This window comes from Alosa sapidissima, chromosome 14 (genome assembly GCF_018492685.1).
Source record: "Alosa sapidissima isolate fAloSap1 chromosome 14, fAloSap1.pri, whole genome shotgun sequence".
In the NCBI taxonomy this organism is placed as follows: Eukaryota; Metazoa; Chordata; class Actinopteri; order Clupeiformes; family Clupeidae; genus Alosa; species Alosa sapidissima.
The window spans coordinates 29,492,200-29,636,378 of record NC_055970.1 but is presented as its reverse complement, the minus strand read 5'-3'; the positions used below and the strand labels follow the sequence as shown (position 1 = coordinate 29,636,378).

At 44.5% G+C, this 144,179-nt stretch overlaps 2 protein-coding genes across 9 annotated transcripts in view; both read right to left on the bottom strand.

Annotated features, from left to right (window-relative positions):
* Positions 1 to 42,978: 42,978 nt before the first annotated feature.
* LOC121681751 (proline-rich transmembrane protein 1-like) lies at positions 42,979 to 94,697 on the bottom strand. The gene is made up of 2 exons (XM_042061674.1): positions 94,370 to 94,697; positions 42,979 to 43,629 (listed from the first exon to the last, which is right to left on the bottom strand). Exons 1-2 carry the CDS (start codon positions 94,383 to 94,385, stop codon positions 43,184 to 43,186), a joined length of 462 nt encoding a protein of 153 aa, XP_041917608.1. The 5' UTR covers positions 94,386 to 94,697; the 3' UTR covers positions 42,979 to 43,183.
* A 26,713-nt stretch (positions 94,698 to 121,410) lies between these two features.
* The window catches only part of znf536 (zinc finger protein 536), a 160,025-nt gene continuing 137,256 nt past the window's right edge, over positions 121,411 to 144,179 (bottom strand). For all 8 annotated transcript variants that reach the window (XM_042061667.1, XM_042061669.1, XM_042061671.1 and 5 more), the window contains one exon: positions 121,411 to 124,038. In XM_042061667.1, coding sequence (XP_041917601.1) covers positions 123,926 to 124,038 — 113 coding nt within the window. In that variant the 3' untranslated portion in view covers positions 121,411 to 123,925. The remainder of the gene's footprint in view (positions 124,039 to 144,179) is intronic.

The following is a 144,179-nucleotide window of genomic DNA, read 5'->3' as shown; positions in this document are numbered from 1 at the left end:
AGAGTTCCCTCTCAGTGAGAGAGCCAGAGTGTGTTTTGCATGCGTGTAACATGCAGTGGCTTTAATGTTGAGTGGCTGTGTGTATGCACAGAGGCCTTATTTATCCATTAATCTATTTTAATTTGCCTTCGTAACGGCAGCATTTCGGCATCACTTTGAAGCATGGTGGAAGAGAGACCCCTGAGACAGTCTGAAATTATGCATTTCACATGCTTTTATGCTTATGATGCCGTTCCACCGCCACCACTCGAGGTGCGCACGATCATAACATGGTGTGGTGGATGTGGATTTAAAAAAATAACCTTAAGCGTTTGGCAAAAGTGCCACATTACATTCAAATGGTTAGCAATTATTCAAATGGTGTAGCAGTTGTAAAATTGTATACCATGTAAACTCTTACTTCTATCATTCTATTGATGTCTATAAGTGTATAAGTGTTGTAGGTGTTGCACTGACGTGTGGAATGCGCTTATGTCATTCTATGTTTACATGTAAGTGCACCTATGGGATTTTGTAAGGTACAGTGTTTTGGATTTGCAAGTGTGTTAAATGGACTCGGAACACAGTGTATGTGTGTGTGTCTGTGTGTTTGTATGCACAGGGTGACAAGGCCTGGTCTATCAACCATCTCACAGCTCCCTGACCTCTTCAGTTGTCAGTGCAGGGTGAGGGCAGGGTGGGGGGAGCACGGTGGCTTTCCGTGTCCCCCTCGCTTGGCCTGCGGAGTTAAGTAAACATGGCCCCAACACGGACCCTCTGCCCTGCCACTCACCCCTGACCTCCAACCCTTCACTCCGGGGTCGGCCGTGGCTGCAGGCCACAACGGCACGCTCTCGCTCTCTCTCTCTCTCACACACACACACACACACACACACACACACACACACACACACACACACACACACACATACTCTCTCAAACTCACAGCAGCCCTCTCTGAGCCTCTTCCCCTGCAGCTGCAGTCAATACCCACTCCATTATGACAAGGGCTTGTCCTTCTTACCCCCCCCCCCCCCTCACACACACACACACACACACACACACACACACACACACACACACACCCCAAGGGAAAAAACGAAGTTGAGGAGCACTGGACTTGGCTCACTGAGAATCAATTAGTGGCCGAAATTGAACTGTGTCTGCATACAGATGGAATATCATGCCTGCTGTTTAGGTTTTGATCCTATCTGGCTCTGATCTATAGAAACAATATTGAAATGTGTACGTGGCCTGTTTTTCTTGGCTCGGGTTGCTCTCGGCTCTCATCAGATAAAGGTGTGATGTTGTCTGGGACCTCACGTAGGCCCGTGTGGAGTTTACATAAACGGCACATTGAGAAGGGACCCATGCTGAGTCATATTCGGCACAGTGTATGTTAAGCACCATGTTTGTTTTTCACTGTATTTGCTGTTGTACAGCTGTCTGCTACATTATGTACACACAAACACACACATACACACACACACATACACACACACACACACACCAAAGGAGTACTTTCATGTCACAGACTGTTGGCTCACACTGTGACGAGCCATTTCCTGTAGTTTATCACTCTCAAGCATTCAATAGTTTTCAATAGTTTTTGTCATTGTTTGTTTTCTCAACACATTGAATGTATGACAGCCTCCCCCTCCCCCTCTATCAAACATAAACACACCCTTCAACCTTCCATCAAAAGGATATGAACACCTTCCTCTGTAATAGAAACACAAAGACTTTGTTACTAAATTTGAAGAGGGTCTGTTTTTACGAGCTCGCCTTAAAAGCACTGGAAGCCCCGATTTATCACGGGATCTGCAAGAGGGCAATTGCTTCCAGTGGACAGAGATCCACAGCTTTAGTCTCACACTCTCTTTCATTTAAGGCTGAGGGAGGGAGAGAGAGAAAGAGAGAGAGGGAGAGAGAAAGAACAAAAGAGAGAGAGGGTGAGAAAGAACTCTGGGCCTGCGGCATGGTCACCTTTGACGGGACCTCTCAGCAGGGTCAGGGGTCGCCCTGCGAAAGCGAGGCGATAAGGGAAAGTGCTTAGCACCATTTAAACTAATACCCCTCCCAAAAAACACCAATCAACTGATGTCCATCTCCACCCCTGAGCTCGGGAGGGGCTTCCCCAGGCTGCCTCCACACATATCATGCTAACACCATCTCCAGGCACACACACATACATCCCCCACCTGCCACCATCCTCATTCACTAATAGAAAAACAGTATTATGGGGTCACCGCCGTGACCTCAGCAGTTGTGAGGTCTCATGTTCTCCTTTAATGGCTCCGATTGAGATGTGCCCTCTGGGTGTGTACATCCGCCGCCTCGTCATCGATACGCACACGCACTTGATGAACAAAAGGCCCAAACACAACGGCAAATTCATCATAATAATGGACTACATGTGTTGAGCTCCATTACTGGATGTATATTTGGAGATCAGCCCAGCTGATTGGTTATACACATATGGTTTATATAGCTGTAGGGGACAAGAATTGTGTCAACAGACAGAATTGTACAATAGTGAAATACAATATAATTGAAATTAAGGGGGAGAAAACTCTATTTTAATGGCGTTGTTGTTGTTGATGATGATGATGATAATGATCATAAGGATGATGAGCATATGATAATAATCATGATGTTTTTTTGGATTCAGAAATAAAATCAATTGGATTAAAGGTGAAACAGTCAAAGGTCAAATAGATCTTAACAAGCCTTGTGGCACACTATGAAGTGCTGAAATGTCTGTGTATATTATCATTACTATTAATACTAACATATTAGTATTAGTATTAGTATTAGTAGTATTTTTTTTAAATATTATGTTGCACTGTGCTTTCCCAACCATGTCTATGACTAATGAAGATGAGTCATTTTACAGTAAAAATAGAGGTTAGAAGTTAGAAGTGTTCAGCAGCTGTCCTAAATATGTGAATCAAAGTGACAGACATTTTTCTACAGTGCACTGTTCTCTGTCACATTTTCTGCACATTAACTCGTGGACGTATCCAGCGGCAAATGCTATATGTGTGGAGGCTGCCTTCATAACACCCCTGCACCCCGAGACAGGCTGGGTGGAGAGGCGAGCCTGCTCTCCTGTCAATCACTCTGACTGACACATGGTTCTGAGGACAAACGGGGAGGGTGGCGCTCCCACGTCTCGGACAAGTCGTTCATCCGACGCCGCAGCGCCGTGGATGACACCCCACTCACCGATCCCCTCTTCCAAGCTCATTATCGTGCTTAAATTATTTCCACCCGCGAGCCCGTTCATTAACAAACGCGTCCAGAATTACGTCTGGACGCAAAAATTGATTACAACATCGGACTCCACGTCTAGCGAGCTGGAGACGAACAAAAGGAGGAAACCTGGGGAGGCTCGGTGTGTAAAGTGGAACGAGCGTGAGGCATACGGGATGCATTCATGATATTATAGGCCGCTCCGTCTTTCCCTCCCTCTAATGAATTATGGGAAAGCAAGCTAATGAATGCCTGTACCCTAAACAATGGGACAGCAGTAATCTCCCATCTCTCTTGCGCAGCAGTCGGGCGATGCAGGGTAATTTCAGGCTTGGCCTCAATCACCGACATTAGACATAATTTTAGTCCTGAAGGGGTTAATTAAGGGCTGAGAGGAAAGCCCAAATTAATTGGCTCATGTCCGGATGAGGGGGGAAAAAAGGAGAAAAGATCTTGGCGTTTTCATATATTAAGAAAAACTGACAGCAGTTAATTGCCATGGACATAAATAGAAAAATAATACCAAAAAAATGCCTTGGTTGAAAGACACAAAAAAATAGCCCAATCAGGGGGATAGTAATAGCAAGGAAATTCACCTTTGGAATGGGGTCAGGTTTGTAATCCATGACAAAGAAGGTCAGGCAGTCAGTCATCCGGACAGAGGAGAGAGAGAAAGAGAGAGAGAGAGAGAGAGAAAGAGAGGAAGAAAAAAAGAAAGACAAAAGGAAGGACTGAAAGAAGGAAAGAAAGACAGAAAGAGAAGGGGAAAGGAAGGTAGAAGGTGGCGTCAGAGGCTCGGGGAGGTGTGTACAGGGCTAAGGGAAGAGCCTCTCCTCTTTGCATTGTGGGTATTTTTCTCTCCTCCTCCTCCCCTCCCTCTATATTTTAAGCGAAGGTACAGCGACGGCCGTCACGCCTCAGCGGGCATGAAACAGAGTCTGCGAAAATGCTGAAGGAGTGCTCTCCTCCTGAAAGGCTCATCAGGACTTGTCATCGCTCTAATGAATATCATTTAAATTGCTTTGTATATGGGAGTGAGTTTGGATGTCGATTTAATTTGCGCATGTGTTTGAGTTCTTCTGCTTGGCTAGGCGAATGGAGAGAGGGAGAGGGTAAGGGAAAGAGAGAGAGAGAGAGGAGGACAGAGGGAGGCAGAGAGAGAGAGAGAGGGAGAGAGAGAAAGACAGACTAATGAAAAGCTAGTCGGGGTGACAGCGTGATGAGACTCGACCCGATCAGACGGGTTTGAAAGGAAATTCTGACAAGGCTGGAGAATAAAATACACACACACTCAACTGAGTGAGCACACACACACACACACACACACACACACACATACACACACATTCACTCAGACACACACTCACTTTTATGCTTACACAAACACACACAAAGACACACACACACACACTCACACACATACGCATACACACGCACAAACACGCTGCACTTGAGGAAATAGCTTGCAAAGAGGTTTGTGTTGTGTTATCAAGGCTCGTGATGCATTATGGGAGCAGGAGGGTTTCTGCACCTGGTCTAATTTGCAGATGTCCCCCTGTCGTAGGCGAGCACTAATGATCGTTCGGGAGCGTCCCAGAAGCTGGGGATATGTAAAATAAATAAAAGCAGTGCTACTCTCCGTGAATGAGGCTTCCTCGGGTTAAGCATGGCCTTATCAAAATGAAATTACAATATATGCTGATACTGTATTTCAACTCCCCCTCTCCAACCCCGCCAACACCCAGCAACCCCCCCTTGAGCAACACTCATTCCTGCACGCGTACTGTACAGCAGTGGCACTCCATGCCATAAGCCATGAAATATTACAGCCTTTCCCAAAGCAAAAGATATAAATCCACATTGAGGAATTGCAAAAACAGCACAAAGCATTTCCAGCCAGGCGCTATCTAGCGAGGCGCTAGTGATTTAGCACTGCAGGTGTATCAGAGATCCTGGTATGGAATAGACAAAGCCCAATCCACTATTGAACACTCCCTCTCTGTGTGTGTGTATATGTGTGTGAGTGTGTGTGTGTGTGTGTGTGTGTGTGTGTGTGTATTTGTATGTGTGTGTGTATTTGTGTCTATGTGAGAGCGAAAGTGTATGTTTATTTATTTATTTTACGAAGAGGTAATAAATGCGTCATTTGTAATTCATTTCAATTACTCAAGCTTTTTAATTGAGTCGGATCCAATTATGCCTTGGCAATTAGTTTAATCAATTACACTTTGATTACGCAGGTTTGCATGCTTGTCATTTCGGGATTTGGCACAGATGGGCGACGAGTACAGAGATTTTTAGTGCGTCGTCGTCATCACCGTTTTAGACCCATGAAATGAGAGTGAGGAGAGTCGGAGACAGAGTGCACAGCGCTGCTGCTGTTGAGGACACTCTTCTGGCTAAGGCTCTGTTCTTCAAACTGCCCGACGGCTGTTGCTCAGGTATCAGTATCATCACTTGACCCCAGTCAATTATTTTCCATGACTGCATGGCCAAACCTGTCAAATATGTCTTGTCACATTTTGGTACTGGCAGGTTTCACTATTCATTATTTATTGGAAAAGTAACTGATACTAGTTTACCACATCTTGCTAGCAATGCTAATACAGTGTGTACACTGGATAGAACTGAAGAATCTTGTAGTTGTGCACTATTTTGGTAAGATACAAAATACAGATGTAATATTTACATGCTAATCCTTAGCTAAAGTCATTGTTGTGTTATGCTAATCGGTCATGAAGTGACATACTGTAAATGCTAACTATCTGTGTTTAAGAAGGGCACAATGGACACGTAATGCTTACTACTCCTTTGGCTCTTGTGTGCAGTGGTATCAAAAGCACAGAAGTGTAGAAGGGAACACTTGTCAGGTAATGAGGCTCTTTTTGATGACTCATCGTAACCTTTTCTCAGTGTGACATTGGCTTGCGAAACTGAGTAGGCAGCCCTTTCCAGTCAAAACCGCAACAAATTGAACACTAGAGACAAGGCAACCGGAGAAATACAACCACAACAACAATCACACACACACACACACACATACACACACACACACACACACACACACACACACACACACACACATACACACACACACGCACACTATCCGGTTGGCCTGAAAGTTAGGCTACTGCCAGCTGGGTGTGGAGCCAGGGGCTCCCTGATGGGCAACAGGAGTAAGACAGACACACATAATAGGATATTAAACTTTAACTACCCCATATTCATTCCAGTCATCTGGGAAAGAAATGCCCCAAACTTTAGGCACCCCAATTTCAATTGTATCACGTCTGAGAGGAGGAAATTTATGGAGCCTTCCCTTAAAAGGGTATCTGTAGAGTTCTCCAGGCCTCTGTGTCCACAAGGTGCTCTTTCCCTCGCTCAACCTCACTCACTTGCTCAGCCCATGACATATGTCTTCATTTGAAAGACTTCGGCTCATGCCAGTGGAACTTTTATTGGTCGAGCTCGGTTTCCCCCGGAGGGCTATAAACTGTAGCACAAGGAAGGGAAAAAAATGCCACAAGAAATGCCAAAATCCTTCTTAATACTGAGAAAGATTTTATTACCTGAGCGTTGGATGTGGAGAGCTGGCAGAAACGACAGTCAAGAGGGTTTTATCAAATTTAATTTAAATATCGAGATGTTGTCACACATTCAGAGCTATGGCTTTTATGAGCTATTGCCACTCTTGATACAGATTTTAACTTTAGCAAGTAAGTGCCATACTATTGTTCTCTTGTACAAAAAAAGAATCATTTGCCTCTCTATACTGTAGTTTCACATGCAGTTGAATATATCAGCCACCTTTTACCTATTCTCTCATGCATAAAACTATGACATAAGACAAAAGAAATTCTTCCTTTCCTACATGCCTTCAAACCCTGATTTCTGCCCCCCTGAGCAGGGGGGCAGAAATCAGAGAGCTGGAATTCAATCTCATTTGGTAGAATCGCGAGGGCAGCTGATCTCTTGATGAGATGAGCAGTTGTCATGGTGAAGCCCGAGGTCCGGGGACGAGGCCGGGGAGAGGAGATCTCTCCTCTTAACTAACCTGCATCTTGACAAGGCAATCAAGTCCCCCGGAGCGTAATTAAATGATAAGTTCATATTTGAGGGACAATTGCGTGGTGCCGGCTCTCTTGTCATTGCTGCGGCTGCCGTGATGAATACCCTTATTAGCAGCTGCAGCACACCCTGTCACACGGGGGGACCGGGCAGCAGAGCATGGCCTGCTTGCTCGCTCGGCCCCTTCTCCCTCTACTGTGATACTGGCCGATAACCCGCAGCAGACATAAGACTCATAAGTAAACAGCGTGCAAGCAAGCCCACATCCCCGCGTGTGAAATCCCATTGCACGCTGGGCTAGGTACTTAGGTGTGTGACAGGCAAGGGCAGGGAGGCTGAAGGCAGGTTAGTGCTGAGCCACCAGAAATTGAGGAGCTTTACAGGTTCCTATGTGTTGCGGAAGTGTCACGACCGAAGGGAAAGAGCCACTGAGCCTGAGCTGACACTATGTGAGCGGGTGTAAAATGTTAGTCACGCTTGATCGTCTTTTTTTGTTTTGTACAAATGCTTTATTTTCCACCCGTTCTCATAGTGTGTTTGTTTGTTTGCTTTTGGATCATGTCCTTAAATATGAGCAACTATCACCCACTAATGTGCATGGTTTTATTTTTTTTCCCATTATTTTATATATATATATATATTATTTTTTTATGGAGGGAGACGACACTTGTTCTAATTTCTGAAAATCCCCCTCTCCCCGTCCTTTGATGGCGGAGTCTTTAAGTCTCATTTGCTGTAATCCTGCGTGGTGTGGCAATGTCTCGGCGTGACGCCATTGTGATCCTCTCCTCATTGTGTGCGCACTATAAAGCCCTCTGTTGTCTCGCCAGCTTCCTCCCCCAAACACAGCTTGTGTTTTCAATGGATACTTCCCTCTCCAAAAGGAAAACAAACCTGGGGCCTTTGACTGGATCTATAACGGTGTTGTGTGAACAGCGCAGGCGGAGTGTGGGTGTATCAAGAAGCAGGAGATGGAATGAGTTACAAGGAGGGGAAGAGAGGGGTTTGGTAGGGGTGGGGTAGGGGTGGGGGGTGGGGATGTAAGTGACAGCAGCAGCCAAAGAAAACGAAGCACTGCGGGTGAGAAACCATAGATGTGAGTCATTCATGATGACTTTTCAATATACCGCAAATACAGTATATATGTATATTTTCCTGTGACGAATGTCGTTTGGGGCACGTATGGTTAAGTTTGAGTTTGGGGATCAGTATTAAAAAAGTGAAATAAAATAATAATAATATGGCAATATTAAAACCCTCAAGTGGGCCTGGCTCTCTGAAGTCCTCAGGCGGAATGACTGGCAGTAAAGTATGCTCCACTTCAGCTTCCTTGTTAATAAATCAGCAAACTGGAGAGCCTGTTTAAATTGAACCTTTATATAACTTCTGTGTAAAGGTCATTCCTCTTTTTGGAGGTAATTTAAAGATCAGGATCAGGGTAGTCAGTGTTTCCATATTACACACACCACTCCTCGCACCCAAAAGCAGCATGAGGTGATATTTTTTAATAATTTGCGCCTTTGCATGCACAATTCTTACTGTGTAATCACTCGCAGGGTTGGGCTCCATCCACATGTATGCAGCGAGTGTTCACCGAGCGCACTACTTTTTCCACCTCGAACCAACGGCCCCAGTGTAACATCTGGTCTTTCGAGTAAGGAATGATAATTATGATAGCTTTCTTTGTGAAAAAAAAAGTCTTGCTGCGATAACTGTTTCCTCTTTTGCCACATTGAAATTGCAATAACATGAAATTTTAATGACATCCTTTAAAGTCAGTCACATTACCAAAAAATACGTGCTTGAATGCTGAAAGAAGAGACAGTCTGGATGGATGGAAGAATAAATGGCACAGAGAATGGAAGAAAAAGAAGGGAACAACAGGAGATGTGTGGGAGATATGGAAAGAGATACAGTAACGGAGACTCCAAACAGCCATCAGCTGGAGTAATACTTTAAAAAGCCGCTTAGCTGGAAGAGGCCCCCACTCTTCCCTCTCCCTCCCTCCCTCCCATCCTCTCCTCTCCTCTTAGGCCCTCAGAGAGAGCCGTCACATGCAGTTTGTCCTGACGTCTGACGGATCCGCTGAAGACACTGGTCTCTGGGCACTTCTCTATATATTGTTAATTTAATGCATGATGACGTGGCCAATTACGCCGGGGCTGCACGCTCAAATAGCATGTCAAAACCTGTGTATCAATCTATTAGATCCTGTCTCCTCCTAGCATTAGCAGGCACCTTAAAGCACATCCCCAGTGTGGAGAGTGGGGTGGTGGTGGGGGGGAGAAAGTGCTGACCTCATGGGGAATGGGCCTCAGATCTCACCCAGGCCTTTTAAAGCATAAAATACACCTTAACAAGGCACACGCAGCACTCTCAGGTGAGCTATGGCTCCCCATTCCAATTGGACAGGACTCACTGCCATGCATATATGGTAATGATACCTGGAAAATGGCCACAGTGCTGACAGGCCTTGTCAGATAATGCTGTCCCCATCTAAACAAGCAGGTTTTCAGGCGTTCGGAGTAGCAGGGCGAGTCTCTCCCCGACACTCCTCAACCGTTACTTAACTTGCCGCCAAAAACGATTGGCATTGGCAGATGGCCATCGGCACTTCTCCGCCATTTTTTTTTCTTCTTCTTCGTCGCACTGCCTCACATTTATGTCAGCTAATTTTGATGGAGTCATCTGCCTAAAGTTAGCTAATCAATGAGCAATCTGACAGAAGCCGATACATGATTTAGTGAGGAAAATAAGCAAATCCATGATGAGGAGCCGCCGCAGTGCGAGGGCCCAGCCTCTCTGATATTATGGACTGCTCAATAGTGTGTGATTGCCTGCAGCTGCAGCAGACACTGGGTGCTAATGGATGAGTGTAATACTGTGTGGCAGCCGTGGATTCACCTGTGCAGACGCCGCCAGTCTCTCTGATTGAGCGCCCCTGTGTTCATAATGACTCACCTGTCCTTGGTGTAAGGGCATAGCCTTCAGGACGCTGGCACAGTGGTGCCCCCCCGAGAGCCTGGCAGCACGCCTGCGGTCATGCCAGGCGGACGCACACCCGCACCCGCACACATTGATTCTGAGCGATGCCCCTGTGTCACTTTGACGAAACTTTTTAATAAGTCCAGGTTAGTCTGATGAGAGGCTGTTGACTGAGACGGATCCCGGCAGCGAAAGCCTCAGACAGTGCTGCTCAGAAATCAGGACAGCTAATCCAACACATGGTGTGTGTGTGTGTATGTGTGTGTCTGTGTTGGTGTCTATGTGTGTGTGTGTGTCTCTGTGTTGGTGTGTCACAGGAGTATGTGTGTATGTGTGAGTGTGTTATGTGTGTGTTTGTACGGATGCACTGCTGTCTGTGTTTTGAAGTAGCCTTTTATGTTTAATAAGTGTTGCGTGTGTTGTGACGGTTTTACCCAATAAAAGACAATACAATACAATGACACACACTTGGCTTGCATGTCCCTGTGGGCTTTATGGTAGATTGAAGAGGCATATATCAGCATAGGGATTTTGATTGTGATTTGATATAAGCCAATATCCTAGACAGCAAGCAAAGCTATGTTTCTCATTTTGTAGAGAAAGAATGCATGTCCCTGTGTTGTGAGTGCACACCCACTGATGCATTTGTGGAGCAGGGCATGCGTGTGCAGCATTCTTTTCCCTCCTTTTGCTGTGCTCAGTAACTGTACATATTCATGCCAATGTGTGTATGTATGTGTGTGTGTGTGTGTGTGTGTGTGTGTGTGTGTGTGTGTGTGTGTGTGTGTGTGTGTGTGTGTGTGTGTGGTGTGCGCGTGCATGCATGTGTGCAATGGGAAAGGAGTAATCGACAGTAACCCTCCACCCCCTTACTCCCAGCCTTCATTTCCCACCTTCTATCACTCTCTCTCTCTCTCTTTCTCTCTCTTTCTCTCTCTCCGTCTCGTGGGACTTTTCTTCTGACAGAGCGGCTGTAAAGTTTGTCTGCCTTAGCTCACTCTTTGATGCTGTCACATTCGATTGGCTCAAAAAGTTCAGGCCCATCAACCGCTTGCAAATGAGAAACCCTTGTACATGGCGCTACATTTGTGCTGCCAGCGGCATCTTGTTCCTACCCACCACAAAGCAGCCATCCTGCACTGTCTTCCTAAACTGCAATCAGTCCCTCGGTTTGAAGTTTCACTCGCAAATGCAAGTTAAAAAAAAAAAAGAAAGAAAAGAGAGAGAGAGAGAGAGAGAGAGAGCCATCTTTAAGCGGTGACAGTGAACAGCGATTCTTCATTGTGAACATACAAGGCTAGGCTGATTGTGTGTCAGCCCGCGTTGTGTAAGCATGGGACAGGAGCCATATCGGTTTTGGTTAAGTAATCACATTTGTGTATGACTCTGTGTCGTGGTGTCCTATTTCGAAGGCATTTTATGAACGTCAGTCACTCCCACCATTATCCTGTTACATGCCCAACGTCAGCCCCCACTGCACCCTGCGCTTTAGCCACATCCCTGACCAACTCCGCTGCTTCCTTCGCTTTTTTTTTTTTTTTGCACATTCTTTTAAGGCCCCTAAGCCAAGAGCAGGAAGCGTGGTGGTATCCAATCTCATAGCATTAGCATATGCTTGTGACAGCCCTGGACTCTGGTGGACGGATCTCTCAACCCCGGCACTGGTGCTCCGGTGGGGCCCGTTCCGGTGTTTTCTGCCGCAACTGAGACGCCATCTCTCTCTCTCTCCGTCTCTCTCTCTCTCCGTCTCTCTCTCTCTCCGTCTCTCTCTCTCTCTGTCTGTTTCTGCGCGCTCCCCGACGCAGGCCCCTTTTGAAATGGAGCCACCTCGACAGGGCATGATCGCCGGAGTGACAGAACTAATCTCTCCCTCCCCGGCTCTCCTGCGCCCCGGTGCCGTGCACTGGATGGCCCTCTGATCAGCTCCTATTAGAGTTAAACACTTTGAATGATTTGGAATAAAATCAAAATCAATTTGCGCAGCCCTCCGTTCACTCTTGTCCCCGCAGGCACAGGCCCTGTCACATCCTGTCGCGCCGAAATTGACGTTTTGACACACGCTCAGAAAAAAAAAAAAAAGAAGAACGAACGAGAGAGAGAGAGAGAGAAGAGAAAGAACGAAGACGAACGAAGATGAGAAAAGGCAAAGCCTGTTGAAGGAAGAAAGGTAGTTGGTCCTGTCCCGATGTGTCACCGCCAAAGAGGGACCAATCATGAGCTATCAATCAACGTGTTTGCTAGGTTTAAATCCGCTCCTCTTTGTCAAAGTCGCTTCTGTCTGTTTTTTCTCCCTTTTCTCCTTCCTGCGTTTTTATTATGCTAACACATGCTCGCACTCATTCCATTAGGCCAGGCTGATAGCGGGAGAGAGAGGCATGGCAGCGGCAGGAAGGTGTGTGACACCGAGATCTGACTGACAGAGGGTTGTCACAGGGGTTGAGCACACTGACAGATGATTGGCAGGGAGAAGAGCAAAAAAACTTTCTCTCTCCCACTCCCCTCCCATGGCACATAATCTCTTTTTGAGGCATGCACATGTCTGAGCAAGAGGACGTGGGAGAGAGAGAGGGGGGGGGGAGAGATAGTGAAGGGGAAAGAGTGAGAGAGAGCTAAAGGCAGAGAGAGGAGGAGTGAGAAAGAGAGAGGTAGAGAGAGAGAATCAGGTCACACTGAGGTGAGTGCCCTTATCACGCACGCACAGAAGATGTCGTCCATTTGCTATGACACCCGCACTGATACCCCAGCTCTGCTTACAGGAGAGATGTGCTGTTTGTCGTTTTGACAGTTTGGGTGGGCACAGTGCATCTCGCTGTACAGACAGTGTGAACTTTGCAGAAGAACCGTCAGTCTTGCGCGGCCTTATGGGGATTTCCAACTTAAACAAAACAGGATGAGCAAGAGAGAGAGTAGGAGAGAGAGAGAGAGAGAGAGAGAGAGAGAAGGGGAGGGGGGGAGAGAAACAGAGAGAGAGAGAGCAAGAGGCGAGAGAGTGGGAGACAGTCAAGCCCCAAAGATATCATACACAGCTGTGGCATACTGCCTGATCACTTTCAGTGATACCACCAGAATAGAGTGGACCGAGTATTTATTTTTTTTGCTCTGGCTTGTCCTATATGCATATTCAGCAAGGGGTGGAGACTAATAGAATCTGACATTTCCAGGCTTGTTTTAAATAAAATGTCATCCCTGTTGTTGGTAGGTAATGTTACACAAACACACATACAATAGCAGTCACACTCTTGTTTACACACATAGACACACTGCTTTTTTAGATAAATGGCATGTCTTGAGTCACCTCTCGGTAATTCAATTATTTTTGGTGGGTTTTACACGATGACACATAATTAGTGGCTGTTGTAATGATAATTAATTATGCCTTAATTAAAGGTCTATCAATGGACATTAATACAAAGTGTTGCCTAATTAATCTTTTTATAGCCATCTTGATATGCACCTGGATTTCAGTCGGACTTAAACCCACAGACGCACCAGGAGTCAAGTCGAGCACCTGCGGGAGTGCAGACGATTGTGAGAGTGCAAGGTGTGATCTCTCTCCCCTCTCAGGTAACGGCAGCACCAGGCGGCCACAGCCCCTGGCGGCGAAGAGGAAACGTGCTCCGCTTCACGCAGCCGCCTTTTGGTTTTCATTCCAATTCGCTCCTTGCGGGCCCGACATGTCTTTTTTAAACAAGCAAATCGGAGCGACGTCACCCCAGCGTCTCGGCGCTGGCATGACACTGAAGGCTTTAGCCGAGGAGGAGGAGGAGGCCTGGGAGGAAGAGCATGTCGCCTGTGACCCCGTGGTGACAGTGCTCCTTCACAGTAATTAGTCACAGGAGTGCAGCTGACTTCAATCCGCGGCGAAGAGCATACATGCTCGACAGTCTGCTGGGAGTCGTTGCCGCCTGATAAACATGAGTGGCTGCTGTAATGGCTGTGCATGGACAAGGGCTGTGTGTGTGTGTGTGTGTGTGTGTGTGTGTGTGTGTGTGTGTGTGTGTGTGTGGCACTGGAGCTGCAATGCTGCAGGCGGATGGGTGGGGGTGGCAGGGAAAAGAAAAAACACTCCGTCACATCATCTATCACCGTGTGCTTTGGCGTGTTCTCTGCATTTTGTTTTTAATTGTTTGAGTAATGTACTGGGTCCGTCTAGGTGAGCCGTATTCACTTGGACAGCTGGGTGGGTGGGCAACTGTCACGATGGGTGCCACAAACACTTGATTCTTAAAAAGATGGTAAATTATGCATGCGAGGGATTCAAACCTGGACACGTCGACTCGCACGGCTCCTCACCTCCTCAAAACAAAACTCCCAGCAGATTTCAAACAGACAGACGGGCTAATCTCTCCCAACGTGGCCTTCACTCCAAAAGAAACCCGTTTTAACATCCCTGAGAACCTGAAAGATGGTCGTCATTGCACATTCATGAAGTGATCGGTGCATGCTAAATGATAATGAAGGAAGTGGAGGAAAGGGGGGGGTGGGGTGGGAGGGATGGAGGAGGGAGGCAGGGAGGATCTATGAATTTCACTTCTCAGTGTTGATGAGAGAGAAAGGGTTCTTTTTCTGTGTTTCAGGATTGCCAGGTAATTAGATTAGAGTGGATTAAAATAGAGGCTGGAGCGTACCACCAGCTCCAACCCCCTCTACTGCTCAACCCACCTCCCCCCTTCCCTCTGCCTTTCCAGTACCCCAAAAATCCCCCATCTCAGATGATGGCGCATCCCAGTCGAATTGCTGCATCTGACAGACACTGTGTCAATCATCACCACGGAAACCAGACCCATGATGTCACCCAGCTGGCCCTAGCAGACAGCTGATGGGCATCGTAGACAGCAAGCATTTTTCTCCTCTCCCCTCATTTGGCTGGGCAGCCAGCTCGCTGCGCCGCTAATGGCCACCAAACAAAATGGCCGTAATTTGATAGTGCGGGAAGCAAAATTGATGCCATTCATACACACGTTTTTATTTCCTTAATAACAATCCTGCATAGGGGGGGAAAAATCAGCTGCATCGCCTATGTCGCATTTTTCACCATTGTCCACAGTCCACTTTTACCGTCATGCTGTTTTTAGAGTGTCACACATCGTCATGTATTTTGCATGCAAAGGATCATGCAAATACATACATGCACACCACACACACAAACAAACAAGCACACGGTGTGCTTTTCGGAGCCGTGCAGGTCCTCTGCTCCCCAGTCAAGAGCCCACTATCTCCCCTCGGAGGCGAGCCGAAGCGCAGTGAAGGGCGCACAATGGCAGCTCCAGACAGACTCCCATCTCCCATGGGTGTAATCTCTTTTTGTTTATGCTGCCAGGGTGTTATTATAGCTGTCTGCTTGTGTGTGAGGCTGAGTGAGACAGATCCACTGACTCCGGGGGAAGAAGACGAAGAATAGGGGGAAAAAAACACAGTCAAGGTAGACTGCCTGAAGCCAAGAGCCCCTTCTTAACCTGCGCCACTGTGGGCAGAGAAGTGCTCTCGAGAGCACAGAGGGATATCTCACATTCAAACTCAGCAAAAAGAACTCCTTAAGAATGGACACTGATGTCTTACTGGTGGAAAACATACTAAAAACTACTATTGATATATCCTAGAATTATGAATATGGATGACATGTGAATACTTGATTAGTAGGAGGCATGTTTTAATTATGTTTTCAGTGTTTATGGTGCCGCCATATTAACCCTATGAAAGGTGACAAAATAAGTAATTAAAGCTCATTATTAGCCATTAAGCTCTGCCGCCACTTCATTTCCCAATTATTGCTCAGCTTCACATGACACAATCTATACGCCTCCCTTGCTCAATACACACACACACACACACACACACACACACACACACACAGAGGGAGGCCGACTTGTTTATATCCAGGAGTTGGAAACGACCAGAAACTCTTTGCATTGAGTGACAAACAGGAGGGTGAAGCAGCCGGTTCTTTTCTGTGGTCATATTGCCGCCTTCAGCTCGGGCGAGATGCATGGAGCTACGCCGTGAAGCGTGGGCAAATCGGAAGCCTCTTTTTCTCCCAGCCCTCCTTATGGACACCTACCCTAATAGAATATAATAAGATTATATTTAACAAAGTGTCCACGTCAAACAAGGCCCATTCCTGCGCCAACAGCCATTCCCGGGAGCACTGATAGGTGGAGGGGAGAAGGATGGCATGAGCAGCAGCCTGATATTGGTCTGGCATTCATTAAGTCGCAGTACATGCTGCATATTTTCATTATTCACACAAAGGTACGTGTCAGCTAATCACAGCGAAATCGTCCGCGTTTAAAAAGCCAACAGACAGACTCCATCCATTACGTCAATTATGAATTAGCACCTCTCCGCCATCTCTCAGCTCGGGAGCGTCTAGTGCTGTCTTAATTAGGCAAACATGGGGCATCAATTCCTCCCAGAGAACGCTGTCTCCTCCTGCACACACACACACACACACACACACACACACACATGGTGAAACACTCTCTAAAATATGCTGCTGTTCAAACTCACCCACATGCACATATACACACACACACGCACACACACACACACACACGCACACACACACACACACACACACACACACACACACACACACACACACACACACACACACACACACACACTTGCACACCCTTTTTACGTAGTACACACTTGCTGGGCTCCGATTTGAAATGCCGCATGGGGACATTTAATGAGACAGGCTCTCATGTTTGTCACGGTGTGAAGATACATAACCAATCTTATATTCCTGCCTATTTCAAGTGTAATATACATCACTGCCGGCCTCCTTCTCTCGATGTGAGTGTATCCTGCAGGAACTGCCAGCCTTCTCCGACAGCACTGCGTACACCTGGTTCGCTGATCTGTCCTTATCTGCAACATGCTGCTCTCCACTGCAGCGCTTCCTAATGGAGAGTGACAACAGTGGCTAGAGTTGCCAATGTGCCACTTACAGCCCTTTCTTCCTTGACTGCTTTGTGTTACGCCAGGCCTGCGAAATCCAGCCTTTGAAGTCTAGCGTTGAATTCCTTTCTACAGGCATTTAGTTCCGTTGAGTGATATGACAAGGGGTGCGATTCTTTTAACTGCCTCAGTCTGCCGCACATCTCAGTGCTAAAAAGAATGGAGAAAAATCCTGCATGCTCTGCAGTGGGCAGACTGCTTGGACACATAAGGTGGACTGAGGGAGACTGGCACATGCCTGTTCATAAGGAAAAGAGTGCTTGTGTGACCTCTCCTCTCCAGGACGATTGTGGTAGCTCTTTTCCATTAAGGAGCTACAGCAGTCTGAGCGAGATGGACAAAAAAAAAACCGCAATGAACCGCTAACGAACTAGACCTCTGTGTGAACTGACATGAGAGCGCTTGATGCACTCCATCTCACGACAAAACCCTCTGACAGCCTCATAAATGTCCAATGAGATTCTTGCCTCTAGCTGCTTGCTGTTAACACAACGCACGCAGGGCGTCGAGCTCGCAGGGTTTGTTGCGGCTGAGGAGCTGCTTTGTGAGTCAGCCTTTACCCTGGACTGAGCAGCACTGGCACAGCTCTGTTATTCTCATACTCCAGCTGCTTAATACAGTGGTTTAGGAACTCTGTTGCCATATTGGAGCACATCCTCATACAAACGTTTCGTCAGGGATGAGGAATATCGAGCAGCAACTTAATCCTAGCCTTGCCTCAGAACCGAAAACGTTAAGCGCAGCTAAGACTAGACAGCTTTTTTTTTCCCCTGGTGTCCAGTATCAGAAGCTTCACACATCCGAGTGGCGCTGTCTCTTTAAGAGGGGCCGAGGCTGGCGCCTCCCTCTCCCTCCCGCTGCCATGGTTCCAGCCAACGAGCACTCTGAAGTGTGACATGATCATGCTCACTTTCCATAGTTAATCCCTCGACTGGGTCGGCCACTCAGGCTGCTCAATGAGTCATTTGATTGTCATCTACCTAGTGCACTGAAAGGAAGAAAAGAGAGGCAGACAGAAGGAGGGATGGGTGAGGAGGGGGGGAGGGAGGGTTGGCAGAGAGAGAGAGAGAGAGAGAGAGAGAGAGAGAGAAAGAGAAAAGGAAGGATGGGTGCGAAAGGAAAAGGAGACAGAACGAAAGACAAGGGTAGTGGGAGGGTGAGATGGGGGCATGGTGGATGAAAAAGAAAAAGGAGATGGAGGGAAGAAGAGAAGGAGAGGGAGAGCGAGAGGGATAGAGAGAGGCAGGAAAGGGTGGGGGAGAGTGAGAAAGTGAGTGTGTGTATGTGTATGAGCGAGAGAGAGAAAGAGAGAACGAGAGAGGGAGAAATGGAGCCTGGAGCGTTGTCTGCTGAGGATGACAGGCAGTCACAGAGCCTGAGCCCCCGTGCAGAAATAAGTGAGTTAGAACAGAGCTGCTGGCTCTGTAATAAAGCGTTTAATGGACAGACAGCCTCTTCTTGCCTTCCTCGGGGTAACACTAAATCCCTCTTTATTGTAGTTTGCACAGATGTTAGTGAGTTATCCATTTCTCTAATCACACTGGATGCTGGCACATCCGTCTTCGGCCTGAAAAACAACCCCTTTCCCCCCATCTCACTTCCACAAACAGAGGGCCTCCCTTGCTTTTTCACTCTCCTTTCTCTTCTCCCAACCTTAAGAGTGAGTCATCCACAGGTCACTCTGCCCAATACAAATAGAATTCAAGCAATATTGTGTCCTGATTGAGCTTTCATGCAATTACCTCTGCCCCGCGGTCAAGTTTGCTTTATGGCTTATGGTAGTTTTTGTCAGACTGTGTCTGGATGCGATATTGCCGAGCGGCTCATCATAAAGACACAGACTCTGTCCTCGGGCCTTCATCAAAATAACACGATTCGCCCCTGTCGAGCACAGACAACAATGTCAGATTGTTTTTGGAGCCGGAGAATTTCATAAGGCCTGTCACAGCCCAACACAATTAGCTCACCGATACACAGCAAACAGGGCTACTGAGGAGGATCCCAATTACAAGGGCCCATGTTGGGCCAACACTGTACACGAGTATCACAAGTCAGGGCTTTGTTTAATGAAATTAGACTCTCTGAAATTGTTTTATAAGGACAAAAACATTGGAACTGATTGGGAGGGTACCTTTTATGTAACACTATTTGTCTTTTAAAAAAAAAGTAACATTTTCTTATTCATTACTGCAGTGTCTTCACTGTGAAAATCTGTTGTTTTTTTTAATTCTCTCGAGTATCTCACGAGCCTTCGGTGTGGAATGTTTTGTCTTTTTTGGGAGTTCGAGCGACACAATGTCCTCTCTTCATCAGGCTGTTGTTCGAGACAGAGCGTCTCTGACGTCGAGCATGTGAGAAAGATGGAAAGAAAGCAGGGCTGAGTGGGAGGAGGGGAGAAAGAGTGAAGCGAGACCGATTCGGTATTCGGCGAAACGCAGACGGGTTAAATCTGGAAGCGTGACAAAAATGTGTCCGGCTTAATGATGTCAACTAGTGTTCTCACTGGCCCTGTGCAGAGGGTGCCTTTCTGCCCTCTGCCTGCAAGATTCAGCCACCCAACTCATCTCTCCCTCTTTCTCTCTCTCTCTCTCTCTCTCTCTCTCTCTCACACACACACACACACACACACACACACACAACCACACACACTCTCTCTTTCTCTCTCTCCCTCTGTTCTTTATTTCACTCTTCCTTTATATCTTTAGCTATTTGTCTCTCTTTGTTCCACTTGCTGTTTCTTCTCACTTTCTTTTTTCCCTTCTGCTTCTCATATTATTTTTCTCTATTGTCTGTATATATATTTTCCCCTCTCGCCTCATATCCAGCTACTTGCTGTGAAATCTTGCACTACAACTGTGTGGCTTCAAACTTCTGGTCCAAAACACAAAGCTCTCGTATTCTATCGTATCGTACTGTATGTCTGCTTGTTTGCTTTTCTTCACTTTAAGGCGGAAAAGCCGTCTCTACTGTCCACAACAACTGTTTCCTTCTCTTGTGTTCTTATTTATCCCAACAGAATTTGAGGCAAACAAGGAAGCAAAAGATGAAAGCAAGCGATTGAATGAATAAATAAAGAGGAGGACGGGAGGTGGCTCCTGTCGCTTTAAGCCCTAACTAGGTGCTAAGGACTGAAAGTTCTGGAAGAGGAGCGAGCGTCGGAGAAAGGTCAGCGAGAGTTCAGCGTGAGGGGATGAGTGATGGCCATAGCGCGGGGGGCTCTGTTGCCGGGCCTTGTTCTTTTCTGTGCTGGCTGACGGGCCTCACAGCGGTAGCCTGAGTCTTGATGGATTGGCAGCCAGTGAAAGGAAACGTTCACCCCCCCCAACCCCTTTACCCCACACCTCCTCTCCCTCCACACCATCCCCCCTCTCCCACCGCACACTTCTCCCTCCCTCCATCCCTCCATCCCTCCTTCGCTCGCCCCCTCCGCCACTGGGGCTCTCTCTCTCTTCCTCTCTCTCCTCCCTCCCTCTCTGTCTCGCCCAGCATTCCATACAACATTCTCTTTTGCTCTTCATGTGGGTGAGTCTCTCTCTCTCTCTCTCTCTCTCACTCTTTCTCTCCTCATCCACTCCTCCCCTGAAGCCCTAACCCTCACCACCGCCTCCCCTTAAGACAGCAGCAGATAGCTTTGAGTGTATAGACTTAGGGAGGGAAGGGGTGGGGGGGGGGGGGGGCTAAAGGGTTGAGGCCAGGGCTTCCCATGACCAGGTCAGCTGAGGGGGGGCAGCCGGGGGCCAGGGCTGGCTGGCCCCGGGGCCGAGGGGGCTTGTTGTACCTGGCTGAACACAAAAGGACCCCGAGCAGCAGGGGTGGGCTGCTAAAATAAACATCAAAGGCGAGCGAGGGGATGCGCCGCGGACCCTTTTGTTGCCTGGAAATGTAGGGCTCCCCCGGGGGGTCGTCGGCGGTAAATGAGATGGTCTGTCTCAGGCGCGCTTCCTGGTGAAATATTTTTGATAAATAAATCACGGGAGCTCTCGGACGCATTAACCGCTTAGCGACCGACCAACTGGCCGACCAACCAGCCGGCCGACAGAGATAATCGAAGTGGTGCGTGGGGTTGGCTCCTCTCTGCCCATCCATCTCTTTCCCACCTACTTCCTTTGAGCACTGACGGGGGTGCAGGGGGTGCGCTCTGTCATGTGATCCACCATTTTGCTCTGAGGGCTCTTCATGCTCACAGCACTCCTTCATCCTCCACCCCCATCGTCCACTTACCAAAATAATGTCGAATATCAGTGTGTTCATTGATATTCATTCATTTCAAGTCCTTTTTTAAAAAGCACCCCTCTCATGTCCTATCAGTTGGAACACAAATGTATTTTGATATGGAGATTAGCAATGAAAAGAAGCCCATCCCTGCTGAAGAGGACATGAGAGAGAACATGTGCAAAGGCTTGATCTGGAGCCACAGATAGCGCTGGAGGTGCATCCTGGGTCCTGGGGTGTTTCTCCTATGAGTTCAGGTTTTGTTTTTCATTTGTGGGTCTTTTTTTGTGGGTGTGTGGCGGTCCCCTTGGACATATCTAATTGCTCAGTGTGGTTGTGTAATACACATGCAGGAGTGCAGTCAGAGAGAACGAGAGTACACCAGGAGATCTGTATGCACGTGTGCTCAGAGTCGGTGTGAGCGTTGAGTGTGTGTGTGTGAGAGAGAGAGAGAGTGGATGTGTGTGTCTCATTTGTTTCCTGTGCTCTAATAAATGTTAACCTGTCAGATATTGCGTCTTGGTAGTGCACACTCGCTGGGGGCCTGCTTTGTGTGTGCAAGGACTGACGTACTACAAACAGCAACAACAAGAGAAGCGTCTGTCTGCACTAAGCCCATCCCCACCCCCTAATCTTCATCATCAGGGCAATCTGCATTACACCACAAACAGCACACTAGGCACAGGGAGAACAGGCGCATTGTTTCTGGCTGTCTTTACACTTGTGTTTATGACGTGCTTGTTGATGATATGTGTGTGTGTGTGTGTGTGTGTGTGTGTGTGTGTGTGTGTGTGTGTGTGTGCATGCACGCAGGGGTGGTTTGTGCAAAAAACGTTTCTTCAGGGTCTGATCTTGAGTGTAAATGCCATGACGTGTGCATTATGAGTGTTGTGTGTGTGTGTGTGTGTGTGTGTGTGTGTGTGTGTGTGTGTGTGTGTGTGTGTATTGTGTGTTTGCCTGCATTCATGATAGTGTGCATGGATGACTAGATCGTGAGGGAGGGGGGGGTGCATCGAGGAGATGATTATGCCCATCTGTGGCGGATGCCAGGTGTGCAGGCTCCCCCTCCTCCCACCCCCCTCGCACACAGGCACACACACACACACACACACACACACACACACACATGCTTGTGATGCTCTGCTCACCGTCCATCTCATCACACTCCATCAGCGGGCTCCAGCTGGCAGGAAACGCTGCAGCCACTGCTCTAACTGCTATCGGGGGGCACGAACACACACACACACACACACACACACACACTTACTCCGAGACAGACAGAGAGGTCTTCCTACAGTTAAAGAGCACCTCTGGGGTACAAGAGTGCAGAGACTCTGATGGCACTCTAATACTGAGGGTGTCTCACCTCATCTCTCCAGTCAGTGCTGCATGCTGCTGCTATGCCATTAGCAACACCACACCTCTCACTACTCTCCACACACTTCCGGATTTGGAGGCGTATTGCTATCCCAGAATCCCCTGTGCTCCTGTGGCTAAACCTCCACAGAGTGGTGAAACGGTAGCTATGCTGAGCGGAGAGCAGAGCAGGTGCTGAGGGGCAATGGCATGGCTGAATGTCACCGAGTCATAATGGCTACCGACCACATGTGGAAATGACACGGGGCCGCCAACACACACACACACCCCCCTCCGCAAACACACGCACACACACACATACACAAACACACACACGCATGCACGCACACACGCACACAAACACACTCACACAAACAAACACACACACATGCACGCATGCACGCACACACACAAACACACACCCACACACACACACAAACACACACCCACACACACACACATGGATGAACCAACATGGAGGTGTTGCCCCACACATGGAGGACGGGGCTCGTAAAAACAGCCGGCGATGGGCCTGATTGATCCCGCGCTTGAAGATGGGCAATATTCCTCTCACATCGATATCAATAAAGCCTCTCAGGCTTGAGGCTTCACAGGCCTGCTTTTTGTTTCTCTTCCAGGAGAGAGGAGGCAAGAAAAAATCTATAGACAATTGATGGTGTCTGGAAGAAAGGCTCTATTGGAGTATATCAAATCAGTGCCATCGGTAGGGGGAAAGTTTGCCCTGTAAATTAGACTGTTTGCTCCAAGTTCAGTGATAAAGAGAGCAGGCATAAAATGCTCTGATTTTTTTTTTAAAGCAGGTTTTAAAGGGAGAGGATGGCTTAGAGGGTCCTCAAAACACCTGTTATTTCGCCCAGTAAATCCAATGAAAGGGTCTCACTCACCGAAGGACGCTGCACTCGTCCCTTGACAATCTCCTCTTCCTTTTTCTCTCTCTCTCTCTCTCTCTCTCTCCTCGTCCTCTGTCTGTCGTGGACTCGGACAGGCAGAAAACGAGGGAACTGGAGGACGGGAGAGGAAAAATTAAATGCTGGCATCTTTGAACTATGACTGCAGTTAATTTCCTCTCTCTATTCATTAACAGAGCTCTACCCCCCCACCCGCTCTCTCTCTCTCTCTCTCTCTCTCTCTGTGCAGGTTGATGGTGAAGGAAGGGTGGTGGTGGCTGGGAGAGGGCTGCTCTGGCCTCCTCAGATGAAATAAGGCCAATCAGTGATATAATGAGAAGGGTAATATCTCCCCTGAGGAGGGGATGGGGGGTCTCTCATCAAATCAGCCCGGCTTCTCCACTGATTTCCTTTATCTCTGAAAGCCACCACACGCATGCACTCACACACATACACACACACACACGCTCACACACACACATACACAATTACACATTTACTATATGCACATGTGCAGACATCTAAATGACTGTGTGTGTGTGTGTGTGCTGAAATATACAGAATTTCCATCCAAACTCCTGGTCTTGGTTTGCATCCCATAGAGATCTCTTTTTCCCCTGCAACTTCAGATCCCCTCCACCGGAGGCTAACCTCTTTCTGCCCACTCAACAATTAGGCTAATAGTCTGAGTGGAGGAATGGAGGAACACATTATTATTCTTTTATGAAATGGATACAAGTCTCTTCCTTGTGTTTTATCTCATGCACTCATTTGCTGTGCTTAGCACACTCCCCTCCCTTTTTCCTGCCTCCTCTGCTCCTCACAGTTCATATCTTTGCCCTCTTTTGTGGATTTTTGTTTTCCTTCATCCCTCTCTCCCAATCCATATCTTAAATAAGTCTAAAAACAGGCCATCCCCAGGATAATTATTCTATACCAATCAAAACACACTGTCTAATTGTAGTCCCGGGCACTAATTATGCATTTCTTTTGTTTTCTAGGAATACATTTCAAAGACACATCAAACGCTTTGTGATATGTGTAGGGAAACATAGCGAGAAGCAGATGTAGACCTACTTAAGACCATGAAAATAAATTCATTATTGTTGTATGATAATCAGATATGGGGAAAAATAGATATGGGACTGAATAAAAACATAATGATGCAGAGTGCTGTATATGGATATTAGTCGGGCACATATCACTATTTTTCATCTTGTATAATTTACCATGTTTCACTGTTTCTATTCTTAACTTTAAGGGGTCTGAGGAATAAGGTCGACAGTCTGGCCTAAAATGAAATTCACTGTTTGCATAATAATTCGGCGGACATGGACACATCTGCTGGCATCTGTCTTGGCATGATTTAAAAAGTGGTGTTTGGTTAAATCGGATCTTGGATTACAAACAAACTTAATGACACACTCACTTTGACTCGAGAAGACACGTGACGGCCCAGAATGCGCATTATTCAAGAACAGGTAAAATAGAAGGCTACAAACACAGCAAATTAATACAGTAATTGGACCTGACAAGCTCCTTATGAATGAAATGTTTCTAGAATACCTGCTGAGCTAATTGGACAGTACAGTTATTTGAACCAACAGTGAACCTTCCGGGAACGGGTGAGTGGGGAAATGTTGACGTGCAATGGCATGGTTTGTTTAGAGTGAATGGCGTTGGGCATCATCTGCTTTAGTGGCACTTGCCATTTAGAGTAGTGTCTCCAGTGATAACGACAGAGAGTTTAGGGCATGCCTGCCTGACAGCTTCACATTTCTGCATGCCTAAAATGGAGCAGTTGTGTATTTATTAGCCTTCCCCATTGTCTTCTGCCTCCATTTAATATCAAACTAGTTTGCATGAGGAATAAAATTCAACATACAGCCCATATAATTGGAGAGAAAGAGGTTTGTGCCTGTCTTATTCATTTCTTGTTCCCTTTTTTTAGATACTGGTGTTATTGAAGCAGCATTCATGTTTGCCTGGCGTCTGTCAAGAATATAAACACAAATGAAAATGGGAAGGCCGCGCTTCCATTACCAAGGGGGATGTCCCTCATTCTTATCAGGTATTTGCATCTAAATTGAAGGCTCGCTCTGCCTCTGAAAACAAAAGTTTAGTGAACACATATTTCCAGTGTTTTTCTACACAGACTGATATCCTCCTCAGTGTCTGTCAGCAGAGGAGTAAGTCTTCTACACACTTTCAATTATGTCGGCACACAAAGGCTGTTTTTTAATGACATGGTCACTTCTGAACCACAACTAATGCAGTACCACTACAACCAAAAATATAACAAAGGAGCACATTTTCCATCAAATAATATTGATCAGCAAAGATTTGGACAACGCCAACCTCATGTTCATTAAATTGCTACAGGGGTTTAACAGGCAACTCAAACTGAATAAAAACAGAACAGCATTTTAATCCAGCTAGAGCCTCTCTCCTCTCAGCCACCATGGTGCCCTTTCTATCCACTTTCATGTGGAGTCCCTCCCTGTAGCATGGTTTAGATTTCCTTCTTGGATACTTTGGTACACAGAGGTTTTCTTTACTCATCAAGTCAATCAGTAGTTTCATTTTATCTTCACAGGGTCCAGTTCTTCATATAATGGCAAACACAGAAGACAGCTTACTGATGACTAGTCCTCCATGCGTAGCCTTGTAGCACAGCTGACTTTGAGGAGCGATACACTGCTCTGACCCCCTCTCTCTCTCTCTCTCATTGGCTGGCTCTCTCGGCCCTGTGTTCGCCATCCCATCGCCCTCTGCTACACATGTGCATGGCCTGCACAGCCGTCCTCCTAAGCCTTCAGTGTGATTCCATCAGCGCGGCCTCTAATCCACTTACTTAATGAAATACATAATTAACATATTATAATTGCAGTAAAGATGGTTTTGACAGAAATCATTTCCCGTATCTAATACCATGGTAATTTAATCTGTTCCCCACTCCCTAACACGACCCTTCGTGATTGAGTTTGGTCCCTTCATTTTTTGGTGTGCAGCTCTTTGTGTGTGTGTGTGTGTGTGTGTGTGGTTATTATTATTCTCCATAGCTGCAGTGGGTGATTGATTGACAGGGTCTTGGAGCAGGGAGCATGTGGCGGTGTGGGGATGGTCATGTGACAGAGCAGATGGTTGAGGGGAGCTTCTGAGCACAGTCCCTCCCTGTGTGGTCTCACTCCTCTCCTCTCCAAATGTTTCCCAAACATCAGAGCAGAGAGAGAGAGAGAGAGAGAGTGAGAGAGAGAGAGGGAGAGAGAGAATGAGTGAGAGGGCTAGAGATGAAGAGAAAGAAGAGAGAGGCTGAGAGTATGAGAGAGAAGGAGAGAGGCAGAGAGAGAGAGTAATGGAGGCTGTGGGTTCTGGGGGGTAAGTTGACAGATAAAACATGCATAGTTTATTTAGTTTCATGCTGCATAGGATTAAATGACTCCTTGCTCTCCCTTTCTCATTCTTTCCCTTCCCTGCCTCCCTTGCTCTCTCCCTCAAGCATATATTCTGCAGTGGTGGTCTCTGGCAGAGGGAATAGATCATCCTGGTGTACTGAGAACAGATTTAAAACTACAACTGTAAACATTTTAGCAGTTGACACAGAATTTCTTTCTTCGTGGACGTATTTCTTTTAAGCTTGCTCGAAACACCTGGCTAATGCTTTCATGAACTTTTTGTTTAGAGTATGTTCAGTTAAGATGTAACAGTTTTATGGCAATTACATAATTTAGTTTAGCTTTACAGACAAGATGCCTCCCTGAAAACCTACAGTTTTTCATCAAAACGAGTTGCAATGCGCTGCAGTAATCCAGCCATATGCAGCAATAACAGAAATGTCTCAAGTCAGAAAGCGAGTCCAAGCCATATCTCATAACCATCATTATTATCTGTACACTTTTCAATGTAGGACAGATGTCACAAAATGCTATTTTGTTGGGTGGTGTCAAGATATATAACACAATCAGTGCATTGTAACTATGATCAGTGGTTTGATCAGGCACTTTGATTGGTCAAGATATTGATGGTTTTAGGCTACCCTTGCCTGTAACTGCTCCAGGATCAGCATGCTCGCTGAAGCTTATGTCTTAAAGCACAGATAGACTAACAATGACTGATTATTGCACTAACAATCTGCTGGCTCCAGGGGATGTCTGTAATGTGATTTCTTCGTAGCGTCATCCGTCCTGGCCAATAGACAACTGACCTGGCATTGCCCCTGGGTCACCCTAAGTTCAGGGGGTGTAGAGCACAGGCATTAAGTAATACATTCGTACACACATAGTGAAAAAAATAAAGGAAAATACGGCTTTGTGAAAACACATGACCTCATATACTGTACGCATTTCCCTCTTCTCATTCCCTCTTTATCTTTTATCCCCCCCCCCCACCACACACACACACACACACACACACACACACAGTCACACACATATGTCTTCTTTCCAGACTGAGAAAATTATTCTCCTTTTGGGAAAAAATAAATGACCACAAAGGTAAAACTTTAACCAGATACCTTTAACCTTGAGATCCATCTTACAGCAGTAATGTAGCCATTGGCATGCTGATCAAAGGTCTTTTTTGAGCTCTGCTCTAAATCTGTCTATGACAGAGACTGATGCTAGAAATAATTGCATCAATATAATCCAGTGAGGCACCAGACATGCATTAGCTGCTGGTATGTAGATGCGTAACAAAGACAGGGATTGATAGATGGAAGACCACAATAACAGGAAGTAGCCGGCTCCATGGATGCGTCCACTGAAATAAGAGACCTAGAGAAAGACAGAGAGAGTGAGAAAGTGTGCGTGTGTGTGTATAAGAACAAGATAGAGAGAGGGGGAAAGTAACGAGAGTGTGTGTGTGTGTGTATGTGTGTGTGTTGTGAGTAATGAGCACTGTGCTCCCAGAACAATCACGCGCTCCATTTTGCAGTGTGTTTTCACCTGATGTATGGTCTCTGTTGTGGGAAGCCGTGTAATAAGACCATTTGGGCCTCTCATTTGTGCGCATTAGTGGCAAATATCTTACAGTGCCCTTAAAAGTGCCTGGAGGGCTAAAGAAACAGCGATCGCGGCCCCTCATTTTGCAGCGCCTGATGTCAGGAGAAGTTGCAGGCCAGTGCGACTGATCAGTGTGTGGGAGATGGAAGTGTGCTCCTGGAAGCACAGCTGCAGGTAGGCTCCGAGTGAAGAGTGGCTCCCATCTCTCGACAGGCTAAACATGGACCACTCTAAATGGACTCCCAGGCTGAGTCTGCTGGCAATAAATAGGCAGTCTCTGTAAATAATTAAAGAAACTGGCACGGGTTGTCTTTTTGCTAAAGGAGGAGAGCACTTGTTAGCATTCTGCTCCTGGATTTTGTGTTTGGCACTACAAGCCAGCGAAAATTGAGTGGTCTGTATGTGCAATGATTGGCACATGATGTGATCCTAAGGGAAGATGACCTCAAGTCGGTCGCCACATTGTGTATGACTTCATACATGCGCGCTTGGAACGTATGATGTAAGGCCGTGCGTGCGGATATGTGTGTGTGTTTGTGTGTGTGTGTGTGTTTGAGATTGTGTGCCAGGCACTAAACCCTTCTGAAGGAGTGAGATGTATAACTGTACATCAGCACAGAATGCATTTGTATGCCCTTGAGAGGTCAAGAGTTCCATTCGACAGACAAGCGTATTTCATCATTATCATAGCTACTTTAGAGTATCCACTGAAATAAAGCATCTCATTGTTTTGTAGATAAGATATAATAGAACATAAACCAGAGCCCTGTTTTTGCCCAAAGCAGGAGTCTTTCAAACACAGAGGATGAAGCTCAGAAGCAGACAAAGGAGGCCAAGTTCCAGCGCACATATGAAACGCTCCAATGCAAGGAGATGAGAGCAGCAACACTGTTTAATGTTTCAGAGGAGAAAATGGCACTTTAGCAGAGATCCCTACAGGGAAATTCGGCTTGCTGAAAACATAACAACGTAATCAGCCGTGTGTCTCTCCCCAGGAATGAGCCGGGCTGAGATTCACACTCGCGCTTTCGGTAGTGCCAAATGCATGGAAAAATATTCAGTCAGAGAGTCCTGAAAGATTACACTGATGCCTGAAAAAAAGGAGAAGAAACAACAACATATTACGATTAGCAATCAATGTAACGCCCCCGAATAGCATCCCTCTCTCCTCTCGCTCTCAGTCACACACTCCTACACATACACCCACGGGGCTGGAGTGTCCACAGTATCCACATATTATCCCCCTTCATCAGGGTCATTCACCATGCGTCTGTCTCTGTCTCTCCCTTTATTCCACCGCAGAGAAGGAGGAGGGGTGTGTGTCTGTGTTTGATGGGAGGAGAGTAGTTGGCAGGGGGTGGTGAGTGAGTGTAAGTGTGTGTGTGTGTGTGTGTGTGTGTGTGTGTGTGTGTGTGTGTGTGTTCATGTGTGGGGAGGGGGTGTGTGGATAAGGACTCTGTGAGTGGCAAGTGTACACGAATACCACCACATCAACTGCCAATATGTCGGGAGGCCTTGGTAACAGCCTGCGGTCTCCGGGGAGTGCTGCGGCAGCTCGCCGGCGTATCAGACGGAGAGGAAAACAATTTCTGGTGCCAATAATGCGGCGCAGATGAAAAATGTTTTAATATTTGCAGCTGCTTTATGGCAGTCACGGTGACAGTGATGGAGTCAATGTCAGCTTTTTCCCTTTAAATGTCATGCTCTGTCTCAGCTGCCTTGTGTGCTGCCGTGTGTATGTGTGTGCGTTGTCTCTGTGTGTGTGTCTGTGTGGATTTTGTGTGCTAAAGCTTTTGTCTCTCTCTCTCTCTCTCTCTCTCTCTCTCTCTCTGTGTGTGTGTGATTTCCCTGCAGCTGACAGAGCTCACTCTGCAGTCTCTCATTGATCTATCTTTTCTGCTCTGTAATGGCAGTCTTGCCCGATGCCCAAATCTATGAATGCGCTTCCCTGCCCGTAATGAACGATTCGCCCCCGAACCGCCCTCATTGCCAGCATTCCTCCAATCCTTTTCTTTTCCTCTGTCACTCTCTTCCCTCGCTCCCTCTCTCTTGCCTGCTCTCTGTGTCTCTCCTTTTTTGTTCCTCATAAAGATGCTGCTCTCAGCTGTCAAATAAAACTCCCCAAACCCGGCAGCAGCGTTTAGAATATAATTTGCTGCTTTCTCCGTTTTATTTATATTTGATTAGTTTTCATATGCACAGTGATGAAAAAGATAAATTAAGGTATGCTATCTCTCTGCCTTCTTCCAAACCCTTACAAAAACAACATCAAAATGCTTTTCCATGAAAATATTTACTAAATAAGGCTGGACAAATACCAGTACCTAGACACATACCAGTATTGATTAATTCTAGTACTACAAATGCATGCATGATGGATGAAACTAAGAAATATGTTCACTTCTGTTATCTATTGCAACACTTGATGTGTCTTAATAGCCTCTTCATGGTGTCTCTATGAGTGAGTGTTTCTGGGTGTGGTGCGGTATCTGAAACTGTGTCCAGAGAGGGGAGGCTGTCCCTCGGCCCCCTCTGACCCAGACATGCCCCCTCTCAGGGGGTCGGGGGTGCGACTTGTGTCATTGTCCTCCTCTCAAAGGCCGAGCCGGAGAGCCATCTCTCACTGCCATACTGTAGAATGGCCATAGTGTACACTGGGTGGCTGTGTTCAGAGCCTAGGAGGTCACGCCGAGGTCACCATCACAGCGGTTGGTGTTCAGATGTTACCTGCCTCTCATGGTGGGAGGGTGCTACTGCACCAGTTCTCAATTTCAGCTCTCATTGCTGTCACACAAGATTGATTAGTTAATAAGCAGCGATCATATGTTGCATTCTGAGCATTAAAAAAAAGATGTTTTTGGCTTACGTAAGGCTCTAAAACAGTGGCAAGAAAGTGTTAAAAAAAAATCCACCGCTGGTTTGATCGGATGATGTGAGGAAGATCGCCTGTGGGGAGTAAATAGCTTAGCCCCACCACAGATAAACAAGCATACAGATGTTCCCCCACATTACTCCCAGGAGTCTGTTTTGAGTGTGATGGTGCAAAAGAAAATCCCTCGATGTGTGTGTGTGTGTGTGTGTGTGTGTGTGTGTGTGTATGTGTGTGTGTGTGTGTGTGTGTGTGTGTGTGTGTGTGTGTGTGTGTGAACAATTAGATCTCTGTTTCCAGATAGACTGTCAGGGTGTGAGGAGAGCGCGGATCTCCCCCAGTGTGAATCATGTGTAACTGAGGGTGCTGATGCATGTGTGCGCTTTACAGTGACTGATCTCAGCCATGCTGGTGTATGTACGCCTGTGTGTTTTATGTGTTCTTGTGTGTGTCTATGCATGACGTATGCATTTGTGTGAATATGTGTGTGTGTGTGCGTGCGTGTGTACTGTATGTGTGTGTGTGTTTATGTGTGTGTGTGTGTGTGTGTCCGTGTGTGTGGGTGGCCCAAGCATGAAGAACAGCCTGTATAACATGCTGTCAGAGATTCAGAGGCCTGTGTCAGTGCACAGACGAGCACAGCAGTACCACTACAGCACTGTCCCTGCTGCCCTGAGATATATGTTTACATGGGGGACGTGCAGTATTAATTCATAACCACATAGCAGGGTGGAGCGGAGGGGAGGGGAGGGGTGGGAGGGAGCTGTGGTGGTTATGTGCTTCTTGCTGGGTACTACGGGGGGGGGGGGGGGGGTTATGTATATTACACAATGGTCGGCTCCATGGGCCAGCCAGGACATCTCACCTTTAATATCAGCCTGACTCCCATTTCAGTCTCCAGCTGGAGGTGTGAGCGCCACAGCAGGGATGGAGGAAAGGAGAGAGAAGAGGAAGGAAGGGAGAGAGAGAGAGAGAGATAAAGAGAGAGAGAGAAGCAGTCAGCTGATGCAAGCTATTTTAAACACATTACCCATTTTATTTTTTAATTTCCCCTTTTGATGATTTATAAAATTGTGTGTGCATGTGTGTGTAAATCAAGGAGGTCTCATTCTAAAACAGGTAAAGGTAACAGATACATCTTTGAGCTCAATACTTTTCTGCACCCTTACAGTATGTACGTGTTGATGAAACCATTCTCTTAACAGCTATTGTAAAACCACCAATTACCAATCCTTTCGTTCGAAAATTCTAAAACAACTATGTTTTTTAATACTTCAAAATAACATTTGATAAATTAACCTTACAGTACATATTTCAGTAGCCATAGGTGTGTAGATTTGAATAAAATATAGTTTGGTTCTTACCGGGGCTTTTACTGCCTGAAATATCCATTTTTGTTTACCACTCTCGGAGTTTAGTGCTGGGCTGTAGGGTGCCTATTTCCAACCTCTCACGGCACATCAACGGTTAGACCAAGAATTCTCGTCGCAAGTCAAAATTCCACTGGAGCTCCAAGCGGAATTGTACACGCAGGTTTACAACACTGTTTACAGTGAACTTTAGAAGCTCTTCTAAAGTGACTGAATTTCTCATCTGTAAAGCTTTTACCCACAATCTCTATGACGCTCTTTTCATATCTCACAACAGTAAGCATGCTATACATACAGCAATACTTACAGGACACAATATATAACCTACACCTGACCTAAGTTCTTTAACATTATTGTTGATGTTGCAATGTATGTAGCTAATATAATATAATGTAGTTAATAGTGTGTGTGTGTGTGTGTGTGTGTGTGTGTGTGTGTGTGTGTGTGTGTGTGTGAAATATTATCAAACCATATTAAACAACTGTTGTGGGGCATTTCCAATATACTGTATATCTTTATACAATTGGGATTTGACCAAAAAACATGGTCTTCCTTGTGCTTTGCTCTGAGACGTGAGATATGGAGCATGTGAAATTTCTGTGAAGTTTAGCCTCACCGTCTTTGTCCATGTACCAGCGGGTGTAATTAGGCAGCTTAATCAGCTAACGATTCTGGCGAACACAGTTAAGGGGGAATTAAACAGGTAGGAGTGATAGTGAAGAGAGAGACAAAAATGCTGAGGAGATGGTTTGAGTCTCTCCAGAGGAAAATAAAAGTAGGGAGAAAGACTATTAAAATGGAGCGAGAGTACTGTGCCGTGCACTAACATCCTTCTGCTCTTGAATTAGCTCATTGTGCCCCTTATTCTAAATTGAAAAGGAAAGTCGCTCACAAAGTGGCACAATTAAAACAGCCCTATAGCCAAGCATAGGAACGTAACCTCCCCATTCTCCCTAGTGTATCCCTAGATGCAAACTTGGTATGGGCTGATTGTGAATCAGGACACTGTGATCATATAAAAGGAGAGATTGGAATCACACAACAGCTAAGTCTGGTCGAAGTTAGCCAAACATGCTAACACAGTGTCCGGCAGCATTTTTATAAACAATTGTGATTCTAGGTAACATTTGAAGCTAGCCACTTCCAGAGAAGTTGTTAAAAAACAAGGTTAACATGTGGTCCACTGTGATGTCAAGGCTGAGCTAGCCTGCTACAAGAACAAAGGCACCCCCCCCCCCCCCCCTTAATGAACTTTCCTGTGGGTACTCAGATGCGTCCAGACGAGAGGCAGCCTTTTGGAATCCACAAACAAGAGAGAGAGAGAGTGAGGGGACAGAGATCAAATGAACTAACAGACATCATCCCTTTGACCTGAAACTGTACTGGACTCTAACTGAGGGCATGATCCACATCTCAGCACAGCGCTTGTGACGCACAGAGAATAAAGCCGGGCCTTTTATTCAATCAGCCGTTGAAATGTGAGAGATTGCAACCAGCAGGCGTGGGGGAGAGCACAACACGAGGAGAGCTCTGAAATGACTTTAAAGCACAAGATGGTCGCCAAGACACGTACAGCTTGTGGCATGGGAACGGCCATGTGTCACCGCCCCCAATGCTACTGCGGCAGCCTTCGCAGTCCTGGTGTTGTCATCTGTCTCTATTACATATTTTTTTTGTCAAGCTGAATATAAAAAAAAGACACGCACAGGGTGGGTTTTGTGAGTAGGTGCTGGTAGCCGCAGCCAAAGGCTTTGTGAGACATATAAAAAACAGGCCAACGTTAAACTAGCAGCAGGCTAATCTGCTGGTATCTGCCCAGGCCCATTCCACTCTGCACCGCGGGGTGCCTCGCTCCCTCTCTCGCAGCCTCTTGGACACCTCCCAAAACGAATCAGGCTCATCTTCTGGCAGCCGTATGTGAGAGCGGAGAGGGCTGGTTGGTGCAGTGGAGAGCGGGGGAGAGAGGGAGCGAGAGAATGAGAGGGAGAGAGAGAGAGAGGGATGGGAAAAGAGAGAGAGGGCCCCAAGCAGTTAGCATCTGGTAGCCTCCAAGAGGGGTGAGTGTGTGGGGCTGTGAAAGCACAGGACACACACTGGCAACACATGGACGACAATGAAGACACACACACACACACACACACACACACACAAAAAGAGAGATAGAGTGAGTGAGTGAGTGAGAGAAAGAGAGAGTCTATTGCAGTCCCAATGAGTGATGGTTGAGGCGACAGCTGTAGAGTTCTGAGCCAAAGTCCTTCTGCCAAACATAAGCTTGTCTGTCCTTCAGAGGCTTGGCATGCACTGCTGTATTGTGGCCATGACTTGCATTGTGGGTATTACTGGCATAGTTACATTCATCAGAATTAGGAGCTCATTAATTCTGTCAGTTTTACAGGTAGAGTGAATATTAATGGAACCACGAGTGGCCTCATTGCCTCAGTGAAGGCCTGCTGCTAAAAGGGAGGGTTGAACCTCTCAGCCCTGACTATGTAGTTTGTTTGAGAAGTTTGTCTCCAACGGATGCATTCTGTGACGCTTTCCATATTCATACTTTATTCATTATTCAACTAAATTTCATTTAATGAAATGTAATTTCATTACATGCAATTTCATTTTTCTCTCTCTGCTGCTGTAACACTAATACCCCCTGTTGTGAGATTAATAAAGGATTATCGTACCTTATTTCATGTGGTTATGGTAACTAATATAGTCATATAAACATGTTGTGACATGCCCCCCTTAGTATTTGACATACTCAATCACTATCTCAGTAAATACTACATTTGACTTTGTCACTGCTTTGCAAATTCAAGGATTTCTGAATATTAATTCCATCCAAAAGATTGCTCTAGCAATATTTGCTATAGGTGTTTCTTTGACCACAGGCAGACTGTCTTTATTTTTGACAACCTCCTATTAATAATTAAAATGGAGGGACTAGTGGACCAGATCCTGGCAAAACAACAAAACGATGGGTGCATTTCAGGAGCCAGAAGTCAGAGTTGGAGGACTATTAATCTTATTCTACTATTAATCTTGTTTTTTGAGAATTAAAGAAGGCAAAAGCATATTGTAGTTACCAGCCTAAGGGGGCTACGCTACCAGCCTAAGGGGGCCTAAGGGGGAAGGATTTAGTTGGGTGTTAGCTTCAGCCAGCTAGCCTCCCTCTGACCAAACTGCTAGACACACAGACCTTCATTCAATATGTTTTATGTATGATGATAATTGATCAACTATTTTCAGAATTTATCCATTTCCTCCTGTAGTGTTCTTATGTTGCATATCCCAACATTCCATGCTCTCTAAAGGCGGCTGACATATTCCATTGTGTGCCCCAGAACAGGGTCCTTTTAAAGTGAAGATGATAGTATCCCACTTTCTTACTTCTGGGGTTGAATGCCCTTGTTTAGCAATGGCTCTACAGTGGAATTCCAATTCATGACTTTCCAGGTCTGCACAACACCTTAATAATTGAGCCTTTCACACATTGACTTCAGACTACATGCAGACCTTGGCTTCATGGAAGGCTGTTAAATGAATGGGCTTCCATTTGAGAAATTATTCCAAGGCTGACTCAATACAACAAACATTTTATAAACTTCTAAGGTATCATTTTGGCAGCTCTGTTACCGGTAGCTATGAATCAAGAGTATAATAACCATCCTCACTTGATTTAAAATATATTTCTGATGTGTCTAATGTGGAGGAAGTCATGGCCACTAGATGAAAGCATGCTTGAGTTGATCAGATAAGAAACATGCTAATCAAATTTCATTCTACAGCACATGGGCAATACTCAGTCCTACTTATTAGTAGTCAAATGTATTTTATCATATTTCTCAAAAGAATCAGACCAAAGTCAAGCATCAGTACACATTAATGTCACTTAATTTTGGTGCCTGTGTTATTTTTTTATATGATCAGCATGTGGAACAAGTTTGAGAAAGTGACAGCAGGCACATTACTGTAATTTAATTTGGGCAGTTAAACGACTTTTGGTCATTCTTTTTTTTCATGGTAGTTAGTGAATCATTTTCTTTCTTGTAATGCCTTTTTAATTATTTTTGTATGTATGGGTGGGAATGGCATGAAGTTAACAACAACATATTTATGTAACCAAGCTTCAAATGACCCTTTGCATTTGAAAAACATGGCAGTTATCAGTAGCCTGGGTTTTCCCATGCTGCCTTACGCGCGCAATGACGACACACCAAAGCCGTTATGAGCTATGTACAGACGCATTTGATAGACATTCGTAGTGCCCAATCAACGGCTCTGGGCATTCGTAAACCACGTTTCAAATACGAGAAAATTAATGTCTAGTTCCCAGACCCCATCTCAATGAGATGAGGTCTGACATTAGCCAGGCTAAGTTATCAGATGAAATTGGATAGATTGTTTCAAATCAAAGTTTCTCTAATGGATGTCATATTACTTAAACTAAAAAAATAAAGCACTCTGAATGGTTATAACTTTTCTCAGTATCTTTAAGACATTCATTGACACACATGATTTAGCTGAAGAGTATAATTCAGTGAATGGACGTATATCAATGTGTAGACTTCAGCTAAGATATTTATTTATCACTGTATTTCAAAGATTTCTGACTGGGTTACCTTCTATGTCTGCACACCTCTGTTTATTTGAACCTGTTTGTGAATGCTTGTCAGTTTTGTCCACACACACACACACACACACACACAGAGAGAGAAAGAGAGAAATGCATGTGGTGAGTGTGTCTATGTGAGAGAGAGAGAGTGTGTGTGTGTGTGTGAATGCGGGTGAGCGAGAGTGAGTGTTTTCTGACGCCTGTCGGGCTGTGGCTGTCACGCCGGAGCATAGAGGTGTCATCGGCTCAGGCCTCTTCAGCGCAGCCAGTCAGCAAGCCGGACCTGTACACAGTGACGAGCTGACAGCCAGCCGACTCAGGCCTGTCTCCGGGCCTCCCCGAGCGCCAGGCACCTGATCCAGCCGCGCACACCAACCACGCACTCTGACAACCCCCACCCTTCTCCAGCCCCATCCATATGAATTAGCCAACTGGCCCTCCAGGACGGGGCTAGCCCTTGGTAGCCTACTGTGATCAGCAGTTTAAGGGATGCTACCTACCGGTCTGGTGCAACAGTGACCACATTAAGACCCCTCTTTGTGTTTACTAGTTTATACCTGATAATTGTAGCACAGTGCGTTAATTTGCATGGAAAATGAAAATAAAACAGAGCAGTTATGTCATATAGGATACTACAGTATTTAAAAATAGATATTGGCAACAAAAGAGTTTTAGAAATATTGTTCTATATTAAACCCTCAGATGGAAATGTATTCTGAAAGATGGTAATACTAAGAGAGAATGTCTGTTCATCCAGTCGTCTGCACTCTGCACCAAGATTCAATTTTTTTTTTTTAAAACCCAAACATTACCCATGCGTCTCTGCTTCTGCTGACTGCATTAGCCTGTAACATTCTCATTTTCCGGGTGGCAATAAATATTAGAATAAACTGCACCAACGTGAGGCTGGTCAGGGCTTCTGCTTGCTGTCAGCTTGGGTTGCCACGGCAGCTGAGTGACAGACCAGCCAAGGGGGGTTGGATTAGAGGAGGTGACGGGGTGAGAAAACGAGGGCCTTTTTTTATATTGTCAAGTAAATTTAGCCCGGGGAAGAATGAACATCACAGAGCGGAGAGAAGGAGAGAGAGAGAGAGAGAGAGAGAGAGAGAGAGAGAGAGAGAGAGAGAGAGAGAGAGAGAGAGAGAGGGCCCCTCTGCGATTGTTGACGCCCGTCAATAAATCAGATTTTTAATTATCGGACACATGACAAGAAGCAGTGACAGCATCTCTCTTTCGAACCCCCTCCCCTCTCTCCACACACTCGACACAGACACACTCGTATACACACACATCCCCCCGTCTCCCTTCACTCACAGTTCACAGGAGAACATTCTGTCAACTCGACTCTGAAACAGAACAGCGCTCTGAGACCAGAGCCGCCACTCCGCTAATAAGAATAGCTCAGTTCAAATATATCCTGATCAAAATGTATCCACAACGTCAGCTATGTGAGGACGTTAAGGACGGGAAGTAAACAAGCCTTCACAGTAATTCTCCCCCAGATGAGAGACAAGCACGACGATGTGGCATGCTTGGGGTGCCAGTCTGGTGTACAACGACGAACAGATGACATCCTCCAGGAGTGGCTGCTGGGGGTGTATAGTGGTGGTGGTGGTGGTGGTTAGGGTGGGGGCTGGGTGGAGGGAATGTGCATGGGGGTGGGGGTGCTGGGCGTGGAGGACAGGAGAGGCATGGTGGGCCCAGTAAGAATGACAGAGATGACACTCGTTGAAAACCTGGAACATCCATGTGTCATTTGCTCCTGTGTGTCTATTGATTAACTGACAGGAGTAATCTGGTGTCTCCCAGGGGAGTTTCAATTTAAATCTTATATCTGAATCCACCTTCATACCATGCCAGTCCCTACCCCCACAGTCTAGAGGGTCAGGAGAAGAATACATATATTGTTTGTTTGTCTTTTTCAACTGTGTGATTGTGTAAAGTACACTGCAGGCCTACATCCTATTACTATTACTTAATACTTTCGAACGTAGATACTTTTGCAATATCATGGGGTTTCTGTTTCAGTCATTTTCTTGTCAGGATGGGGAAAGGTGAGTTTATTGTACAATGCTAAAACCACAACAGGGCGAAACATTTGTGGATTGAACGGCATCCAGGTATCTGTCACAGGCCCCATGTGGTTGTGTTTTTGGTCAGTCGGACATTCCTTCCTCCTGAAAGCCCTTTTATCTCGGCTCGGGGCGCATGCATTTGTGTCATGTTGCACTAATGAACACTCAATCGGAGCCGTGTCTTCATTTTTTGGGTGTGGGAAACGCAACCCAAAAGGGAGTTCTGGCACCGCTTTAAGAGAACGTCAAAAACCCCAGGAAACATCCCGGGGACGTCCAATCAGTATCCACATTCTTTTTTTTTCTTCCTTCCTCGTTGCGTTGTGGATTGTCAGGAGACCTCGGTTGTCACAGAGCTGACGAGCATGTAAACAACAAAGCACGCTGCGCTCCGACTGGAAACCATGACACAACACACTTTGATTTGTCTCCTTTCACTGTACTACATATTGAAATCATCATCATTAAGCCACTCTTTTGCAACCCTTGTCGACTTCCAGAATAAATCCAAAACATACAGTGTTGCCAGTGTTAATATGACATTGTCTGAAAATTTACGAGATTCCGTCTTGGTTGCATCTCGTTTGCCTCAAGCTCAGCTCAGAGGAGAGCAATCCTCCACATATTTGGGCAGGGCTGCGTTATCAGTCCGCGCCATGAGCACTATACCTATCTGGTGGTCTGTAAACATCTTTAAAAAGATGCGGGCAGCATGAGGGATGTGGGGCCACTATGTCTCAGCGAAGACCGCCAACTTTTCCACCCCTTTTGAGGTTTGTGGTGAAACGTTTAAGCCCTAAAAACGGTTAGTGGGAGTGTGTCACCAAGTAATTCACCCCCCACCCCCCCCCCCCGTACCCGACACGTACGCAGACACACAAGCTACCCTCCCACTGCAGTAATGTTATTATACTCCCCTTCCCCACTCAGAATCGTATCAGCACAAAGTCTTGGCATTAGATCACCTTCTATGGATCTCCCCCTTCATGCTGATGACATGTTTCTGCCTATACCTCTGCCCCCCCCCCCCCCTCCATCCCACCCTCATAAGCTCCCTCACACACACCCTTACCCCTCCTCCTGACGGTGAACTCCATGTTTCCCCTTTGTGCTCACAGCTCCAGGAAGAGGGACCTACAGGCTTGGTGATTTACGACTGCTTAGCTCACTAATTCTCAGTGGTGCAGGCGGGAGGTGCGCATGTTTTGTCGTCAGTGGCTGGGTAAGGCTGTGGGCTCTGATGCTTTGTACACGCTAGCCCTCCCCATTCCTCCACCTTCCCCCACTGCCTGTGCTGTCCTACCTTCCTCCCCCTTTCCCTGTACACCCCCCCCAGTCTAATTTATAGACAAACACAGCCGTCCGGCGTTGATAGCTGGTCGGTGATCCAGTTTCCCAGAGGCTGGGCAGTGCTCGTGGAACCCCCTGCTGGAGCTTAGGGCTTGGAGGTGGAGGGGGAGTGGTGTTGGTGGTGGGAGGTGGGTGGATGGCAAGGATTCTGCTGTCTACCCAGTTAAAGTGCCTGGCAGGGATGGGCCAGATTAGTGGAGCTATAGAATGGGCTGGGCTTCTCTGGAGATGTGGAAAGAGTGTTTTTTTTGTCCGCAGGAAACGACCCAGTTGATGAGGAGAGGAAAAACTGCCAGTTGCAAAACGAGTTGGGACACACATACATCAAGCCAAGAGTCACTTACGAGCATGTGTCATACCTCCTGTTGACGCACAATAGGAGTCAGAGCTAACATCTTATCCATGTGTGTGACAGAACATGATATTGTTCTCCCACTCTCCTTGTAAAATATACCTGTAGGGGGCGCCAAACTTTTGACAAGTGTTGATGTGGAGGAAAAAAAGAGCTGTTAATTATAAAAAAGGATATAAATTAAAAGTGCCATCTTAACTGGTGTGGCTTTAGAGTCAAGCATTATTGACTTATCAAAGTGTGTACGAAAAAAGCGCACACATCAAGGCTGTGAGATGTGAGTGTTTTTGATCAGCACTCGAGAAGCTTAAGCAGATAAGACGTGTTTTAGCAAGACTTGGAAGGAGTCCAGCTCTCAAAGATGAGAGGGAGAGAGAAACAAAGAATGAAAGAGGGAGAGGAGAGACAGTGTCTGTGTTGTGTTTGGCATTGTGTATAAGAGAGTGCATGAGTGTGTTACAAAGAGAGAGAGAGAGAGTGTGTGTGAGAGAGATAGAGAGATGTTCTGTCTTCATTTCTTGCACAACAATTTAATAAACCTTCCAAAGACAAACACAGATCCACGATAGATACAGCCCTTTGAATTGAGTTCCATGCACTGATTGCCATTCCAAAAATGTGAAGGGACACGTGAGAAAGAGCTAATTTTGCACAATTGACTGGATAACCTTTTTGGATCATTGGATTATAGCCTGATTAATCAGCCATGATTAGCATTTAGCCAAGCCTGCTGAATCTGGCCTGGCGCGCATTTTATTTATTAATTTATATATTTTATTTTTGTCCTTCCCCCGGTTTATAATACATTAAACTGCCAGTCTGTCAGGCTGACGGGGTCAGCACCGTTGTTCATTAAGGACTTTAGGAATGAATAGATGACAGGAGTGCGGGAACATGCCCTCCCTCTCCCCTCTGTCTGTCTCCTGCTGCTCCTGCTCCCGCTCCTGCTGCCTCTGCCAGGGCTGGGCTGGGCTGGGCTGGGCTGTAGTGGTGGAGGGTGGCCCAGGGTGGCGGTGCTGCTCCCTCTCCCTCTCAGGAGTTTAGCAGGGGTGGAAATATGGACGTCGGGAGAGAATGTGGCAGATGGCTGACAAGGCATTTTTACCCATAACGCCCCAGTAAAACTTTAACTCCCGAGATTTAGTGCTAGCGCTCTGCACTTAGCAAGCTGCAGCCGCGGGCATATTTTTTCAAAAGTCCCAAACTGATGGTTCTGCAAGCTTCGCATAAACATGCTTTATTGATTGCGTTGTTAAAAGATTCAATGGGTCAGTATCATTTAGCCAAAGACAGCTTTAGAGGACAAATAACAAATAAAAACTGAAAATCACTCAAACATTAGAACAAAAATATAGATTTAGTTTTATTATTATTATTGTTGGGGGGTGGGGGGGTTATTCACCATGTCACTATGTTGATGATTTTGACCATCATGTAAAAATTGCTTTGTGTCTTTTTAATAGCACCAAGAGCGAATTTTTATTAAATTTCTCCAAATGTAAAAGCTTAGTTGGTTTCTCAGCTTTTGCAATTAAATTGTCCGACAGCACTTACCCTTCAGTAAGAAGAATAACAGCAATCATTTACCTCATTCACCAATGAGGAAACATCAGTCGTGTCCAAACCCAAGAAAACTTTCTCGCCTTTTTTTTGTGTGTCTCATCACCACAGCCATTTTCATAAGGGGTGTGACAACAATTGCCAGTGCCAAGACAATAACAGCCTCTCAGCCTCTTTTTCAGCACCAAGTTTATTAAAACATTACGTTCTCCTTTCTTCCTCTCCCTCTCTCCCTTCTTCCTCCTCGCTCACTCATTTGTATATCGGTTATGCTAAATAAGCTTCTTGATAGAATGCGTCGTGCTAATTGGGCCCATGATGCCAGTAGGACGGCAGCGGTGGCAGCGGCGAGATGAGCTGACGGCAGAAGAGGAGCCAGGGAGGCGTCGGGAGAGCCATCTCCATCTCGCCGGCAGATGCCCGCGCCGGTCCGAGGGGCCACATGGAGAAGGAGGGTGGGGGTGGAGGCAGAGGGTGGGGCGGTTACGAGGCTCAGGTGACAGGGGCACACATCTGCACCCACCAGCGTTTGGGGAGGCAGGGCTGGCGGCGATAGGGAGGCGGTGGAGGTGGTGGTGGTGGTGGTGGTGGTGGTGGTGGCAAGGGGAGAGAGAGTAGGGTGGAGGTGGGGCTGTGGGATGGAGGAGAGCGGGGAAAGGCGGGAGAGCGGGAGACTTTTTGTTTATGGCGCACAGCTGCTGGTGTCGCTGCAAGGGACCTGTAAAAAAAAGACAGAGGAGGCAGCCTAGTAGTAAATGAGAGATGAGAATAGTGAGCTCGCTGAGTATGTGTGTGTGTGTGTGTGTGTGTGTGTTTGTGTGACTGATCATATCTTCTTTTATGCCTTTGTCTGACTTCAAGCAAGTATGGGGGGGTTATCTACCTACTACATTGCCTAACTTAATGGGTGACTTTTTGTGCATTTTTGTTTTGGTTTTAAATACCCATGAATAGATAAAACAATCCAACTGCAATCCCAACACTAATGAGGGGAACTCTCCTGATTTAGTAAATGATTTAGTGTTTCTTCAGCTGCTCCTGTGTCTAAAGTATTTCTTCCAAACAAACACTGTCGTGTGCTGCAGATGAAACAGCGCTCTGCATCCATGTTAGGAGCAGAACCATTGGCAACATGGACGACACATCCCTCTGCTGAAACATTTTCAGTGGAGTTCGGTCCAGACTGGAGGAGCTCCCTCCCTGGCGAGTAATTATCTCGGCCAGGCACGGGCCTAACTCTGGCGCGCTCCTGACACCTACACCTCCACAGCACTAGCATCCATTTGCTCCGGCGACAGAGAAAAATGGCTGCGAGGCTCTGGAGTGGACAGTGGCGCGATTGGGCGACTCGCCTTTATCTCACAGCATTAACATGATGGAAAATATGAATACTTGAATCTTATCGCAGGTGAGCTTTATAACGGCATTCATCATAAGACGTATTATGTATTTATCATGTCACCGGGGAGATGTGGAGCCACCAATTCCATTTGGCCTCGGTGGTCAGAGGAAGAGCTTGGGTCCGCTGCATTATCCCGATTTCAGACGGAAAAATGAGGGGGAGGGAGATTATAAATCCCGTCCAGCTTTTCCCACTCTTTGTTGCCAACTCAGTCCTGAAATTAACTTTGGCTCACGGGAGCCTGGCTCTTAATAGGAGAAAATAATAAAATAGACATTGTTGAAATCAGTTACATTTATATATTAAAGGCTTGTGAGGGTGTGATGTGCCGACTGATAAATGTGCTGAAATTACTCAATTCTTTCTCTTTTAATAATTCTGTCATCTTCACAGACCATTTGACCATTATGCTATTGAAGTCATTTTTTAGAGAAAAAGTAATACCATCAGTCATTATAATCATTTAATACATCTTTTTTTCGCTGCTATTCCTTACGTTTCCTATTTAACTGAGCACCCGAGCCAAAATATGTATCTCTTTGTGTGTGTGTGTGGCGGAAATACATTTTACTGGAGGGCACAGCAATTGGAAGTTTGCCATAGAAATGTATGAGGTAGATACGGCAATACAAGTCTGTTTTACAAAGTCAGGTGGGAATTTACAGATGGTGAATCTGTGTCATTAATTCTCTGTGCCCAGAAACTTACTGGAAGAGATTCATTGTTCTATACACATCTGAGAGTTAATAATGGGTTATTCACAATCTCTAATGCTTTCAAATGGCCTTGCGGTCATACTAAGCATCTGTTTTAAAGGATCGGATTATTATGTTCTATCTTTCCCGTGTAATGGCTTCTAAGTCCTCCCACTTTACTGTCTTAATTGGACATACACAATGATGACTAATCTTCAAACCTCTTGAAGTTCTAAAATAAACAGGCCAATAAATATTTGTGTGTGTGCTGGTTTGACTACTCATACATTGTGACTTTCAAAACATCCAAAAGTCCAGAGGAAATTGAGAACAATGATGTGCAAACCACAGGCCTCATATTTCTCACTAACAGTAACGACAATATTTGCATGAAGCCCTTAACTTGCACTTCAAAGGCATGTCGTTCTTAATGACACCGCTACAATGTGTGTATCTCAGCACACGATGAAAGTATCAAGAACTAGATGGTACTGAAGTTAAGCAACTTTAATCTGATACCTTCAAGTGCGAGAAGAACAGAGGTAGCCTTTCCCACCACTATTAGACCTTAGAGCTGACTGAGCTAAACCTACATTGCGAAAAAGTGGATGAAACCAAGTTAAGCTTATATTGTATCCCCTCTGGTTTCATTGTGCTAACTAAATACATGGGACTTAATCATGCTTAAAAATAACAAACAAACAAATAAAACAGAGGTCCTCGGAGATCTCATTAGAGGCCTTGTCAAACTCCAAGAGACTGCATAATTACTAACCAAAATAAAATGCAAAGCTATTTCGTTTGTATTTCCTGCACTTTTAGATTTACTGCTGAACTAAGGTCATTGAAAAGCAAAACTTTAACTTCTTTGATTTGGAAGGGAAAAGTTTGATTGAGTAGCGCAAACCACACCCCGGAACGGGAGAAAAGCAAACCATCTTCCCTCCTCAGCAGGAAATGCAATCTCACACATCCAATTTTTGTTTCTCTCTCTTTTTTATAGCTGGCAAACTCAAAGGCTCACATTTGTACACTGCACAAATAGAATAAGAAGTGTTGCTTATGCTGATGTACTTGAATTGATTGAGAGAGAAAGGGAGGAGGCAGAGTGAGGGGAAGAAAGGGGAAATTACATTTGCTTACTTCTCTCATTAAAGAAAAAAAGTCAGGCCAGCTGACAGGCAAATGAAAAGAGTTCAACCAAATTTCTATAAATAAATCTTTTTTTGTCATTTTAATTACTGGATCAACGGCGCCTCAGACGAATGGCCCAGCCATCAATCTTTAATTAAAGTCACGCATTGCAGATTTAGCGCGATGCTGTGCCTGATTGAAAAATAAGCGGAATGATATTTCTATTAGAGTTTGTTTTATTAATAACACGTCAGGGATTTAAAAACATGTCCAGAAGAGACCCAATCAAAGGGAAATGATAGACAGTCTTTACATTTCAGCCGTAAGCAGCTGGAGTCTTTCATCCGCTTTTTCCTCCCTCTATCTTTAACCTCTTAAATTTGTGCCGAGGCATTACAAGGAAGTGTTCCTCTTTGGTCTTGTGGTCTAAGCATTTAGCTGTCAGGTAAAAAGAGACATGCCAGAGGGTCTTTATATCCATTTTTTTTCTCCTTCAGTCAGATGAAGACATAAAATAAAAACCAGGCTGGCTTGGCCTTCTTGCTGTGTCCACTCTATATACTCTACCTTTTCTTATCTCCCTTTTCTCATCCCCCCCTGACCTCTCTTCTCTGGCCATCCTCTCTGCCGCATCCTCTGACCACCTCACCCTCAGTACAGCAGCCCACCTTCCCCCTGGCCTCTCATGGGAGCTCTCTTTGGGTTCTCAGCACCTCTGAATGGACTAGCCTAGCAGTTGCTCGGAGATCAGGGGGGAATAGGGTGGGGTGGAGGATGAGAATGGAAGCAGAGCGGATATGTTCCCCCCTTCTTACCCGCACGCTGACAGTGGCACTCGCCACCTTTTCTTCCCCTCTCCCCTCTCCCCTCTCCCCTCTCCCCTCTCCTCTCTCCCCTCTCCCCTCTCCTCTCTCCCCTCTCCCCTCTTCCCTCTCTCTCTCTCTGGCTCTCCTCTCTCTCCCCCCCCCCTCTCTCTCTCTGGGGTGACCTGGATCTGCCTGGGTGCGACCTGGCTCCCTCTCCTGTTGCTGTCAGGATCTCACATGTTCCACTCCATTCAGGCAGCGCTGTTGAACAGCCTCCAGGTTTCCTATTACAGGGCCGTACAAAGCAAGGACAAAAAAATCCCATGTAAATAGCGCACTTCACCTGGAGGTTGGTTTTAACCATCGTTATTTTGATCCCATCACGTGCCATATAATTCTTAATTCCCAAAGTCTCACTGTGCTACTGGAAATGATGTCCCCGTTTTCAGCCGAAAGTCGAGGAGAAATCCTGAGCCCCTTTCTGTGCTCTTGACCCCGATGCTACATGTTTGTTGTGTTGGGTAATTCTTCTTCCTTCCCTCCCAAGATGAACCCTCTGGTTTATTTTGAAGTCATCAATTACTCAAAACTTCAGCCGGCTATCTCTCCCTTACCATCTGGGCTCAATACCTTGGTCTTAAAGGCTGTTCGAATAATGACAACCTTCCCTCCACCATTAATTTATGAGCCCAGGGAGCCGCATTTCATGCGTTATCATGCTTCTGCATTTGATCTGGCGTATCTATTTTTTTCCCTTGCAGCCCTTGCATCTGCGCACCCACATGCATAAATCTCTCCGTCTCACACCTTGTCAGCCGGCCAAAAGACGAGCGTGGCAGAGAGGCTCGCATTAGTTCCGTTCAAAAAGAAAAAAAGAAGAAAGACAGAAGGAGTGAGAGGGAGAAATAGAAAGGGGGAAATGAAAAGAAGAGGAGAAGAGAGGGAGATAGTGACCTTGGATCCTAAAAGCACTATCAGATGTGACTGACTAGGCTGTTTGCAAGATTGGGTTCTGATTTGTTTTGTTCTTGGGCAAGCAAATATTTCATGGTGATTTCAGGCTAACGTGAAGAGAGAGGGGGGGGGGAAATGTATTGCTGTAAAATCTGTCACCAAAAAGGTCTCAAAATTGTCCCATTTACACAATAAATTGCCAGTGCTACTTTCTTTTCAGAATATGAACATATTTGGGCCTAATGTGATGCACTATTTGTATGTCACTGAAGTGTCCTGTACACAGAGTACTGTTAATGTAAGTCTTTCTAGTATAATGGAACATTGCTGCCCACAGTATAGTAGAGTACAGTGAAGAAATTGACCTGAAAATGTCAATAATTACAGTCATTACACTGTAAATAGTCATATGGCATGTGTAGATGTCCCTGCAGTACATACTATTCTATATCATTTCATATTGCATGGGATAACAGAACACAGAAATGGAGCATATTTGATCATTCCATTTGAAAGGGATCGTTATGTGTTTTCTGTATTGTGTGGAGTGTATGGCTGCTTGCATCTTAGCCCTCCACCCCTCTGCACTTTGCATAGTCTATTTCCATCTTCATTGTGCTCTTATTTTCACTCCTAATGAAATCATGCACAAATCGCCCAAAGTGCTGACGGCTTCAGGCCCTAAAAGCCAATCCCCTCAGGACCTCGTTTGGAAACCATTTTATTTATTGTGCTGCTCGTCTTCCCTCTGTACCCCCCCACTCCCCCTCTCCCTGCCTCAAAGGGATCTCAAAAATGTTGCTGCACTTCTCCAAAGACCAGCGTCCGATATGCTGGGGACTTACTCTAAGCCTGTCTAAAGGGAGGAAAATAATAATACTGAAGCACAAAGAAAAAAAAAGTGAAAAGCTTACAGAGTATTGTAAACTTCTTTGCATCCACCGCAAATGACTTGGCCGTATTTTACTTCCCAAAATGACACTTTAATTAAACAAATTACTGCGCCAGGGGAAGAGGGACCTTCAAGTGCACGATAACGCTGAGGAGATAAACCTTATAGGGAGTGTTTATCAAAGACGTGGAGGTTTAAACCGTTAATAGGTAATACTGAGATAAGTAAGCCTTTGTGATGTTGCAGCAGCAGAGATAGATTCAGAGAGGCTTATTGTTGAGGGAGAGTGAAAAAAGAAGTGGATCACAGCCGACTCTTTAAGAGCCAGTGATTAAAAAGAGCAGGCAAAACCAGAGAGAGTGTCATCATACTCTAGTCTCCATCTTTTCACCGTTTGCTCACCCTTTTGTACTTGTGTGTGTATAGATAAAAATAAATAAAATAAACCCCCTGGACAAGCTGCCGTGTTTTATTTAATAAAAGCCCCGTTTTTTTTATTTTTTTATTATTTAACTGTATTACCAATTTTCACGGATTATCCTGTAAGTGAACACTGTGAGCCGTGGATTGTGGTGCCTGTACCTGTCACGAAGATTTAGCTCTCTTACACGGGTTAGGCTGAAAGTCAGCACGAAGGTGAAACTTTCAGCTTCTGATTTATTCGCTTTTCCCCAAACTCCACCCGTGCTCTCTGAGTGCCTCCCGTCTGTGGGTGCACACGGCTAATGTCAAGGCCACGGAGGGGGGAGTGTTTGCAGTTCATGCTAAACGTGTGCATGCAAGTATGTTTACATTTTGGCGTATGAAAAAACAGACACTTGATATTTTTCACAAGTGAGTAAATCCAAACTGTTGTCTCAATGTAACACAAATTGCAGGGTCACATAATTGTTTTACATTGGTAACATTGTGGTTTCCACCAAAAACATGATGTTTTTGAAGTTTAATTCCTAATGTTTACAAGAGATCTCTATAGAAGAAACTCTACAGAGATGAGGCAGTGCTTTTCTGACAGTAGTATAAACATGGCCACATTTGATTTGCAGTCTGTAGCGTTCTCTCTCTGTTTCTTTCTTTCTCCCTCTCTCTCACACTCTCTCACACACATGCACATACTGTACATGACCACACACACACACACACACACGTGCGCGCGCGCAGACACACACACACGCGCGTGCGTACATATACACACACACACACACACACACACACACACACACACACACACACACACACACACACACAGGGGGTGCATGCCATGAAAGGGCTGCATGTGGTTTGGGTTATGTAAGCATGTGTTACACTGTGGCTCCAAGATGTTGTTAACTTACAGTACACTACCTCAATGCTTAACTGAACGAGACTTGTCTCTTTTTTATACAAAAAAAAAGAAAGAAAGAAAAAAAGAGGAAAGAATTGAAAAGAGAATGTAAGAAAAGAAGAGGGAGAATAAACTGTAGCAACTCTTTGATGATGAACCAAAGCGGCTGGTGGATGGGGCGGGGGAGTGTGCTGTTCCCCGCACCCACCCCAACGCCGTGCAAGGCCATAAACCCATAACAGGCACCCAGCTGGGGGAAGACATGTAGGAGACCCACAGATCACTTCCTTTTACATACTTCAGCACTCATGTTTCTCGGCAGGGGGAGGCCCCAGCCTTCCCAGAATTCCAAGGCAGAGGTCACGGACCACCACGGTGTGTGTTCAGAGTGAATGTGGTTATGGGTAATAATCCGTTTCTGTAAATGTTTTTGCTGTGTGTGTAGATTTCCGTCTCTCAGCTGCTCCACAGAGAGTCTAGCAGCAGAGCTGCTAGCGGCTACATCTGAGCTAGGCTAAAGAGGCTCTGTTAGGAAGAGCCAAGAGAAAAGACCCCATTATAATATGCAGTGAAGGATTTGTTTGATTTTCATCTTTTGTGAGGCAATTACTCACACCTCCCGAAATTAAAGGAAAACTTAGCACAGCTTGAACAACAGATGTTTGTTTTGTATATTTTCGGGGGAGAAAGGAGGGAAAAAAGAGAGCGAGCTAGAGAGAGAGGAAAAAGCTTGCTTTCTTCATCAATATTGTCCTAAGCCTCCGTTAGATCTCAAGCTGTCATTTACCTGCATCTGCCAGTTCCTCTTAGCATAAGCAAGCGTGAAATGTTTACTTGAACACATTTCTCAGGAGAAGCGTGGAATAGGAGATGGCACTGGCGGCATAGGAGGTATACGTATGTGACAGATATATAAAACAGAGTGAGAGACGGAGCGAGGGAAGAGAAAACTGCGGGAGAATGAGAGAGAGAGCTGCCACTTGCTATTGCAGCAGTGCTCAGCAGAGGTATGTCTTTTTGAGGGGGATAAATTCAACCTGATGTGCCCGTCCTTTCGCCTTCAAAGCGCTGGCATTGTCATGCTGTTCACGTCATGGGACAGACACACATTAGCTGTCAAACTCTTCTTTCATCTCCCAACTTCAAAGACGGGCAATTGATTACTCTAAATGGCCATTACCAAACATCCGCCACTGCGGCATGGAAAAGCAAGCGTGACAAAGAGGAATACGGAAATGTTTGGCGAGCTAAAGACGAGGGAGAAACAGAGATGGGGGGGGGGTTGAAAGAGAAAGCATTTGACAAGTAAAAGAGTGAGGCAATACAAGCACACACCATTTGTATGTTTGTAGATAAGATGCTCCTGGTGTAATGTGTTAAGAGACAAGGAGACAGAGATCCTTGCACACATAATCCCTGGAGATTAACCAGTGATTATACAGTAGTTCTGCTCGTTGTCAACGGCTCCCGAGACAAAAGCACCATTTGTTGTCAAGTCTCCCATATACTGTACAACCCACATTCTTAACAGAAATGTGTCCTGCATAATCACTTTCACATAAGAACACGCATGTCTCAGAGAGGGAGTGTGTTATGTGTATTAGCATGAGACGCTCTCACAGTGAGGAAGTGACAAACAGATCCTGATTCCTGCGAGGTGAAGCTTGTAACCACTTGTAACTAGATGCCATCACGGCATGGCAGTGTAAACACTTGTGCAATTACACCAAAGTACTTATTTGTACGATTCCACGTCTTGTAAATACACAGAGAATAGTATTTTGAAAATTCACCCAAATCACATTTTTAAATTAAAAACTAAACTTGGTACATACAGTAGTGCATACAACAATTCAAATCCGATTAATAAATATCCTGGAAAAATACACCAAGGGGAATATTTCGATTTAGTACTACTATGGTACTTAGGTTAGCTTAGGTTAAGTTATGATCACATCAGAGAATATTCAAAGACATTTAGCTAATGACTGGACCATCCAGTATGGGTTGTCATGGTCAGAAAGGACAGTATGTGCTTAGCTATGCTTAGCTACAGCCAGCGGAATTGAAGAGAGAGGGATATTGCCATGCTTCTTGGCTGCTTGGCTGAAAACAGAACACGCAACCTATTTTATAGGCATCAACAAAAGATGATACCAATTATTTCTTGATTATTTTAAGCACTATGCAAATGCCTCCATTGTGTATTCAGAGAATGCCTGCCACACCATCTACACTCTTATTCAAGATCATACACATAAATACACACACACACACACACACACACAATGTTCACATATACCCATATTAAATGGCACACACACACATACTGAGCTCCAAGTCTTTACAAATCTGGGAACAACAAACAGCCTTATGCAGACTCCCCCCCCCCCCCCATGTTTTCCTTGAGGATGCATCCCTGCCTCCTCTGAGACAGATGGCGGCGCGTACGTGGGTATATTTTATCTCTTTTTTTCCTTCATCCTGCCCAGATTGGGGCTCGGGATACTAAAAAACCCATAAAAATCAAAGATGAGCGGATAGAGCTAATAATATAATCATTGGAAACACCTGCAAGCCGCGCAGATGGGCGATTTCAGCGTGCGCAGGCGTCCGTCAGTGCGGAGAGGACCCGCCTCCCCATATGGAGGATGTGGTGACGGCGGGGTCTTTGGACGCCAGGGCTGTTTCTCCTCGCGCCGCCTGCCACAAGCATATGCAGGCTTTTTATAGAGCGCCGGGGCTCGCTGGTGGGTGTCACAGCCTATTCCGTCCCCCCTGCACAAGCAGCTCACGGCACACAGCGGCCCACTCCCCCTACCCCCCACCACCGAGCCTGCTGCCAAAGAAGTGTCACTCTCTCTCCCTCTCTCTTTCTCTCTCTCCCTCTTTTTTCTCTGTCTGCCTGCACTTTCTCTCTGTCCTTTATCCTCCCTCCACTCCTAAATGAACATGGCTGTTCCCAGACTCGGAGCAACACGCGAGCAAGACACTAGCACTGCTTTATGTAGTAATGAATCTTACTGTTGAAGTTGAGGCCTCTCAGATACTGAGATATCAGACATAACTACCATCATCAAACACATTTTTCGGTCTCAGTTGACTTGTTATAAACATGATGAGAAATGAATGCAAATCAATCACTGGGCTCCAAGAATTCATGCTGCTCTTCACTATCTTCCCATTACACATCTTTTTTTTTGCCCTGCAAACTTTTTATCCTTAAATGGCTTTTCTCTGTAACTGATAAACATCAAGCAGAGATTCTACCTGGGATCAAAGAACGTTTATCCACAGAATAGTGTTGCGGCATTTTCTCCATTAGATTAGTAAATGCTGCTTCCTGTTTTGAAGTGGCATGTTTCATTTTGAGGGAGCTTTGATGATATGGGTTAAATGTGTTTGACTCATTACCATACCCTTCTTTCAAAAGTGTAGCACCAACAAGTTAATTCCCTTCAATATGAAGTACCATCCATACATTCATTACTAGCTTTTATAAAAAAGGGTTGATTTACTTTTGCCATGAAAAGCACACCAACTCTCTCTAGCATTTACGTGCTTAGTTTTTTCCCCTTATCTGTCTTCCTTTTCTGTGGTGGAGTTCCTTTGAAGATATTAGAAGAGAGTGAACACAACTCATTGGTGTCATCAATTTTACGGCGAGGCGATATTTTGTTTAAGGAGTCAAAGGAGAGGAGATGCTTCTGGCTGTTGCTGTCAGGGTGTGATAACTTTGGAGCAGACTCAAGAGCATCTGACATTGAGGCACACTTTAAAGAGGGGACTTGATTGTTTACACTCTCCTGTCTTGAAGCCATTATTACTGAAGAGCACACAAACGCAGAGGGAAGAAGGCTGAGCACCCTTTGTGATGGGAACCACCAGAAAGCCATCGTCAAGGAAGACACAGGCTGCCATTTATGCTGTCATTTGGCTTGGTCAGAGTGTAAGAATTAAGTCTACCTTACTGTTCCGCATGCCTCACCTTGAATAGTAGAGTATGAAAAGGAAGATCATGTCTGCCATACTGAGTCCCTCCCAGCACTGCATACGCTGCCATATTAGCGCTGATTAAAGTCTCATTTAAATGCTTGGGTTTGATCTTTTCCTTCTTTTTCTGACACGTTGGGGTTTTTCTCTTCCACTTTTTTTTTCTTAACGATAGGATGTGACTCGGCCCTGTCGTTCACGGCCCACTGACAGGTGTACTCGTCAAGGACAGGCCTGTCTCTTCACATTAAGTGACACGTAAATCCTTAGCGGGGTGGAGAGCTGCTATTCCAGAAGGCTCGAGCCAGACATAAATCCACAGTGAGAGAGGGGAAAAAAGAGGGAAAGAAAAGTGCTTCAGTCTTCAGCTTCTCATGTCGACTCCAGAGTCCACAGGACACGGCAAGCTGCCCGGCGGTACCAGACTGCCCACTCAACACTGAGCGTGCCACGCCAACACCTCCAACTGCAGACTCTGTAGGGCGCTCGGTAAAGGGGAAGCTCACTTGGCCTATGTGCCCCTATGTGCCATCACGCTCAAGTCAACTCACTCACAAACAAATCGGTTCAGGGTGTAGCCACAGTGTACTATAGGGGGTAGGAAGTGATGTCACACATATGGTATTTGGTGCATATGAGAACCCTGCAGTTCTGTGTCTGGAGAAGGTGTCCTGGGATGGTGACGGGGGTGATTGTGGGTGGAGAGGTTCGGCGTTTGATTTAGTGCAGTGTAGATTGGTACGGTGGACGGGGCGCCGTGATAGATTGGGTGAGGAGGAGTGCCGACTTCCCCGTCACTTTGGAGCACGGCGTCACCAGATGATGATGCGAGAGGCGAACGTCTCACCATCTGTGATGTCACCTTCGATATTCTCATGTGTTCTTAAGCATTACTGCCACGTGAGGTCTTCTTCCTCATACCTCTCTCTGTAAGCCTGCATGTTGCCCCCAAACACAGAACTCATTAAGGAAACTAACAATAATTATCCAGACACCCATACACACATTCATCTGGATAAATTCTTAATTTTAACTTGGGGTGAGTAACTTAATTTGTCGACAACATGGAAGTGAACATTATGTTATACTGACACAATAATGTGTATATATTGACACAAGAAGTGTAACGTGCCCATCACAGTTTGATGATTGAGTAAGTGTTTTTTTTCTTCTCTGGGCTTCAAGACACTTTTGCCCTGTTACATTACTGACGACTTGAGCCTAGAGTAGTCTCATAGACTCAGATTTTACATTATTTGCACTTAAGTATTTAAAGTACTAAATGCAATGCACATTCTTCACATACACACTTTTTTGGTAGTTACAGTAGCCAGTTATCATGTTTTTTTTGCTTTCTTTTAGAGTGGAGTATTTTTAACTACACAAGTTGTAAACATGTAAGCACAAAGTTATGTTGATATATAGCACCATAAATATTTGGTTTATATGAAATAAATATATCTCCTTTTTTAGGTTCCCTTACGCCTTTGGAATGTTATTCCATGCTGGTTTTATATTGTACTTCTCCATTTTACTATGCGGTCTTCAGTGACAAGAAGACTGTGGTTGTCGTGGTAGCAACTGTGACATCTGCTTTTCTACTTAACTTACCATGCATTTAAGTGGAGCTTTTCAACATGTTTTAAATAGATGAACTGTACTGGGTTGAAAAACATATATGGGAAATACAAGGATATTATTATACATTTTATGCTAAATATCTACAAACGCATCAGTGCCAGAAAAATGCCTTCTCAAAGAAGATACTAAATGTTGTGACAGATTTTCACATACAAAATAAAATCTCAAATAAAAAGCATAATGTAAATGTGTGAATTGTAATCAAACCCTCCAAATGAAATGAAAGCAGACTTACAAAACAATTAGAGAGATACAGAGTGCTCCTCCTGCATATTACAATCTACATGCTACACAGCAATGACTAGCCCATAGACTAATGAAAAAAAAAATGCAATGAAAGATTTCATTGTGCTGAAATCACTGAATTAAATGTGACAGTCTTATAAAAAAGTTCAGTGAAAAAGTTTGTAAATAATGTAACCCGTTTAGCTGTAATGTGGAAAAAATTGCCTGGTGTGTGCGCCAAAACGTTTCATTGTAATCAAAGGGGGAGGCAGCAGTCATAATAGTTAAAATTAGACTTTAATATTTCATCACAGTCTGAAGGTTTATTCTCATTAAACAAGCTGAGGTTTTTTACCATCTCCAAATGTCAGAGGAGAGATATGGGAATCCACTTTGGTTTACTTTGAAGCTCGCTGTATATGTGACTGCTTATGCTCAGTTTCTATGTCCAATGATCATGGATGAAATGCTATGACCCGAGAGGGCAAAGGTAACATGAATATGCTTCTTTTTATGAATGTAGGACAGTCCAACAAAGCATTTGAATTCATAGTGATGAGAAGGCAATGACAGTAATTCATCTAGGTCCTGAAATAGTGCAACAGCTGCATGAATTCCACCATCCCTGTTGTATTTCCATTTGTTATTTCAAACTGTGCATTGCAAAATGGCTGCATATTGGTCTATCTTTTTGTAGCTAATGCTGATCCTTCAGCCATTGTGCCTATGACTACAAGACTGCAACACTAACTTGAACCTAAAATTCATAAAGCCTCAGATATTTTTGAAAGATGATAGAAGTATGATAGACATAAGTGAGTTTATAGTTATTTACACATAGTAATATATACTACATCATGACATTTTTATGAATTCATCCTTGTCTATTCATACATATTACATCACATATTCAATTCACTATGAATCTGTATACCGGTACATCCTTTAGAAGCATTTTTGAGAGAGTTTCCAATGGATTTAAGTAAAGTGCTCGGTCTTTGAGATAAATCATGTGCAATTAGTCCAACATTTTAACTTTTGAGTGTATTATTAAGGGTTAATTACAGTATAACAGTCAGGTATATAAAATAATACATGTTTGAGGTGATAATGCGACCATGGCACAAAGCGTACAAACTGCTTACAGTTGCCACACTTGCATAATTGAATTGTGGACATCATTTCCATGTTTTCACTGGTAACTCTGACTCTTTAAAATAACTTTTCATTTTCCTAACTTGCAGGACAGACTACTGTTACTATTTCTACAGTATATGGATGGTTGTGATGGCCAAAGCTGAGTCTTAGTTCCATGCCAAGCTAGAATATCCCAGCATTCTGCTGTGCCTTAGCTTTGTAAAATCACTGTAGTCCTAAGCCCAGAAGTAGTGTCACTGTACTAAAAGCTATTGCAGATACAGTATATGTACCATGTTGTAATTCTGCTGTCCATAGTCCACTAATTTGTATACATCTACTACAAAGCGGAAGTCCATTTGCTGTGAATTTTGCCCTCCAGCTGATATCACAGTTGCTTTATGTTGATGCCCTTTAGTTGAAGCATAGTAGCCAGTGTTTGATAAAGACTTTTGTTTTAATAGAGGAATGCCTCAGTTTTTTTGCCTCTTGCCATCACATAAATTGCTGTTACTAGTTTTGCATGGAGATTTGCTATGGCCAAAGTGCATTAGTCAGTTCTGTATTCCTTCCACCCAAGCTTGTATACCTCTGTTGACCTAACTTGGTAAAATAATTGTGGTCCTTTGCCCAAATGTAGTATGCAAAAATTTAAATTTAACCAAGCCGCAGTACAAGGTATTTTAACCTAGTCTGCCCATAGTCGTTTATTACAAGGTCAAAATACATTGCCAAGAACGCAGATTCAACATACCAATCATTTAGCTAGTGATATGCATAATTTAAATAATCTTACATGCGGTACACCAAGAAGCAGTCATCTTCATTCTGAGGCACATTTAACAGCACTGCGCACAACTTCGCCCACACATATGCACATGTACTGTATGTATACAGCACACACACACACCCACACCCTCACTCACTCACACACACACACTGCTCCCGGCCCCTCCTCCTCTCCTGTGGGATTTCTCTATTGCTTTTGGTTTATCACTGTCCAGTGTGCAGTGGTCACAGTAATTAGAAAAGCTCGGACATGCATTTGCAGTGTCCTGCTTAGGCTCGGATCACCAATAACAGCTTTTATTGTTTTCTAATCAGGGGCCCCTGGGTTGCTCCGATCAGTCAGTAAATAATGGAGATGTCAATACTCCCAGGCCCGTGACTCACCGGGCCCAGCTCCTGCGCGCCATAAAACCCCCTCATTAATCACACGTTACGTTTGAAAAGAGTTCCAACTGTCAAGTGCAGAAAACTGAACACCCCCTCCCTCTTCCAATGCCACACCCCCCCACCCCCCCCCCCCCACACACACACACACACACCTCTCAACACCCCAAGCCCCTCTTCCACATCAGTGGTCAACCAGCCAAAATCTTCCCTGGTAACGAGGGCACTTCAATTGATTAGCACATTCACACACACACACGAACACATACACACAGCAATAGACCTGGAATCACTCCACTAATTTTGCCGTGAGTTATTTGCTGATGCCCAATCAGGCGAGGCAGGTAGGAGCCTGCTGCTCAGGCTAGCTGAGCTCAATGACCGCTGAGCAAAAGTATCAATCCTTCATTACACAAGAGTGCCCCTCACAAACAATCACAAATAACCAAGTCAGAGTGGGATACATAAATAAGAGATGCAAAGGAAGACTGGGCTTACTGAGACCCTGACTGAAACTGATGCAAAATACATTTTGTTGAGCCCAAAGTGATACTTGACATTTAAACTTTTCCAGATATTTATTTATTAAAAAGAAGTGCTACAAGTCTGGATAGTGAACGGGAAAGAGACAGACTGCTGCTCTTTGGCATAGGCTTGCAGTATTAATAATGACAACATCACCAAGGACTGATGGAGAAGGTCATCTCATATGGAGTCTCAAAGAATAGCAAAACACCCAGCCTACACCCAGCCTAAACTAGTCAATGCCTAAAGCCTGAAACAAGGCTCTCAGGGTGTTGCTTTCCTGCTTTTTTCTGTTTTTGTTATATGACAATTATGCACTTCCAGCCCCCATGACTGAAAGAAATGCAGCCAGGCGATGTGGAGGGAGATGTGGACAGGACCCACCACAACAAACAAGAGCCATAAATCTCACCCATGGGCCATATGTTCTCCAGCCGTAATTCTGCCATGTAGGACATGGAGTGATGTAGAATAAGTTCAGCTGTTGACCCAGAGGTAGGAGTGCTGTGGGGACCACTTTATGGGTAATACTTCAGATCTTGCCATATGACTTATCGTATGTCTCAGACTTTTAATGTTGCCTCCAACCCCTGCAAAAATGTTCTCCTTAATTAGACTGTGAACCACATGAAAGTCACACTGTTACTGTACAGGAAGTGATCCAACATTTTCCCTTGTCAAACATTTTCCTCCCTCTTCTGTGCAGCCCTAATGAGATTTAGGGTTTAACATAAACTGTTGTTTAGATTGGTTTCCCTCCATTTGGCAGGACTTTGAAGAGAAAAAAAGGAGGAGGATGAAGAAATGACCGATTCCACTGGGCAACTTCCTTCTCTATGTCTAATCTCAGGCTATAATTAGTCTTCGCTCCACATCATGAACTCATTAGCTATCTGCCCATAGGATATCATCAGCACACACATCTAACTGTTTCATGATGCCTGATGTCATCTATGCGTTAATGGTGTTGTGACATTGATTTCAACATTCTGCTTTTTTCACTTATTGCCAACAATTATCATTTCTTTTTATGCTATGATTTTTTTTCCTAGCTTTTTTTTTTCTATTTTCATGGATTCAATTTGTGAGCATCACATAATCATATCTGTATCTATTAATTTCAGATAATAAAATATATGTAATGTTGGTGTTAAATAAGAACAATAATACAGTAACAGTGAAAATCATGCTGTTTTTAGTGTACAGTTTATTATACAGTTTATTTGCTTCTTTTTGTACTCTATCTGAATACACTCTTAAAATGAATGTGTTGAAAACAACATGACTTGCATTGTCCTCATCTCTGTGTCCTGATAGGGAAAACACTGTTCATGTTGTTTTCTTTTTTTATTTGTTACACAATATGTGTTGAAAATAGCACAACTTGCATTGAAAACAACACAACTTGCATTGTTTTTTAACACATGTCTGTGTCAAAATAGGGACAACACATTAGTTTTAAGAGTGTAGTATACAGTTATAGACATTGTACTATTAGTTGTATTGCAACAACACAATTTCTACATGAATGACATTACTAATTTACTGCATTATGTAAAATAAGAACAATCCAAGTCTGCCCTGTGTGCTGCCTCAGTATACTGTAAACCCCTAACTAATATAACCATGTTGTTGTTTTTTGTTGTTGTGTTTCTTTATCCTGAAAAGTGAGCCGACATGACCTAGTGTGAGTCCACTGGTTATTCCTCCATTTCCCTCACCTGCAGATAAAGATCTCTGTGCTCCCATTCCCTCCTGTGACATGATGCTGCTGCGGGAACACACCTCTGCGCACGCAGCGTGCATACCAACCAGACCCATGCGCCCGCCATCACCATCGCCGCCCCGTCCCGCATCGCATCTCACCGCCGCTTCAGCATGGGTCAGTCCATGTCTAATGGCATCAGGAAGCTGAAAAAAGGCCATTTCCCTCTCACTCCTCCCCACCCCGCGCTGATGATGAAAACACCAGTGCTGACAGCTCAAGCAGAAAGCCATTTTTCAACTTAAATGCCAAGTGGTTATGTAGCATAATATTCAGTCAAAAATGAAGCGTCTCGCAGCCAGCCCTGACAAACAGCAAAGGGTCTCTGAGTTTCTGAGAGCCTCTAGGCTCCATCAGAAGGCCCACGTGGCTGTGGAGCACATATTTGCTTTCATTTATTTGCTTTACGAACTTGTTCTTCCCTCTGTGTTTCTGTGTTATTTGAAACTCATATCATCATGTGTGTGTGTGTGTGTGTGTGTGTGTGTGTGTGTGTGTGTGTGTGCCATATCTTCAGTATTTGCCTGTTTGATGAGACACAATTGATATATGGGGTACAAAGTAGCATTTATAGATGTATAAATTCAGTGAAGGCTGACACAAAACTAATGGCAAGTGTCATACCTTTTGGGTTCAACCATACATGATATTCAGTCTCATCCTGTCATAGAAAGGGTGATTGCACTGCTTCACTATTATGCTTGGTTGACCTTATAACTGCAGACCTTTGTTGATGGTTTTAACATTGCATGTATTTTTTCAACGGATATACTCCCTTTTGTTTATTCTGTGCTGTTTATCTTTGGCCGCTTGGCAGCATGTCTAAGAGAGGAACAACAGTGGCCCATCATATGCGTGTCCACGACACCCCCCCCACCACCCCACCCCCTGTCTGAGGAGAGCATCCCCATTTTTGTCCTCCCAGTGTTCCAGTGTGTGTGCAAGGGGGATCGATATAGGCTCTCAGTCTGCTCCACCATCTATTCCCACTCGTTAACGACAGCCATAATTCACATCGCAGGGAAATAAATATATAAATATTTCACCCCAGAGCAGTGACCTTTCTGTCTCCCCCTGACAGCTCGGAGGGAAAAGGTGTCAATTAATGACATTTAGAAATTTCATATCACTCTCAATAACCCTGAGATTTTTACACGAACCGTTGGGAGGGTCTGGCTGGTCGCATGGGGCAGCACAACCTTCGTCGGGGTAGATGGGAGCCAAGGCGAACCATTAATGTCACCCGCCGCTCCGCAATCATTTTGAACCCGGGTCAGCATAAAATCCAATTGATCATCATGATTGTCTACGGGTGATAAATTACTCATCGCAGATCTCCCATTTAAATTCTCCTGCTCCAGTAGGCTCCGGGACCACCCCTGGCTTTAGTTATAAAAAGGTGAATAAAAACATGTTGTACCGAAATGTCATACAAGGTTGTGTTTTATCTCTTTAGGTCTTGCTGTAAGCTCAGTATACATTATTATCGCGCCGATTTCCACAGTATTGGGTCTTAGGGGGCCAGATAATGGTAATACTCTGTCCTTCAAATGACGGGCGCTCTCTGGCCAGATTGTCACACAGTGCGGGATCCCTGAGGATCTGGCAACCCTGGGCCACCACGGTACGGATCAGCTACACATTACCGCGCAATCATCTCGTTCTCGTATGAGGCCGCTGACACAAAGCCCCGCGCTGCTCCCCCTCTTCCCCTGCCTCTTACTCTGTCAATCTCCCCCTCTCCCACCACTGCTCTCCTCACTCGCTTCCAAATGCTAGATCTGTTCCGTATCAGTGCCACTGCAGCTGGGTCTGAATATCAGTCCCATTCAAATCTTGGGGGGGAGGGGAGGGGGTAAATAGCTGAGGGGTGACATAACCTTTCATGTACAGCCCGGGCGCACCATATACAAATAATTGAAGCCCTTGACCCTGTCTCGCCGCACACGGCTGTAAGTACAAACCTGACATTTTGATACCGCTCCTGGGCCCTTTTCCCACTTGTTATTTTTCTATTTCAATAATCCATGACGGGCAGCGCGGAGAGAAAGGAGACGGAGGGGAAAGCGCGAATGATTAAGACTGTCAAGCTCAAATAATGTCCTCAGAAAGGCGCGCCATAAATCTGCTTTTGTGACATTTTCAAACTGCGGCGGCTCAAGTGTGTGCGCACCCTCGCTCCAAATGTCACTCATTATTTATTTATTTATTTATTTTTTGGTTTATTTATTTATGCGCCCACTGCATCCAACAGGAGGAAGGGTTTTCTCCCCTCGCAGGTACAGGCTCTCTCTCCCCGCACGCATCTTGTTCGCCGAGCCTTTTGATAATGATGCATCGTGTAGTAAAAGGTGAGCGGCGCGAGAGGAGATGGGAAGGTCAATGCGCACCGCTGCCTGAATTTGCTGCGGTGAGCACATGCTAACGCGAGAGGCCGTTTGAGACTGACAGCTATCGATGTTCGTCAGCGCTCGGCCAAGGTACTATGGCGCTGCGCTCCAAAGGCATCTCTGTAGAGGGATGTGTTTGTTTTTTCATCGACTGGGTACGGTTCAGTTGATGGTTATCTCGGACTTTATTCACTCATTACAATCTGCGCCCGGCCGCTCCCCCTTTCCTCTTAACGTTCCTGTTTTAATCATCAGCCTCTGTTGGTTCACTGTCAGCGCCTGGAATTTATACCCTATCAACAGCATTTGCATATTGCCTAATATGGACATTTCCAATTGAGGGTGTCAGTGATAGCCCACATGTTTCATGGCTATTATCCTGCACAATACCCAGATAAGAGCAATGACGTTAATTCCTGACCTTAAGATTCAGTCATTTCGACTCCAAATCATTTTTTATTTAATTTTGATCTATATTGTAGGACTAATGCCATTGCTGTTTCTGCTTATCATTTATACTCATGCATAATTTACACCCAAAAAGCCACCAACTCAAGGCTAAAGTGAATATTGTGTTCGCAAGACGTTTTAATTTGAAACACTAGATACGTAGGTGTGTAAAGACTCTGCATCATCATTCCAAGGCTGCTCAATCTCAGAGGAGGATCAAAACCACCAGCCTCTAATTGAGGTGTATAATGCAATCACCACTCCTTTGCCAGAAACCCACTTTTCTTCTTGCAGTGATATATAAAGCACTGCTATTAGCAAGGCACACATTTAGTAAATATGGCTAAATCATGGGAATGTACTCACCCTTCTGCCTTCATCTTTTACCTCCCTCCTCTCCCCCACCCTCCCATCTTTAATTCTGCCTTGTTGTGATAAACAGCTGCCATCAGTGTGAAATATTAATGTTGGGAGCTGATTTGGGGTGTCGAGCAGTGTCATTCATTTGCCTTTTAATCTTGTGCCGTTAAAAAAAGGGGGAAGAAAGAAAGATATAACTCTCTTCCCCGTCACACGGAGGGCTGAAAGTCCACCCAAAGTCATCTACTTCCCTCCACCCCCACCTCTCTCATTGACAACTGCATTTTGGGTTTCTGTGCGTGGATGAACCTTCTCACGTCTTCTTTGGTTAGCCACGGCAGGATGCGACCCATGAAAATTTAAACATGACACAACCCCCAGCCACAGCCACCGCGATTAGAGCCACACACAAAAAGGCCTCAAAAGCTACCGACACACATGCTAAATATTTCAGAGGCTCACTTCTCACCATGCAGGCAGACACTTCGACGTGAATGGTTTCAGTTTTTTTTTCTTTTCTGTGAGTGCCGTTTCCAAGTTCTCGGGAGTTCTGTCAGTTATTGAGGCTAATGCCACTCTTTGACAGTGTACTCTTGAAAGGGCCTTGGTCAAAACTGAATTTGCTTTACAGTTCAAGCTCCACAACAAACAGCAATAGGCGATAAAACTCCTCACATGCACTTTCAAGAGCCTCTTTTGTTTTTTGGGGGTCTTTGTTTCCTTCGAGTCTTTGAGTTAAGAGGGAATGCATAGTTAATGGCATAACGAGGAAGATCCATGATTAATGCGATTGCATTTATAATTCTGCTTAATAACATTATCATAATTATTACATTAATCATCAGAGCCCATTGACAGCATAAATGTTTCTCCAAATGTGATAACGCTCACAAAGATATTAAGGAGTGACTATATTTTATTCAAAACCCACCAATAAAGATGTCTCACCATGAAGATACCTGCCCTACTAGGAATGAAGTGGAAGATTTATAACTCTGCTCAATCCAAAAGAAAATATGCAGTTAAGTCTTCCCCATGCCCCTTTGTCTGAGTTTTAATAAGGGTAACTAATTAATATTTATGGCATAATTGCTTTTTTCCGTTTTTCTGGCCGAAAAGGAATAACAAGGCCAAAATACTGTTGTTGGTAATTAAGACAAATGCATTAATTATTAAAGATGCAAACATGTCAAGCAAGCATAACTAATTATTTGAGCGTGTTAACAGTTGTTTAATGTTAGCAGCTGATGAATTATTTAGCGCAGGCATGCCATTTTTGGATTGTTTGAAATAAGAAATGATAAGTGGGGCTTCGAAAAGTCACGGTCTCTTTTGAAAATGTGGAAAACAACTCCAGCAAGTTCCGCAGAAGGCGCCCACCTATGAATAACCCATTGGTGGTTGTCAAGGGGTCTGTGGGAGGTGTATGTGTGTGTAGGCGTGTGTGTGTGTGTGTACTGTGATGGTGTGGGGAATACTCAACACAGCTTGTGCCTTTGGGTTGGTTCGGAGGAGGTGCCGAGACTCCACGCCTTTGTTGTGGGGCGCTGGGAGAGTGGTGAGATGGCTGGGGTAAGCAAATGTGACAGCAAACAATTTATTTTGTTACGTCTTAATTGTCACCTGATGCGCTTACAATCTGGAGCCCTGTCAAAAAAATAGCCGCGAAAAAATTATCCAACTTAGCTCAGCTGTGAGAGCGAGGGAAACTAGCGCTAGTGTTGTGTAAACATACAAGGATCCAATGGGACAGTGCTTTATCTGTAATCCACACCAATGATATCACACTCTCCCTCGCACTCAAATGTGTTCTTTCAAATCATCTTCAGAGCTCTACCTGCATGTTCCACCAAAGCATCCTTTAACATACGGCGTTTTATGAGAATCGCCTCACAGCAGATGGTTACCACACATAAGCATTACTTGTATGTGAGAATTAACATATAATTTTCATTTGACAGTCTTTAAAAAGTCACATCCAATTGCCAGCATTCATTTTGCTCTTCTCCAGAGAGAGAGTGAGAAAGATAGAGAGAGAGAGAGAGAGAGAGAGAGAGAGAGAGAGAGAGAGAGAGAGAGAGAGAGAGAGAGATATGGTTGTGCATCTTATCACTGAAATCTAGAGTGTTTTTAGGGAGAACATTGCCAGTACAAACCCCAGAAATGGAGAGTGCTGAAACATAAACTGTAAAGAGGAACACATGTAAACCCATTTTTTTGCTCCTTGTTGGCTAGAGGTGAATGACTATGACTGTCTAAATCTGTCAAGTGACTCAATATAAAATGATTTAGCTGACCCCTGTTATGGGTTCCACATGTGAGCGATCAGAGGCACATGTAAATCTAACAGAGCAGCCACAGACCCTACACCACACAATTCTGTGGCTCAGTGCATACGACAAGAGAGGCTGCCCCCCCCTCAAATAAGATAGTCCTCTTTTTTACAAACAGGGCAAACAGGATCATAAAATGGCGCGTTATGGATACAGTGACAACACTCATCCTGCTTTATGGGATGCATGTAGTTGGGACTTTTGTTGGAATTTAGTTGCATTGGTGAGAATTGTGAAATCTTGTTGGTGGAATTTCTGGCGCACTTCATATTTGCCTCCCAGTCCATTTGATCGTCGGAATCAATGCTATGGATGACCCATTGATTAGGAAGTGGTAGATTGCATTAGATCTCACACCAAGCGATCCTCGATGGCCCTCTGCCATGTTTCTCACACAGTGGAGAATCGAGTGCTAATGATCTACGAGCACAAACACACACACACACACACACACACACACACACACACACACAATAGTACATATGCGTTCATGTCTAAGAAACATGCAACACCAACAGAACTTATTGTTCAGTTGTGGACTCGTTGTACACACACACACACACACACACACACATACAGTACACACACACAGGCACACACACACACAAGTGAGAGTTTGAAATACTACATATGCGTTCATGTCTAAGAAACATGCAACACCAACAGAACTGATTGTTCAGTTGTGGACTCGTTGTGCCACAGATGAACCAGCATGCTGTGGCTGATTCCCAAAGGCCTTCATAGTTGAGCACGTAAAGGAAACTGCGTAGGTGTAAGGGTTAACCCCCCCCCCAACTCCTTTTCGTCTGTGCGTGATTTATGGTTGGATCCTGGCCTGTGGGGAGTTGACAGTTGCTTTCATTTTCTTATATATATTTTTCCCTCCTTGCCAAGGTCACAGGGGAGCGAGCCCTCTCCAAGTTTCCCCAGCCCTCGTCCTCCATCGCCCTCTTTGCCCCCCACCCCCTCCACACTCTCTTTTGGCCTGATGGTCCCATGAATCATCCCGTCTGCCCATCGAGCCTCCTGACGCCTCCTTCCAAACGCGTTGCCCTGACTTCCGCAATCCTTCTTCATTCCCGCTAACAATTTGGTAATGAAATATTGATTTTTAGTTAGATTCAAATGGATGTTATTAAGTTTGCATTGATAAATCGGCCCCCCTCCTACCCTGGCCTGGAAGCACCTCAGTCAAAAGACAGGCAAGAGCACGGGGACGCACCTGAGGGTGTGCTGACCGGGACGTCCCTGGCAACTATGAATTACTGTGCATCTGCACACTATCCCAGCGAGCCAGCGCTGTTTTACAAGCCATGATAGAATGGAGGAGCCCACGCTGAAGAGCAATCCCTTGAAATCGATCCAGCATCCACAGTGGTGAACTTGAATAGGCCCCCATAAAGAGTACGAATCTGGTGTCGAGGCACGGAGAGCGACCGGCTTTGAACAGCTTAATTTCTGCAACCAACTGGCAACGTTACAGCGGTGACGTGATGTGACAGTTAACTGGCAGTTAAATTGTCGACACGGTACATTACAGTGTTCGCAGATATTTATTTTGCTCTTTTCCTCCGTCTTCCCAAGGATAGGAAGACATTTTATGCCGGGTTTTCAGGTTTGTTAAGGGGGAGCCTTGGCAGAAAACCTTGTGAGCTTTTTCCCCCCTTTTTTTCTCTCTCCAGCAGTTGTGTTTATTTTAGCTTCACCTATTCGTTTAAACGCAACTGACAAAGAAACGCGAGTTCGGAATGTGACATTTCCGCTGCAAGGCCCACTTGAAGGCAGCTCCTGTTTTCATTGTTTTAACATGGTAATTGCTTTGTGTATTTTTTCTGTTTCTGCTTTTAAACACATGCCTTCACACTTCTCTAGCTCTCATTCCAGGCTCTGTCATTTTCGACCAGACCTCCCTAAACTGTGCCAGGCACCATCATGTTCTCTCACTTAACCCAACATGATGGATCGAGGATGGGGGGTGGGTGGGCAAAAAATAAGACAATCTGAGTTTGGTATTAAAAAGTCAGCGCTGACACTAGATGGACAGTGAGTGGGGCTGCATGATGGAGACCCTAGGGCGCATATGAAGTGTCTTGTGGCGGGGAGAGCATTTACATTTTTCTCATGCAGCCGTGTGACAGAGGAACAATTTCCTGTTCCGTCTGGCACGGCTTGATGCGTACCTCGGACTGAAATGTAATCTCGGGTCCCGAGCGGAGGGTACCTCCCAAGAGTATTCCAGAAATCTTGGCCTTCGATTCAGTAATCTCTCTTTTTTTAACCTCATTCTGTTTTGCCTGAAAAACAATGACCAACTAAGGATTTGAGTTAATACACATGGCTGAAACATTCATCAGTAATCGGCCCCTGTGTTACAACCGCTTTGGGAAAAAAAGCTAGAAAATGGCTGTTTGTGAGTGTGTGTATGTGTGTGTGTGGGGTCATGGTGATTTCTCAGGAGACTGTGGCTTTGAGGGGGACGAGGGTTGTTCTGTCACAGTGATTAATGTGTGGACACACTGCACACAGCAGACAGGTCTCAGCCGCCCTCACACTGACACGTGTGTGCACCTAACATGCCCGGGACCGAGCTCAGCGTGGACCTGCACTGGACCCCTAGAATGACATTGTAAGTAAACGTGGTAACGTATGGACTATATATTTGACAGCAAGATAACATTATTCATCCCTACAGCCTGATGCAACTGTTATGCGACATGCATTCCTGCGGAATTTGTAAGAATACACAAACACTTAGAGTGACACATTTACCCAAAATTAAGTTAATCTAAATAAACAATACCAGACACACAGTAAAACAGTAAAACAATTATCATCAAAGGAATCAACATAATTACTAGGGTTATTAATAAATTAAACTCATTTTTTTGTAGTGTATGTAGTGGAATTTATTATATCTACTATGTTTTTTATATATTTTATGATATATAAATATATTTTATGAGATAAATCTCCTCTTTTCAGAAATCCTTTTCCCATGCTCTTCTTGGTAAAGGTTTAATTTTTTAGATAAAAACAGACCTAGCGGCATAACAGCATAAAAATGGCATGGATTTATAGATCGCCATAATGTCACCAAAGCGTTGTTAATGATCCCCTGACCTTCATTTACCTCTCTCAGGTACATAACCTTCCTCCCCTGGCCACGCCGAACCTTAATTTGGTGGACATATTAGATTGTGATACTGCCTCAGTAGTGCCAGCAAGTCCTGTCTCTTGCTACATGTAGATAACCCATGTTATTAGCTGCCCGATGGTCAATCAATACAGCACTTGCATAGCGCCTGAGATGAACTAAGTCTCGAGCCTGATAAGCATCTCTCTCGGGCTGTCGTGGTAATTGGTAGCCTCTCAATCGGCACTTTGTTGACAGGAGGTTTGCATATTGAAGAGCATGGCTCACAATCCATCCTCATCAAGGCCATGTTGAAGACAAATAGATACATTTCTCCGAACAATTTAGCTCCTGCTCTAAAACAGGCATCCAAAAATAGACTACCACGGGGACCATTTTTTTGATGTCCTGGATAACTTTTTAAATAATTTCTTTTGTGCGCATGTTCGTCTTGACGTTGTCGAAATGGAGATGTTTATCGGTAGCAGACTGAAGTGGGATGGACAGTGAAGCGCGAATGGGAGTCCCTGTCGTCCGGCTCTCGGCGGAGCGGTATTAGCGTCCTGATGAGCGCTGAATCCCCTGTGGTGTTGTTTTGATGTGGTGTGATGATGAGGAGGATGACGACGCCGAAACGCAGAGCACCAGTCCATCTGTCTCCCTTTCTCTCTTCCTCGCTTCCCTCATGTGTCTTGCGGTCCCTCACCTATCAGAGCTATCACTTCCAAATAGCATTAGAGGTAGTAATGTGATATTTTTTTTCGCTCCCCTCCTTTCCTGTTTTTTTGAAGTTAAAACTGACACGTTTGAGACGCCGCCTGTCTCATGATTAGAATAGCACAGCGATGGCAACTCAACTGTCATCCTGGGCAAATCGAGATGGAGAGACCAATCTCTTAAATCTAGCTGAAGTGGAGCAGCGCTCAAGAGAGACCCGGACTCTATCAGACTCCGAGACGGGCCTGGCCCGGATGTCACGCACCAATCCCAAGAAAGTGGTCCAAGCTCACTCCAGATTCACCCGCTCGCCATTCAATGTACCCTCGTGCTGACATTAACAATAACCATCTTTAACTGAACACTGCTGTCTACTGCCTGACCGACAAAGAAGAGAGGACAATCTGAATACAAGCTGATTGTCATGGACAGACGCATCATGCCAGGCTCTGTTGTCTCTTGCGGAGAGGTGCGCGTGCTGACAGGATGGCAGAGCCAGAGGGTGGCAGGGCTGACAGTCTTTAGATGGGCTGGCCAGCGCGGCTGGTCCTGGGCTGTGGCTCTGGCCAGGCACCAGGGGGATGGGGCTGCCGGGGGGAGCCGGGCTGTCAGAGCCGGATCAGTGGGCCGGGCGCTCACTGCGGAGAGGGTTCACAGGCACACCGTCTACTGGGAGTCCCGGACCAGCACCCGCTGGAGCAGAGAGAGGCTGGGGCGACTGAACTTGCCACTCCCCCTGACACGCAAGGAGTGCAATCAGCTGCACATGCAAACATATGCACATACACACGTCACACACACACTCACACACATGCATACACACATGGACACACAGACACAGACACACATACAACTACATACAAATAAACTGATACAGCTAAGACATTGTGAATGCACAGACCCTTCAGATCTAATATGTAACTATATATTAACTACAAACACAAACACAAAACAGAGAGACACTTTTGTAAGGGAATGGATTTGGATGATTACAGTGAGGTTTTCGATGCAAGTACTTCAGAATTTAAATCAGTATTAAGAGGCTGGAATCATATTCTTCATTCTGTGTGAAAGATACAGCCATAAGGGCCTTGGAGGAAGAAACAAAAATCCACAATTACAGCCATTAAGAAACCAAAGCATGCCAATATTCCATTATTCAACTTCCACTTTCCTCATTTTTCAAGGAATAAATCTTCAAGGCTCCGATGAAAAACATAGCGTGTTCTGCTCTGCGCCAAGGACTCACAAGAGACATCTTCTTAATCAAAATATTTCTCTATCATTTCAAACCCCCTCCTCCTCCCACTGTTCCATACAAGACGTCTCCATGGGAGCGCTGCCGTTGGTCTCCATCCCTGGTGGTGCTGGAGAGTCTCCATCCTCTCCCTCACCACCACCACCACCACCATCCTCTCCACCTCCTCCTCCTCCACCACCACAGGCCTCCTTCAGCCGTCACACAGCCTGCATGTGCTCAATTCGTTTTTACGCCGCTGCACAGCCTGGACAGCTGCATCAATCTATCATGCTTCACCTTGTGCCTCATAGACATGAGATCACAAGCAAACACTTCAGACTGTTTGGAGCAATGTGATCCCATGCAATGGGCCTGAACTAAGCCTAACCTCTCTCAGTGGGGACGGGGGTATTTGTTGGGAGGGCGAGCACAGGGAACAAATGGGCTGGAGGTGTTACGGCCATTTTTGTTTGCCAAATTGTTATTTTAGAGTGGACATGGCCATTGTTTTTATACCACTGGATACATAAGAATGTGATTGTGGAGGCATTAAATGTGTTATAAAAAAGGGGAAAAAGAAATATATATTCTCAAGGTCAGCTCAAAGACACATGATGTTCTAGTACACATAGCCCTCATCTATTTTTCTCAATTTTCTCGTGTTTTCTACTTAACAAATGTGCACAAAGCACAGTTCTGACAAGTCTGACAATATAAAGGGAGTGGAATTTAACAAAGCTATTAACAAAATAATAATACTGACAGAAATCCCCAAATATAAATCCATGTTAAAATATTTTTTTCTGCAAAGGCTACCATAAATATCCGTTGTGTATCCTTATTTTGTTAAGGCTAAGTTATCATTCAACACAACTGAGTTCCATGTCACAGACAAAAGTAAAAAAGGAAGTAAACAAAAATATCCCTGAGGTATTCATTCAGTGCCCTACTATCCCATGATTTGAAGGAAGACAATTATTTTATCATTTTTTTCATGTGTGAATGACTGGTATTGGTATTGTACTGATAAGACAGCAGTATCATTAAGTACAGACTCGATGATTTCAAGGTATCAACATGCTGCTTCCCTTTGATATCAAAAGCACTATACTGTTCTCAGGTACACATACAGAGAGAGAAAGAGTCGTAAAGACATGCACATGCACCAATATCTTATCTTTTGCAAATGTAAGCCACATATGTCCAGCCCAACACACACATAAAGTCATTCCAGATTAGCAATCGCTGCATTCACCATGCCAGGAATCCATTTGGAAATGAGCTGGCATGTTCCTTCACTTTCATTTTGGCAAGCACACCACCATGACTTACAGCTTTAGTGCAATTAGTTGATATTTCCAGTGTTCAATTACAGTTTATTAATCTGACTAATGTGAAAATAAAAGGTTCCTTTTAAATCCTGTCAACGGGAGTCGGTCTGGAACTCCTCTGTTTGGGGCCGCATCGGAGCTGCAGCGAGACTATTTCCTGGAGCCCTCGGCCCTCATCGCTCCTGGCCTCAGAGCTGTCCATCATCGGGCTTGCATATGAGGCGGGCGGCCGTCAGGCCACTGCAGCGGGGTTAATATGGTGATTAGGACGAGGTGGGAGACAGGACCAGAGTGACAGTGCTCCTAGTGCACTTCTCCTGTAGCCATCATTAACTATATGACAAAGAGTCATGGTGGACAAGCGTGCACACACACACACACACACACACACACACACACACACACACACACACACACACACACACACACACACACTTGCATTTATACACGCATCCCCTTGCCTGTTGAAAATGTGTCAGAGAACTCCACTCAATATGCTCCATTTGCCATCAGAGAAGAGGGAATGAATTGTGATACCATATGATAAATGAAATGGTACCATAATATGTTGGTTGAAACTGTATGTTTGTATTTTAGGGCCACACTTAAAACAACTTGAAGCGCAACTGATCCTATCCTGTCCCTTACAAATCTTTAGAACTAAGCCTACCTTAATAAAAAAATAACATGACTGAACTGATTTATTCAGCATGTCTTATAGTATCATTATCATCTTGCAGAGCTCTCTATACTTTAATAATAAATAAACATATAAAATGTCTGACAGAAATATTGATATCCATTCTCTAATTGTATCATTATTATTTTCTTGCGAGGATCGAGTGTAATGAGAGCAGAAGCTTCACTAGCATAGCGGAGTCAGCAGAGTCTAGACAAGTGTAACAGTAGAGATTGATTGATCATCAGAGGAATTCATACAGCTTCCACTCTTCTGATACCCGATCACATTGGTTACAAAGTTCTCGGCATAATTTCAAACAGGTATCTCTCTCTCTCTCTCTCTCTGTCACTTTCACCCTCCTCCATATCTCCCCTTCCTCCAATGCACCACCGGACATTAAAGCAATAATGCTAATCTACTTGTTCACTGAGACAAGGTCTCTCCTAATCCTAATCTCCTGTTGCCACTGGAGATCACCGTGTCATCTCCCTTTCCCAGCCGCTCCCTGTGTAGTGCAGGCCAGGCCAGGCCAGGGTGGGGTGGGGAGGGGTGGGGTGGGGAGGGCAGGAGGCCCCTGATCTGCAGACAGGCGCCCGCTCTTGCGTGGCCTCTGATGGGTTTGTTGTGATGGACCGTGAGTCCATAAACCTGCCGCCTGTCCAGTGTCATGAACGGATTCAGCCTCCTTTTCTTCTTCTTCCTCCTCATCCCTCTTTTCTTCTCCTTTGCTCCCTCTTTTTTTTTGAGGAGAAGAGGGGTGGCTTTGCCATTACTGGGTAATGAGCCATGGAGAGGAATACACCTTCAGCCGCCACTTGATGAGGGCTCACTGACACTTTATCCCACACCTAGCAGAAGCTCTGACTCGCTTTGTGTGTCTGTGTGTGTGTGTGTGTGTGTCTGTGTGTGAAGCGTAACTATGAGGTGCGTGCGAGCCGAGTGTGCCTGTGCATGTGGGTGTGCAGAGATGGCCATGTGTGTGTGTGTGTGTGTGTGTGTGTGTGTATGTAGCAGTGCTCCCTCTTATTTTGTCCATCAATCACATCATTAGTCAAAGCAGACAGGGCTGCCGGCGGGCGAGGGCGGACTGGCAGGGGCGCGCGCTGGCAGACAGGTGTTAGCGCCTCACCTGAAAACAAGCAGCTCCAGACCAGAGCCCCTCACACGTCACGCCATCAGCGGAGGGTAGAGGTGGGTGGGGTGGGGTGGACGGATGGGCCATGGGAGGGGCGTTGCTATGGCAAACAAGAAAACAAAGGGAGAAAGCAGATAGGGTAGGGAGGAAGTGAGAGTTTCCCTATTTTGTATTTGAAAAGAAAAGTGGAAAGAAGGGAGGATGGGAGAGAGGAGGTGGAAGGGAGGGAGGGAGGGAGGGATGAGAACGAAGAAATGAAGATGGCTTTGGGGAAAAAAAAGAGGGATGGCCAGGATCTTTTTTTTTTCTGGGTGGAGGGAAAGAGTAGATAAAAATGAACTTTATTCCAGTCTCACAGGGTAAAAGCCCTTTCCCCCCATGATTTAAAGCTGTGAGAGAGAGTAGAAATAGGATGGGGAGGGGAGGGGAGGGGGGGTCGAGTTAGAAAAAGAGAATGTAAAGAGACTGCTCCTTGCAGAACCGCTAGACATTTCACTTTAATTATGTCTGTTAGGACCCAGCTGTAAATCTGAGCTCTCAGGCCATGACAACATCTGGCATTTCAAAGTAGATCCAACCGTCTCCAGTCACTCCAGAGAGAGAGAGGAAGGAGAGAGAGAGAGACAGACAGGGAAAGAGGGAGGGAGACAGCAACCTCCAGAAAACTTGGGAAAGAAAGTAGAGTAAAGGGGCATCGTAAGTTCTGGCGTTGATTAGACAAATTAATGATTTAAGTTTGAGTGGTGACAGTTGTATTTTTTCCCCTTCTTCCACAGGAAATCGGTTACAAATGATTGAATAGATAATCAGGATACGGTGATATTATTCTCAGATTTGTTTTGTTGGCAGCACTCATTTCCTGCCGTGAAAGTTGCCCAAAGCCCCGGAGGCACACATACTGTACCGAGCACCGCACCGCATCACACACACGTCTCTCCAGCTCAGCAAAGTCTGGAGCCGTCCTGCGCACACATGCACGCACGCACACACACACACAGAGTTCCTGCGACATATGGACATTAGTTTTCACCAGTGAGATTAGATAATGACGAAGAGAGATCAGGAGATCATTCAGGAGAGCTGAAGCTTGTTTATCAACAGCCCAAAATGAGGGGGGAGGGGGGTCTGTGAACAGGACCAGACACTTGGCATGGGATCATTTCCGAATTGTTCTCGCAGGTACGTCACAGAGCAGGAAGCCTCGTCCTTCCTTCATGGTGGTCTTCATCTGATTTGAGCGCCTCATAACTCAGTGCTTTGGTGGCGAGTGCAACTAAACCAGTCCAAAACTGTAGTTTTTTCTCTCCTTACTCAAACTTCATTTTTTGCATTTCCTGAGCATATTTATCAAGTTAATATATTAATAAATAAAGTGAAGTGTTTCAGAGCGATTGAGAATAACGAGGGTGCTTGTCCATGCCAAGACTCCCAGCACCTGGCGGCTGTGGGGACCCACATCAGTTAAGCATTTTCTACTTTATTAAGCAGTCTTTAGGTTGCAGACACCGTGTCTCCAACATCCTGTCCTTCAGGGCCTGTTACAATTCCTCCAATCTGGTGTGTTGGGTGGTGGTTTGTGTCTGTGTGTGTGTGTGTGTCTGTGTGAGTGTGTCTCTCTCTCTCTCTCTCTCTCTCTCTCTCTCTCTCTTTCTCTCTCTCTCTCTCTCTGTCTCCCTTTCCTCTCTCCTCTCTCAGAGTGTGTCGTGTTTGTATGCATTTGGACATTGTTGTTGTTTGCTGTTCCCGCTTATTGACTACATAACCCACACTCACAAACCTTACAATTCAAAAAAAGAACTACTGTAGCCATGGCACAATAAATTAAAGCATGCACACGAAACCTGCTCCCACCCATGTAACCATACCTTCTGGTTCACCGATCACAGTGTTCTTTGTAAAAGCACAGGCCCTCATATGTCTTCATTTGAACAGCGGGTAGAAAAAAGCCAAACTAATGATTGCTATCAGGGAGTGAAGGAGATGAGCACCACCAGTGAAAAGTAGCACTGCCACATCTGGCCAAGGTTAGCATTATTCACCTACTCGGAAATGGCTGGATATACTTGTAAACATTATGAGAAATATCAACTCAATGCTTCTTCTGTCAGACTTGCCAGTGTCATTGAGGTATTATATGCCTAATTTGTCTTTCTTTTCTTTCACTTGTGCTTCCCTCTCATTGTTTTAGGGTCACTACTCCTCTACATCGGGTTGAAACAAATTGTCAGTGACTATTTTAATTATCATTTAAGAGAGTGTATGTTAGTATACCAGACATATGGATGAAAAAAGAAACAAATTTTGTGTCAGATAATACATCTTCTAGGCTGTATCCACACTGCTATCATTAAAAACTAAATTTCACTGTATGAAAATAAATCAAGAAATCAAACATTCTTTAGCAAATATACAACCTCAAATCAAAAAAAGTTGCAACGTTGTGTAAAATGCAAATAAAAACAGAATGTGATAATATACAAGTTTTGTAAACTCATATTTAGCAGCAAAAGGGACATAGACAACATCAAATATTAAAATTGTGACTGTTTCATGGAAAATATATGATCATTTTGAATTTCATGTCAGCAACATGTTTTAAAAAAAGTTGGGACAGGGAATAACCACTGTACTGCTTTACCTCTTCATTTAACAAAATTCTGTAAATGTTTAGGAACTGAGAAGACCATTTGCTAGAGTTTTAAGAATTAAATGTTGTCTCATTCCTGCCCGATACAGGATTTCAGTTGCTCAACAGTATAGGTATTCTTAATCATATTTTTTTTAATTCCATGATGGACTCTTACTCTATGGTGAAATACTGTTTAAATATGTGCAGAATTCATTTTGGCATTGTTTTCCTGAAATATTCAAGATCTTCCCTGGAAAAAAACATTACCTAGATGGTAGTATATGTTCCTCAAAACCTGTAAACATCATTCCGGATTGATTGTGCCTTGCCAGATGTACAAGATGCACCTCCACACCGTCATAGATGTTGGGTTTCAAATTGAGGACCAAAACAAGTTGGAACGGTTGGATGCTTGAAATATAGGACCTCTCCTCTTTAGCCCAGATGAGTCCATGATTTCCAAAAAGAATAGCACATTTATGATGGTCTAACCACAAGACCCTTTTCCATCAGTCTATTTTAAACAAGCTCAGGCCCACATAAGACAGTGATATTTTCTGTGGTATTGTGTCTCAATACAATTTTGGCTGCAGTTTTTGAATTGAGTACCAAACTGTGACATAGACAATGGTTATCAGAAGTTTTCCTGAACCCATACAATGACAGGTCTGGAAAAATGTCTGGTTTTGATGCAATACCATCTGAGGTCCAAAAGACCACGGCCATTCAAATCATCACATAGGTTTACACAGAGTGATGAATACCCCTTCATCTTTACTTCTATGAGACCCTGCCTCTGGGATGCTTTTTCATACCCAATTGTGTTGCCAGTTACCTTAAGTTAAGTTTTAAGTTAAGTTTTTCATACCCAATTGTGTTGCCAGTTAACCTCCTTTTGTTTTATTTATCATTACACAACTTATCCAGCATTTTGTTACCGCCGTCCCAACTTTTTTTGAAACATGTTGCTGGTATTAAATTCAAAATGAACATATTCTCCATGAAATAGTCAAATTTGTCATTTTCAACATTTGATATGTTGTCTGTGTTCTTTTTGCAACTAAATATGCATTTAAGAGATTTGAACATTATTACATTCTGTTTTTATTTACATTTTACACAATGTCCCAACTTTTTCTGATTTGGGGTTGTAGAATGCATTTGTCTTTTTCAGTCTACAGATCCATGCATCCCTCTCTTCTTCATCTCAATAGCTTTCACAGCTCTAATTGTGGCCTATAGGCCTTTAGCACAGCCAGCTACTCATGTAGCCTTGTATAAGTTGCTGGATCTCAACTTCAAATGACTCTGATTGTTTTGTGCAACAAACTGTTATGTCGAATACATTATTTTTTCATGAGCCCAATAGGAAGTATTTAACAGTTACCTAATGAGAGCCATTGGTTTAGTGGCTTACCCATTCTATTGAACCCAGCCTTGTCTTAATAATCAATAGGCACAGATTAAATTAGCTTTATCTAATTAATGGAGTAGTGATATCCTGTGATCTAAGAAGTCACAGTTGTGTTGCATTTGCTGCTATCATTACTACTTCTTTCCCTCTCTTATTCACACACACACACACACAAACACACACACACACACACACACACACACACACACACAAAATAAAAAGCACTCATCCCAACAAAGTAGAGCAGGTTTCCCCATGTGGGTGGGTAATTATATGGAGGAAAATATCATGAAAGGGAAACAGAAGGAGATATTGAATGATCCTGCCAAATGCTTTGAGGGCCACCTGTCCATAAATTTATAAATAGACAGAAAAAAACTGTTTGGTGCATTCAACTAGAAAAGGATCATAGCGGGATGTGTTTGTGTGTGTGTGTGTGTGTGTGTGTGTGTGTGTGTGTGTGTGTGTGTGTGTGTGTGTGTGTGTGTGTGCGTATTCTAAGAGATACGTGTGTGTATGTGTGTGTGTGTGTGTGTGTGTGTGTGTGAGAGAGAGAGAGAGAGAGCATTTGCATAAACACAACAGAGATTGCATGTGTGTGTGTGTGTGAGAGAGAGAGAGAGAGAACATTTGCATAAACGACAGAGATGTGTGCGTGTGTGTGTGTGTGTGCATTATGCCAGTGAATACCTGTACAGTAATTGTGCATGTGTACCAGTATGTTGGCCAAGTGTGCTATTGTCCTGTCCAACCATAGGATGACACTTTTTAATATATTATTCTCAGTGACAAGTTGGAATGGGCTCGAGCGCTAGTCCTGAATCTTGATTCAGCTGCTGATATTCCCAGGGGCCATCGCCATTGATTTGCACATCTAGTTTACCTTGTTTTCTTATCCATTTGTGACATATTACAACAGCTCCTGATCGAGAAAACTGTCATACACATAAATTATTGCTCCCCCATACATTAAATAATTTTATAAATGAACTCCAGATCAGAGGGGACCAGTGAGAAATAAATAGCGTGGAGTGTTTCTCCAAATGTGTGTGTGAGTGTGTGTACATGTGTGTGTATTTGGTGATTAGTGTGGGTGTGTTTATATGTTTGGTTATTACTGTGTGTATGTGTGTGTGTGTGTATGTGTGTGCGTGTGTGTGTTTGTGTGTGTGTGTGTGTGTGTGTGTGTGTGTGTGTGAGTGTGTGTGTGTGTGTGTGTGTGTGTGTGTGTGTGTGTGTGCTAGTTGGGAGGTAATGGCAGAGTTTGGTGGTCCTTGGGCCTGATTATTCTGACCGTGTTGTCATGTGTAGTGAAGCAAAGGGCCCCATCATTAATCAAAAGGACCAATCGGATAACTAATTTAGGCAACAGCACTTTACCACAAGGCCTGCCGGCAAGTGAGCAGGCATGAAAGCAGAGAGAGAGAGTGTGTGTGTGTGTGTGAGAGAGAGAGAGAGAGAGAGAGAGAGAGAGAGAGAGAGAGAGAGAGAGAGAGAGAGAGAGAGAGAGAGAAAGCGAGAGAGAGAGGATCAATAGCACTCTTCAGGGCAGAGGCAGTTCAAAATCAGTTTCTAATTTGGCATATTAGAAACATAATGGCAGTTATGGGCTTGGTTTGCGCTGGGGGACAGCCGAGGTTAATTATCATGGCGCTCTCTTGGTCTGAAGTGGAGTCTGACGCGTGCTCTTGCTTTAATTAACCAACGCAGAGATTGGAGAAAAAAAAATGAAATGCTCATTTTGCCCATCGAACAACAGGCATTAGAGAGGCCTGGGGTGTCCAGAGGATGCACGCAGAGTGCAAAAGTGTGGGAAAACCAACAAGGGGGACCGCAGAATTTATACTTGGTCACCAAAATAACTATTCCACTGTCCCAGTAGGACCACTCGCTCTCATGATTTTCACTTTTTGCCTGGTCAGTAAATGGCCAATTAAGACTGTTCTGGCACAGTTCACCATTAGGAAATCAGTATTAGTTGAAGCTACTAGGGTCGTTTGTGGTTGGGATGTAAACAAAGCTGCACTGAGGGGTTCTTTTTTGTTCCTGTTCCTCTTAGACAGTAGCCTGGTTAGCACGCAGACCTTCACAATTGTAATTAATAGGGGGTCTAAAAAAGGCTTGTTGACTTACAACTTCCAGCAGGGGCATACCTAGCAGTGAAATTAAACTTACATTTGTGCATTAAACTCATACCAAATTTTTTCAGAAGTGTAGCAATCTTGTAAACAAAGGTTTTAAATGCAGTTGTTTACTCAGTTCCAAAGAAATACATGCCCATGCCAGATTAGCAATTGTATTTGCGTGCCTGTGTTTTAGGGACACTGGAAATGGGCCTCAATGGCCTCTTGGCTAGACAGACCTGCAGAGCAAATCCCAAATTTGCCAAAGGGTCATATGGGTATTCCCAGGCTACTTAGACAGTACTGTGACAGATGTCTAAGAGGAAATAGACAGACATTACCTTCAATACCTTCTTGTTTTATAGATATTTTAGCTATATTATTTCAATCCATCTGAATTATTTTGATCCATCTGCAGGATATTTCAGAATAAATGTACATGAAATCTATATCATACATGTTTCTTTTTTTTCTTTTCAGCTTCTCAAAGAATTATAATCCAAACTTCTATAAGCGTTTTTTAATAAATACAATGAAGAGACTACTCCACCTGAGGAGGTCCCCAGTGCCTGAGGTTAAATCAGCGTGAGAAACCCAGAGGTCTGTGGTGGATATCATCTCTACTGTACAGGGCCGTGGTGTTTGTGTCTGAGGGAGTGAAGCGTACGCAGGCAGGCGCCTCTCCTAAAGACCTCTGCTGGGCCTGTCAGCGTGGGCCGTGATGGATCTTTAACAGTCAGCTGATTCCACCGTGTCTGTGTGTGTGTGTGTGTGTGTGTGCGTGTGTGTGTGTGTGTGTGTGTGTGTGTGTGTGTGTGTGTGTGTGCGCTCACAGGAAGCAGCCGCTGCACCGTGGCAGCCGCTCTCTGATGAGACGCTGCTCTCCGCCGTACACGCCTGATTGAAATTACTGTCAGTCCTTCATCCTGCCACAGACCAGAGACAAGAGGGAGAGAGAGAGAGAGAGAGAAAGAGGGAGAGAGAGAGAGAAAGAGTCTGTGGGGAGGATGGTTGGGGGAGACAGGAAGAAAGAGAGAGAGAGATGGAGCATGTGTGTATGTGTGTGTGTGTTTGCGTCTGTGATGAAAACCTTCATTTTAATGGGTAGCTGCAGATTCACCTGTCACGTGTATGGAGTCTCTCTGGGTTTTACAAAGCCCACCTGATGGGCCATTAGTTTGGACCCCCTCTTTTTTTGCGCTTGCATTTTCATAAATATGTAATCCACATAAGATACTGCGCCACTTAAAACTCTCCATATTCCTCCTCTGGTAGGACTGCACTAATTATGTCTAATTTTTCATCGGTCAGGCCTTGTCTGCGAAGGCAGAGGAGCACGGGGAGAGTGGGTGGTGCGGTGCGTGCCGGCATGATGATGCTCCATCCTTTCATTTATTCTCATTACAGCAGGTGTCAGATTGTTTCCTTTACTGATTCAGGGTCAGTGGCTGTACAGGACCTGTACTCCCTGTCTCTCGCTCTCTCTTTTCTCAGCTTAAGGTTGCACCACAGGATATGACTCTCAGTCTCACTCTAGGAAGAACAGATGTACAGACACTAAGAGAGAGTGAATAACTGGATGTCAGGATGTCATCCTCACAGTCTACATTCATCAGAGAGGGAAAAAAAAAGTTACAAATGTAAGATTTCAAATCACGTGGCCTGTTTGAAAGTACATGTCAATGAGGAGTCCATCATTTTGGGAATTGGGATGACAAAAGAGGGAGGGACTTCGGGTCGGCCTTTGGGTCTGCATGCCATTGGTCCTGGTGTTTAAAAGTCAGGTTTCTAACACAACATTATATAACCTGACAATATATAATACATTTTCACTTCATTATGTAACAACTACCACATTTTGTAATATTCTGCCACTTTCTGTGCCCAAACGCAATAAAGCATAGTGCCTGAACGCAATATGTAAAACATTTCCTTGCATTTTGTAATAAATTATTACCCACTGCGATGGTTATTACGAAATGGATTTTTTTTTTTATGAACATGTAAGGATATGGTGTATTAGGTAATAACTAACCAAAATGAATGTCTTGTTCCTTACACATGTAATGTTATTGCAATTAAATTTCAGAAGCTAAATTAAACTTAAATATCAGCACCATCCATATTTAAATATCAGCACCATCCATATTTAAATTACAGCACCATCCATATTTATTGGCATTCCTGATAAAGTTGAGTAAAAAGAGGCATAATAATAATGAGCTTTTGGCAATTTATCTCAGGCTATGTTTAGACGGAAACGATCTGAAGAGAAAACAGAAAAGTAGCGTTGCGTTCTCATTTTTTATTCCACATTTAGACGAGCATTTTTGGGGGGAAATCTGTGTGCATGCGGTGACGGAAAAGTGTGTGAAATTTGATGTAGTATGCACACCAGTCAGCTATGTGCTAGAGTGAAGCACTGCCACACAACACCACCAAGTCCAGACTTTTGGTTTTTACCCTTTAGACGGGAACACGACGGGAACACGGCGTTTTTAAGATTTCCACTCTGGAGGGTGGTTTCACTTTTTTGTGTTTTTAAGCACCAAAAACGACATCACCATCTAAACAAAAGGCACATCTGATAAAATATTTTGTCGTTTTCACCAGCGAACGTTGTCGTGTAAACAGGGCCTTAGTCTCACAATCAAAACAATGTTTTAAAAAATCCAATCTTGAAGGGGAGCTAATTTATTCTAAGGAAACCAATCTTCATTAAGAAATAAACAAACTAAATTTCTGGCACCCTTGTATTTCATATTTCAAGTTACCCTTTGCCAATAAAACGGCTGTTAGTGTACTCATATGGCATCCCATAATGTTGGAGAAGAATGTCTCCAGATCACCCAGATTCCTAAGTTGTCTCTTGTGAATTCTCCTCTTTAGTTCACCCCACTGGTTTTCTATAGAGTTCAGACCAGGGGACTGAGATAGCCAGGGTCAAGTAAAGCATTTTTTGTCTTGATCTAGTGGGCAAAAGAGAGAAGGGTGACCTGAATGTTGTGTGGCTAGACCTTGCTAAAGCATACAGGTCTGTCCCCCACCAACTCAACTTCACCCCAGATTTCTTCTACATTCCTACATTAATACATGCCTAAGCCACTTTGAAAGTGCATTCACACTAGACCGTTTGTTCCGTTCCTGAGTTTGTTTGGACCGATGGTTTAGTAATTTTTGCTAATGTGAAGGCAGTCAAACCCGACATATACATACTGTACATACATAGCAGAATTATCAGACAGGCAAATGGAGGAGGCAGTCAGAAGGCAGCTTGCAGATGGTCAAGCCAAGATTGATCAAAGCCAGCTCTCTAGCAAATACAAAGCATGGTGTTACCAGGTTACAGTGTAACACATTTACACATACATTTACATTTATTCATTTTGGCGATACTTTTATCACCTTAATGTAGTGATACTAATTTTACAAACACCATCAGACTACCAGAGGATAAAAACGCAGACAGTGAAGTACTAGTTAAAGTACTAAACAAGCACTGGTTAAAGGAAATAGTAGAGGGAGAAGCAGGTTGAAGGGAGTAGAGGAAAGGAAGTGCATGTTAGGCATGTTGAGCTAGTAAGATGTGTTTAGGAGATGAGGTACTAGACCTGCCATATTAGCATGATTCATCATCATTTTTGTTTTGTTTTAAGCTATTTTTTATGTGACAATATATATTCTTTTCTCCTTTTCAAGGCAAATTTTGAAACATTTTTGATTGGATGGGAGAGCAGTTAATCTGGCCGGCATTGGCCCACCCTGGCCCTTATGTAGCCCACCACTGTGTTACAGTAGTTGAGGTGAGGGATAACCATGGTCTGTACCATTAACATGCTTCAGTTGCCGCTACAATCCATCAGTTTGGGTTACAAACAGGAGAAAGTGTGGCTTGTTTTGGAGTTGCTGGAGTCCACCAATCATCTGGTCTCATGAGCAAGGCAGAATGCTTTTACTAACCATCTTCATGGCCCTATAGAAAGGGTATCTACAAGATATCTGTCAGAGTGACATAGTTGGTCCTCGGTAGATACCTTTGCTGATAAGTTTAATAACTAGAAATATAACATTTGGAAGAAGATTGCATTCTGGTTGGTTATTACTTCTTAATGCACCATATTATTACTATATTAACTCCGCACATTTTGTACTAACCATCTATTTATTTATTACATATTGCATTCCGGCAGTTTATTACAAAATGTGGCAGATTATTACAAAATGTGAGAGTTATTACATGACGAAGTGAAAATGTATTACATTTAGTCAAATGATTACAAAAAGTTATGTTATTTCCATGATGCTGTGTTCCAAGGCTCCATGTGAGAAGCAGCAGAGCCGTCACCACCGCGCCGCCCCCATGTGGGATGAGGCGTGCCTGTGCGTGGGTGTGAGGGGATGACGGCGAGAGCATTCATCACGATTAGAGGTAATTAATAAACCTGCGGCGTTCATCAGCACCCAGCACTCACAGACTAATTCTACTTAACCAAGAGCATGGTGTGACAGAACCAGTTGATTTATACCAGGTGTATGTGTGTGTGTGTGTGTGTGTGTGTGTGTGTGTGTGTGTGTGTGTGTGTGTGTGTGTGTGTGTGTGTCTGCAAGGGTTCATATGTAGGGGTGGGGCAAATTAATGATAGTGGTACTGCACTTTTATTGCTCTTGGAATCTCTGTATGTGTCTGTGTGCGTTTGCGTGTGTGTGTGTGTGTGTGTGTGTGTGTGTGTGTGTGTGTGTGCGTGTGCATGTGTGTGTGTGTGTGTGTGTGTGTGTGTGCGCATGTGCATGTGCGTGTGTGTGTGTGCGTGTGTGTGTGTGTGTGTAGGTGTGTGTATTTGTGCACACACATGTGACAGTGAGAGCTCTGGCCTCAGCTCCATCTGCAGGATATTGACAGCTCTGAAAGGACGTTGATTATCAGGCCTGCAGGATGCCTAGGCCTGTCGCCCGTCAGGTGTGTGTGTGGGGGTGTGTGTGTGAGCGTTTGTGTATGTGTGACGGCTCTTCATTCAGAGTGATGAGACAATCGAGAAGAGAGCCACGGGCAGAGGCAGAGGGATGGAAGGAGGGAGGGAGGCAGGGAGGAGGTGGGGGAGGTTAAGGGTTGTCACGGCCATCAGGATCATGACAATAAGCTGTCTCGTCTTAGACAGTGAGGCCTGGTATCACTATCAGATTAACTATCCCTTTGACCTACAGCACAACTGTGTGATGGGACACATGCTCTACACACACACACACACACACACACACACACACACACACACACACACACTGTATAGCAGAATGCAGTTCCCTCTGCAGTGTGTGGTAATGCCTAATAGTAATGGAGTATATGACTGTGGGATTGTAGTCACCTATCTGAACAGCATGATCCTGTAGCCCATGAGCCCCTACTTGCCAGTTGTACAGTATGTACCTCATGCTGTTACTGACTGAAGTAAGGTCTGCTAAGTTCTTCCTTGTGCATGACCTTATTCAATTCTGTGGGCCCTAATATGATAGATGAGCTCAGTGGGTTCTTACAAGCAATAAAGAAGGGCATCGCGTAAGGCATGCAGCTGAGCTAGGCTAATAGTTACACTGTAGTAGAGTATTGTGTTTTCATACCAGAGCTGTTTCATGATGTATCATGATGATATGATACAGTAGTTGCCAGATGCATAAGATGTAAGTGATTAAACTGAACTTGAAACAGGGTGTTGAAAATCTTGAAATGTATCTTGTATGATCTGAATTTATTCTTGAACTTTAAATGATATTGGTGGTTTTGGTGCGTTTTAAATTGTATAGTTGTTTTTATTTTCGTTTTGAATAAGCGGAACAATTGCTCTGGATTTCTTTTTCATTCCGTCACTATTACACAGTGTTCCTGCATCAACACAAATGGACAGGAGTCCTGAACAACAGAAGGACACGGTGTTCCTGAAACAACACTAACTCTGAATCTCACCAACATGCAGCTGCACAAGCTTGCTCAGGAGAAAGAAATTGAAAGAGAAAAGAACAAAGCTTTAGGGAAGAAAGAGCACGCTCTCCTTCATCTTACTGCCTACTGTATCACACTAAGGCACAAATAGTCCATGGTTGTCCAGTCACACTCAGTCACACTGAGAGTCCTACACCAAAGACATCGCTGTATCTAAACAGGAATTATTCACTGAATTTCCTCAACAGTGAAGCCAGAAGAAAAGAGAGAATGTAGTGAAATTAGCGCTCTGCTATTATTCCTTGTCTCTATATTGCACTGCAACTGCTGGTATACTCAACCTTGCTAGATATTACAGAATCTCAAGGATAGTAGCCATCACTCACTCCTTGATGCTGTCAAGATGTTGCTCCATGTCAATCTTGGAAGTATCTCCTTTTCCTAAAACTTTCCATCATTCAAGACAGGTATATGTGCAGCTTGTTAGATTGTTCTAGGGGTGTTATTCAATGTTTAAAAAAGGTTCCCAAGACCTATCTGTATTTCAACATTTTCACATTATCATTTTCACCAGTTTCAGGTCATTGTGTACTTTGAAGTGAAACGGGAGAGGAAGTGATTGAACATCATTGGTTGCTGCAGGGGTCAGGGCAGGAGGTGGAGACTGGCACATCCAGAAGCTTCCTGGATGGAGCAGATCATCTCATCCTTTATCACTGCCTGTCTCTCCCCTCCACCTTCCCAGCCTCCCTCCCCTGTTCTCTGCTGAAGGGTATCAATATTCAGACAGAGACAGCACATGGCGCGGGTGTCTCTCTCTCTCTCTGTCTCTCTCCCCCCTCTATCTCTCTCTCTCTTCCTTTCTGCTGGTGCGAGGCTCCAGATGAGTGATTGCCTGGGCTGGAAGTACATGTTTCTCAAGGACCTCTGATGGGCGGCGATAATAAAAATGATGTCGGTCCTCGAGGAAGTGTTTTCCCTTCCCCTCCCCTGTCATAATCTCAGCCCTCCCTGGCCTATTATCCTGGTCACCGTGCCGACACCAATGCCGGCAAGCAAGGCAGGACCGGCTGCAGAGCACAGCAGGCAGTTATGACGAGATGCGCTCCGGTGCGGGTGTAAATATATCGACACTTGCCAGCTCACGTACACGTGGGTGTGGGTGTGCTTTTATTTGTTGGTGCGGTGCGAGGTGTTCCGTTGTGGGGGCGGTGTTTTGCTTTCCCCTCTGAGCTATTGTCTGTGTGCCGCATGTGATGGGCTGCATGTGTTATGCCACACTGACCATGTAATTGTGTTTACTGTATTCTGATGTTGCTGTTCTACATTAGTGGCATTCACCTCAGAAGTTTTGCCTAAAACTTGAGATCACACTTAGTGTGTGTCTTTCCATGTGAGACATTAGCATAAAGGCATCAGTGAGTGTATCATGAGTATAAAAATTACATGTTCATTTGAGTGTAACTTTGTTGTGTAATGTAAACTACAGTATGCACTTAGTATAGTACTATAGTATGCACTATGTGTTCTTTGTTGTGTAATGTAAACTATGCACTTCTATGTGTTCTTTGTTGTGTTATGTAAACTATGCACTTCTATGTGTTCTTTGTTGTGTTATGTAAACTATGCGCTTCTATGTGTTCTTTGTTGTGTAATGTAAACTATGCACTTCTATGTGTTCTTTGTTGTGTTATGTAAACTATGCACTTCTATGTGTTCTTTGTTGTGTAATGTAAACTATGCACTTCTATGTGTTCTTTGTTGTGTTATGTAAACTATGCACTTCTATGTGTGTGTATTTTTTATGCCATAAGCAGGGCTGCCGTTACATACACACAGGATATGCACTCTGTGTAGGACATCAAATGCTCCAAGGGGCACTGAGAAATATATTTTTTATATTTAAACACTGAACATAAAGTATGTCTGAATGTTATGTTAATGTTTACACAATGTTACGAGCCTAGTTTTTCAGATAGTGAGTGTGTGGTTTATTCTAAGAAAGTTATTTAGTGCATAATTAACAAACAGCCTACCATCTGTTTGCAAACTACACATCAGATGTAGGCTTCAGCATCTCATCTAATGATCCAAGGTATGGGCATATACATTTGCTTTTGTTGTACACATTGGTGGTGGTTAGTGAGGTTCTCCCTTCAATGTACAGCACTTTGGGTGCCTTGAAAAGCACTATATAAATGCAGTGTGTTGTTGTTGTTGCATTTACATTGACGTGACTTGTTTTTGTGCTGTTTATATTATTAACTACATGAAATGCTTCACATTATTATCAATAAATATTGCAATTATTACAATATTACATATAACAATGTTTATTGTCTGGGTAAGCACCATTATTTGCAAATGAGGAGTTTAGTTTAAAAATGCTATATCTCCATTTTTAAAAGCATTAATAAGTCATGTTATTTAATTGTGTATCTTAAGTAATATGACTAATTTTGCAGTTGTGTTGTTTTGATTGAATAAAGATAAATCAATTAGCAATAACCTAATTACAGTTCCACTGAAATTACCTGGATAACGTTTTGGAACCAAACTCTTCAAATGTACATGCATGTAAAGACACGATTGTATCCTCCCCTGTGTGTGTGGCAGTATGTATGTGTTTGTATGCAGATGTGCAACGTGGCGTAGACTGCAGTGTCTGCTAGCTGTCTGTGGGGAACTGAGGCAGGTCAGTGTGTGCGTTGCGGTGGGGGGAGAGGCGCAGCAGAGAGTGGCTCAGCTCCCGGGCCCTCGGAGGATGTAACTGGCAGAGAAGGGCTCAGCGTGCCGCCCGTAGGGACTGCCAGCCAAATGTGCCCGCTCTCCTCTGCTACGTGCAGGTCAAATGTCCCACTGAGGCTGCTCCACAGAGGGCACCCATCTCCTCCTGCACTGCTCACCGCAGCACCACAGCTACTGCTACTGCAGCCACTCTCCCTCACTCTACTCTCTTTCTCTCTCCATATTTCTCTCTCTCTGATCTCTTGCCTCTCTCCTTTTCCCCTCAGTGTCTTTCTTGTTGTCCTTCACTCTCCCATTTCTCTTTCCTCTATTTTTATCCTACGTCTGCTCTGATTCAAATGGTCTGACTATACACTATTTCTTTTTTTTCCTCTGAAGACTCCCTCCTTTTCTCTGAAGTTTTAATGCTCACACATATTTCCCCTTCTTCATGTTTTCCTTCTATTGTCATCACTCAGTCTGTCATCCACTGAGCCTCAGTTTGCTTTCTTTTCCTCTTTGTTTCTACATTCCCTTCCTCCTCCTCCCTTGGCCTTAATGGCTGAAGAACAGTATTTGCTTGAGCTCGGTTGGATGGAGAGAGCCCCTCCACCCTCTTGTAAGGTTACCGGGAGCTCGGAGAATGACTCTGGATGTGCTTGGCACACACAATCCCAAACAGGGCAGCGGAAACAAACATTTCAGATATTAGCATTTTTTCAATTATGCATAAGACAGAGATATGCACATTAAAAAGATGAAACTAAAATGCTCATTAAATTTACATAGAATGGCATCTAAACAGTGGAGCATAGGCACGGGAGCGAGGGCCTTTTTAATGGACCCTGATAAAACCGCATTAAAAATCAAGCGCCCGGCTATCTGAGCACACAGAATCACTCTTTATCTTGGCCGATCACCCTTCAAAAGCCAAATTAATATAATTGACTTTTAATTAATCCCCTTGATATTTGCATCAGCACATCTCGGCAACAGGTGTTCTGTTTTGAGGCGTTGCATTATTAAAGGGGTATTAAAGCGGCAGGTGATTAAGGTGTCCACATCTCCACCCGCGTGTCAGATGATAACGCATGGCATGAGGGTAGTGGAGTGTGCTTTTTGCCATTTCCTCCCTTTCTCCTGGCAGAACAAAGGAGGAACTGCTGGGGGTTCCTTGGGAAAAGTGGAGAAAAGGCTATCTAAAGAGGAGTGTTTGCTGTGTTACACCCCAACATAATAACATGAAAGCAACATGGCTTAAAAGCATATACTGCACATAAGACTTTTTCTTTTCCCTCCTCTCTGCCCTGTTTTTTTAGGTGTGGAATTAACCTTAGCATTATCCTCTACACTGTCAATGCAGCGTTTTTGGAACTGCCATTGTTGGAGTGGAGCATTAGTTGTAGAACTAGTGATAGATCCATATCCAGCCAACCCTGCAAATCCTCTGATTTATACAGTAGGTGAACTGCAGCGGTGTATGATGAATGGCAGTTCATATTCACATTTACGAATATTCAAAAATTTGATGCAGTAATGACTGTCGTGTATGAACATGTGTGTGTGTGTGTGTGTGCGTGTGTGTGTGTGTGTGTGTGTGTGTGTGTGTGTCATGTGCAAGGTGAAACGTGGCAGATGAAGTGATCGAGGAGACAGCAAGGGAGTCAGATCTTTGACGAGCTCGTCTTGTCCTCGTTGTCGACAGCTTTGTCAATAGCCCGAGGATGCCCCCCCCCCCTCTCCCCTTCCCCCACCTGCCTCCCTGGTGTGACTGACAGCTAGCAGGTGGCATCTGAATGGAGTTGTCAGGCTGCGGCCGCTGATCAGCCTCGCATCGCTGTTAACGACAGCACGGCGCTCGTCACGGACGCCCAAGGTGATCTCTTGTTTTACAAGCGAGGAGGGGGCCAAGGCCACCCGCCATTGCACAGCTCTCCCGCTATGTGCTGCTCCCGCCCGACACCACGTATTACCCTCCGCAGGGGACAGGCCACAAACTGCCACTCACATCAGCACCACAGAGATGCTCTCCTCCCCTACCTCCTCCTTGCCCATCCTTCCATTATGCCCCTCCCTTGTCTCCATCCCTAGGCTCATGCTCAGCGAGAGGCAAAGAAGTGAGATTAGCAAGGTTAGCCTCAGAGAGAAGCCAGTGTGAGAGTGGGCGAGGTTGACCGAGACAGAATTGGTTAACACCAGCCAGTCACCCAGTGAGGGTGTGAGCCAGCAGGGAGATGACACCTGTGTCCCTCAGTGGGAGAAGCAGGGAGCAAACCATTCAGACATGGCTGCACCTGGGACTATGAGGCACATAGCACAAGCTATCAGGCCAACGACCTCAATAACCTGTGGTCATGATCTGACCCCAAACAATGTGCTGGACTGGCCCTGGGCTGGGACACAGTGGATTTTCATGGAGAAAATGTGTGAAGATTTTAAAAAGACAATCAGAATGATGTAGACCTATGTCATTGGTGAAGAGTTTTGTTTTCATACCTCAAATGGCAAGCAGAGTTTTTGGATTGTGACAGTAATTGGAGCCAGACGTAAATTTCATGTCTCTTTCTATTAGATGTGCTAACTTGTCCCTAAATGAGTGCATAATTACATATTAATTATCGGTACTTAAGGAAGTGTTAGAGTTACATCTGTTTTAATTACTCCCCCTAATCACATGATAGCGGATCTGCCTGCCTCTGTATGCAAATGGGACTTGGATTCCCCTTGTTCTGTGGAGGTACTGAAGGAGCATTTTACTAGAGACAGAAGAAGAGAGCTTTTTTCTAAAACAAAACAGTGATACTTTTAGAGGTTCATTAGCTAGGTTTATTAGCTATATGCAGTCAATTTCCGGTTGTAGGATCATTTTAACAGCCATAAAAAAAATAGCCAAATGAATAGAAAAGGGCATTTCCTTATTGGAGGAACAGAATAGAAACTGAGAAAAGTAGACCGACTGTATGTGTAGACTGGCTTTTTGTCATTTCAATGATAAGCCAAGAGTGTATACTACACAGTGAGATGAAGCATTCTTCCTAGACCATACACAAAGTCACTTAAGACTATACAAAACTACAACTACACAGATCTGCACAGGATATAGAGTCCATTCCAGGAATGCAAACAGCACAGGACAGCACAAAAATAGCCTACCACACTCTTATAGGATAGGCACTAAATGATGAGCCAGCACACAAAGTGTCATATATTACTATTTTACAGTATTAAGAATGCAGGTGGTAGAACAGCATCTTATTCTGTGTTTTAGCAGCAACTTAAGCAAAAAATGAGCAATTTGCATATTGTTTATGGAATGGTGTTCACTTGTATCTGTGGGGGCACTTCTGTGTAAGTGAAGAAGTGAAAAGTGAAGAAATAGTGAAAATGATAGCATTAGGCCTACAACTGATTTTTCAATGCTATTAGTTCCTTTTTTTTACTGCTTAGGCATAACCCATATTGCACAACCCAGTGTCTTATCCTTTTTGTTAACAGGCCTAGGCTGTTATTTATCAAGTTGATTCGTTTATGAGCTGATTATAAGGTATGTAATTCTACACAATCTCTAGAACACACTTTCTTGCACATTTAATAGGGTATCTTCATAGTCTATTAGGCCTTAAAAAGTTCAAAATCAGGATCTCAGAATCACAATGACTAGCCTTACTTGGAAGTCAAATAAACATTTAGGGCAATTCCATGGAAAATTACGTTTTTTGTAACATCCATAACACCAATAAAATGTGATGGTATGGTATGATGTGAATGATTAGGCTACATGAAATTTTAGCATTTGCTACTTTTGGCTGAAGAATGTACATGAGAAAAAATGCACAACAAATGAATGTTATCATTCACATCATACAAATGCCAAGGAATTTCACTGGCGTTAAGGCTACTCATGGGCGGATTATGAACTTTCGGGCCCCTGGGCCCAGATGTATTAAGGGCCCCCCACTAATTGTCGTATATGTGGGAGGGGGGGTTTGGGGGTCCTCCCCCAGAATTTTTTTAAATTTGTTTGATGTGATTTCCTGTATTCTGGTCCATTTTGGGCATGGCCAATACTAAATTCAATCAGATTCATAGCCTACATCCTGATTTGTTGATATTGAGGCAATGATTCCATGCAAAGGCTTGGGCTTCAGGGCCCCCTGACCCCTTGGGCCCCTGGGCCTGGGCCCGGTAGGCTCGTGCAGTAATCCATCCCTGAGGCTACTGTAAGTATGGTCAGGCACCTGGTATATGTGCACGTAACCCAGGCACCTCTACCACTAGGCTTAATACTATTAGGCCTAGCAGAGGCGGACAGAGTACACAGCTTCATTACTTGAGTAAAAGTACAGATACCCTTTGCTAAATTTTACTCAAGTACAAGTAAAAGTACAACAGTCAGATGTCTACTTAAGTAAAAGTACTGAAGTTGTTGAGTATCAAGAGTACAAGAGTAGCCTACATTTTCTAAATATTGCATTACTACTGCCACAGTGCTTACATTTATGTACAGAAACGTCCTACATGGAGTTATGAAAAATGTTAATGTTAATTAACCTTGGAGAATGTAAAAGGAATTTAAAGTAAAATCAAGTCCTTTTCATCTTTTTACCATGTCGCCAGGGATGGGCAGTATTTCTAATACATGTATATAAAATACATATTTAAAATACAAAATACTACTTTGTAATTGAAACACTTGAAGCGAAAACTATCATTAACTTGTTTCAGAAAATTTAAATAGTTTGGTGAGGTGGGGCCACAGGTTGGCACATTCCCGGGATGGACCTGCTGCGTCTTTCTTCTATTGTTTTGTCCACGGTTTCGTCTCTTATCTAAATCTGACCATGGAGTTGACTTTGGCGGAAAGCTGAAGGTGATTGCTGATAGGCTGTCCCAACCAGTGGCGCCTGCACAATCCAATCACGTTTGAGAGGGAAACAACAAATTGAGGGTTTCCGAGGTTTTTCTCTTTTTTTAGTAACGGGTAACGGGTAGCCTACTCACGGTTATGGATAGAAATGTAGTGGAGTAAAGAGTACAATATTTGCCTCTCAAATGTACTTGAGTAAAGTCATGAGTAGGCTACTCCCCAAAAATGATACTCGAGTAAAGTACAGATCCCTCAAAATTGTACTCAAGTAATGTACTCCGTTACTGTCCGGCTCTGAGGCCTAGTAATAATAATGCAGGCTACCCTACCTGATTTGGCCGCCATCCCCAGTCACATTGTCCAGCAACATGGATCACCTGGAAAAATCGTGGTAAGTCCTGTTGTTATGTAGCTTATCCAACACCATTTGCAATGCGTTTTGGATCCCTCCTTTTGGATCCCTCCTCTAGGCAAAACGGCTATCTTCTGCTTGACCGTCATCTTGGAGAACAATAAGTTGCATAGTCAAATCCCGCTAGCAGGGCTGGTGAGGCGTTCTCCTGGTAGCATCCAGTTGCAAATGTGCCATATTCAGGTACTGTAGGTCCGACTGACTACTCAGTTTAACAGTAGGCAAATGTGAGGCATCTGTGAGAGAGCAGGTGACTGCTGTTTGGTGCCATCAGCAAGAAGAGGGGTAGGCTATGTGCTAAGTAAAATAGTCTAGCCAGTGATTGGCAAGCTACTTAGAACATGTGCTTAACTACACAAAAGGGTCATTTTGTGTCAAGGTTGTTGCTGCACCCTAACAGAAAGGCCTATGACATATTTCTGTGCAAATATTATGTCTTCATATTTTTTTCAGACCTCGAATTCTTTCATTTAGGCATTACAGCTTGAAAAAATGTGCCTTGTTTGGGAATTAATATCTTGACAAACATTTTCCTATAGCCTCCTCAAATTTTCTAGGGTGGAAGACCAACTCATAAAAAGCATGTGTAAACAATTTAAAGTGTGTACTAAATGTTTCCTGACTTTCAAAAGGTCCCTAGATTTCGGAAAAATGTTTGATATTGAGGGTATTATTTTTTCATTTGGTATCAGTCGCTATTTCCTCTTCAAATACATCAGTTTATTAAATAAATGTTTTCCCACAATTTGAAGTCTCCACATCAAATGACCATGACAATAATATATAAAACAAGACGTGACAATAAGGATAAAACCAGACGTGTTTGTATTTTTGTCATTTTCAAGCAACTGAAATGGTATGTGGGGTAGCTAGTAGGACCATAACAATCTATCTGGAAATAGCTAAGTATATGGACATTTAGTGTGTAAAGTACCAATATTGTTCCAAAGTCCCATTCACAGAATAAATGCATGTAGTTACAGGTGTTTTGAGAACACCAAAATAAACATTTACAATAAAAAATAGATTGTTGCGCCCCTCAGGTGAAATACAACATAGCATTTTGCTCCTTTCATAAGGCACTGGCTCCCTGGCTGTCTCTGGCCACTTCAATTACAATTTTCAAACTCAGCAAAGGCCTTTTCCTATGCTGCACCCAAACTGTGGAACTCACTCCCCTAACACATCTCTGTTCTTGACTCCATCTCACAATACACAATGGCTCTTAAAACCTACTTTTTAAAGATCGCTGATGGACTTTAATGTGCCTTTTACTACCACTATATTTTTTAAAAAAAAATGTGATTATTATTATTATTTTTCACTGTGTTTACTCTGTTAAACGGCCTTGGGTGCTTTGAAAGGCGCTATGTAATAAATAAAATGTATTTATTATATGGACCATGGGTATGCTCAAATTGAATTTGGACATGTCTTACTGTAAGTTTGCAGGATAAACTGCAAGCTAACTCAAAACTCCTTACCTACACCTACTGTATCTGTGCGTGCGTGCATATGTTTGCATTGTCACTGTTGGGTAGATTTTCGCCTGTAAAAGCTTTGATTTCTCTCAATTATCCCAATTTCATTCAACGTAACTGAAATGTTGGTGCTACATTTAAAAAACAGCCTACAATTACCCAGTCAGTTTAACTTCACCATGTGCAAGTTAAAACTAATACAAACAACTTTGACAGCCTATTTTATAGACTTTGCGCATATAAAACCACACAGGTAGGTACCTAGTGGTGTGTGCGATACTGCAAAATTTGATATCGATCTGATACCAAGAAAATGCGTATGTATTTTTATGTATGTGGAGAGCAATATGATTTATGACGTGAATGAAACAGCAATATGTTACATTTGAATACATTTTCAAACCACATTTTGTGATTTCCACTGTTAATTTACAAACATTGGAACAACGAAAGATTGCAAAGTGTGCATGTGAGATGTGAAAGGAGTGGTGTTTGCATGACTGTAGGCTAGTACTTAGTGAAACAGGAGCAACGCATTGTGAACAAGAAAAACTGAAATGAACTGAAATTAAAGTATCAGTCCCATCATGCTGGTATCGATACCCTGCAAGGTAGACTTAAAACCAGCTATGTCATGATTAAAGGAACACGCCGACTTTTTGGGACTTAAGCTTATTCACCATATTCCCCCGAGTTAGATAAGTGATAATACTCTTCTCATCTCTGTGTGTGTAATTACTCAGTCTGACGCTCCCACCGCTAGCTTAGTACAGGTGCATCGAAGTGGCCGGCTCCAATAGCCTACACCTCCCAATAGTGACAAAAGAGCTCCAACATTTTCCTATTTACATGCTGTGATTTTGTATTTACAACATGTACAAATAGCAATGTAAAATGAGACACGCATTTTGTAAGCGTACACATACTTGGTACTATGTTCACTTACTTTGTTCACAGTTTTGGGCTTAAAAACTGTCTGTGTCTGTTTGACCTGCTGCATGTTCACGTTAAACGCGGTCACACACAAAGTGTCCCATTGTAGTTCTGAGAAATCTGGTCATCCTATGTAGAAATTAACTTGCATTGCCAGAAAGAAACTCTGCTGTGAGCTCCACAAATGCTCTAAAAAATTTAGCTTCTGTAAAAAATACTGCACTTCATGGTCAAAAAAAGCAAACAGCTAAGCTATTGAAAAACGATCTGCTTCAGAAAATAGCTACGCTACCACAAATCTATTGCTAGTAGCTATAGTACAAGCTACTGCCCATCACTGAGTCTAGCCCATAATTTGGAGAAAAGTTGGGTATAAGTCTGACTTCCTAATTACTTTAAAGTCTGACTTGCTTATTACTAAAAGTCTGAAGATTATTATTAAAGAGAGATACTGAATAAGTATAAGTAAGTAAGTCGTATATATACTCTTTTGAACCCGTGAGGAAAATTTGGTCTCTGCATTTAACATACAGTGAGGTGAAGCACACACTAATCCCGGCGCAGTGAGCTGCCTGCAACAACAGCGGCGCTCGGGGAGCAGTGAGGGGTTAGGTGCCTTGCTCAAGGGCACTTCAGCCGTGCCTACTGGTCGGGGTTCAAACCGGCAACCCTCCGGTTACAAGTCCGAAGCGCTAACCAGTAGGCCACAGAATAGATAGATAGATAGATAGATAGATAGATAGATAGATACTTTATTGATCCCCAGGGGAAATTCAAGGTCTCAGTAGCATACAGACAACACACACACATTCACTAACAGCAGAAAAAGTAATTAAAAGTATATAATATAAAAACACAACTAAGCAATAAGGACAGTAGAAGATAAAGAATATACTAAATATACTAAAATACAAATTATACTAACTAACACTTAATCTAAATCAATTCTAAAAACATTATCCACATAGTGGTGATTAATCAATCAAGAGGCGCTTGCAATGACTGAGGCAGGGACTGAGCCTGTGATTCTCTGTGAATAGTAAGGTAAGGTAAGGTGCTCTGTGTGAGTGAGTGTCATGGTGATAGTGCAATGGTGATAGTGGTCATGGTGATAGTGCAAATGAGTAAGTCCAACAGTGCAACAGTGCAAGAATAAAGTCTATATATCTATATATATAACTATTTTAAGAAAAGGTATAAGTGTGGCCACAGTTCGGCTGTGGCATGGAGGGATGGGTTATGCATATGTGCTAATGTGCTAATATAACACAGTGTTGAATATAATAGAATAGTGTTGTTTAAGAGAAAGTAGCCTATGAGAAAGTAGCCTATGAATAATGCATACCTAGCTATTTAGCATTTAATGCTAACAATGTTAACATACTCTCCACTTTTTTGTGAAGAAATTGGAGTGCAATGCCAGAGTGAACAGATGATAAGAGAGACTGCATGAGAGACTACACCACTTGGGCCTTAAACCAAGGTGAAATTTCCCCCCTCATACTTTGGTGAGTGAAGTTTTTTGGTCATTGGTCTTCACACCCTTTAGTTGTCCATCTGTAGTAATGTTAGGGTAGTTCTAATTAGCCTAACCCAAGTTTTTGTCAAGTCCTCCATAAGTAGGCCTACCTAGTCTAGCTCTCTGTTATTAGGGGAGTTTTCATTTGGCTACTGAAATCCTTGAGTTCTTCCTTAGCTGGTCTAAGTAAATCATGGTAGAAATGTGAATGCAAGGAGGAAATCCAGTGAGTTATTAAAATGTTTTAGTGCAACCAAAATCACAAAGTATTTGTGTAGGCCAGCACAAATTTAATGCAGTGCTCTTATGAAATTAACAACTCCTCTACTCACAATCAATGCATGCCCTGTACTATTGGCCCATAACTATACATGCCATGTCTTAGTTTTTGAAAGGTTGAATAGTGCAGAATCCCAAATAATGACATGTATGAATATTATAAAAAATAATCCTAATAAGCAAACACAACACATGTGCACACGTGCATGCACACACACACACACACACACACACACACACACACACACACACACACACACTATAAATGTAAATTATTGTAGCAAAGCATAAACCGTTTCCACCTTAGATAATCTACAGTATCATAGAGAGGGAAAAAGATGGAGCAGTGAGGACAAAATGGATGAGAAAAGGAGCAGAGAGGAGAGGAGAGGAGGCAGCCTTTTGCCATAATTAAACAAGTTTCCCCCTGATTTCATGTCCATTAACAAACTCTAGTGCTCTCCCAAGGAATGGTCATTATCACAGACAGAAATAGGACCATAAATTCAGTGTTAATGAAAATGTCAATTAGTGGCCTGCTCTGTCACAGGAAGCCGCTATGGCCACCACAAATCCACCCTCCCCTTGCTCTCACCACCCCCTCCTATCGCCTCTCATGTGACTATCTGTAGCACATCCACACACCCCTACGCCCCCATTCCTCTATATGACATGAAGCCCCAGTAACACACACACACACACACACACACACACACACACACACACACACACACACACACACACACAAATGACAAGAATCCAGGACAAGAAATGCACTGCAGCATGCACAAAGGGATAGTGTGTTTTGTGTATTAATTTTCTCAGAATATTCTCATACAAAACACAGTATTATGATATTACATGTGGGGGTTGTTTGAATGGAGAATCCTTAATGAGGAAGCAAAGCAAATATCGTCTGTGTAGTTACATGTAATTGTGGCACTACTTCCAAATCTCATTACATTTGCTTTTGATATGCACATGGACAATACTGCGTTGTAGTTGCGCAACCCCACCCCCAATCCTTCATTTCTAGTGGCATCAAGCACTTCAACACAGCTTTATTAATCTTGAGACTGAATGCAATATTCAAGGGTTTTAATGATCACGTTTGCAATGTTTGAGAGAGAGAAGCCATGGATATAGGAGTGGAAGTTTTTCATAAGACCAAACTTATTCCTCATACCTTCCCCTACGTGAGTTGATCACATTTTGCCCTGTCTCTATTTGAGGGGTCGTTTTGATATTTTTATTCACATATTTTGCCCATTAATCAAATGGGTGATGGGAGGGGAAAGGGGGGGGGGCGGTGAGGGGGGTTGGACACGATCTATAGCATATCTTCTCCAGGGCTCAGATCAATCTAACAGCCCTCTCTAGGAACAGCACCAGACCTTCGGCGCAATTCATGACAGCGGAAAAAAAAAAGATTACCATTACCCGCTCCCTCTCACTGGTTTCACGACAGACGCTAGGAGAAATAAATGCTCAATCCCTCTCCAAACACACACAAACACACACACTTACACACAGAGAGACAACCACACACACACTCTCTCTCTCTCAAACACACTCACATAAAAACACAAACACACACACACACACACACACACACAGGATGCAGCTGAAATGACAGAAATAAAAAAGACAGATTTGCACCTAAACATCAATAAGAGGAGGAGGTATTAAAAGCACATTTGAAATTCTTAACAGCGTTCTGCTTCATTTGGGAAAGTCTGGGTCCTGCACTCTTAAAAGCTCAGGGATATAAATCAATTTCGGTGCTTGCCCATGGAGAGACCTCGATAAAAATAAATAGATGAGTGTTGGTCACCTCGGACACATTTTTAAAAGTTCCCCTGCCACACTGGATTCGTAATGAGGATTTTGATTGTTCCTGACCACATAGATCAGTGCAGAGAGGGGGAAACAACAGTCAACAGACTGATTTATTTGGTTCAAGTAAAATATTAAGGTCTCAACAAGCTGTAGTTTACTGCTATTCTTAGGCGTTTTGGAGTGTAGTGATAGCCAAGTTGGATTCCGAGTGTTAGCTCCTAAGAAAAAAAACATCAAAACAAAACAAAAAATAAGCATGTCATACAATATCACTGCACCTTTGGTTATTTCACCTTTGGATATTTTTCCCAAGACCTTTGTTCCTCTTTGTGTGACCACCCTGGTCCATACAGAGAATGTTAATGGTGCTTGTTGGGCAAACACACTCATCTGTGTCCTGGAAATGGAGCACTCGGTATCGGCGGCTGTTATTTTATTAAGCTTTGTTCCGCTGCAAGGAAATAAAGCCGGAGTATTAATGGGGTATAATTATACATCTCAGACTGTTTTCCCCTGTGCGGTATACAGACTGGATGCCAGCGAAGTCACAAACTGCAGCATTCTACCCCATTACATCTGCAATGAGTGGAGATGGGGCGAACATCTGGCGTCTAAGCTGTGATAGAAAACAGCATTCTGTACTTTAATGGATATCTGGAGGCGAAACAGATTTGATATTTTATCCGAGAAAGTTAACTCTTTGATGACTGCCTGACTAATGTAAGCAGGGAAGGGAAGAAACAGTGGTTCTACTTGAGTTTACCAGACATTTGCTGTTTACTGGGTTTTCAACGTTCGCTTTACAGGGCTTAAGGAAACAATAGGCATTGTTTGGGATGAATGAAAATATAAACAGACAAGGTCAATAAATTGTTCATTCTCCTATGGGGTTTCAATCACTGCAGTATTGTCATTTATGGAACATTAAAACACAGAGCACTGCTTCAGTTTGTTTATGGGTCTAGTAATATTTGGAGAGAATAACGTGCGTACAACAAATATTGACTTTAATTTAAGACATTGAAGTGTAGTAGTGCTGAGTAGTTCCATTGGAGTGATGTATTTTGATATAAGGGCTTCCTTTTTTTTGGGCTGCTATTCTGGAACATTCTCTGCTTTGTGGATGCCCCCCTATGGTTGTGTGTCCTGCTTGCATCAAGGGTGCTTTTTTACGTGGACAGTGCCAAGCCTATTAACATCCAGAGGACAGATTAAGCACTGTGCTTTTGTGGCATGCAGTCATGATGATGGCTGAGCCCTCTGCCTTGTCTTTGTGGATACTGAGCCATTGTCAGCCTGTTTGTGCCGTTTTTAGCTAGATTTTCCGTCTTTTAAACAATTTGGGCTAGTCTGAGTAAGCAGGGGAGGCACTCTAACGTGACTGGCACCCTCTCTCATTGCAAAAATAAGATGATTTTCATCAGAGCCAGCAGAGGGGAGTTTAACTGCCTCCAGCTAAACATGCTTGCACACAAACATACATGCTGTACCAAAACACACACATACACACACACACACACACACACACACACACACACACACACACACACACACACACACACACACACACACACACACGTACACACACACTCACACACACACACAAACAGAAAGAGGGACATCTAAAAGCACATTGCCTTCCTCACACATGCAAACACAAATGCCCCCATTTTGCTGATCTTTGCCTCCACCAAGGACATTTAAAACATTTCCACACAGACAGCGATTAAAGTCTGACTGTTGGATGTGTACCTGTAATACTTAAAATCCCCTCATTGAGGGACTGGGGGTAATTAAGCCAGCTGATAACCTGACCCTCCTCCACCCAGAGACTTTTTAATAATTGTGTGTGTGGGGGGGGGGGGGGGGGGGCGTGGGGGGGGTGCTCGCTGGTGATTGGTAAAAGATTATAATTGGGCAACCGTGGGCTCTGATGATGGCATTTGCCAAGTCGTGACAAAACAGCTGTAATTAGTAGTCTTGGGTTTCGGAGGGAGCCTGCCGCTAAGAGCAGGGACAGCGTGGAGGAGCAGGCCCCCTGGAACCTGCCCTGCCAAGAACAATAGAGCGAACGGAGTCAAGAGGCCTCGGACGCTTCCATGTCGCTTAAGAGCTCATGTGTTTGAAACTCTCAGCGGTGAGCTCACAAGCGCACAAATGTGGTCATGCTCACACAGCTGTCCCCAGAGAGCAGAACAGCATGGAGGATATTCTACATGCTTTTATTCGGAACACATGATCACAGAGAGAAGCACTGACAATCTCCACCATAGCACTTAACTAAATTAATTTTATATACTGTATTATATGTAATTAAAGGAACATACATTTGTCTGTAAGATGTAAATAACTTGTAAATTGACAAGTGTAAATGTGTACAATATTCTATTAAGAAAATAAAGTCATGAATATCATGCATGGCATACAATTGAGAAGTAATTTGAGTCAGTTTCTTACTGAAACATCTAAATATCATTAAAGATACAAACGCTTTTCAAGAACGGCAAAACTAGCAAGCACAGAACTGTATATTTACACAGTCAAAATTACACCACCTTGTGGCCCTGACCTCCGCCCGAACTGTCAGAATTTTCTGCAGGAAGTGACACAGGAAACACATCAAAGCATAATTAGAGCGGGCTTGGCTGTTCTGAGCCTCTCAACAGCAGTGAGTCACTCGGAGTCTGTGGAGGTGAGCGAGTTTGATCTCAGGGCTAATTGGCTTGGTGGGAGATATACGGCCACATGTGCTGAGCTCTGTCAGGAGAGGAGGCTGAGCCTGATCAGGTTTTAACCTCTCGCAGCCCTCCCTCACACCTCCACTTTGGCACCCACACCGCTACACATCGCCTTGGGTGGGCATGACTGATGCACTGGGCCTGATTGGCAGTGCCGTCAGAGCTCTGGCAACTTCTGATCCTTTCAAAAAAAAGTTGTTTTAAAAGATATTGACTGAGGGCCATCAAATGACTTAGAACACAGGAAGCACAAAAAGTCCTTCGACTGGGATTTCACATTAAGTGTCTCTGGACATAAAAACAAAAGAGAATTGCCAGCTGACCTATCCAAAGCAAACAAACAGCCAAAACCATTGGTTACATCCAAAACAAAAGCAATATTACATTTATTTTGAATATCCATGTAAACATGAATAATAGAGGTCCAGAGAAGATAAAGAGACAGAGAGGGGGAGATACACAGAGAGCAATGGGTGAAATGTGACTCTAATGAAGACATTAGCCAGCTTATGGGCTTTTCCAGTCAGTCAGTCAGACACCCGGACAGACACAACACAGCAGATTTACCAGCTCAATCCTCATAGTCTTGGAACCTAGAGAGTGTGGACACTCACACACACACACAAGCACATATGCATACACACACACACACACACACACACACACACACACACACACACACACATAAATATAGAATACTCTGCACATACACCCACACCCACACATACAAGCAAGAAAATGAGATCAACGCCACCCTCCCGTTCACGGTGGTAAAAAAAAAAAATGCCATTTGCTCAGCCGTTGGCTCTTTTGATGGTCTTATATGGGGTGTGAGATTGGGATTGAGTGTGAGAACACAGATGTGTGTGACGAGGGATAAGGGCCAGCTGTGGCACTGCTCTCTCTCTCTTCAGTCGGCCAGCCAGACCGGAGGCCCAGCACCACTGGCCACTCCATCATATCATTCACTTCGCCTAATGAATGACCAGACATTTCCTATTGATGGTACTGTGGTCTTGTGTACTCTTATAGTCAAAGTTACCGTTATAGCCATATTCCCTGATAGAGTTACCATCTGAAAGCACAAATGTCAGTTTATTTATCACCAAAAAGGCTGATGTGAGTGGAAATAGGGGGATATGAAAGGCGGATTCAGGCTGGTTTGCAGTGTTAAGGTACATCAAGACCACAGAGTTGCTGCAGGAAGTCACTTGCTCCATTACTGTTATTTTACTGTTTACTACAACTGATAATGCATAAAAAAACAACACAGTGGATTATACTCAGGGGATCTACCGAGAGGTCTGTGTATATGTTTGGGGAGAGGGAGGTGCAAAACCGAGGCTGTGACATGAAATAAAACAAAAGGGAGTTATTCCATATTTAAATGAAAAGAACACACAAACACAAAAAAAGGCTGCGTTCTATCACCCCAGGAAAATCATCCCTGTCACGCACATACATCTCTCTTTGCAAAGGAGCAGAGATCAGGCTATGCACCTTATTTTCCTGTGCTTTCATAATTACCCATAAATTAATAAAATCTGACTGCAAGGGTTTTATTACTTGTGATACAGACCTCCCAACTTTGCAAAGGGAGGCTCGAAAATATGAAGGGTTATACAGCGAACAATCTCTCGATAATTAACAAGAAGATAAACAAAACATAAATTTGGATATTGCATTTATTTGGACTACCACTCAAATATGCGAAGACCATGCTATTTTAATTAAAAGATAAATCTATGTGACACTCAGGCTCCCAGTTAATTATTCAGTGTTGTATAATAAAAGTAGAGCCCATTAAACATGCCACGCACTGTATTTCTCCATTAACAGTAAAAAGCACTCGTACTGGGGACATTTCAAATTCAGGGCCTCTCTCTCTCTTCTTTTTATTCTCCCCACATGTCCCTCTTCCCTCTCTCCTCCTTCTCTTTTCCTTGCCAGTGTCCCAGGCTGTTGCCAGAGTTTGGAGGGACGTGGCGAGAGTGCAGCTTTGTATCAGACAAAAGGTTTGTAGTATATCAGCGTTAAAACTTAATGAGCTTATTTTTTCTTTGCATCTGGAATGCACTGATGACTGTGCGAGGCTTGGTGTTACAGGTGGCGCTCATTACAGTTTATGAAAGCCATTGGATTTCATTTAGCCCATGTTCACAGCCTTCATCGGCACCAAGCGTCACGGCACTATCTTTCAGTTTAACTGCCTCCAAACCTTGTGGGCAACGGGTTCAGTGCCGTGTAAATACTTGCACGCCTGCTAGATGCATATATTTGGGGAACTATATGGTTCTTGACTTTGCGGGTGATTAGACAGCTTCACAGCCAGCAGCCCCTGGTGCAAAAATCCAAACTTAATCTCTGCATGGCACCATCCAGCCCTAGACAATTAGATTAAATAATGTTCTCTGAATTCTACAGGATCTTGTGCAGTTACTATTGATCTGGTGAAATCTGGTTAGTGTTGAGGTAGGGGGTTCAACACAGGCCAGGTGGTACCAGGGTCATTTTGAGTCAGTGACTGCCCTTTGGTCTGTTCATATTGATTCTAGACATTAACTTGAACTGTTGTTGCTCTGGTCCCACTGTGTTAATGAGATTATGCTATAGTAGACATTCATATGACTTTCATTAGCCATGATCACCAAACACAATCAGCATTACCCTACATAAATGTCCTTAAGCATAATGGTAGGTGCCTGCAAATAACACATATAGCCAGCGCTAATAAGCTGAGGAGAAAAATTTGTGATATATGATGTCATTTCAGCATAGGTGTGTGCAGATGTTAAGGACCATATCTTAAATGAAAATGTACTGAGATGATGTCAGCTTTACAGTATAAGAACACCTGCACACACACACACACAGACACACACACACACACACACACACACACACACACACACACACACACACACACACACTCAGATACCGAGTTGGACAAATGGAGATGGGACAATAGTGTCAGAGGTAGAGGTTTTATTGCGTAAAACACTACATGTAGGTAAAACTGTGTGTCTACTGTGTCAGACATCTGAAATTCTAAACAGCAGAAGGAAAACAGTCACTGGAGAATAACTCTTCTTAGACTTCTTTAGAACATAATATTTCTTTTTCTTCCTGTCAAACAGATGAATAATAATAAATAAATGACCACAAATATATGTTTTTAAATACAAAGTCACTGTACTTGATATAAGCATATTGTAGCAACAAAATCCTCTACTCTCTTGCTTCACTATTCTGATATAGAAATATTCTTTATTTAGGAATGCTGGACAGTATCAAGACCTTGATCACATACTACATCTTCGTACAGAAGGAAAGAAGCTAGTCTTTTTTCTTATGTATTTCTTCGTCACAAGTCAGATTCTAACTGCAGGTTAGATAGGATATTCTGAAAATATCAAAATATTTAAAGGAAATGTACAGTATAAAGAAAAGAAGCAGTAGAAATAAGAGAAAGACGTGTTGGGAAGATGTTTTGCATCTGTCTGTAGAGGGACAAAAAACAGTGATGTGAAGTGATGTTTCCAGTGTCACAAACACATAGTTATTGCCTGTCTCATAACTTAAACATGACCAACAAGTCTTATATATACAGTATGGATGTGAAAAGATAAAGAAAGTGCTATGAGTGGAATGTGTTTTGCCTAATTTCTTTTTTTTTTATTTAAAACTTCCCCCCCTCTTTTTGACATTTTTGTCCTCTAATATATTTAAATCAGCACACATACACACATATATAAACACAAAGAAAGCAAGCGACGGCACAGCCACTAATAACACAGTAGTGCATTTATACCTTGAAAGCTTTCTACGGTCAGGAAGTACTTTCTTGATTTCAAATATAGCCGCCCTCTGCAAAGCTCACACAAAGAGGTGTGTTAAATTGTTCAGCTTGACTTAAGTCAGGCAGTGAGACCTACACTAAAAAAAGACCAACAATGAAATAAAAACAACTGCATAACTAAACAAAAAAAACAAATCAAGGAGCTTTTCTAGATGACACGGAGATTTTAATTACAGACCAACCCTACTCCAAAGTTCTCTCTTTTCACAGTTGTATCTGTAGTAAGACACAAAAGCACTGTGAACTCCGGGGCTCTGTTCCAGAGGTTTGTTTTTTTCCATCACTGCTGATTTTTTGACGAATCTTTCCAGTGATTTTATTTTTGAATGTGTATTTATCCCCGTCTGGTTAACTCCTTTCAGCAGAAGTGGAGTGTGGTTAAGGCCTGGGGTTTAAGTGTTGAGCTCTCCCAGGCTGTGCGGGAAGATATTGACTTCCTTAAAGTCCGGATCATTTCTCTTTATCACAAAACATTAATATCTCTCCGAGCCCAGCCCCTCCCTTTTCGAGCCCACACATTAAAGAGCACCATCCTCCATTTACCTCCTAACCCCCGATAGCCCTCAACAAAAGAACTATGACAAAAGTTGATACAATTTTATTTATTTATCTTTTTGCTTCTGCTTTTAAGAAGCTTGATTTGTATAAGATTCACACATGTTTGGTTAATCTTTTTTTGGCGATGAAACGCTCAAAACACAGAAGCAAAAACTAGGCAAATAGGCTTGTTCTGAACTAAAAATATCCACCCAAAAGGGAAAAATGAATTAGAATACCAAATGTTACAAAATGCTCAAAACAAAAAGTAACAAAACACACATATTCCCAAATCAAGACAGCCTAGGCAACCAGTGCTGGACTTCAGTTAGAGACATGGAGCAGGAGATGATTACCTTACCTTAAGCTCTTTTACTAAGCTGCTTCAGAAGAGCTCAGTTTAGGAGATGTCCACATTATGTCTTTCCAAACAGCACACCGAGAACTTTAAGTTCTGCTGGATTTTTGAGGCCACACAAAATACAAAAGGGGTTTTGAACATCTGGCAACATGAGTTTGTAGACATTCTCTCCCTTTGGCTATATACGGTACACAAGAAATGTATCCTTTGCATTTTAGGAGCTACCTTGCTGCCTGTGAGAAGACAACATCTGTTTTGCTCCTCCATAATACAGTAAAATCAACACAAAAAGGACATTGAATGTATTCCTTCACTGTCACTTGGCACACAGAATATGATACTCTAATGACATACCGTAACTGTACAAAAAACACATCCTTGTGCCACTAATGGGTCCTTTAAGTATACTTCATTGATTTTTTTTTTAACGACAGCCATCTTGGATTATATTAGTCAGAAAGATAGATACAGAGAAAGGAGGGAGAGGCGGGAACTGGAGTGACACTGGCCATCAGACTGGCCCAAGGCTGACCCTATGAGGGCCCGAGCAGCCAGGCGACTAAGGTTTCTCTCGCCACTGAGCAGACACTGAGTGTCAAGGCGATAGTGGAGGAGGGCTGGGGAGGGTGTGTTGGTGGGGTGGAGACGGAGGAGAGGGGGTGCTGAGGAAAGGGCGGAGGAGGAGGGGGGAGGCTGAATTGATTTCCTCTGCGATGACAGCTCCAGTCAGGCTGGCACCAAGCCCCCCCCCCCCATGCCTCACGTCTCCTCTGCCCCATCACCCTCCATCGTCCGCTCCTTACATCGCGACTCGGTGCTGGCGCTCGGCAAATGGCCACCGCCGGTGTCATGTTCATGAGGGGGTGCGTTCAGCCCCCCCCCCCCCCCCCCCCCCCCCCCACACACACACACACACACACACACACTGCACAGTCCTCCGACAACTGTCGCAGAATCGTTCACACGGATCGTTTTTCTGATAAAAGCATTATTTTTGGGACAAAAGTCACTTTAAGGATTTAATGACCGTCCTTGATTTCTTTTTCTTCCTCTCCTGCTTGTTTTTTTTTCTGTTGTGTCAGTTCGACAATTTCTTCAGGTAGCTACTACAAGACTTATGTATTTAGTTTCATACTCATAATAACTCCACAACACCCATTTCTCTTTTGATATCAACTGAATCTACATTTTTCTCTCTGACCACTGGATGGGTTCTAAAATTTCCCTCGGGATGAATAAAATATCTACTTATTTATATATCTATGGGACACCTGATGCTCTCTACTGCCTGTGTGTGTGTAGTTAAGATTAGACCATAGGACAAGTGAACAAGTACGGTACATCGCTTTTGTCGGACAGTCAGTTCATTCACACCACTCTCTTTCACCTCTTGTTGACTTTTGAGAGCGGAATGATCTGGTCAAGCTTTTTTTCTGCTTCATCTGATGTTGAAACTGACGAGGGTTTTTTCAGCCTCACTTGAGCCCTGTGGGGCGGCCCACATCATTTAGGGGGCTTTCACTCGTACGCTCGGCCATCGTCCCCACAGACACCATCCCCCACTTTCACTGGACCCGGGGCCAAAGTAAACTGGCTCCCCTCCTCCGAGGTCCCCGAGGCGTCGGAGTCGATGCGGGAGCGCTTGAAGCGTCGGTCGGGGTACTGGCTGTTGTCAAAGGGCATGCGGTGGACGCACAGCACGTGGGTCTTGAGGTTGCCCTTCTGGGAGGCGCTATAGGGGCAGTACCGGCACTGGAAGGGCTTCTGAATCACCTGACCTGCAGAGGAAGAACATCAGAAAAGGGTCAGCATAGGCTACTCACTCATCACAAGACCCCACAACCTCTCGCTCACATTCATCTGGGTTGCAGTGTGCAATGAATGTACCTCAGCCATGTGACCGACACTAGCTTGTGAATTTGCAGAAAAATACTGAACTGAAATGGACTGGAAAAGGGGGGGGGGGAGCATGGAAGTCATTGCATTGTGCCTCTGTTTCACTTTCCTCTGTGATAAATTAGGAGGCTTTACAGACTGTGTCACGCACAGCTCCTAGCATTGGATATCAGATGATTTACAAACTGCAAAATATAATTCCCAGATCCTGAATATTTCAAAATATCCTTTCCTTTGAACGAAAGAAAGGAAGGAGGGGAGAAAAGTTGTGCCGTTCCAAAGTTGGACGAAGGCATCTGTTTCAAGCATCAGTGCAACTCTGCATGGCTGTTTGGACATTTGTTAGCATGACAGTGCCATTCTGCAGCACGCAGAAAGTCGTCTTCTTTTACGACTCGCAACTTATGAGTGTACAGAGGCTGGGATCTGATCACCGCCACACTGAGCACAATGGCTTCTAATAGCAGGCGGCAGTCTGTTTGAGGGATGTAGATTATGTGCCCATCATAAGCCAGCTCTCTTATCTGGCCCATCCACTTAGAACAAACCCAGACACTTTCTGCTGCACACTACTTTGGGACATTAATAACAGTACATTTGCTCTCATCTTTTTTTTTTTCTCCCTCCGATTCAATTTGAAATGCACTAAATCAAATTAACATGGGGTTTAAAATAGAAACTCTGCCACAGCGGGGAATGTAAAGAAGGGGGCATTAAAGGTGTAGTGTCCAGGTTGTGTTAAAATCAACACATACGCAAACACTCATGCACATACAAGAAGAGGCACAGACACAGACAGACAGACAGACACACACACACACACACACACACACACACACACACACACACACACACACACACACACACTCTGCCCTACACAATGTGTGGCAGGAGAGGGAGAATGCGCGCGAGAGATGGGATTTATAAGCACTTTATGTTTAGCTTTGGAGTCTCAGCGGCTTTCAAAGACTACAATGTCTGCTCAGGCCGCTACACAAAGGGGATTGCTACAAGTTTTGGAGCTTTAGATGTTCCACTTGTCTGAATTTTTCGATAAGCGAGCCGGCGACACACAATGGTGGCCCCCCTCTTATGCATGCGCGGTTTAATTTCACACTCCCTTACATTACGTTAAGTCCGAGAGGCAGAATTTTCTCATCCCATTTTACACTTAAAGAGAACGAGTGTCGCCCCCAACAAGTCAGCTTTCACTTCCTCTTTTTTTCCCTCCCTTTCCCGCGCTCTCGTTCCCGAAGTAGCGGCGCTTAAAGAATAAACAGATGGAGCTCACTGGTATTGTTGCAGGAGGGTCCGTCCTAGGTAGCGAGTGTGTCTTTAATCCTGTTTGAATAAATATCACCACCTACTATAGGGATCGTCGGGAGGCTAGGGTCAGTAAGAAGGAAAACTAAGGGATTGTGTGTGTGTATGTGTGTGTCTGTGTGCATCTTTGTGTATGTGTGTGTGTGTGTGTGTGTGTGTGTGTTGCAAAATAATGCTTCACACATATTGCACCTTTAATGTTTCCTGGCACTCACAATGGCTAAGAATTTGTTTTGGAAAATGTTTTATGATACCATCATTTTCTTTACAGAACTCTGTATAGCCTGGTAGCTCTGTCCTAGCATGATACTTCATTTGGTGGATGACGTTGTGTTGTGCAGGCTGCAGTTATCTGATGATAGTGGTGTTGTGTGTGGGCCAGTGCTGGGTTCAGGTGCGTGGCTCCCTGTGGCTTAGAGGGTGTGGGGTAGCTGTAATTAATGTGTGCCCTGTGGAGTCCCTGGGTGTCTGGTGACGCCACTGCCCTCGCACGAACCCCAAACCGACTGCCCACATGGCCCTCATGCACACAGCCAGTCATGCTCTCCTGCCATCCAATCGCTCACTCTTTGTCATCTTCTATGTGTATGTGCATTACATCTAGACACACACACACACACACACACACACACACACACACACCTGCTCATATTACATTTCTTAATTCTTTTCCCGTTTAACACGCATAGATCAAGATAAATTTGGTATCCATGGAAATGTGTGTGTCCGTGTGCGGGGATTGTTTGTATATGTTATTTTTTGAGCTTGTTGTGCAAGAGCGTAACTGGGGGTCAGCAGGTATGCAGCTAGTGCTAATAGTAGAGGTGAGCTTCTCTCTCCCTCTCTCTCCTGTGAGTCATACTCCAGTTGGCTATTGTGTTTGCCAAGGTGCCAAGTGACATGAACCAGGACTGAGAATTTTATCCCACAATTCCCTCTCTTCTCTGCCCCCTCCCCTCTAGCTCTCCCCCCCCCCCCCTCTCTCTCCCCCCCTCCTCTCGCTTTCTGTCTCTCTCTCCCCTTCCCTCCCCCTCACTCACATATCCAGGGACCATTCAAACCCAAACCTGGAGCTTTTTAGCCTAAAAGAGTGAGAGCACTAGTCTCATTTTCATTAGTGTGGCATTATCTGAGACTCCTAATTAACCCCCCAAGGCCCTCAGCGCAGAGATCAGACGCTTCAGGAGAAAGAGAGAGGAAGAGGAGGGGGAAACGACATCACTTCCTCCAGCAGCCAGACCTGCCACTATCCCCCCTAACACCCCCCCCCCCCCCCCCTCCCCTCACACACACACACTCATCACCACCCCTCACTCCCTCATCCAGGACTATGAAAGAGGAGAGCAAGTGAACATAAAGGAGGGGAGTTAGCCCATAGCCCCGCCACCCCTTCTACAAATGGCCCCTGACTGGTACCATGTGCAGCTGTGCAGCTTCTCACCCTAAAAGAGATGTTAGGGGCTATGGCATAGAGAGAGAGAGAGAGAGAGAGAGAGAGAGAGAGAGAAAGAGGAGAGGAGAGAGTGGGAGAGAGAGTGACAGAGAGAGAAGGAGAGAGAGAGTGACAGAGAGAGAAGGAGAGAGAGAGAGAGAGAGAGACCTCCATCAACACTATTATCACTCTCAACAGAATGAGTAGACTGCAACGATGGAGTGGAGCCATGATTCTGCTAGCTCCCTCTGGTGGTCTTGCCCTGTATCACACACATGCACACACTACATTTGAACACGCATCACAGACTAACACACATTCACTGAATATGTGTGTACACACACATAGACACAGCCACACACACACGCACAAACACTCGCACGCACACACATGCACACAAGCAGAAACACTGCTACAAGCACACATAGAGCAGCAATGGTAATGCTAAAATAAGCATACACCCAGACTGTGTAATGAGTCTGTACACAAACAGCCAAACCCACACACACACACACGCAGGCAAGCACGCAGGCATGCACGCACGCACGCACGCACGCACGCACGCACGCACGCACAAACTGCACTGTATGCAAACAGACAGAATACACATGCACACACTCACACACACACACACACACACACATAGTTGCACATGGTGGTGCTTTGGCATGTAATCAAACCCACTCTTATATAAATTCCATCTCATGCCAGAGCTACCATCTGTGAGAGAATGCTCCTCACCTACGTCTGCCCACAAAAGCCACTCTCCCTGAAGCCCAGCAACAAAGGAGCGTCTGTGTGTGTGTGTGTGTGTGTGTGTGTGTGTGTGTGCGCGCGAGAGAGAGAGAGGGAGATAGAGGCAGAGAGAGAGAGAGAGAGACAGACAGAGAGAGAGAGGAGGAAAATGATTAATTTGCAGAATGCTTGTGATTTGCTCATATATTATTATAACAGCTCATCAGCACATGACAAATCCCAAGCCCTGCACAGCAGAAAGAACCTGCTGGGCTTCAGCACTTTTACTGTGCGGTGTGTGTGTGTGTGCGTGTGTTTGTGTGTGTGTGTGTGTGAAAGAGAGAGGGAGAGAGAGAGAAAATGAGTTGTGTGCTTGTTGGCATTCAGCTGTTGAAGTGTGTGTGTCTGTGTGTGTTTGTTTGCATGTATTTGTGTTTGTGTATGGGAGAGAGAGAGAGCTGGCACCTGACAGACTGCAGAACCTCTAATGACTTTCAGATGCTCACAAACAGTAATTCTACCCATAGAAAGACTAGGAGAGAGAGGGAGAGAGGAGGAGGGGAGAGAGAGACAGAAAGATTTGCCAGTCGGCCTGCGTCAATTCCATCTTTTCCCATTTAACGGCCTTGATAAGTAAACCCAGCCTAAGTGTCACAGATAGGAAGGACAACATGCTATGGGCTGTGATAAACGACACAGACCAATCACACTGCAAGATTAGGGTTTTTCTGACCAATAGCATCACAAGCTGAAAGTCAGATACTCTCTCATTGGTTGAATCTGTGATGGAATGCAGGATGGTATTACTTACGTTACACAAAAAAGAAAAGGAAAACCTGAAGTCTGAAACACAGTTTCCTGTTCGGCTATATTTAGACTTCTAAACTCGAGGGTTACCACAGCATTTTTGAACAAGCAGAGAAATGTATTAGCCAGCGGAAGATCAAGGTGATTCTGAGACAAAATAGTTGGGAGTCCAGTCATGGGAAATGCCTGTGGTCATATTCAGAAGCACCAGCAACAGTAAATAACTCCTGCACTCTGCCGGCTGCCCACGTGTTGAAAGAATTCTGAGTGACTCCAATCCTCTGTGAAGAGCAGTGTGTCTGTGTTTCTCTTCCATTCTATTTAAAAATACATTTTACCCTCCCCACTCTATGTTTGTATGTTCATTTAGTATAGACTATATGAAGTGTTGAGTGTACAGTATATGTACAGACATCTGTGCGTATGTTTGTGTGTGTTTCCAAGTGTGTGTGTTGGGTAGAAAGAGTGTGAGGTATTCCTGGCAGTGCCAGTAGACAGCCCTCCTCTGAGCAAGAAGTGAGGGAAACAGAGAGTTGTGTCTGGGGAGAGAGAGACACACAGAAGGTGTGAGCAGTAAAATGTGATGCACCATCTGTCGGCCAATAATAACCTGCGTGCTGTAAAGGCATGGAGATTACTCAGCAAAGAGGGCTTCCAAACACCCGCGTTCTGGCTCCATGTTAGAGCACAACACTCTCTTGCTCTCTCTAGCCCACCCCACCTGCCACACACTCTAACACACACAGACACACACACACACACACACACACACACAAAGAAACATGCAGTGGGCATACACATTCCCGACAATAATGTATACACATTTATTTTCATGTACTTTTATAGGAGCAAACATAAAGTGCTTTTTATATGTCAGGGAAAAGGGAGGATTTGTTGAAAGATATTCGGTTTGAAACAGGGTGGATTTTTTAAGATTAACTTTGACAAAATATATCAGGCACACATGGCCATGTTGGTTTATGAGAAAGCTTATCACAGAATCTCAGGCACCAGTGGGACTTATTTGTTTCTTATTTCATTTGTATTTCTTTATTAAGAGGGTTCCCACACCATGCTCCTCTAGTGGAAACTGGGCTACAGCTCGGGGAATTGGCAGGGTGGTCTACTTCTCTGCCTTAGTGGGGAAAACCAACACACAAATAACACAGAGGAATACATATGAGAACGGGGGAAAGGGGAAAGATGGATGGCGAGTGTGTGTGGGGGTGTTGTATCAAAGAAATCTCCAAAAGCCTCACAAGGGAACAGGTCCCATGTTAAATACTGAACTAGATTATTAATTGCTGTACCAGAAGGACCTGTTAATAAGTGCTGAAAATAGTCTCTCCTTTCTCTTCTCTTCCCTCTCTATTTCCTTTCTTTTTCTTTTTCTATACCCCACACTGTCATCGTAGTGAGAGGTGATGGAAAACCTTTTCCCAAACTAGAGGAAAAACTTTACTTTGTGCTACTCAAAGCGTACATATGTTTTTCAGCTTAAATCCCTAAAAAGTGTAACAAATGTGTGTGACATCAAAATGGCTACTTATTGGCTGAATTACTGACGATGCTCTCTCTCTCACGCTCTTTCTCTTTCTCTCTCTCTCACTGATGAACAGATGAAGTGGAGTTGTATTGGACTGAGTCGGCTCCAGTGGCCGTCAGCACATCTCAGCCTCCAGCAGGAAGTGGTGAGTGGCATCTCTATGGACTGGCCAGAGGGGAACCCCACTGGCATCTGTGATTGGCCAAGAGTTGCTGGGGCTCATGGGTCCAGGCAAGTATATTCATCATGTGATAAGAACTATGCGTCAGCTGCTCTCAACAGGAGACAGTGTGTGTGTGTGTGTGTGTGTGTGTGTGTGTGTGTGTGTGTGTGTGTGTGTGTGTGTGTGTCAGAGAGAGAGAGAGAGAGAGAGAGAGAGATGGTCTGGGGAGAGCTCATGAGTACTCATCTCCAGTCCTGCTTTCTTCTCTCTGTGTCCCTCAAGAGCTCAAAACTGCACATTCCACTGCTGACCTGTCACTACAGACACATAATGGATGCCTGAGTGTATATATGTGAGGAAGAGTCTGAGATGTGTGTGTGTGTGTGTGTGTGTGTGTGTGTGTGTGTAAGGAGGGGGGGGTGTCCAAAATAGAACTTTGCACTACATGGTACATTTTTATGGCACTCCCATATATGCACACATATATTTCTATAAGCAGTGCAGAGCCACATGTAGTTTATGCACTGTGGCCTGATGGAGTGAGCTCTGTAGGCATCTGTGGCTAATGTCCTGTCCACATTAAGTCGGATAAATATAAATATGCATAATTATTACTCCGTTTTGCCCTTACGTCCACATTAAAACGGAATATTCGGGCACTATAAATGATACTTTTCAAAAATAATCTCTGAGGTGGATACATTTTTGCTCTTTTTGCGTTGCGTTGTAGTGTGTACAGAGGAAACAGAGAGCTTCAAACACAATGACGTGTGGTGGCCATAGGTGGCCATAATACTTATAAAATATAGTGTTCCAGACACCACCAACAAACATTTCTATGGCGTTTCAGTGTTCTAGTGTGAAGGCAAACCTTTTGTAAAAACAATATTGATAATGTGGACAGAGATCATTTTCAGATAAAATATGCATATTTCGATTTACCCAGCTTAATGTAGACACAGCCTAAGTCTGGTTGTGGGAGTGGACAGTACAGGAGAGTCTGTGTCGGGAACACGCTGGACAATGTCAGGCCGCCCTGCAGCACACCAGGTGCCCCGTCAAGGCCTCCACTCCAATTAGACAAAGGAAGAGGAAAAAAAACATTAAAACAAAGACTGGAAGAACAGAAACATCAAATGTCCCACGGTTGATAAGATAGAGAGAGAGGCAGAGAGAGTTAGAGAGAGAGCAAGAGTGAAAAAGTTCCTATAATGTATTGAGAAGGGCCGCTATAGTCAGCTCATGTTGCCATAACATGATCTATTGCTCTCCGAAAGTAGACATTACAAGGGCAGAGCAGGGAAGGGCCGTCACAAACATGCTTCCAGTATGCTAAGTGCTCAGATGGTATCAATAACAGTCACCCGCGTTTCCAGGCAAAGGGCCACAGATGGCTCTTATTGGAAAGAACTCCATTTTTACACGAATAACTGTGCTTTCCCCTTCTGATCCAGTTCTAAATGTGATCACGCCTAAATGCACTCGCTGCTTCTGTCCTTGGATCCTTAAGTAAGCGAGAGTGTATATGTGCCTGTGTGCGAATTTGTGTGTTTGAGTATATGAGACCATTGCGTGTGTGCCACAGAGGACAATGTGTTGGACTATTTTGTGCTTCAGATTCTGTGTTATTTCCCACAAACTAAACTCGATTTTACACCTAAGTTTTGTAGGGGTTGCATTAGTCCGTCTGCTCTATCGTACTGTGTGATTCTCCCATTCTCTCCCATTTTCACTGTTTGGCTCTCCTCTCTCGTTTGGTCCCCTCTCCATTTTCTCTCCTCCTCTCTTCCCCTATGCGCCCAGAGAGAGCCCTATTTGTCTGCTTTAAGTGAAATCACTCAATTCTCAAAAGTCAGTGAAGAGGACTTTGGTGGGGGGAGGGCCAGGAGAGGCCCACCTCCAAATAAGTTCCATTAATCACTGGCCAGGGTCTAATGTAACTAATATTTTACAATTAGAGGAGACAAGATGGAGCTAAGAGCCATCTATCTCCCTTACACCACATGATCATCGATTCATAAGCCAGAGCTGGAGACCAGCACACACACACAGAGAGACACACACAGTGGCGCACACACAGTGACGCACACACACACACAGACATACACACACACACTCCCCCCCCCCCCCCCCCCCCCCCCCACACCCACACCCACACATACACCCACACATACATACATACACACACACATACACCATTTACCAGGAAACAGGAGGCCAGCTGGGCTATGAGATGGTGAGAGAGGGAGAAGGAGTGGGAGAGAGGGAGAGAGCGAGGTAGGGAGGGAGGGAGGGAGGGAGGGAGGAAGGGAGAGAGTTACAGAGAGTTGATAATGCACATCATTACCTTGTGACTATGGTGCCTGGTTGTGCACCGATCACTACTGCTGAATGTTGACAGACGACTGCAGTGTGTGTGTGTGTGTGTGTGTGTGTGTGTGTGTGTGTGAGAGAGAGAGAGAGGGAGACAGTGTGAGGGGCTGAAGGCAAGAAAAGGCAGTAAAGTAGTGACAGATGATGTGAAACTGAAAGATGATTCTAAACGGAGAAGGAAATGGCATCAAATCCCAATCTCTTCCGTAGAGCAGTCACAGAAATATCACACACATATAGCAACACTTTATTTCACAAACCAGCAGTATTCAGACACTCAGACATACTAAAATGTCCTAGTTCTTGCCAGGCGTAATTCACTGCACTAAAATGTGATGTTACAGTGGGAAGGAAACGGCTACTGAAATCAAACATCCAGATTCTGGGAAGTTAATACAATCTCAGTTTTCAGAGGTAAAACAAAAAGTACTGCACCGCAGAGACACCTGGACAAATTCACTCTAAAAAAGCCTCTGCCTCATCTGCATCACATAGCACAAAACGCATTCAGTTTTCTCCCAGTTTGGAGCACCATTTACATTCTACCTGCAAGTTTAGACAGTCGTCTCGGCAGCGTCTCAGCAGCCCTGACATGAGCTCTGCAGAACAATGCGCTGGCTTCAAAGCCACAGCAGGGGAGACCGTCAGGGCGGCTGAGCGAGGAGGAGGAGGAGGAAGCCCTCAGCACGCAGGGAGAGGGGATGCCGCTTCAAACGCTGGTCTCCAGCGCACTCTGGTGGCCGACGGGAGGTAGTGCGACCACGGCGCTGGAGGCTAACCCCCCCCCCCCCCCCCCCCCCTTCAACATGGAGGCGAAATGAAAGCCAGCTGAACAAATGAGAGTGAGGACAGGTTCAATCGGAGGTCACCATCTGCCCGCTTACAGGCGCTGGCACACTGGATCCGCGCCGCACCGTCATTTTAAACACATCAATCGCAGCAAGCCCTCTCTCCACCACACAATATGGCGCCGAGAGGGGAAGACAAGCAACGGGTCTGGCAGAGGAGCAGCAGCAGTGGGACAAAGACAAGAGGAGAGATAAATGAAAGATAGACAGAGAGATAGAGAGAGAGATAGAGAGATGCGTGTGCGTGCACACCAGAGACAGAAAAGAAGAAATGGACAGAATGACCACTGAACCATGATTCTCAGATGATCTGAGTACATGTAATATAAGCTAATGTTTTCATTTAAGTCGGAGAACATACAAAACACACACTGGCATACGCACATACAATTACAACCAATCACCAATCATTTTGCATTCAATAAAAAAACAGTTTGGTCCTCATATTAGTGTCTTTACAGACTTGAACTTGCCTATTCGTCCCAGTGCAGTAATTCTGCAGATATCCTGTCTCTCTGAGCTGCTCCACTACAGCAGGGCGAGACGGGGGCAGCAGGGGAGAGGAGGAGGGGCAGTGAAAGTTACTTTTTCAGGATGTGGATTTTATTGGGAACAGGCCCCCGCATCTCATGCGGCCCCTACATCTGGTCTGGTGTAGTAGATCTGCTTAAAAATTAGTCAGGCAGTGACCTTGGACACCTCCCGTTGCTGGGGTCCTGATGCTAGGTTAACACAAATATGGATCCCATCAGGGCGAGCAGGGATCAGGTTTCTGGCCGCCGTGGCCACAAGAGCTTGTGAAAGAAAGTTTTTTTTTTCTTTAAATGAAATACTTCCACTAGTGAAATCTTAAGACTGAGCTGAGCAGAGCTGGGAATGCAGTGTTATATCTTGGTGAAGTAGTGCTAGGTAACTATATTGTAAGGAGAATGCAGGCTTATTGTTCTAGAAGCTTCTAGATATCATCTTTTTCCTGTCACTCCTGGCAGTCATATTGTGTTATAAAAAAAGGTGATATCTTTTTTCGGCCTGGATAAAGGATGAGAAAAGTGAGGGAGTGAGAGGGAGGGATGAGTGCCCTTGGGCTGTGTGTCCTGTGTTGTGGCACATCCCTGTGCTGTGGAAACCATGTCAGACAAACATCCCTCTTATTTGATGTCTCGTGTCAGGCGCTCAAAGCTCTGAGCAGAGAGAGCTGAGGCACAGAGACCGAGGCCCTTCTGGCCCCTTTGGAGCAAATTCAGTGGTGTCGGAAACACATTACTTTATATTCCACACACTCTCACACACACACACACACACACACACACACACACACACACACACACACACACACACACACACACACACACAGACACTCATTTGCATACACATATGTGTGTACAGTATGTTGTGTGCAACCTGTAATGTACATTTATTTATGTAGTATATTCTCTTAAAAGCACAAGTCCAGCAACACACCTCAGAGGCGTCCACTTACAGTCCAGCACAGGCAAGGGTACAAGTTCAGCCAGTATTTCACTGACAGACGAAATGAGAAAAAAGGAGGAATGAGAGGAGGATGAGACAAGTATTTGTCCACCCTGAAATAACACCAGACTGTCTGGCTTTCACAGGTTTTGGAATTAACAATACATTAGCCCAAGGGCAAAGAGCTACCGTTAGCAACACCATAACTCGTAATATGAGCTGTCATGGTCCGGGCCGGCTCAGTGCTACATGGAGACAGCTCTGTATCCCCTCCAGACACTTCCTTGTACAGCACTTAACAGTGAACTCTGAGAGAAGAGCCAGAGATTCATCATTTATATTGCTCATCGTTCAACACTGTGTAACCAGTGCTGCCCCAACAACAGTCTTGAGATGTGCTCACAGCAAAACGCTGGCTCCTCCGTCCACATATTGCTAGGGAGAAGACTTTGGGGATGGGTTTATTTGTGTGGGTGTGTTTTTAAATAATTACTGCCCATGTAAGTGTTTGTGTTTGTTTGGTGCACACATCTTTGTGTGTACATCTTTGTGTGATGGCCTTGTGCGTGTCTTTTATGTGTATTTGCAGTTGTGCCTGTGTGTGTGTGCACGTGTGAGAGTGCAGGATGTATTTCATAGTTGAAAGAGGCGAGCGTGTCTGTACTCCAGAGCGAGTATGAACTTTCAGACACCACCTTCCTGAATTTAAACATGTGCTGATTCCCATGAGGTCATTGTAAGCCTCTTTTTTTTGCCTTTTGGCAGTTGGAGCCTGTGCTCAATCGTAGACAAAGACCACTCATTTTTCCACACCACTCCTTCATAGTTTGAATACATATTATTTTATTATAAGTACAGTTCAGTAGTTACAAAACAAAGCATCTGCCATGAGGGTACAGCAAACGGAAAAGTTTACAGCTCACAAGACAGCTCTGGGTGAGGGGCATAGGGTTGGGGTGGGAGGGGACTGGAATGCTCATACGCTGGATTAGTAAAACCCAGGCAGACACCTTCAGCTCATTTTCCCAGGTACTGCACTACAGAGAGAGAGAGAGAGAGAGAGAGAAGAGAGAGAGAGAACGTCTACAGGAACACAGCCAGCTTGAGCCATATGACCAGGGAAATAGATGCATCTTATCGGTCAGTTTTGGCCAATCACTAGCAGGTCCCAGTGCGTGCTGCTACACTCGGTGCCCAAGTATACAATAACACGCTACTTTTTCTTTTTTATGTTTGGCTTTTCTCATTACCAGGCGGATATGGAAGGGCTGTAGGTCTTATGCTAAAAGAATGCATTATGCCAGAAAAAAGAAGGGTTTATTTGCAAAGGAAGGAATGGGGACCCAACACTAAGCTTTGCACAGGTCATGACTCATGGCCTATGCTCTTATCAGATGGCTGAGGCTGTACATGGTGGCATGAGCTTTTAAAGGTGAAGAAAACTCTTCTTGAAAGGGATATTTCAGAGACCAAAAGAATGGTGATCAGAGATGGACTGATCACAGAGAATTTGTCAGCGTTCACAAGAGAACAGAGGTGGGAGGGGGGAAAGTAACATTTCACAATGTCAAGGGACACACAAACACACACACATACACACTTGTCATTTTTAGTTAGTTTTTAACTTTGTACTGTATAGACTGGGTTTAGAATTACTATCACAGTGCAAAATACTTTTGGAGAAAACAAGAGAAACCCCTCTATGTATGTTTGTATGAGTTATGTATATACTGTATGGGCATATGCTTGCAGCAATATGAGAAGATTGTCAATCTTTTCTTTTTTTCTTCTTTTCTTTACATTGTAGAAGGCAAAAAGTACAGTACTTGAAAAAAAAAATCCATTCTAATAGCTACCATCTAAAACAGCTAGCTGTGTAGATGCAACAACAGATGACTGTATCTAAGGCTAGACAATATTTGTTTCCTGCTTTTTTTCTTCTTTTTAATAAGTAAATACATCAAACCATTTCAGTAGTCAGTAACACTTTGCAACATTGATCTGTGGCAGTATATTACAAATGTTTCTTCAACACTATTTTTTGTCAACACTATTGTCCTTGACATATACAGGAGAGATAAAACAAGATGGTGGTTTTCATTTTTCATCTAGCATTCTTTATCATCTTTAGTTTTCAAATATGTCAGTTGGTGTTGATTCATAACATGAGTCTGGTGTAAACTAGATATTCTTGTCACGTTGGTACTTTCTCTTAGAGGAATACAATCTGACTGTTATACTTCTGTTTTAACTCACTTTTATTTTACACCTAACTCCACACATTTCATATTTGTGTATGAGCACATATATCACTCTCTAATTAAGAAAGGTGAGGAGAGACCACTTTAACAATCTTTTCTTCCAACACACAGGCCTCTCCTTTCCTTTTAGTTGCCATGGACCATAGATCACCATGGCTACCCCACCCTGCATTCACCCAACAACTCCACCTATGTGTCATCGCATTGTTGCCCCCTCCTCTTATAAAGCACCAGATTGTCGGAGTGAGCGGTTCTACTTCAGTCCTGGTTGTTGGTGCCCTTGGGAGTGTGTGGGGTAGGAGAGATGGGTAGGCCTTGACGGCCTCGGACTGTGCTTGGTCTCCCAGGTTAGCGGGGCTTGGTCACTGAAGGAGACTGTGCTCTGGGTTGGCCGGACCGGGGGTTTCGGGAAACAGTCATGTCCAGTCAAAACCATTGTAGCATAACAGAGGTGTGTCAAAGGGCAGTGTGGATATTGTCATGTCTCTGGTTTCCAGAGGAAGCGGCAGAATGTGAAGGTTGTGTGGTTGTGGAGAGGCTGAGCATGTGGGCCGAGCTCTCCGCTCTCCTCCTGTCTGTTCCACATCAGCTGACTGAGCACTGCATTGCTTCTACTTCCATCTTGGATAAAGGAATGTGTTGCACTCATAGACATTGGACACGCAGGTAGTATTTTTTAGCCTTTTTAAGCTTTTGTTTTTTTTTTCTCTTTTTTTTTTTCACAATGTCAAAGCCAAAAACAGGGACTGCACAGAACATATGGCTACAAGAAAGATTCAAGAGACGTTGAACAAATGCGCTGTGAAGCCAGTCTTTTTTTTTCTTTTTTTTCCCCACAGTTTTTTTTAAAGTGTCCAGTCCACTAAAAGTCAGCAGGTCTCATCCTCTCTGCCATGCCTGCAGAGAAGCGCCGATTGCTCCTGCTTCAGCGTAATCCATCCATTGTTTTGTCTGTTAGTTTGTTTGTTCTTAAATAGTCTGTTTTTAATCAAGAGTTTGTCTTCTTCGCCACCTCCACCATCATCATCATCATCATCATCGTCATGGCCCCCAGCGCGTGCTTCCAGATGGTGTTAGTCTCTGTTTAGAGAGGCGTCGTGCATCTCAGAGTCGGCTAGGTTAAGCTCGGGGGACAGAGTTGGGCCGAAGCTGCCGGGACCTTCCTCCTCTGTGGCCCACAGATGAACTGCGGTCAAGAGAACAAACATTAGGGTTGCTCTCTCTCTACCTCTCTTGCTCTCTCTCTCTACCTATCAAATCACACACTGAACATTTTATTTGACACCACACACTACACTACACACACACACACTAACAAATGCACACACACTCATACACAGATAGTGTGTACTGTCTCAGCCCTTCTTTGTGCTGATGTTAACATAGCTGACTTTATTTCTGTTGGAATAATGAACTAGGCCTGCATTACATTGCAAACTGCAAGCTAGGATTGTATCTTACTGATGAAGATCCATGGCAAATCATTGACTTACAAATGGATAATGCATGCAATGAATGTAGGAAGTTAGATGTGCTAAATATATTGTGCTGGTGAGTGCAACATGTTTTTGCAAGGTCATTGTAAAATATGATGAGGCCATATTGCCACTAATAAGTGTTTATTATTGAATGTCACTATGCTTGTTCAAAAAAGTGTTAGCCAACTATGTCTACTGTTAGGAAACTGGAGAGTAATATCCACTACTGGATTAGGTCAAAATACTTTATTATTGACGGAGAGAATAATAGAGACAATAATTGTCAACACTGTCAGTTTTACTGAATGTAAGAAATAACTACGAGTGCATTTGCGTAGAGATAAAGTTGCTGGGCAAAGGTGACAGAAACAGTAACAATAAAGGACATATGATAATTGGCAGATTTTTCAGACTTTTTCCAAGCAAGTTGTATTTTCTAGATAACGGAAATGGGACATTATGAAGTTGAACTGGGTTGCGCAATTATTGCTGAAGTTTGAATCTAGCAAAAATGCTTAGTCTTTCTAATTATGTTCTTCTGCGGTTTGAACTAAATAATACGAATGGTGTTTCATTCCCTCAACAACTTCTGGGGAAATTATTTGCCAATAAAATCTACAGAGTGCATTTCCGTGTCATGTTCTTTTAAAGTGCCTCCATGAAAGTGACAAAATTAAATTAAAACATGCTTATATTTGAGTGTGCTCGCGCAAGAACGCGATATCGGAATGAAATGAAGAGACAGAGCAGAGCCATGGAAAACTAATAACGGGATAAAACATCGTCATTTAGTTTTGCCAAAGAGCAATAACGCTGACACCTACTCTCCCCGCATTAGGCACACAATCACACCGTCACTCTCAAATCAAGATGTGTTTCTTAAAGCAGTCCACTTAAAGCGCAGTTGTCATGTGGTTTAGAAAAAGCTGACGGAGATTAAGAAAAAAGAATTAAAGCATTTCCGCCTCGTCTGGTACTAATATTGAGAGATGTGGAGATATGAATGCTTCTCTAACAACCGGAACACCAGTGATTAATGATACTATTTCACACTTGAAATACCCTTGCCCGGACCCGCAAACAAATTTAAACGACCGTCATTTCATAAAGTTAACTTTTGAAGATGGTCATATCATGCTGTCTTAATCCCTTTGATATGCCATAGGACTTTGACATATCACTGAATATCAAAAGCGGCCATTTCGCTCTTGTGCAAGCCTTTTCTTGTATGTCTCCCCACGTATTACCAAAAACAGTTGCTAGAATATGCATCAACGTACTCTGGCCACTAGATGGCGGTGCAAGCCTTCAGATTCAGTCTCCACAAATGCACCTACTCCCCAGTATCAATTATTCAGGTCCCATTTACCTTGCTGTATACTTTAATGACAATAATGCATGTGATGCTTATTGACAAACTTACCCATTTCAGTATAAATAGATGGGGGAACTAACTGATGCCATATTTTTGCAGTGATAATTAAATTATTAAAATAATATGTGATATTAGTAGTAATAATATATTGAATTCCCCAGGTTTTAAAGTGCCTAATCTCCCAAGGGTGTTTCTTTTTTGTGAGTTCCTCTTAAAGAAACTTTCAGTAATGAGTTACAGATTAAGCCCCATATTTGATTTTCACTCTTCATTAACTGAGCCACCTGGAATGCCATTATTTAAGGACGCCTTCTCTGCTCCCCAAACAACTGCCACTGTGGTTGAGAGATCAGGCCAACTTTACAGGTTTTATAGACTGCTATTTTTTTTCCTCCTTTTTTTAGTAGGCCTGTGTGATTTCCCAACGGCACCAATAGCGCATTGCAACCCAAGAGAGAGAAGCACATATGCTGCATTCCACAAGCATCATCCAGGAACACCCTGCCAATCTAAACATGTTTTGCCCTACGAATCGCAGAGGTTGCAATGCTTTAGCCATCAAATAGCCCACGCACAGAATTACGGATGAGTGATGCACTCGTCTGAGCATCAGATTCTAGAGAAGGTCAGCACTCCATTTATCCATCATTAATCCTATGAATTATTATTAACGAGCATGCTGCTACAAGACATACAGTATTTGGTATGGTTCCCACAGGCAAGGTGCAGTACTCAAGCCCAGGATGCAACGACTTGGAGCACAAAAGGTTTTTTTCTCCCCTCTACAGGTCAGCTTGGGTAGTGCATATATAGAAAGAGCATTAGGCTGCGAGAGGCCCTGGAAACTAATACAAGACATATGGTAAGAGGACTCATAGCTCCGGGATCCATCTTATGTTAATACATGTGTCATGCTTAACAGAATGGATAAATGAAGAGGCGGACAGAACAATGGGCTAACACAAGGCTCTGCTAACTAGGGCCAAGACGCTGAGGGATACACTGGTGTGTCTGGGGTCTTCAACCTGACATTTGCACAATATATGAAGGCAAAATGGCTTCTTTTGCATCCATGCAGCAAATTTGCTACAGATAAAAAACACTTTGCAAGGGAAAGCAGCCATTCGTCATCTCCTCCTGACATCCTCCTCAAAACACTTCCCCCTGCTTGTGGAATAATATTATGTTGGGGTCTATAATCATTGGATGTCTGTATTTTAGTTTTCCTGTTTAGAAAGTATTTCAAGATACTGATTGTTGCTCTATGTGTTTCTCTATTTAACCTTTTGAAATAAATCTGACTCTATATACACGAGCAATCCAGCACAGATGAACTAATGTGAACTAGTGTTAAGAGTACAGCCATTTTAGAAAATATCTTGTCAATTCATCATGAATCTAAGGAAGTGGGGAACTACATTTTTTTAAGATGTGTGCTAGACTTTCTTTTGTGTTTCCTGCCCCGCAGGAGGCCCCAGTGTCTGCTGTAGGAGAGTGGTTTGGTCATGATATAGATGTGACTTCATTTGTCTGCCTTCCACTCATCTCGTGATCTCAATGACTGCAGCCACTATGGAAGGTGCCTCTCAGCTCTTTGTTCTCCCGCAGGCATCCGGCACGGCTGGAGAAGTGTTGTTTTTGGCAAAGGTAGGCCTCATTGTACAGCCCAGTATTTATAAATATGTAAATACAAGTACACACACAGACATACACACACGCACACACACATGCACTCGTGCGGCTGAGCGTGAGGAAGTGCACCCAAATCATATTTTTAGAAGGTTTTAATGAATACAGGATGTTTATGAATACCATTTGCTGTGATTCACAAAGACTAGAAGAATCCGCATTCACCACCCCCACCCCTCCCTCAAAGCGAAACTAGAAAAACGGGCGCATTTCGAGTCGAGACACAGACGATTGTTGTGTTGGTGGTTGTATGGGTTCACGTCCCCCCCCCCGCCCCCCCCCCCCCCCTCCTCAGATGACTGGCTGCCTCCATGAGGTGTGCGAAAGGAGGAAAAATCAAGAGACAAAGTTGTACATGTGGCACAATTTAAAAAAAGGGATCCCTCTTCTCTTATTCCCCACTGGTATGGAGAACAGGAGAACAAACCTGGATTCCCTTTTGCTGCGAACATATAACTAGAGAAGCCAAATAAAGGGAACACGCTCAGATAAAATAACTTTACTCCCCACCCTCATGAGGAGCTGAACCGGTGAATAAAATCACTGAATTTAGGCACCATCACGACCTAATATGACTATTGTGGTGTAGAGATAAAAAATAAGTTGAGCTACGATGTCGACGGCTCTGTGACTAACTGAAAATCACTGAAAACAACATCCTCCTCCACAACGCACAACCCTTGTCTATGACACACAAAAAAGCCTGTATAGGAGAAATAAAATGGTCTTGAGAAGATGACAGAAATACTTGAGCGAGCTATCTGACGTCTTCCCAAACTCTATTTCTGGGGCAAAAAGATTTCCACGCAGATAATACCTCCACTGAGCAATTTAAGCCCAAACACTGATGCAGCAATCTGTCTTCTGTGCCTGATAGCACTTTCTCTCCTCTCTTCTCCAAATGACTTTACTTTCATATCTAATTATATTTGCTAATGATCTTATAAGAGAATAATGGAATGTGCTTGATCTATTACCTTTTTTGCAACACATAAATACGAATGTGAAAATGGCTAAGCACTTGTGATCGCCCCCCACTCCCTCTTTTATTTATGACATCAATATTTGTCAAAATATGTAATGTTTCCCCCAAAACGACAGCAGCCAGAGTGACTACTGCTGCTGCCTTCTGAATGTGTGCTTGTGTGAATCGTACTGAAGCGAGGCGCACTGACGGACTACTTTGGACATGTGTGGCAGTGCTATGACCCCTGGGTGTGAGTGGTGCAACATGTGAACTTATAGGTGATTTACAGTGGGGTCAGGCTTGACCAGACGACCCCCCCCCCCCCCCCCCCAAATCAGCCTCTCCTCTTATGTTACAGCCTGGCCTTCTGTGCTGTCTCCTTGACTCCCTCACTGTGAAAATAAATGTCTGTACAACTCTTTCTTTATTCCTCTGTTTTCCTGTTTTCTCAGTACAACACAGACTTCCTCGTGTAACAACTCTATTCACAACAGCCAGAGCTAGATGAACTGCTACTGTCTACTGTGTCCGTACATTCATACATTTATCTAGAACTATCTCTCTCTCTCCCTCAGGCTCTCCCTCTCTTGCTCTGTCTCTCTCTGTCCTCCTCTCCTTGTCTCACCTCTGCTCTTCCTCTCTTTACCTCTTAACTGTTCTCCCTCTCCCTTACCATGGTCCTGGATACTCTCTCTCCCCTTCTCTCTCTCTCTCTCTCCCTCCCTCTCTGGGGCTGGTGCGGAGATGAATAGGCCCAGCGCCCCTCTGCCAAGCCCCGCCCTGGCCTCCTCTCTTAAGCCCCTGCTCCATTCTTCCCTCGCTCGTTTTCCCACAGGCCCTGGCGACGGCCACGCCATGACAGACGCACTAAACCCCCCGCATTAATGGAAGGAAATGGCATTCGATCTCCATTTGATCTCCTAATCATTTCTGCTGAAATGATAATTAGCGCCCCTTAGAATCCTCCCGGAGAGATAGATAGAGGGAGAGAAAAGGGGAGAGGGGAAGAAAAGAAAGAGATAGAGAGAAAGACAGCAAAAAAATTATACTTCAGTCACCACGCCATATTCATGGCCGATAAATACATTTTTTTAAAAAAAGGAATATCCTTCTCGCTGTTTTGTCTTTTTACTCACATACGCTGACACACATACACAGACATACACTGAAACACACTGATACACTCACAAATTACACACATACACACACAACCCCCTCGGTTTGCTGGCGACTGCTGTCTGTGATTCTTTTCAACTGACATAATCCTGATTGATTCGTTCAGCAGATAAAAACTCAGGCCACTTCTGCCCTTTACTGTGGGAACATAATACCAGCCTTTATTCAGCAACAATGTAACATAATGGCGATGGAATGTGCCCAGGGAGGGAAAAAAGGCCACGTCTTAAATGACTGTGACACTCTTGCAGCTCCAGCACAAGCTGAAGTCTGACGTTTAAAAAAAAAAAAAAAAAAAATCATTAAGAGGCGATTACCAAAGTGCTCCATAGCTAACAAGGTTGAATCAAGGCTGTTGCGTAAAAAAAAGAAGTTGTCATTGTCTGTTTTCTCCTCAATGGTCCCTGATTTAGTTTTGTGCGATGAGGCTTTGGCCTGTACAGTGTTCTAGATTCTTCTCCTCTCCCCCTCCTCCCTCCATTTTAAAAAAGACGCTTTTGTTTGACAACAGGAAGAGATGAGGTCATTTTTTGTTCATCGGGGCTCATTTGAGTATGAATCATGCTTTTTATTTCTCTCGGCTCTACGTGGGGTGAGCAGAGCGAGCAGCGCCGGTTGCTGCTTAAATAGGCCAAACTCGCCTGCCGATGACAAGAGGCTTTAGCAATATGTTTTCTTATTCGCCTGCGCCGGAATAAAAATGAAACATTTGAGTCGCATGCAGGGGGTGGCACACTCACAACTAAATATCACCTGTCAAAAAACACTACAGCCTCCATTATACTATCTGTCCCCGTACCAGTAGTTCATCAAGCGAACACACGCACACACTCACGCACACACACGCACGCACACACACACACACACGCACGTACTGTACGTACACACACACACACACACACACACACACACACACACACAGAGTGTATGTACAGGGGCCTGAGAGTCTCAGTGTCTGAGACAGTCTAATGATATTCAGCAACTCCCTTTCTTGCTAGCATGTCTTGTATTAATTGTGTGCTCTAATCTGGGAGCCCCGGTCCCGGCGGAGAGCACGGCGGTATTATTCGCAGAAGCGCCGCGCACCGCGCACCGCCGCCGTATCCACTTACTCATTTTGTGTGGCGTCGGGCTGCGGTGGGAAACGCGGCGGATGCCGAGCGCCGAGCGCACGGGGGCTCAGTCAGTCGGCCACGCTGCCCCTAGACGCCGTCCCCTCAGAGCTTGCGCGCGCGCGCGCGAGAGAGAGCGACGCTGTCTGTCACTGCGCAGATTGCAGGAGCGATAGAGTTAGACACAGCGAGCGAGCGAGCGAGAGAGAGAAAGAGAGAGGGGAGAGAGAAAGCGAACGAATGGTACTCTCTGTGTGTGTGTGTGAGAGACAGACAGAAATAGTCACAGCAAGAGGAAGAGAGGAATGGAAGGAGACACAGTGCCTTTAATCCTCTTCAATGGGACCTGTCAGTGCTACTTCCTCCCCAGGTCCCCCCAGCAGCCTCAGAGATCACCTGCCATCCACTCAACACCTTAGTGAGGGAGACAGCCAGGGGAACAGCCCTCCACACCCCACCCCAGCCTTCTCCTAGTGAGCCAGCCAGAAGCACTTTAACACTTTAAAATACGTCTGGGAGAGAGAGCGACCGAGAAAGCTAGAGAGAGAGAGAGAGAGAGAGAGAGAGAGAGAGAGAGAGAGAGAGAGACTAACAGGAAGGAGGAGGGGTGGGACTGACTTGTCTGTGCTGCCAGTGACAAGTGATGGAGGCAAGCTTTGACTAACTCTGTGTTCGTTTGGACTGAGATGAGAGAAAACAAGGCGAGTAGCGATAGGACTGCTATACTCCTGGGAACGAGGCAAAAAAGAAAGTGAAATCACAAGTCTTTAAAAACTAGTCGACACTAGCAGTCAGAATCCTCAGAGGGAAGATTATTACCACGATTTTTTACACTTACACCAAAGGGTTCAGTAACCCACAATTGCTGTCCTATATTAATCCCTCAAATGAAAAGATGAAGAAAAATAATATACAAGAAAGGGAAAAATAAAGAATTATTAAAGCATCTTCAGTCTAAGACACTCATCTGTAGGTTGATCTTTCTAGTCATCACCCCCCCCCCCCCCACACACACACACACACACCTCCACCCCCTCTTCTCAAACTCCAACATGGTGGTGAAGCAGTGTGATGGAAAATCACGAGCACCTGGCTGATTTTTTAATGTGATTTCGCCTGCTTTCCCTGCCAGTCTCCGATGATTCAACAGTTCCCAGTCTAACATCTGCTACTTACTCTTACTGGGTCTCAATTAAGACAGAGCTATTTATGAATAGACTCTTCTTTACGTTTCCGACTTTTTTCTCCGCATATCGATGGCAGGATGGCCACCGAGACTTCCCCCGGCTCTAACCAGATGTTTCCAGCACGGGGTCAGCGAAGGCCCTGGCGTTCAGCGTCCAAGCCGCTCTGATGTGCACGTGAACGCGGCGGGTTTCAGGGGTCGCGTAAGCCATCAGAGAAAAGCAGGATGCGTCCTGTTTTGTTGTGATGGCTGTTAATATGTCCTGCTATCACTTTAGGTAGAGGTAGAAAAAAAGGGATAGTTTTAAAGAAGCGTTCTCAGAGGATCCCCTCCAACCACGGCTTCCAGAGTGGATAATTAGCAGAGATGAGGGGGCCCCCCGGGAGCTCCTTGCTACCATCACCTCCTTCTCCCCGCTCCTCTCCTCTCCTCTCCTCCCGCCACACTCACTGGGTCTGCTCCTCACCCCTCAGCCACGCCACAGCTCATTCTCTCACCACCCTTCCTATACTTACACAATCATATGCACCCCCACATATATCTAATAGCATTCTTTAAATGAATACAATTACACCATTGGCATGGGATTGCCTCAGAAATGCTCAGCAATTGCAGTAGGCATATGTATGAGCACATTAAAAACAAGCAAAACTGGAGTTAAAAGAAGAAAATATCGTTTTCAAGGGGGGCCATTTTTCTTCTCGCATTTAAATTAACAATGCAGTGTCGCTATACATACTACTGTACAACATGCATTTTCTCTATGGCAGTCCAGTTACCTCCAGGGCTATTTTGAAGCCTGGGTCTGTGCTATTCTCCAAGGTTGTCACCAGGCACTAAACCCTTGCTCTTTGTCTGAAGGTTCAGCAACCCCTCTGGACCTGTTCCTTTCTCTCCTGCACTTTGGTTTTAATTTACGGCCTCGGCGTGGGAGAATGGATACATGTGGAATTATATCACACATTACAGAGTGCTGCAAGTATGTAGCATGAGAGTGTGTCTGTGTGTGTCTGTGTGAGTAACCGAGTGGGAAAGAGGGAGACAGTAGGGTGGAGGGGCTCTGTCACATACACAATTTTATTTTTATATCTTACCTGGACTGGACCTCAACCATATCTAAACACATTCAGTTTATAATGCACTCCTCTCCTTGCCTCTTTCTATCTCAATCAAACACACACACACACACACACACACACACACACACACACACACACACATGCTATACAGACCTTGAAATGAAACATGCAGGAAGTATAATTCTTTGTCTTGCCCACACATGAGACCAGTAAGTCTGATGTCCTTAACCAGAAATGTGCAGAGAACAGATGAAACGAAATGAAACACGCCTCTATAACAAATCACATATTCAGATCTGCATTCTGATTGCAAACTGTGCCATTGTTTAGCTTCCCTTATTTACTGTACCAGCAGAAGTAAGACGTTGTTAGAGAACAAAATGTCAAACTATTTACGTGTCCGGGTAAGCACTTACGGCAAGTCCCTTTTCATTTGACACAACCATAAACACTTGCGTGAGATCAAGAAATGCTCTTCAGAGACCGAGGCTCCATTCGGAGCTGACAGATATGGCATGAGTTTTCCATGCTGCCTCGCACAGACAAGGGAAATCCATTCAAGGAGTAGATATGAAAAGAGAGAGCTTTTTGACTTTTAAAAAAAGAAGAAAGAAAAGAAGAAACAGAGAGAGCGAGGGAGAAAAGGGAAAAAAAAAAAACGTGAAGGCTGTGAGTCGTCACTGTAGATACATCTGTAGGGATGTGTCCTGATATGGTGGAAATTGACGTATCAATTTAAAGCGCTACCCTTCTTTGCCGTGTGTCTTATTTATGAACGTGTAGGAGAGGAACAGGGGCGGCTCAGCCCACTTGATAAATAAAATAGGCAGCGCACTCTGTGCCGGTGTCAAAACGCAAATCTGCAGATATCAATTATTCATCCCTGAACCCTGTTTATGAAGCCCGGACGCTCTGTTCTAATACCCACGGACAAAACATATCAACAGTGTGCTGGACACAGGCATTCTGCAGAGCCATTACTTTGTGTACTCCTTTAATTGAGTCTTCATAAATTACCAAGTAGGTCAGGTCCTCTTAGTTATTTTTCTCCGTTCAGCCGGTGTTGCTGGGGGAGACTGTAAGCAGTAGGAGGTATCTGCTGGTGGGCAGCACGATTGTTCTTAAGGGTATATAGTGGTGGGAAGGACAAGAGGAGCGCCAGAGAAAAAGGAGGAGAAGGGAGTGGCACAGCTCCACTGTATGGCCATCAAGAAGGGCTTAAGTGATATTAAGCCTCACGTACATCTTACTCCTCCTATTCAGCAGATTAACAAGGGTGTCTGCTTCTCATGGCTCAAAAGATGAAATAAAAGCCAGTGCCGAACAGCTTGTGCCTCAGAAGGACTACTCATATAAACGCTGTGTGCCATGGCTTTACTTCTATACTCAACAGAAAAAGATGAATTACTAGAAACATTTTAAGTATTAGCTGCAGTTATACTAAAAGTACAGCTTAAGACAAAACATTTGTATTGGTAACAATAGTAGTCGTAGTAATAATATAAAAAGTGCTGTGATAGCTTTTGTAACTGTAGTAGCAGTGTTAGGAATTAATGCTGTGGTATCAGAATTTAATCAGAATGATAATAATAAGACTGTGGCAGTACTAACTTGATAGAAAGCGATAAGGAAGTAATAGGTACACTCACTGTTCTACTTGCAATTCTGCAGTTACCCCCACAATTATCCTGTTTTGTTCACTTTCTACTCCCATTGTGTTTTGGCAGGCCGATCCATAACATTCCTTTTGTTCCACTTCAATCTCCGCTCTTTTTCCCAAGCCTGAGAAACTTCAGACATGAGAACCATTAGCCGTTTCTAATATAAAACCAGTGAAATTTACCTGGGATTATAAGTCATTGACAAATAACCTTGCTGATAGATGCGAACTAGATTTTGTTCAAAGCACTCCGACAGCCTCAAAAGAGATTAGCTCAGTTCTTATCAGGTCAGGGATGTCACGGGGGAAATGTGTTTAAAGTCACATTGATTTATTGAAAGATTTTCCAATAAGGAGACGTCTCTTGACTTCGAGACAAAAGTGTGTGTGTGTTTGTGTGTGTGTGTGTGTGTCTGTGTGTGTGTGTGTGTGTGCTTCATACTGGCGGGGTGAACTTTTCACAGCTACAAAGGAAAGCAGACAGAGCACTGTATTTGATGCGAAATAAAGCAAAACTGTAACAAGAGATGTCTTTTTGATAACTCCAACCAGCTTCTCTCCACCCGGCCCCTCTGTCTCTCTGCTGATCATCTCGCTGAAAGCGGTGATGGTGGGAGTGTAGGCTGTGGAGGACAGCTGTCAGGCCGGCCTTAGAGAGCCCTTTGTTCCCCAGAGTGAGAGATGTGGAGAGAGGGGCATTAAATTGACACTATTACCTTCTTAAGAGTAATTATGCACCTTTTCGCAGCAGCAGTCTGTGGGAACCAGAGGCCTCTGGCCCTAGGGTCCCCCGGAGAATGGAGGGATGAGAGATGAGTGCAGGCACTATCACTCCACACTTCTTGCAGTGAGAAACCCTTCCCTGTTTCCCTGCACGTCCCTCCCTCCCTCCCTCTCTCTCTCTCTCTCTCTCTCTCTCTCTCTCTCTCTCTCTCTCTCTCCGTCTATCTCCCTCTCTCTCTCTCTCCCTCTCTAGTGCTTGCCTGCTGCTTCGTTTGATCTCGGAGGTCCTCTGGCACCCTGGGGAGCCGTCCCACCATTCTTGGCCCGGTGTGATCCTGGGGAGCACCTTCTGCTATCTATTTTGTGACCATACTGTCACCCCACCACGCAATCCTGTCCAAACTCTTTCACACAATCTGTCAGCCACGGCACCTTGCTACTGCCCTGAACCCGGGCTGTCATGACAACCTGAACGTTCTAGCCACAACGGCCACCGACATCCCCAGAAGCGCCCCACGTCCAGGGCTCTGGGTCCCAGCAGACCGCTCGGAGAGTTTGTTTGAATCACACCACTGGGCTAAGCCCTGTAAATGGACTCTCATACTTTATAGTGCAGGCGACCGTGTGAGTGTGTGTGAGTATGAGTGTGTGTGTGTGTGTGTGTGGGTGGGGGGTGTGCTTTCTAAGAGCCCCAACTCAAAGCAGGAATGGCTATTCTCTGAGGTGCCGCTGTGGTCAACAACAGAAGCAGGATAATATTTTTATGTTATCAGAAACACTCCCACGTTTGTTTTCCTCTGCGCTCGATGGCGGCTGCTCGGGGATGACAGGAAATCACGGCGTTTGTTAAAAAGCCGCCCCCCTCCTTCCTCTTCCCGCCTCAGCTGCATGGGAGCGTGGGAGGACGGAGAGCACAATGATCTCTTGTTCAAATGAAAGGCTTTGTGTATTCATCTATAACTGCCCGCCATGCAAAGATAACCAGCCGGACTGCAGATCGATAAATAAATACGAGACGGGGGGAAAAACAATGAAATATGAAGGCAGACAAAGAGAGTGAGAGAGGGAGATTGAGAGAGAGAGAGACAGAAAGAGAGAGAGTTACAGAGAGAGCCCTCATCTCCTTTCATTTCATTGTGTGATTAATGAGGTCTGACAGAATCCAACCTGAGGTCCTCTCTTTAACAGTGCATCCTGGTCAAGCCCAGCTCCCACGTCCAGGAGCATGAGGCTCTGCTGCAGGTGGGCGTGTGTGTGTGTGTGTGTGTGTGTGTGTGTGTGTGAGCGCGCTCTGGGTTAAACCAGCGGCGGGGGAGAGGCAGTGCCTGCGGTTCACGCCGGAGGTTATCGCCGAGGGACAGCAGCGAGTGTGCTGGGTGGCGACGCGAGGGAGAGCCCTTATTTAACGTGGCGCGCCGCGCGGAGAGGAAACGCTGCTCGGCGGGCGCGTCTGTGTATCGCTGAACAAACAGCGCCTCGCCGCCTTAAAGCCTGCCTGCCCAGAGGCCGATCAAACGGCCCAGTGTTTGGGTGAAACGATATCGACAGAATGTCAAGCACAACAAGCGCTGCAAGTGAGGGAGGGGGAGGGGGTTCACACACATACACACACACACACACACACACACACACAAACACTATCAGAGACATCCTCACACACACATACACACACACCGCAAGACACACATTCTCAAACATCTCGCTAACTGTCAATCAAGAAAAACAGTCAGTGATTATGGATGTGTGCAAAAGGAGTGGATGTGCGCGCGGCCAGATTGAGCCAGAAGTGGGTATGGAGCCGACAGATAGCAGAGCAGAGGGATGGATCACTCCACACTTACTGTACAATACAGTTGCATTTCAATCGCTCATGTTTGGCACAAATCTACAGATGATAAATTAAGCCCTGAGTGAAGAGAGACAAAAAAATACACACAGAAAACATGATGGGACTATATCTGGTTCAATAGTGCGCCTGAAGCCAAAAATGAGTAATCTTTGGGCAATTGTGTCCGTTCGGATGGAATAGATTCAGGGCCGGATATCAGAGGCATGTGCAAATAAAGAGTTTCAAAAAGAAAGAAAAATCAAAGGCAAAAGCCAAAATCCAAACACAGCATCAGAGGGTTATAAATGAGCCTGTGGTAGAAGCACCCCCCAACCCCCCCCCTCACACACACACACACACACACACACACACGTACGTATATACATCCCTCACACAATAACACTCATGTGACCACCACCAGGGCAGCATGGCCTGGATCAGGAGCGAGGGGGTTCTGCTTCTCATCTGCAATCGCACATGTCAGGCGACGAGCGCCAGAGCCCTGTCCGTCACGCCAGAGCACCCCCCCCACACACACACACACACACCACCCTCACCCCCACTCTGCTTATGCACGCCGCTCGCCCGCCCAGGGTCCCAGCAAATCTCACACTGCCTTTGCGAGGCCCCCAGGGGCTGCCCAGCAAAATGCCTGTCAGCTAGCCCGGGCACCTCCCTTGGGAACCATCCTGTGCCAGTGGCCCCTGATGACCTCTAGGTGGTGCAAGTCTTTTGTTTGTGTGAATGCATATTTGTATGTGTGTGTGTGTGTGTGTTGCGCATGCGAGGGTAGACTTTGCATGAGACAATAAAAACATTAATTTGCCCTGAAATCATTCCTGACGTAAATGTAAAATGGTGCCCATTGGAACCCAGTAATGAAGCATGCTGCATCTCTGCAGCTCCTAATTTGACTAGTTAAATGACTCCATTACGTGTCTAACAGACAGAGGCAAATCATTTCTGGTCAGTTGAGGCTCACTTACCCGCGTCGATGTGCTGGGGAAAATGTAAAGTCTATTGCGCCTACTTGTGCCTTTTCTGTCTCTGCCTCCACAAACATCTTATTACTTTACCCTGACAAAACAAGGGGGAGGAAAAACAACAGTCCTGGGATGGCTTGCTCTCTCTCTCTTTTCTCTCTGTCCCTCTTTCTCTGTATGTGTGTGTTGGCATCCCTATGTTAACTTCAAATCCAGGAGAAATGATCAAATGATGCATTGCTCAATAAATAAATGAATAATCCAAATCTGTCTCTTTTTCCCCCCTCCCTTCAGTGACGGGACGTTTAATTGGGACTGGTGTAGTGATAACCTTGTCAGAGAAAAGCATTTTTGCCTTCATTGCAAAAGTGGAGGAGGGGGATGATTAAAAAATATTGAATTATTAAAGAGACTGCCTGCTGTCCATCACTGTCACTTAACACATGTCGATGGAGAGACGTCGTCCTACCAGTGGCGGCATGGACATCTGTTTCCAATAACAACACCCCAACCCCCCCCCCCCCCCCCCCACACACACACACACACATACACAATCATTCTGCAATTGGCTTTAATTAATTTGTTTGTTTGTGTCAAAAGCTCCACACATGCATACACAAATCACGCAAGCACAACCATACACCTATCTTTTTGTTAATGATCTCTGTGTGGATTCTACTGAGGATGCTTGCCCACTGAGAGACTGGCATGTCTGAACACGTTTAGCTTCATATGTGTGAACAAAAACCACACACACATGGACACACGTACGTACGCTGCACGCGCGCGCACACACACACACACACACACACAGACACACACACACAGCTTTATGAAGCTAGAGACGTGCCATATTTGTAATGTGTAATAATCTGTCTGGTGTAAGTCGTCTTGGGTGACAGGTGCATGTCTGTGCAGGCGTCTGCAGACGGTGGCTGATTACGTAAGCGAGACTCATGCTGTCGGGTGAGGTGGAGTGGCCAGTACGGCAACAGACTTAAAGCTTGGTAATCACACAGGCCAAGATCATCCCTGATGTTCCTTTATACTCAGAGACACATATGTACACATACGCACAAACACACACACACACACACACATGCTTGTGTGTCGCAGTAGTGAGAAGAGGGAGCTTGAGTTGACAGGTGAGATTAGAGAAGGTGTCCTTTCACTGAGAGCTCACAGGGTCGTGGAAAAACTGAATTGATCCCTGGCACCTCACCGTGTGAGCTAGACATGAATGAATTCATCATCTTTACTTAATAATGGTGACAGACTCATCAGAGACTTTGTGTACCATTGGGACGTGGTCAAATTCTTAAGTGCCTTTAAGTGTCTGACTGTCTGTCCACTCATAAAACTGGATGGCAAAATGTCTTGTGAAAAAGCATGGCGCGAGTCTCAGAAATAGTGGTAGTGGGCCCACCTTTTAAAATCTAGTGTTGGTCTCCAAATTCTTTCCTCTCATGCATGAAAACACACACACACACTTTCTCTCTCTCTCTCTCTCTCTCTCTCTCTCTCTCTCTCTCTTACACACACATGCTCACACACACACACACTGGGTGGCTGGGTGATGCTGCCCTTGGGCACTCCCTCTGTGGCACTAATGCCACCAGCTGCTCAGCGCTGGCCTGAGTGAGACAGCCTGGCCTAAGTCTCACGTCCATAAACGGCTTAATGCGAAAGGTAATTATGTAGTCTGATTTCACAGACGCTGGATTTAAGAGCTAACTATACCAGCGCTCTCTTCATGACACATGTCTGGGGCTATTCATAGCCGTGGTCAGGCGCCTGACGAAAAGGTAGAAAGGCTCAGAGATAAATGGACAGATAGATAGAGGTGATTACACATTTTAAGGTTCAATGTACAGTGTATTTATACTGTGTCGGGGTATATACTCTACAGTGTGTTTGGTACAAACCTGAAGACATTCATTACAATTATTATGAAAATTGAATACACAGTTTACATAGATGGCAATAAGAATGAATAAACTCTATGTACTATGATGTGCTGGATATTGTACTTTGATTTGTCTCTTCGGTATCTATTATAATACCTAGAAGGTGCATTTAGTCATAACAGACATTCTCACACACACACTCACTATTTCTCTCACAAAAGCTGTCGTGTTCACATGGTCAGTGAGTAATATAGACATACATCTCCACTGGTGTGTTGGAGCAGTGGGTGTGTGTGTAGATTGGGGCCTTATCTCGTGCAAAGAGCGCTGGAGTGGAGTGTTTTCAAGGCCTGGCTGCCCCCGCCAGCTTCCTCTTCCTCCTCCTCTTCCCTCCCCCTCGCTTTAGGTTAACATTGCTGAGCTTTTTTTTTGGGGGGGGGGGGGGTGGGAGGGCGGAGGGGGGGTAGTTGTGGGGGGACTGTTGATCCTCCTGAAGAGGACAGATCAAATATTCCACTCCAGTCGGAGCGCGCCTTCCGTTTCAGGGTGCAGATATGATTGGGGTTGACGGACGGGGCCGGGGGTTTGAAGTCTTAACAGACAGCGCTACTTTGATATCCTCACTCACAGTGTATCACCAAAGACACAGGGAAGACAGAGGGAGAGGGAAAAGGGGGAGGTGTGTGTGTGTGTAGGGGGGTGGGGGTGATGGTGGAGGAGAGGAGAGGAGAAAGAGGAATGAACAAAAGCATCTGTGGAGTGGTCAGGGCCAGCGGCAGCTTGTGTCGGAGGCTTTTTGAAGTTTAATTCGCCCCCCTCTTTCCCTTGCAACCCCCATCCCTCGCTCGCTCTCTCTCTCTCTCCTCCAGGCCCCCGCTCCCTCTCTCTCTCCGACTCTTCCTGCTCTCTGCTCGCACCCGTTGGCGACACGCTAGATGGTGCTGGTCCAGGAAAGCGCAGCTGAGCGACTACCCAGGAAAAGGGCTTTATCTCCACACACTTACTCTGTTCCACTGAGGGGACTTCTAAGATCACAACGGCCAACACAAAAGCCAGACTGTGTGGGCTATAGATCAGCCGGCCTCTCGAACACACTCTGAAGGCCACAACATACTTTGGAGACATTAGATGGTTTTTTCAGAGTGACCATTGGGCCAGACTCAAATCAATGAAGAGTGCACCTAACAAGATGCTAGAAAAACTATAAAAACATGTATTTAAACAGTCATCTAGAGACTCTGGAAATACCCTAAACTGTAAACCATATCAGGTTTTAGCTTTGGGATGAATTATTGTGATGGCTGTTGGTAATTTTCATGTTACTGAAAGTATAATCTGCTAATTGTAGAAAAAGTCCACAAAGGATGCTATACAAGTAGAGTTCAAATGTAAGATGCAGAGCAAAAATGACTTAAAGACAAAAGCATACTTAAAGGCATGCTAGCAACAGATTCATCATGTCTTTTGAGACTTGAATGCTACTGCCTCTTTTTCACACACAAATGTGATGCTGTATTTGATTTATCATTTTTAGTTTATGCCAAGCAGTTTAAATTATTTTTAGCAATAGCAAATTCTTTTCTCAAAACCTCCAACATAAACACCCACATACACTCACACAAACCTAAAAAGGACCAAACGGATGTCATGTTTCGATGGCAGTGATAGAGTTAACAGGTCGCTGTTTTCTTTTTTCCCCTTTTTCTTTTTAAATGTCTGCCGTATAAACAGATTTTGTTGCTGCTTAAAGTGGGCTCGAAATTAAAGCATATCGTTTTACACACATATTGCATGCATATTAGCCAGCCCCAGCTGCCCGTGTCCTGTTCTTAAGAGCCATATGATTAAGTTAGGCGAGCTGGATATCAGATAAGATTTAAACCCCCTTCTCCTCTCCTGCTCCCTTTTGCATTTTACTGCTAACTTATTAAATGGAGGGAAATGGCATTATTTCTCTGAGTGTATGTGTAATTATTGCCACACACCTGTGACTCCTGCCATCTTCGACAGGAGGCGAAGAGGATGAGGGAGGCAGGAGACAAGAGGAGAGCGAGCGGGAGAGAGAGGGAGATGTCGCTTTGAGCAGCGGGAGTTCTCATTTAAGGGGAAAAAAACACAGGAGGAAAAACAGAGAGCTTGTTAATCAGAGTCTCTCTGTCACTGGCAGTACATTGATATCCTAATGATTCACACGCACAAAAAAAAAAAAAAAAACGATGACATCAGAGCCCCCTGATGTATGCAAAGCTCTCCACACTTCCAACAAAACTTCAAAAATTAAAAGTGAAATGACAATCCCCCTCCCCCCCATTTCATTGTTTTTGGGGGTTTTTTTCATTGTTTTCCACTTTCTCTGGACAGCAGACAAGGAGAAAAGAGGAAAAAAGAAGAAGTCATCTATGCGTCAAATTAGCCAAATATGTTCACTCTTGCACACTGCAGAGAGAGCACGGCGCTTGCTTCTCCTCTGAATGCAACATTTGACTGAATGTTGATCCTGAGTCCTGAGCCAAGAGTTTGGTTTTTTTCACTGGACCACCCGGTGGAAGGCAACATGTGAAATAGCACTCAGAAGACAAAGGAAATTACCTATTAAAGATGGAGAAATGATCTTCCTTTGCCCTCGCTCCAAAAAGTGACTCACGATGTTGTAATTGTTTACCTTTGACACTGACCATAATTCTTACAGCCGATGCCGCTGTAACTGAATATTTCAGCATGTCTTTTTCAGAAGCCAGGCTGTCTTCCTTCTCTCCTTTTTTCCCTCCTCACTCTCTCTCTCCCTCTCCCTCTCTCTCTCTCACACACATGCGCACACACACACACACACAAACACAGCACTTCAAACCTCTAAGCGGGCACACCGGGGCCTCAAATGTCATGGAATCACTTCCAGTGTGCCTTCAATGTCCACACCAGCCTCACACGGAGCCTTAGACAGACACATGAGGAGAAGATATCAGGTTGTTATGTTTGATATACAGAATGTGCCTGGCCCTCTCACCAAGATCCATCAACAACTCGTCTGGGTCACCTAACATGTGACCTTGGTGTTCCCTTGCTGGTGATTTTTTTTTTTTAACTTCCCTCAATTTTTTTTCCCCTCGCTGACACTCAGTAAGGGGCTGTGAATAAAATCTAATCACAGTGGTGGGCTTTACTGTCAGCCCTGCTTTCCTGCTCTGATCTAAAAGCATGGAAATAGCAGCATTTTCGGTGTAATGTTTTAATAGAAAACAGATGGCCGCAGATGTAGGGCCGCCCAGTGCTCGGTGACATGTCTTTAATATTTTAGAGTGGTCTTGCTGTAAATGTAGAAGCAGCTGTTTCCTCCTGTTGTAAATTCTGGAGTTTTTAATTTGTGATTGACAGCTATTGGATTTACTGTAAATTACAGGAATGAATATGGAGGCATGGCAACGCCAGTAGGGGGTGGGTCGGCAGGCGGGGGGTGGGTGGGTGGTTATGCCGTTCATGGCTGAGTAGATTTATCTTTTCTCAAGCGTTGCTGTGTTTATTTTTTCACCATTCTTCCCCTTCTTCATCCTCCTCTATCTTTTTACTGCTGAGCCACAGTCTGTTTAAACACACAGCTGTCCATCCATCTCTATATGCCCTGATATTTAAATGTACATGAATATTAAAGAGTTGCGGCTGGCTCGGATGTGGTGGGGGTGAGGTGTGGAGGAGAAGAGAGGTTGGTGATTGTGTCTCTCTCTGTGTGTGTGTGTGTGTAGGTTCTGAGTTCCTATTCCTATGTGTTTGTTTTGCTGCTGTTCGTTTAGTTTTAATGTCAGCCGTGAGCACAGTTCCCTTGACGCTGGAGGTAGAGGTGATTGTCATCAATTCGTATCTTGGCATTTAAACCACCTGCTTCAAATACACGCATTTGAAATGCAAATAAACTGCATATGCCCAGACAAATTAAAAAAACACGGGGAGTAAACACTTTTGAAGTCATAACTTTTCCCCATTTTTTTTCCATCGGGGAGTTGCACTGTCAAATGTTCTTTTTCTTGAGGAGGCAACGGCAGACAGATAATGCCTTTCACTGCAAACCTGCATAATGCTAACTGATTATATATTTATTTCTGGTTTTGTTCACAAGGCATTGAGAGCGTTTCTGCTTTTTTTTATCTTAGCCTGAGCATGATTCCCCATGCC